We start from the raw sequence: 144,179 nt of genomic DNA on the forward strand, positions 1-144,179 counted from the left end.
AATCATATGCATCAATTCTTCTTCAGTCATCCTTATTCATTGTCCAGCTTTTGCACGTATATGAGACTGTTGAAAATACCATGGTATTTTCAACAGTCTCATATACACCTCAGTCCACAAAGTGACATCTTTGCTTCTTAACATTTAAGAGAGGTCTTTTGCAGCAGATTTGCTCAATGCAATACGTCATCTGATTTCTTGACTGCTGCTTCCATGTGTGTTGGTTTTGGTTCCAAGCAAAATGAAATTCTTGACAACTTCAATATTTTCTCCATTTATCATGATGCTGCTTATTGGTCCAGTTGTGAGGATTTTTGTTTTCTTTAAGTTGAGATGGAATCCATACTGAAGAGTGTAGTCTGACCTCATCAGCAAGTTGTTCAAGTCTTCTTCGGTTTCAGCAAGCAAGGTTGTGTCGTCTGCATATTGCAGGTTGTTAAGGAGTCTTCCTCCTGAGGCTGCCTTCTTCTTTATTTAGTTCAGCTTCTCAGATTATTTTCTCAGCATACAGATTGAATAAGTGTGGTGAAAGGACACAAACCTGACACACACTTTTCCTGATTTTAAACCACGCAATATGCCCTTGATCTGTTCCAACTTGCCTCTTTGTCTATGTACAGGTGCCTCATGAGCACAATTAAATGATATGGAATTCCCATTCTTTGCAATGTTATCCATAATTTGCCATGATCCACACAGTCAAATGACTTTGCACAGTCAATAAAACACAGGTAAACATCTTTCTGGTATTCTCTGCTTTCAGACAAGATCCATCTGACATCAGCAATGAAATCCTTGGTTTCACGTCTTCTTCTGAATCTGTCTTGAATTTCTGGCAGTTCCCTATAGGAGTGCTGCAACAATTTTTGAATTATCTTCAGCAAAATTTCACTTGCATGTGATACTAATGATGCTGTTCAATAATTTCTGCATTCTGTTGGATCACCTTTCTTAGGAATGGGCACAAATATGGATCTCTTCCATTTGCTTGGCCAGGTAGCTGTCTTCCAAATTTCTTGCTATAGATGAGTGAGCATTTCCAGTGTTCCATCTGTTTGTTGAAACACCTCAACTGGTATTCCATCAATTCCTGGAGCCTTGTTTTTCACCAATGTCTTCAGTGCAGCTTGGACTTCCTCCTTCAGTACCCTTGGTTCTTGATCATATGCTACTTCCTGAAATGGTTGAATGTCAACCAATTCTTTTTGGTGCAGTGACTCTGTGTATTCCTTCCATCTTCTTTTGATGTTTCCTGTGTTATTCAATACTTTGCCCATAAACCAAAAAAACCAAACCTATTGCTGTCGAGTTGATTCTGACTCATAGCGACCCTAAAGGTCAGAGTAGAACTGCCCGGTGGTGTTTCCTGTCTTCCTTTATATGTGCATTTGTGTGTGCATGTGCCCGACGTGTGTGTGGCTAAACTGTTTGAATGTAATTTGCAGCCATTATAACATTTCATTCCTAAAGAGTTCAGCATGCATCCTCTAAGAATAAGATCTCCCACATAAGCATAATTCCATTATCACACTAAAAATAATTCCATAGTATCACCTGACATCCTATTCATATTTTCCTAAGATGTCTTTGACTTTTTTCTACCCTTAGAAAAACTAGATTCTAATCACTTCTTTTGTTTATTATTGCTGGTTCTTTCTGTTTTCCACCCAGAACCATAATTCTGTATATATTTTTTTTTCATTATACTGACTTATTGAAGAGACCAGGGCAGTCGTCTTTGGAAAGTCCTACCTTTTGGATTTGTCCTGGTAGTGCTTAAATTTTTCTCTATCCCCTTTATTTCTTATAAATGGGAACTTAGATATAAAGTCTTTATTACTTTTTTTGGCAAGAAATCTTTATAAGTGATGTCGTGTTCTTCATATTACATCTCATCAGGATGTACACAGTGTTAGATTATTCCACTATTAGTGTGCGAAGTTCTATTACTTGGAGTTAAAAGCTGCCAGATCTTTATATCATAAGGTATCTTTCCCAGTTTTCAATTAGTGAATAATTTTTTAGGTGATTCAAAGTCAGTTTAGAAGGCAATGTGAGTTCCTAATGGATCAGTGAAAGGAGCCCTGGTGGCACAGTGGTTAAGCAGTTGGCTGCTACCCAAAATGGTGGCAGTTTGAACCCACCAGCTGCTCCACAGGAGAAGGATGTGGCAGTCTGCTTCCACAAAGATTTACAGCCTCGGAAACTCTATGGGGCATTTCTACTCTGTTCTATAGTGTAACTATGAATTGGAATCGACTCAGTGGAAGTTGGTTTGATTTTTGGTAATGGGTTAACCTGATAGGATGATGGTAGAAGGAAAATAGGGACATCACACTCCTTTCCTGGGTGGATCAGATCTTGTTGGGGAGTTGAGGGTTGAGCTTTTGAACATTATCCTACTTCAGGCCTCTCATGTTTTCTCCCTATGTCATAACCTAGAGAGATTTTTTCCCACGAGGAACAAGTGGGAGAGGGTGTCAACTATGATATACAGTGGTTAATTTGCCTCAGATGAATGGAATTAAGCAAAGTAAAATATCTAAAGCAATACCCACATGCACACCTAGCTCTCTGATGTTTGGAATGTTTCCTAACTTCTCGATCTCAGTGTTTCTACCTATAAACTGAAAAAGTAACAGTTCCTTCTTCAAAGATGGTTGCAGAGATAGATGATGTATGTGGAGTGCTGGGCATGTAATAGAACGCCAGAGATTCTTTATTCTTTTCCCTATTTCAATATAAGGATGGATTCTTTGCCATGCCAAAGAGCTGTTCTCCCACCTTTTGCTTGAACACCTCCAGCGGCAGGAACCCACTACCTACAATCGTAAATCAGAACATTGGGTAGGTCCTAGTTCTGGAAACCTCGTTGTGGTAAAATTCTGCTTCGTATGCCTTCACCTTGTGCAGTGTTTTGTATATTACTGTCACTCTCATGTTTTAATGAATGGATAAATGATGAGTGGAAAAGTTTATTAATCTTTCCTCTATCGTCTTTAAGAAAAAATAAGATTAATTCACTAGGCTATATGCTTTGTGAGGAGAACTTTTTGGCATGATGCCTTGCTCGGTAACTATTCGATAAATAAAGATGTAAGAAGTTAAATTTCCTCTTTTCTCCATAAGAACACTTCAAAAACACACACACAGTGAGGCTACACTGCCTGTGTAACTTTATTTTTGAGTACATATGACAGTGGTTACGAGCACAGCAACTAACCAAAAGGTTCTCAGTTTGAATCCACAGGCCACTCCTTGGAAACCCTATGGGGCAGTTCTACTCTGTCCTACAAGATCTCTATGAGTTGAAATCAACTCGATGGCAATGGGTTTTACTCCTAGGTTCCTTGGTGACCATGTGTTGTATATCTTCCCCTCTCTGCTTGCTTGCTTGCTTGCTTAATCTACTCTTTCATATCTCAAGAGATTGATTTAAAACACCATTACTGTCTCATTAACACAACAAATAAAACCCATTCCCAAATGGGATTATAACCACAGGTATACCAAAACTAAACCAAACACAATGCTATTGAGTCAACTTTTACCACTATTTTAAACTGAGCGAACTTGAACCCCTCTACTTAGGGAAACAATGAAGAGGAACCAGACGACTCAATGGAGGGGAGAATGCCAGTCAAAGGGAAGACTCATACTACCAACAGGGCCTACATCAGCCAGTCCTCTGATGCTAAGAATGTTCCCTTGTCCTAGTCCAGGAGACCATCAACATCCCTCAGAGCAAGTTCATGATTGTCCAAGAGAGAGCTTTCCAGTCTGCTAAGTTATACTCAAGATTTGATGGGTGGTTGGGTATTGAAGAGAGAGATGGATATGGCTCTGACACTCAGTGACATCAAGACTCCTTTTTTGTAGAACCAGGACTCCACCTGAAAGCCCAGTTATTGAACCTGAAATATCAACTGTGCTTCCAGCTGGGAGAAGCATAAGCCCTCCCCATGTTTCACCTGAAGCTGGTAGACTACAATTCTGTGTATGACTTCCCCAATGAGTCTTCAACTACCAAGTTCCTGGCCTACCTCTCCACCAACTAAAATGTGGCATTCCCCAGAGCAACAAAGCCCAGTGCCCCTGCCTGAACCAGGGTATCCAATAGGAGTGTTTAGAGTCCCTGCAGGAAAATACAGGGGACTGAGATTCAAGGACAACGTGGGATCAGGACAGAATCTCAACTGAGAAAAGATAAATGGCTTTTCCTGGTGGCCTGTCATGGCCACCTTCAGCACCAGCCCAGTGATTGGGTGATGGTGCATTCCCCAAGGTCTCTGTGGGCAAGTTGGTGGCTGTAGGTCTGTTCAGCCAGTACTTTAACCTGGTCACCTTCAATAAGCTGGTTTCTTACAGGAAGGCCATATAGCAGGTCTTGGAGAAAACCAGGATATGACTTGACAAGCCCTTCCCTAGCAGCCCTGGAGACTTGTTGGAGGATCAGCTGAAGTCCATGTTAGAGTGAGCCAAAGGGGGGCTTCAAACTAACGGGGCCTGAGGGCCTCAAATCCAACAACAATCAACCAGCCGTTAAATTGAAGGTATGTAATGCAGGCAGCGAAAACTTGGAATCAAAGAAATATGAAAACAATACCTGAAGATGCATAGTTGCCACTTATGCCCCTTAAAGGTCAAATCACTACAATAATGGCAAAGACCTTGGAGAAGAAGATCAGAGTCCAGAGCAAATGACTTTAGATGTAAAAAACAACAAAGAAGAAGGGTAGCCTAGAACAGGACCTGGCAAACTTTTTCTATAAAAGGCCAGAGGTAAATATTTCAGGCCTTGTGGGCCATATAGTCTTTGTTGGAACTACTCTGCTCCTGTGTGAAAGCAGCCATAGACAATGTCTAAATGAACGGGCATTGTTGTGTTGCAATAGAACTTTTAGGGTGGAAAGATCATGGGTGATTAGAATTTATCTATTGTATTTAATTAAGTATTTCTCTAAAAACATAAGTAAATAGGGAAGAGGTGGAGACCACTGAGAAGTTGTCTCAAGTATAAAGCAAGAGATGAGAGAAGCTGGGGGCCTGGGTTCAGGCAAGAGGGCACAAGTGGCCAGAGCTGAGGCTCAGAAGAGTTCTCAGTAATCATGGTAGGCCTGGGTTCTCAAGGCTGCTTTTCCTTTCCCCATCTCTGTTTTCTAAGGATTCTGCCTGGCCCTGAGAGGAGGAAGGGAAGCCCAGCTACCTGGTGAGTTGGAGCCACCTCCTTCTCTTCCAAAATGCTGGCCCATTTCCCAGAGAATCAGCACATCTCTTTTGGGAAGAGAGGAAGAGATCAACATTGAGATGTCATGCCTTTTGTTAGCCATTGTGCTAGGCACTTTATAATGGTATTTAATCTTGGTATTTAAACTTTTTTGAGTTTACAGTAAAACATAACCAGGCTTAATACTAAGAATTCAGGACATGCTATAAACTATAAGGGTGACTTTATAAAAACCTGGGGTTATTAAAGTCCTAAAACACATTATTAAAATTCCCTCTGTCAACATTCACACAAACATTGTAATTATATTACTTAATAGTATCTAAGGAAACGCTGGTGGTGTAGTGGTTAAGAGATATGTCTGCTAACCAAAAGGTCAGCAGTTTGAATCCACCAGGTGCTCCTTGGAAACTCCATGGAACAGTTCTACTCTGTCCTACAGGGTCGCTATGAGTTGGAATTGACGCGACGATAGCAACGGATTTTTAAATAGTATCTAATAGTCTGATCTTGCACATTGTACTTCACTTAAACTTATTGTTATGGAAATTGCCAACCACATATAAAAATAGAAAAAAGACTTAATGAATCCTCTTGTACCCATCATCCAGCTTCAACAATTACCAACTCATGGCCAATTTTGTTTCATTTTCACTCCCACCCTCATGGGATTATTTTGAAGCAAACCCAAGACATTATACTAATTAATCCAAAAATATCTATGTTTAAATATTTTTAAAGTTCTATGTTTAAATCTTTAAAACAGCTATATATGTTCATGAGGAACAACTCAGAAAAGGATGGTGAGAATGTTTGAACAATTTGAAGAGTATAAACATCACTAAATTGTACATGTAGAAACTGTTGAATTGGTGTATGTTTTGCTGTGTATGTTTTTAACAACAACAAAATTAATAAAATTAAAAACAACAACAACAACAACTATATGAGATGGGTGGTAGTATCCCCATTTGAGGGAGGAGATAATCTGGTTTACAAGGCTTACATGACTCACAGTCACACATGGCTGGCTAAATGGTAGAGCCAGAATTTGAACCCAAATTTCTTTGACTCTCAGATCATGAATTTTCTATTGTGCCTTCTTGACTGTTCTTCCAGAAAATTCTACCCAATGATAAGAGAACAAATTTTCCAACTCTAGGAAATGGGCTTATGTTTTTGGATGAAGAACCCCATACAATTTACTCCTTTGGTCTGATGCTGCATGCTCTCCTTCCCTCCCTCCCCAACCCCAATTTTCTCTTCTAAACCAGAAGTTTGAGTTCTTGATTCCTAGGTACAGGACTGTGTTATAGCCAAACAGAATTGTAAGTACACCGTCATTCTCGAAGAGCCAAGATTATTTAGGAAATAATGCCTAGAAACAGACAATAATGACACTGGTAGTAATTATAATGAACAGTTAAAACTATTAAATAGCATAGGAAAAGCTATGACTAAGTGCTAGCTTGTAGCAGTCACAAAGAGTAGTCTTAGGTTGGACTGACAATAAAGTTCTTGGTACAAAGTGCACTTTAATTCAGCATTAAATTTATTTAGCCTTATGAAAGGCCACAGAACAGGAAAAACAGCAGATCATCAGTATTCTTTTCAGAAGGTTACAACAGCCCAAGGGGCAGCTTCCAGTACCCAGGGCCACAAGGGTCAAACTTGGTTGTCGGATATGAGGGCGGTGTAGAAGCAATCCACTTCCCAACAGGAAAACCACTACCTTTATTTTCCCGTAACCCCCCCCCAATATATTATTATGAAAATTTTCAAACATACAGAAAAGTTCAAAGAATTGTAAGATGAACACCCATCTATCCCCTACCTGAAGTCTACAGCTTTTTACTGTATTTGCTTTACGTCATATCTATCCATTTATCCGTCCATCCATCCATCTTTTCCCCTCGTGCATAGGTTTGCCACGAGTTGGGAGGCTGACTCTGAAACAGCCAACGATAACAACATCCATTTTTAAATCCATCTTATGTTTCGATTCACTTCAGAGTAAGTTGCAGATCTCAGTAGTTTCACCCCTAAGTACTTCAACATGCATATCATTAAATGGAGTTCAATATTTATTTTTAGGTAAAATTTACATATGCCAACAAATTTCAAGTGTACCATTTGATGAGTTGCACAGTTTTACACGTACCTATTAGTTGTTCATATATCTTCCATTTTGAAGTGTCCGTTTGAATTTTTGGCCCATTTTTTATTGGGCATTTGTCATTATATTATCGAGTTGTAGAAGCTCTTTATATACTCAGGATACTAGTCCTTTGTCATATATTTGCTTTGTATATATTCTCTCCCGCTCTGGGACTTGCCTGTTCATTTTCTTTCCTCCCCCCTTTCCATACTCTACTCTCTGGAAGGAAGTCACTATGCACAGCACTTGGTTGAGGAGTGGGTTTTGTTCCACTCCATGTTGTTGTTAGTTACCGTCAAGTTGATTCTGACTTATGGAGACCCCATGTGTGCAGAGTAGAACTGCTCCACAGGGTTTTCAAGACTGTGACTTTTTGGAAGCAGACTGCCAGGCCTGTCTTCTGAGGCACCTCTGGGTAAGTTCGAACGACCAGGCTTTTGCCACCCAGGGATTCCTTTCCACTTCCTAGAGGGTGGAATATCTATGCAAATTATTTGGAATTCTGCATGGGAGATTCTTTTATTTCTTCCCACTTATTTATTTATTCAATCATTGTATTAGAAGGGACTCATGAATAGTGCTTTATACATTGGGTTATAATCCATTACTATTTTCTTAATTTTGTTGCTCAAATTGTTTCAGCTTTGGCTTTGGGAGCTCTTTCAATTGGCTTCTGTGTCCCTCCAACATACCCCTATCATTGTGGGTTTATTGGTTTGTTTACTTCCTTACTTTCTGGCTCTACTAGCTGCTCAGGGCTCATCTTGTATATTTCCTGCCCCAGTCCTAGAATCAGCCATTTCTCCAAGGTCCATTTATTGGAGAATGGTATTAGGAACCAAGATCTGGGCACTAGGTATGCTCATTATAATGAGGTGTTATTCCTTTTAGGTCCTTTCAGTTGACAAAGCAAGGAAATATATGAATGTATATTGTAAGAAAAAAATTAAATTTCTCACAGATTTCAGACTTGCTGGAAGCTCTGAGAACAAGAGTCCATGAATCATTATCCTGACTTGCCTTAACTTTAGGACTCAAAACTGCTAAAAATTTTTCCATGGCCAAATCACATAGAACCTTGTCTTGCATGGTTGATTATTAAAATATTTTAAATAGAAGAAACAGTTCTTTCTCACAAAGATAATCATTTAATGATGTGAAAAGGGGTCACCTTGATCAAACATGAATTGCTCTCAAGAGAGATATGTAACTTCTTGTTCTGTGCCTAGTTCACTTGATCAAACATGAATCGCTCTCCCAGGAGAGGTATGTAACTTCTTGTTCTGTACCTAGTTATTTAAAACTTACATCTGTACTGACTTTGATTATAAAAACCTATCCAAAACCCTCTTTTCGGGGACATTCTCAACTTTGAGTGGAGGGTGCTTCCCTGGTTTGCAAATCTGAGTTAAATTTTAAGAAAATGATTGAAGTTTATTCTTATGATTTTAAATATTAACACCTGCATAGACACACCACACCAGCTGCCATTGAGTCGATTCCAACTCATGATAACCCCGTGAGTGTCAGAGTACATTTGTGCTCTGTAGGGTTTTCAACAGCTGTGACCTTTATGAAGTAGATTGCCAGGACCTTCTTCTGAGGTGCCTCTGGATAGATTTGAACCGCCAACCTTTTGGTTAGGAGCTGAGTACTTAACTGTGCATGTGTATCTATGTTAAGCTAAACATGAACTCATACTGATACAGCTCCTACAACTAGAGTTATGTACAGTTATGACAGTTATGTACAGTTTCTTTTGTCTTTAGTTTAATAGACTGCACTCATTTCCAAAGTTAAATAGGTCAGCACATTTTTCTCCACTTCCTTCGGTAAGGTTGTTCATACAGTTGTAATAATTTTTATGTTTTTTCATATTTTGTATTCCATCCTGGGATCCCCTGATCTCAATGATTTTTTAAAAAAGGTTACATACATTAAGGTTCACTCTTTGTGCTGTATATCATACTGAACAGCTTCACTGTCCTAAGACACCCCCCATGTGTTTCATCTATTCAACAAACCCTAGCTGCTTAAACTCCTGGCAACTGTTAATCTGTTTACCGTCTCTATAGTTTTGTCTTTTTTTGGAGTGTCATATAAATAGCATCACAGTAAACGGCCTTTTCAAACTGGCTTCTTTCACTTAACAATATGTATTTAAGATTCTTCCTTGTTTTCGCATGGCTTCATACCTCATTCCTTTTTATTGCTGAACAGTATCCCATTGTACGGACTTCGCACAGTTTATTCATTTATCTATCGAAGAATGTCTTGATTGCTTCCAGTTTTTGGGGATTATGAATAAAATTGCTGTAAACATTCTTATGCAGGTTTTTCTGTGGATGTAAGTTTTCAGATTAGTTGGGGAATACCTAGGAGTTGAACTGCTAGAACATATGTTAAGACTATATTGAGCTTTGTTTAAGAAACTGCTAGATGTCTTTCAAAGTGGCTGTACCTATCAGCAATGAATGAGAATCCCTCTTGCTGTGTCATTGCTAGTAAATGGTATGTCGGTTTTTAAAATTTTACTCATTCTAATAGGTTTGTACTGGAATCTCGTTGTTTTAATTTGTATTTCCTTAATGACAAATGATGTTGAGGATCTTTTCATATGCTTATTGCCATCAGTATACCTTCTTTGGTGAGGTGTCTGTTCAAACTTTTTGCTCATTTTTAATTGGGTTTTTTGTATTTTTATTGTTGAGTTATGTTGTTCATTTTGGATACAATCCTTTATCAGGTATGTGTCTTACAACTGTTTTCTCTCAGTCTGTGGCTTGTCTTTTCATTCTCTTAGCAGTGTCTTTCGCAGCAATTTATCATTCCTTTTCTTTCATGGATCGTGTTTTTGGTGTTGTATCTAAACACTTACCACCAAACCCAAGGTCACATAGATTTTCCCTATTTTTCTTTTGAGAAGTTTTATGGTTTTGTATTTCACATTTAGGTCTGTGATCCATTTTTGTGAAAGGTGAGAGGCCTGTATTTAGGTTTTTTTTTTTTTTTTTTTTGCATACAGCTGTTGAGTTGTTACATCAACATTTGTTGAAAAGGCTATCTTTCTCCAGGGAAGTTCTGTTATGCTTTTGCCAAAAATCAGTTGACTATGCTTGTGTTGGTTGATTTCAGGGCTCTCTATTTGGTTGCATTGATCTACTATCTATTCATTTGCCAATACTACACCGTCTTGATTACTGTAGCTTTTGAGTAAGGCTTTAAATCGGATAGCCTTGAGTCCTCTAGTTTTGTTCTTCTTCAGTATTGTCGGCTATTTTAAGTCTTTTGCCATTCCTTATAAACTTTAGAGTCAGTTTATTGATATCTGTAAAACAGCTTGTTGGAATTTCACTTGAGATTGCATTGAATCTACAGATCAAGATAAGAAGAGTTGACATGTAAACAATATTGAGTCTTCCAATTCAAGAACTTGGAACATCTTGCCATTTACTTAGATCTTTGATTTCTTTCATCAGTGATTTGTAGTTTTCTACATAAAGATCCTGTACATGTTTTGTTAGATTTATACCTATTTAATTTTTTTTTTTTGGTGCTATTGTAAATGGTATTTTTAAAATATTTTAAAATTTTAATTGTTTTTTGCTGGTATATAGGGAAGCAATTGACATTCGTATTTGCACTTGCATCTCGTCACCTTGCTATACTTGCCTAGTTCCAGAAATTATTTTTAATAGATTCTTTGGGATTTCCTGCATAGACAGTCATGTCATCTGTGAATAAAGACAGTTTTATTTTTTCCTTTCCAATCTATATACAGTTTGTCTCTTTCTCTTGTTTTATTGCACTACCTAGGTCCTTCAGCACAATGTTGAATAGGCGTGGTAAGGGAGGACATCCTTCCCTTGTTCCTGGTCTTCGGGGGAAAGTGTCCAGTCTCTTACCACTAAGTATGATGTTAGATGTAGGTTTTTTGTAGATGTTCTTTATCAAGTTGAGGAAGTTCTACTCTATTTGTAGTTTGCTGACAGTTTTGTTTGTTTTAATCTTGAATGGGTGTCAGATTTTGTCAAACACTTTTTCTGTCAATTGATATGATCATACGATTTTGCACTTTTAGCCTGTTGGTATAATGGATTACATTGATTGATTTTCGAATATTGAACCAGCCTTGTATACCTGGAATAAATCCCACTTGGTTGTGGTGCATAATCCTTTTTATGCATTATTCAATTTGATTTGCTAATATTTTGTTGAGGATGTTTATGTTTATGAGAATATTGATCTCCTTTCTAATTACTCAATTTAATCTAATTATTGAATTTCTAAATACTGAATTTCCTTTCTAATGTCTTGATCTGGTTTTGGTGTTAGGGTAATGCAGCCTCACGGAATGAGTTAGGAACTGTTCCTTGTGCTTTTATTTTCCTGAGGAGATGTGGTCTTGTGCAATACAAAAAACTTAATTTTGATGAGGTTCAATTTATTATTATTATTATTTTAATGGACCATACTTTTGGTGTCATGTGTAAGGTCTTTGCCTCACTTTGGTCCTGAATATATTCTATTTTTTTCTAAAAGTTTTATAGCTTTACATTTTACATTTAAATCCATGACCCATTTTGAATGAATTTTTGTGTTAGGTTTTAGCTCAAAGTTCATTTTTCTGCCTATGGATATCCAGTTGTTCCAGCAACATTTGTTGACAAGACTATCTTTCCTTTGTTGAATTGCTTTTACATCTTTGTCAAAAACCAATTTGGAGTATTTGTGTGTGTTGGTCTCTGTGTTCTTGATTCTCTTCTATTGATCAGTGTGTATATCTCCCACCACTACTACCCTGTCTTGATTATTGTAGTAACCAGATAGTAACTAGTAAGTTTAATATGAGATGGAATGATCACTTCCACTTTATTCTTCTAGTTCCTTTGCCTTTCATATAAATTTTAGAATAAGTTTGTCTTATCTACAATAAGCTTATCTACAGAAAGTCTTTTTGAGATTTTGAGAGGAAATGAGTTAAACCTATAATTTTGAGAACTGACATTTTTACTGCCTTGAGTCTTCCAATCCATAAACATGGTATGCCTCTCCATTTAGTTAGCTTCTCTTTATTCCATCAGCATTTTGTAATTTTCAGTATACAGATCCTGTATACGTTTTGTTAAATTTCTCCCAGATATTTTATTTTTTTTGGAGTAATTATAAATGGTATTATATTTTTAACTCCAGTTTCTATGTGTTCATTGCTAGTATATAGAAACATGATTTTTGTATGTTCATCTTAAGTCTTATGACCCTCCTGGGCCTACTTATTAATATTGTGAATTTTTTTGCAGATTATTTTGTAAATTCTACATAGACAATCATGTAATCTGTAAATAGGGACAGTTTCATTTCTTCCTTTCCAACCTGTATGCCTTTTACTTTTTTTGCCTTATTGTACTGGCTAGGCTAGGATACTTGACTCATTGTTTTTTTCTTTAATTGAGATGAAATTCACATAACATCCAACTAACCATTTTAAAGTACACAGTTCTGTGGTATTTAGCACATTCAGAATTTTGTGCCTCTAGCTCCAAAACATTTCATCACCCTAGAAGAAAACTCATTAGGCAATCAGTCCCATTTCCTCCTTCACCCCAGCACCTGGCAACTACCAATCTGCTTTCTATCTTTACGAATTTACTTATTCTGAATAATATTTCATATAAATGGAATCATTGTATCTGGTTTCTTTTACTTAGCATAATGTTTTCAAGGTACATCCACCTTGTAGCAAGTATTAAGCATTTCATTCTTTTTTACGACTAATATTCCACTGTATGGATATACCATCTTTTGTCTATCCATTGGTTAATTTTTGAGGACAAAAAAGTACTTATCTTTAAAATCAGAATTCGAGTTCTCATTTAAATACAAAATATTATATCGTTTAACTATAACACATAGTAATAGCAAAAGTTACTGTATGCCAGGCATTGATTTAAATGCTATATTTATTAAGTCATTTACTGCAACAACCCTGAAGGCAGGTGCCATTATCACAGATGTAGAAACTGAGACACAGAGAGGTTATGTACATTGTCCAATGTCACATATCTTGTAAGTGGCAGAGCTGGGATTTGGACTGGTGCAGTCCGGCTCTACAGACTGGGTTCTTAAAACATCCACTGTGACAAAACCCTGAACTTCACTTCTAGCTTAGCCCGCCTTCTGCTTCAGCGGGAAGAGCAAAGGGAGGAGAGGATACAGAGAGAAATGGAGAGGATGCTGGAAGATGAGACATACATGAGCAAGAGAAAGTATGAGATTTTTAAAAAATGGGGAAAAGATTACTGAGAATATACGAAGACCAGCATGTGCCTGAAGCAGGAGGTTGGGGAAAGCTTGTGGAGAGAGTGCAGCCCACACCACTGCCTCTCACTCCTTGGCTACTTGATCCTGGATTCTTGATTGCTGTGGAGACATTTTGTCCTTCCTCTGACACCCACTCAGTCTGAATGCCTGGACTGCCAGGCTATAGATTTAACATCTCTCCTAAAACTTCCCACAAATCTAAGGATTTCAGTATCTATGCCTAGTTTCCCACTCTCAACTTAGCATCATTATTGTTCTTTACATCCTCTGCCACATTTATTTGTTTGGTCTTTTTTGTTGTTGTTATTTTTAATATTTTATTGTGTTTTGGGTGAAAGTTTACACAGGAATTAGGTTCTCACGTAACAATTTCTATACACATTGTTCAGTGACATTGGTTACATTTTTCACAATGTATCAGCATCCTTGTTATTTCTATTTTGGTTGTTTTTGCCATTAATCTAGCTTCCCTGCCCTCACCCCAACACCCTCTGCCCCCCCCCCACCGCCATTCTTCTCATCTTTGGCCTAGGGTAAATGTTAACCATTTGGTTTCATCTAGATGATTATTTTGAGAAGCATAGTACTTACAGAAAAAAAAATTTTTTTTTTTTGGTGGTATTATTTAATTTACGGGCCGATCTGTCATTTGGCTGAAAGGTGACCTCTGGGAGTGGTTTGAGCTCCAAGTTTAAAGAGTATCTCAGGATGACAGTCTCAGGGGTTCATTTAGTCTCTACCAGTCCTGTAATTAAAGTCTTTTTTTTAGGAATTTGAGTTTTGTTCTACATTTTTCTCCCATTCTATCCAGGACCATCTATTGAGTTCTTAGCTGGAACGATTGGTAGTGATAGCCGGGCACCATCTACTTCTGGTCTCAAGGTAGGTGATGTCATTGTTTATGTAGACTATTGGTTCTATAGACTAGTTTCTTGAGTCTTTGGTTTCCTTCTTTCTCTTTAGGTCTGGATGAGTAGAGACCAATAGTTGTATCTTAGATGGATAGGGCATCCATTTGAGGCTGATTTTGTATTGATGTAAAGTTGATTTATATGGCAACAATAAAGGATATTTTACCCAATTTTTAGACCGTGGTTGTATTCTTTGTGGTAAGGTAATGGACTATACCACAAACTCACTGCATGTGCAGTACCCACCTGCGTCTGTGTAGCCCCCATGGGACTTAAGGGGTAAATGGAACCAATGCAAACATGCTATCTGCTGTCATGAGTAATAATCTCTGACATAGGAATCTCGTGTCTTCTGCCAGCATCCATGAAACTCTCTAACCCAATGAGGATGTTGAAAACTCAGCTTCTTGCCTCTCAACTGCCTCTTCCAGAGTCAGCAGGCACCCTTAGGGGAAAAGTGGCCCCAAACTGTAGGCTAATTTTTCAGAGTTCCCTTCTTGTCCTGGATCTTGGTCCCAAAATTCGTCACTGACTTGTTAGCCACCTGATGCTTTCAAATAGATGTTATTTATATTTTCTCTGTTCTCTGTGTGATGGTTGGCCCAAATTTTCTAGTCTACCACTACTGAAAATTGAAGGGGTCCAAATAGAAGATGAAGGCAATTTTCGATTCCAAGGTTTCAGGGCCACCAAAAAGAGAAAACATCCATGTACTGAGATATAAAAGTCTGGATCTCCATTCTCTATCAGTCAGGAAGCATCACAGGCTTCCTGGCCTACAGACAGACCAAACTGACCCAAACGGAACTGAAAATAAAAAGGCTCTACAGCTTTCTATCAACACTCTATTTGACCTTGAGGCTTAGTGCCAGTGGTATGTCTTCTATAAAGCCTTCCCACCCCATCCATCACCTTCCCCCTCCTCATCCAGCCAGGGTAAAACATTTTACCTCTGTTCTTCCACAGAACTTTATACCTCTGTTATGGCACTTGTCTATCTTTGCCATGTATTAGAGTTGGTTGACTACTCGGCTTCATAATTAGTAACCTTAGGACCAAATCATGTCTTAATCATCTCTGTATTTTTCAGAATGCCTTGAATACATAGTTTACTAAAACAATTGTTTGGACAAGCCAACAAAGGACAGTAAGAGCCAGAGAAGCAAGAAGAAAACCAATGGTATGTAGGTCAGGAAAGTCCAGAAAAAAGAGTGCTTCTGGGGGACAAAGCAGTGTTGAATGCTACTGAGAAGGCTGGAATGATGTAGCCTGAAAAATACCCTCTAAATGTGGCAGCATGGAGGTCACTATAACCTTGGCAAGAGCAGTCCTTTAGAGTGGCAGATGAGCAAGCCAGACTGGATTTTGAAAGAAGGAAGACATCAAAACGTATTAGAATTTAAAGGGGAAGGACTCAGTGGAGAAAGGTAAAAGGTGCAAAAGAGACTAGAAAACTAAAACAGAACGGTCCCACAGAAAAGAGACGGGATCCAGAGCACAAGAGGAAGGACTGGCTTGGGCGGTGTCTTGGGCTGGGTTCTCTAGAGAAGCAAAACCAGTAAAGTGTATATTTATGTATATATATAGATTTATATCAAGGAAATGCGTCACTCGGATTTTAGAGGCTGTAATGTCCCAAGTCAGTGGGGCAGGAAAGAGAACTCTCCTGATTCACTTGGCTGCAGAGGCTGGTGAACCCAAGACCGGTAGGCTGGAGAGCAGGGCAGTTGCAAAATGTGAAGAACAAGTAATCTGAAGCTCAGCAGGCAAGACTGCAGGTAAGCTGTTAGCTCAAGTCCTGAGAACTGGAGGTCAGACGAACAGGAGCCAGCTGCAGGGTCCAGGACAAACAAAAGCCCCAGCAAGGTGAGCAGAAAGACCTAGGCGGCGGAGGGTATTGCGATGAGGGCTGAGGTGGGGGGGCAGTGAGCTGCCACAGGTCCGGTCCTCACTGGTACCATAGGAGATCCCAACATGGGCGTGATCACGTATCAAATCTCAACAGGGAAGTGATCACAACATTATACAACTGCCAAAAACACTGAGAATCATGGCCCAGCCAAGTTGACACACAATCTTAAGCATCACAGATAGGAAGCAGGACCCTTCCTATGTTGCAACAGGAAGGGAGGTGATGGGAACATATGCAGATGCATTTATAGATTTTGATGTAGGAAGATTCTCTAAGAATCTTAGAAATTTCACTCTAAACCAAGAGGTAGTAAAATAGTGTAAATATTTCAGCCCACTATCTTTAGCTGATGTAACCTCCAGCTTCCAGTGTGGTAGACTGTCACAGTAACAGTCCCCAATGATTCACATCTCCTGAGTCCGTGCCCTTGTGCATTCCCTTCTCACAAGGACTCTGGGTCTTGTCACATGACTTGCTTTGGCCAGTATCAGCAAATACGACACAAGCAGAGGCTTGACAAGCTTGCGAATTGTGGCCTGCTCTCATGAAACCCGAAAAAACCATGCTGTGAAGAAGCTCAGGATGAACCTCACGGACCCATCAGCTGAATGCAGCCACACAAGTGAGTCCAGGTAAGACAAATAGAACCACCCAACTAGCAGAAGCAACTAGCCAACCCACAGAAACATAAGAATGAATTGTTTTAAGCCATTAAGTTTTGAGGTGATTTGTTATGCAGCAACAGGTAACTGCTGAACTCAGCTATACGGGAGACATGGCTACCTTTAGTGCCTTTGTGCAAATAATAAGAACATACCCCATTGGGCAGATATACCTTTGTTCAAATAAAAGGTGCCCCTTCCTCTAAGATGCAGCCCTGTGCCAGGATGCACAGCCCACATTCAGTTCCTTTGCTGGGTACCTTTCTGCACAACGTAAGCTGTATGCTTGTTTGTCAGCCTACTGAGATAATCCTACGCAATTCTCTCTTTGCTTAGCATAGACCAGAAACCTGGTTTCAGGGCAGGTCTCATTATTCTAACTAAAGATAGAGAGAAAGCTGCTGACACTAGAGAAGTGCTCCCAGCCTGGAGGATTCAGTAGAACACTGACTTTTATTGCGGAAGATATGCTAAATGCTACTTATACAGAGTCACTGCATTTTTCAAGGGTCTTACAACCAGGCAAGTCAATTAGGCAACCTTCTCCTTGAGGAAAGAACAGACAGTTCTCAACGAAAAGAGGAACCAAAACAGGCGGCCAGCTTTAGTTGTCCACCATTCTTCTGACTTAACCATGAACATTCCAGAGAAGAGGTAGATAAAGAGCTAGATTCTGGAAGAGGTGGCAGGGATGAACTAGGCCCTTAGTGAGGTGATGGTGCCAGAAGAGATGGCACCAGGAGCCCAGGCTTCCTTAGTCGTAAAATAATGCTTTTGACCAGATATCTAAGAGCAAAGGCTGGGCAAAACCACCAGTCTTTATATATCAACAAGCCTGCATCAGGCTGGTCCTGGGCCTCCTGTTCGAGCTGCACAGTGGATGCCTCCCTCTGGATTGTAGCACACAGGGCCACAGCGCAACCGGGGCTCCTCTTCCTCATACCAGCGCTGTTCGCTGAAGTCAGGAAAGAAGGCTGCAATCTCTCTACTGGCTGAAATCACAGAGTCTGTAAGAAAAAGAAGGTGTCCTCACACCAGTACGGGATAGAGGTAAGAGGTATTCATAATTCTGTTTAGAAACCATTGCCATGATAAGCCTCTACTTCTCTTGCCCATCCTCTCAGTCTTGGGCATGTGAAGAAAGTCCATAGGCCACACCTGCCTCTGGCCACAAAGGCCAGTCACACAAACGGGAGCTTGGTTCCTTTGGGGAACTTGGCTCACAGCCCCACCACACAGTCTGCACACCAACCCCAAACCTCCCTTCCTCATTCATGGATGTGGACAAGGCTGACTCACCTGAGCCATGAGTAGTGTTGCGGGTGTCAGTGAGGCCGAAACTCCCACGAATTGAATCTGGAGCCACGTGGCGTGCTTGAAACACTCTGGTAGGTCCCATCAGTGTTCTCCAGAGCTGGATGGCATCCTTGTGGGCAAGGATGTAGGCTCGAATTGGCCCACTGTGAGTGAGAGGAGGAAATGTCAAGAATCTGGCCATCTGGTCTAGGAGGGCACATTGTAAGCAGAGCATGAATAAAGGCACTTTGTACATCCTGAGAGTTCCCTTGCCTTTCTAACTGCGTACCAATACTGCTTCAAATAGAAGGTAATGGAGGGCCATTGTTGATGCGCAAGAAAGGCCACAAAGATCAGCTAGGCAGCATCCAACAATACTCTTCTACAGCCACTGGACCAGTAACCACCATGGGACAGGTGGCCACTGGGTCAGTGTCAGCTCAGTCGGAGCCTCAGGCCCATGTTTCTTCAGACTTCAACTTTACACGGTAGCAAATGAAAGCAACTCATCTATTTGCAGGGGGCGGAGGAGGGGTGCAGGGTAAAAATTCTGGAATCAAAATTAGAAGTACCTGGCCATGAACTCCACCAGACGCTGATAGAAAAAACGCCCTGCAAAGCAACAGTACCTTCATCAAGACAGTGGTGCCCAGGAGGACTTTTTGTATTTCTACCTCCTTATCTGGAATAATAAAAACTTAATAGAGAAAAGAACAAAGATCTTGGAATGAGACATACCCAGGTCTGAATCCAGGCTCAGTCACTTACAACCTACGCAGTTTCGGGTAAGTTATTAACCTTCCGAACTCAGTTTTCTAATCTGTGTACTTGGGATATAACAATACCTACCTCATAGTTGGCGCCCTGGTGGTACAGTGGTTAAGAACTCACCTGGCAACCAAAAGGTCAGCAGTTCAAATCCACTAGACACTCCCTGAAAATCCTATGGGGCAGTGCTACTTTGTACTACAGGGTTGCTATAAGTCGGAATCGACTTGACGGCTACAGGTTTGATTTTACCTCATGGTACCTACTGCTGGAGAATTAAATGAAATGATGAGCATTAGGACAATGTGTGACAAAGAATGAACACTCGCTAAATGTTAACTACTGCTATCGTTGTCAGGACCTGAAATTAAGATTTTGGCTTGGATTATTAGATAGAGCTGTCCTAGAAAATATTAAAAAAGGACTGATGATCATGAAACGTTTGCATATAAACCAAGATTTTGGAAGACTGGCTGCAATCTTACATGGTTTGCCATTGTGTGTTCAGGTAAAATCTCTCTGGATTGCCTCTCATGATACAGAAGCCTCCCATTCAAAAGACTCCTGGTCTTACCTTCGTGCTCTTGGTAAAACCTCTGGCAATCTTCCTTTCTCCACAGTAGTTCTCTCATTCGCACTATAAGAAACTTGTTGCTCAGAATCTGCTGATGAACAGCCTGGATAAAAACCATCCCAAAGATAAAAATCAGGTAAAGGGGCCATTTGAGTGAACAGGAGACCTAGGCTGACCAAAAGAACCATGAGGACCCCTCAGAGCCCAGGCCTTGAGGCTCTGTCCCATCGGTGGGACAGAAGAAGGGTGGATGAGGTAAAGACCTCCACTCACACAGCCAGATCATGAGCAAGTGCCATCTCTGCCTTCCACCCCTGCAGCCCCGAGCTCAAGCCCACAGGAGCCACCACTCAGAACATCCTAAAAGTCTCTTGGTAGTAGTCCTCCCTCAAGTTTCTCCCACTCTCTCCAAACCATCAGATATGATAGGTTAAAAACACTATAACTGACACGCCACACTTAGAAGATTCTAGGTGATTTCTATAATTCATGGAATGAAGTACAATCTTTAGCCCAGTGCTTGAGGCTACACTTTTCTTGACCTTCACCTCTTCCAATTCTCTAGTGTGACCAACCCAGCCCACCTGTGGCCCTCAAGCCCACCACACACATTCTTTTTTTCACGCACATTCTTGCCTCAACATCTCCTTTGTGTGTAAATCCATCCTCCTCCTGTGCGCTAACTGAAGCTCACTCTTCCTTTGTGGCCCAGCTGAGTTCCATCACTTCCAGGCCACTATTCCTGGTTATTCTGGTCCTCCCCTGCCCCACAGTGGCCTTACGTATTGGTGCTACTTATTTAGGACTTGTCACACTGTGGTAAACAGAAGTCTAAAATCACACACCCCCTTCAAGATTTCCCACCTTTATTTCCAGGACTGTCTTCTTAGAGTCAGGGTCCATGGCTCCTAGCTTTGTCGCCACAGGATCTAGCATGGGACTTTGTAGTCAATCACCCCAAAAGGCACCTGAAATGCTAGCAGTGTCCAGGGCGTACAGTAGAGGCTGAGGATTCATTCTTACCTCCATAATCAGTGGGTGAGCAACTGCATCAGGCTTGATCAGGGCAAGAGTGAGCTGGAGAGCCTGAGGGCTTCGTAAGATGGAGGCCATCTCACTCCTGCCATCAGATAGCTGGATTAGGGACCTACTAGAGCTGTACTCCACCCCTCCCTACTCTGGAGCTGTGTTATCTTGCAAGCCAACCAGTCTCTTCACTTCTGACACTCATAAAACACTTGACAGTTACACAGCAAGGTTATATACATTATTTTATTTAATTGCTCAGTTGGGGTCATGGGATTTATGGGGAGGGGTATGGAGTGGGCATTCAAGTTGCCCTGTGGAGTACATAATCTGGTCTGTGTGAATGCTAGCCTATGATGGAGAAACTCAAGTTTAAACACTACCCGTTTCTACCAATGCACTTTTCCCTTCTTAACTTTCTTTTGTGTTTTATAGAGGATTTACAATTTACAGTCCCAAACAGGCTGGTCACAAGGGTATAATAACTGATTCCCCTCTTAAAGCCCTCTATCCCAGAGTGTTCTCCCCAACAATTCTAGAATTGGAAGACTGATGGACAAGAATTGCGATGTTGCCGGGATACCAAAAAGTCTAAGAGATACACAGCATCTTTTATCTTTGATTGGTCAGGATCACCTCTATGTCAGACCTTTTAATACACTCAGCTGTCCACAACAGCAAGATTCATAGACACGCAACTTCAAAGTGAGTTTGTAGCTGAAGTAGCTGGAACAGTGCCTGGCACAAAGGTGCTCAATCAATTTTGTTGACTAAGTTAACTTGTCTCTGCATCCCTAGTGTCTAAAAAAAAAAAAAAAAAATAGTATGGTATAAAAGCCTAATAAATAACTGTGGAAATGATATACTGAACATAAAAAGTATTTTAGAAACTGGGCTAGAAGACTCTGAGGTCTCTTCCAACTGCAAAGTTCAATTTATATTTGAGAAGTTGATCACCTTTGGTGGAGTAAAGGCTAAGTCTCAAAAGATTATCTGATAGAACCCCTAAATCTTCCAACAAATAGAGAAGGTTTCCATGAACACATGCAAGGACAGAGTCTGGACAACTCTCTCATTTTTCTTAGCCTGAAGGTAGCCTAGCAATCACATTAAAGGTGATGCTAGAGTCTGGTCCAAATGAGGAAGCTATGCCACGGTCTCTTGTACTCATGTCCTTCCTATAGCTTTTAGTTTGATGCTGTACTCCAAACGCAAAGCCAAGTTCAGTCTAAGCAGTACAAGATCAGCCAAGCCACTCTCCCTAATTTCCCAGATGGTGAGTAACCCAAGAGCAAATGTAATCTTTGCCAGATATCTAGGGGGCCATCCTTTCCTCACCCTCCATACCCATACTATTGCCAGTCCTGGCAATTTTCCCGCCCAATTATCTCTCAAACCCATACAGTTCTCTCCCTCTAAATTGCCACTGTCCAAGACACCATCATCACTCCTTGGACTCTGCAGCAGCCTCCTCACTGGTTTCCCAGTTTTTACTTTTGCGACCCTCTACGAGAGTCTCTACACAGCAGCCAGAGTGAATGAGAAATGCAAATTTAATCCTGTCTTTCCTTAACCCTTTAAAGTGTACTCTGCTCTCTGGATAAAAGCCCTGATCCTTATCATGGTCTACCAGGCTTTATGGGATCTGGGCCCTGCGTAGCTCTCCAGTCTCATCTGGAACCCCACACTCCATAGCTTTCTTTTGCTTCAGCCTCATGCACCTTTTGTTTCCAAAAGACTTTCTGGCCTGCCAGCCTTTCTGTGGGGTCTTTCCTAGTCCAGAATGTGCTTTCCCTGGATACCTTCATCTCACCCAGTAGATCTTAGCTCACTTCCCCTGTTATACCTTCTCACTGCTCCTTGCACACGTTCTTCAGTTTGGAATTTTATAGGTAGTTATTTCATTTCTATGTCTCCACCACTAGAATGTCAGCTCCATGAAAGAAGAGGTCTGTTTTGCTCACCACCATATCCTCAGTACCTGTGCAGAATGCCTCCCACGCAGCTGCCCCTCAATAGGTATTTGGTAAAATGAATCAGTGAACGATCCTGCTCCATCCATTCCAAATCAGGCTGCTAGGGGATTCCCAGGGCGGGCACGCTGCCTGTAGAGAGAGGACAAAGTTCCTTTCCTAATCCCAGCTAAATTATGGCTGTCGTGGCTCTTGGTTTACAACAAATTCTGAGAAGTCGAGAAACTTACTCAACTTAAAGCGTCACTCCATGAGAGTTACAAATTTTAGAAGTGGCCTGGGCATTTGTCCCCAACATCTGAGGCGTCCAGCCATCCGAGGCAGCGGCCCAGGTGGCTGTACTCCCACCCGCGGTCCGAACCTGTAGCCCCCTCAACGACGTCTCCGCCCCACACCCGCGGTCGGGCCTCTCCAGACCCTCGGGCGCACCACCTCAGCTCCTGACCGGCCCCCCAGAACCTTCCACGTCCCTAAACCTTCAGACGCGCCATCCTCGCCTCTCCTACCAGGGGTCCAAGCCCAACCCAGACCCCAGGCTATTCGAAGCCCCGCTCCAGCCTGAGTCGGGGTCGGGATTCACCTGGTCCTCCAGCGGGGACGCCCGGCCGCCAGGCTCCGCGCTAGTCAGCCTGCGAGGCCCAGGCGGGGTCCTTCAGGCGCTCCACCGGGCAGTCAGCCTTGGGGTCCTCGCACTACTATATGGCCGCAGCGAGGCCGCGCCCCGGGTTCTAAGGCGGGTTCGTCAGCTGGCTGGCTCACCGGCCGAGGCCCGAGGCGGGGCGATTAGAGGCAGGGCCGATCTACCGGTGGCGGTTGTCTTTTTACAGCACTTGCCGGGGTCTCTACGCGAGGAGGAAGCGGGGCTCAGCTAGTGGGGGTCGCCTGGCTTGGGAGCCCTGAGGCGGGAGGGAGGGCCAGGGCGGAGGTCCGGCGAGGCGCTGCGCTGCGCTGCGCCGGTGGCTGGACTGAGAGGACTGCATGTGCGATTCCGGAGCCTGGTGGGGCGCAGTTCCCGCCAGGTGGGCCAGCTAATGAACTTGGCCCGACTCGCTTTGTTACATTCTTTGCCTAGGCATTGCTTGGCACGTGATTGGTGCCCAGTAAGTATTTGGTGAGAAATGCGAGAGCAGAGAGCTTGTGCAAAGGCAGAGGCATTCGTTGACAGTCTTTGAGCTCGGAGCCATACAGAGACACGGAGGAGCATAGCTAATATGGGGGTTGGTGAGTGAGGATCATTGGCTGGCGCCCGGGTGTACATCGCGGAAGACACATCACATCAGCCGCTTTGTAAGGCTTGGGGGAAGCAAGTCGTGAGGACTTTTGAACATCTTGCTGAGAAATTTGAACAGCAAAGGCGGGGGCGGGGGGCGGGGTGCCGAGGGAGACTGCTGAAGCAGTCCAGGATGAGGAGATGAAAACTGGAGGTATTCCTGGTGTGTAGTCTGATGTAGGGAGAGGCTGGCAACCGTGAGTAGGGAGCAGGGACAGTTGTGACGGGGTAACCAGAAAACTGAAGGCCAGGTTGAGTAAGAGTGGTAAAAATGTTTTCTTGGAATTACTGAGATTGAAAAGAGTGAAAATAACTGACTCATCAATTTAAAGATTTATTTACCCTTTTAACTGATTATAGTGCTTGCATACACGGGTATTGAACCCCTACCTGGAATGTTGGAGGATCTGCAGTGCTGACAGCTTGTTTCCAGAAGGTGTTTGCCTCAGCAAAGTCCATTTCTCACCGGCCCTTCCGGTGAAGGCACATATCCATTTCTACCTTCACAGGATACAGGTAGATTTACCACATAACTTCTCCCACCCCTTGTTAGCAGCCCGTCTCAGTGGACACTGTGCTCTGCTGTGGAGTTGCTCAGGTCAGAACAACTGCCACCTGAGGGTAGGAGTGGGGTTCATCCCACATGTGTCTCAGTAAAGAATCACCCTTGGCAGTTTCCTGAGCTGATGGCTGCTGTTGTTGCTTCTGAAGTTTGTTCCTCCAGGGACCCAGTGAAAATCAAGACCTTTAATTATGTGTTCCTGAAGATACTGTCTACAGCTTCTGGATGTTTCAGGCAAGAAGTACCATTTATTGCAGACACATGTGGCATTTTTTTCTTTGCTGTTCTCTGCTCCTTTCCAGAAGGCTCTTGAGTTTCTAACACTATTACCTGCTGCTTATATTGGTCCCCCTTTCCTTATGTAGAAATTACTGTTCCTTTTGCTTTTTGGCCCAGACTCTTTTTTTTTTTTTTTTTAACACGTTCTTCTAGATTTTGTCCCGGACTTGGGGGTCTCCCATTATGGGAGAGATGAATTCAGAGTTCTGTGTTTACCAAAAGCATCAAATGTTCAGAGTAATCTTGTTCACCTTTACCTTCTTGAACTGGATGCTTTTATGAGGAGATATTCTCCCATAGCATTTTATCCAGCCAGCTTGTGATCTGTTATTGTCCTCCTTGGATTCCCTTTAGTGATACTCATTCAACAGATACTGAGTACCTGCTATGGGTCAGACAGTCTTCTAGGTAATAGATACATGCCTCCCTTGTAGAGTTAACACAGCACAGGCAAAACCTGTGTCCATTTATTACTGTGTCACCTTGAGACTGAACAAGTACTTCCAATATTTTCTCAAGGTTTTCCGTAACTACTTAGTATAGCTGGCCCCATTTTGAAGGGTAGTCCTTAACTGCTCTTATGGCTTCTTTCTTTGCGGCTCTAAGAAGCCATCTTCCAATAGTTTCCTGAGCCCTAGTCCCCTCTGGGAAAGTTATTCTAGTCTCTTGGGACTTTGCATGTCTTCCTCTTTTAGATTTCTTTGGACCCCCGGGACACCTCCTGCTTAATAATAAGATAATACCCTCTTTTCTGACTCTCTCCTTAAGAGTAGTTCCATCTGGATGCATTTCCTTTTTTTTTTTTTGATATCTAAGGTTTATTGGAGGAAACCTTGGTGGCGTAGTGGTTAAGCGCCACAGCTGCTAACCAAAAGGTCTGCAGTTCAAATCCGCCAGACGCTCCTTGGAAGCTCTGTGGGGCCGTTTTACCCTGTCCTGTAGGATCACTATGAGTCAGAATCGACTCAAAGGCAGCAGTGGGTTAGGGTTTATTGGGGGAAATCTTATAAGCAGAAAAGTGATAGGATGCACCTGATTCTCCAAGGTTTTGTTACCACTGAGGGAGGTGTGCTGGGCATAACTGGGCTGGAACTTCTTTAATACTCTAAATATTTTAGGGAAAGGAAGGTAGAGAACATCTGTGTGACTGTACCAGTGGAAGCTTCCTGGCCAGGGAAGTAGGAGTGTTAGAGAGAAGGAGCCTCTAGAGGATAAGCCTTTTAAACACAGACCTGCAGACCCACTGAGCTGGCTCTTTGCTAAGCTACAGAAAATGGGGAGGAAATGAACTGGTAGGGTCATCCATATTTGTCTCTCAGTTGTCTTCCGAGGTGTCAACTTTCTCTTAAAAGAAAAATCCCTCTCTTCCTTTGTTTTAATTCTTTCATTGCTCCTAATCTGAGAGAAAGAGCCCTAGTGGCCAATGTTTAAGTTTGGCTGCTAACAGAAAATTCAGCAGTTTGAACCCAGCAGCCACTTCATGGGAGAAAAGACCTGATAATCTGTTCTCGTAAAGATTACAGCCTAGTAGGAAGTAGGAAAATAAATAAATAAAAGATTACAGCCTAGGAAATCCTGTGGGGGAGTTCTGCTCTGTCCTGTGGGGTCTCTGTGAGTGAGAATCAACTCGACGGCAAACAACAACAACAACGATCTAACGGAGTAGGTTTCTAAACCTCTGCTGTTCCTCCTTGACTTCCTAATCATTTCTGATTCCTCAAGACTGTTCCAAGCTCAGGCCTTACTCATTACTTTGTTAACCTTTGTGGTAGTAATAATTTCACTGAATGTTTTCTCTATTCCAATGTAAGAATATGGCATTTTTTAATAAGGACACTGTTCCTTTTTTGTATAAGTAAAATCTGTCACCTTTAGTGAAAATTGCAGTGTAAATCTCAGAAGTATAAAACCATGGTCACGGTTTATTATATTGACAGACAAATTGAGATTTGCAAGTGGAGAGTGACCCTTAAACCATGTAGGAAAAAATGCCTGAATTCCTCATTTTGTCCTTTGTCCTCGAGTGTAGCTCAGAACTACGTAACGAGATGGAATTTGGGATGGCTTTCCATGTTGCCTTCTATACTGGGACTAACAGTGACAGCCTGGAGCTTACACACTGTGTCCTTAATGTATGTGGAACTTAATTGTGGTTTAAAGCCTGGCCTGTAGAACTAGTTAAAAAAAACATAGTAAAGGACCATGTAATTGTTTTATCTTTGGTATCTAAAAGGCCTATATAGGAAGGACTTCTCTATAGTCAAATCTGTGCCTCAGCAGGGCCTGCTTACTGAGATCGCCTCCTGCTCAGCATCTGCAGATGCCTTCTACAAAGGAAGGCAGTGGATCTGTGCTAAAAGCAAGACCTGTGCTGGCATAGTTAAGGGTCAGACCTTAGCTTTTCCATGCTAAAACCACACACGTTTGCTGAAGGATACTGCCTTTGCTGAACTGTGGAACTGGCATTTGGCTAAGGTACTCATTCATTTGTGCCTAAATGTAAAATCAGATTTGTAAAACACTTGCCTCTGAACAAAGTGGCCAGAAATCCATGTGGCCAACTTGAATACTGTTTGAAATAGTTCAAGTCCTAGCCATATTATAGCCTCAGTTTACATGTGGGATGGCTGTATTAATATCAGGCAAAATAGACTTTAAATAAAAAGTTGCTACAAGAGACAAAAGTACTTTGTATACTGATAAAAGGATCAAGTCATCAAAAAAGATAACAGTTATACGTACCTAACAACAGGCCCATATGAAGCAAATATTGACAGAATTGAAAGGAGAAATAGTTATACAATAATAGAGACTTTAATACACCACTTTCTAAAATGGATAGAGTGTTCAGACAAGATTAATAAGGAGACAGAGGACTTGGACACTACTGTAAACCAACTGGACTTAACATACATAGAACACTCCACCCAGCAACAGCAAAATACACATTCTTAAGTGCACATGGATCATTCTCCAAGATAGGCTACATGTTAGGCCAAAAATAAAATTGTAATAAATTTAAAATGATTGGAATCACGCAAAGTATATCTTATGATAATAATGGGATGAAGCTAAGAACCAATAGCAGAAAAACAGAAATTTCACAATATGTGAAAACACAATCTTAAATAATGAATGTGTCAAAGAACCGTAAGGAAAATTAGAAAATACTTCAAGATGAATGAAAATGAAAGTACAACACACCCAAACTTACAGGATGCAGCAAAGGATGTACAGGGAAATTTATAGCTGTAAATGCCTACATTAAAAAAGAAGATCTCAAATCAATAACTTTACAACTTGAGGAATTAGAAAAAGAGAAGCTAAGCCCCAAGCTAGCAGAAGGAAGGAAAAAAAATCAAGATTAGAGTGGAGATAAATGACATAGAGAATAGGAAAGCAATACAGAGAATGAAACCAAAAGTTGGTTCTTTGAAAAAAGAATCAATGACATTGACAAACCTTTAGCTAGACTAAAAAAAAAAAAAAGACAAACTAAAATCCGAAATGAAGACACTACTGTGAACAAATATATGGCAACAAATTAGATAACCAAGATGAAATTCCTAGAAACACAAAACTACCTAAATTGACTCAGGAAGAAATAGAAAATCTCAATATATCCATAACAAGTGAAGAAATTGAATCGGTAATCAAAACTTTGTAACAAAATCTAGGACCAGATGACTTCACTGGGAAATTTTACCAAACATTTAAAGAAGAATTAATACTAATCTTTCTTAAACTCTTGCAAAAAACAGGAGACCATTCTATGAGGTCATTCCTAGTTTATTCTATGAGTCCAAAACATCTTGACATCAAAGCCATTTAAAGACACCACATACACACACAAAAAAACAAACTACAGACCAATATCCCTTATGAATATAAACCACCCAGTGACCCAGTGCTGTCAAGTCGATTCCGACTCATAGCGACTCTACAGGACAGAGTGGCTTTTTTAGTTCTTATGAATATAGATGAGAAAATTCACAACAAGATGCAAACCAAGTCCAACAGCAAACAATTCAACAGCACATTAAAAGGATTATACGCCGTGACCAAGTGGGATTTATCCCAGGATTGCAAGGGTAGTTCACCACAAGAAAAACAATCAATGAAACACACCACATTAATAGAACAAAGGAAAAAAAAAAAAGCACATGATCATCTCAATTGATGTGAAAGAGGCATTTGATGAAATCCAATACCTTTTATGATAAAAAGCATTCAGCAAACTAAAAATAGATGTGAAATTCCCTAAGATGATAAAGGGCATTTAAGGAAAAACCCATCAACATTTACTCAATCCTCCAGCCACTCCTTGGAAACCCTAGGGGACAGTTCTACTTTGTCCTATAGGGTCACTATCAGTCGGAATCAACTTGATGGCAACGGGTTTGGTTTGGTTTTAACATTACTGTAAAAACAGCTTGAGGGCAGTGTCTGACCTCCAACCCCACAAGGGGAAAGGAGAATCAAGATCAACAGTGCAAAGCTGACTCCCATGAGGTGGAGGCCAGGCAAGCCTCCTCTCTCTGCCGTCTTTACTAATTCTGACACCAACTGTCCCTTCCACAGCACTCTTCACTGGGTTTGACAATTCATTGCAATGGCCACACAACTCACAGACCATAGTCACAGTTATGGGGTTTATCAGGGAAATAAGAGTTACAATACAGGCTCAAGAACACTCAGGATACAGTTATTCCATCAGGAAAGCCTCTTCCCAGCTGTATTCACAGGCACATCTTTCCCTGGCCCTCACTCTCTGCCCAAAGGCAATCAGCTTTCTCACTCCGTGGGCCAAGAAACCCACCACACCATCTCCTACTGCCAGGTCTCTGCTGCTGGGTCTTTCCTGCTGGTTTCTCCTTCCTTTGTGGTGGTGGGCTCCTCTTCCTACTCTAGAATTGGCTCTTTTTTAAGGCAAAACTGACCAATCCCCTTGGTAGGCCACAATTACCTTATCACATAACCACCTGGGTGGGAGTTAGAAGATCATGGCTAGAAAGGCCACACATAAAAGTAATTAATCCATTGCAGTTACTCAATGGTAAAAGAGCTTTCTAAGGTCAGGAACAAGACAAGAATGCCCACTTTCACTACTGATACTCAACATTGTGCTGGGTGTTCCAGCCACAGCAATTAGGCAAAAAAAAGAAATAAAAGGCATCCAAATTGGAATGGAAGAAGTAAAACTAGCCCTATTCACAGATGGCATGTTCCTATATATATAGAAAACCCCAAAGATTCCATAAGAAAGCTAGTGCTAAAAAATTCAGCGAAGTTGTAGGGTACAAGATCAACCCACAGAAATCAGTTGTGTTTCAATACACCACCAATGAACAATCTGAAAAGGAAATTACTCTATTTACAGTAACATCAAGAAGAATTAAATACCTAGGGATAAATTTAACTAACAGGATGAAAGACTTGTACCCTCAAAACTATAAAACATTTCTGAAAGTAAGGAGATTAAATAAATGGAAAGATATGCCATGTTCATGGGTTGGGAGACTTAATATTGTTAAGATGACAATACTGCCCAAAGTGATCTACAGATTCAATACAATGCTTACTAACATTCCAACAGGCTTCTTTGCAGACATGGTGAAGCCGATCCTCAAATCCACAAGGAATTGTCAAGGACCCTGAATAGCCAAAACAATCTTGGAAAAAAAGAACATAGTTGGAAGACTCAAATCTTGATTAAAAAAGTACTATAGTAGTCAAAACACTGGTAGCGATATAAGTACTAGCATGCCTAGTGTAAGGATAGACACATAAATCAATGAAATAGAATTGAGAGTCCATAAATAAGCCCATACCTCGATGGTCAATTGCTTTTTGACGGGTGTCAAGTACATTCTATAGGGAAATAATAGTTTCTTCAACAAGTGGTGCTGGGATATCTAGATTTCCACAGGCAGAAAAATGAAGTTGGACGCTTATTTCACCAGATCCATGAAAATTAACTAAAAATGGATCAATGACCTAAATAAATACAAGAACTAAAACCATGAAACTCTTAGAAGAACGCATAGGGGTAAATCTTCAAGACCTTGTATTTGGCAATGGATTCTTAGATACTAACCCAGAAGCATAGCAACAAAAGAAAGAAAAGATAAATTGTACTTCAATTATCCAATAGATAAATTGGACATAAAAACTTTTGTGCATCAAAGAATATTGTCAAGAATGTGAAAAGAAAACCTACAGAATGGGAGAAAATATTTGCAAGTCATGTATCTGCTAAGGGTTTAATATCTGGAATATATAAAGAATTCCTACACTCAAAAACAAAAAGACAAATGACACAATTGGCAAAGGGAGGCGGGACCAAGATGGTGGAGTAGTCTGATGCTTCCTGTGGTCCCTCTTAAAACAAAGACTTGGAAAAACAAGTGAGTCAATTATATATGACAAGCTAGGACCCCTGAACATCAAATGCAAGTTGAGGAAGCGGGCTGAGTGGGGGGGGGGGAGGGGAGAAATGGTTCGGAAGCAGCAAGTTGTTGCCAGACCTGACCTGGCAGGAACCAGCACCCCACAGGCCGATTCTACAGCTGCTGTGAGTGCGCTTAGGCAAGCGGAGGTGCTCAGGACACATTTTCCACATCAGGGGAAGCTGAATGGTGGAGAGTCTGCTCAACCCTCCAGAACAGAGACGTGGCCCACGATCAGCAGCAAATGATAAGTACCTGCGTTTAACCTACCACAATCCAAAAATACCCCTTTGGGAAAAACCTCTCGCCCACTTATCTGCTCCCTTCCCGCTCTGCACTGGGTCCCAGCTGGCTGCATCCCCTGGGCTGGAAGAAGGACCCTGCACTCACCCTGAACCATTCTCCCAGCCTTGAAGAGGGAACAAAATAGCAAATGGGAAAAAATAATCTACCGTATCACCTAAGCTGGGAAATCAGGGCAGAAACATCTCCTTTGCCTAGGCACAGGCATAAGGCATCCACAGACGTTGTCTTTCACCCCTGCATAGACCTGTGTGGGCCCATTTTAACAGCATAGGCCCTCATTAGCACAGTAGAACAGGGTAAAAAGCTGCAGTCTAACTTCAGCTATTACATCTACATGGTGGAGAAGCAAGTTCATGTCATTTGACACCACTCTGCATATTAAGCAGGGTCCTTACCTTCCCATATCAGGGGCCTGAGGACCGGTGGCTCCACCCACAACACCTAGCCACCTGCTACAGGGGTCCAAGAATAATTGGTGCCTCCCAGTCCTTACAGCCAACAGTACTGGGTGCCCATAGTCTCGATGCAAAACCCACCCACTTACACACTCTAGGGAACAGGGACATGCTTTCCTCACAGACACTCGGGGCAGTTGTCATTCCCCTGCCTTGCTCAGCACATGACCCCCTACTGCAGCCAGATACCTGTGCCTACACCAATCACCCCTGCTCATCTAGGACTGTAGGTGAGAGTGTGCACCAAACACTTGGTGACTATCTGGACACCTGAGCTGAATCCATATAAGAAAAGTGAATGGACTCCTGGGCTTGCATATCAGCTCTAACCACCTAGTGATAGGACGTTAGAACTTCAAAGGTGCCAGTAAACTAGCTCACTTGAGCAGCCAATTTGGGCATATCAAAACAAAAAGCAAGGAGCTAGGACACAGTAAGCAAACATAAATACAATAACTTATTGATGGCTCAGAGACAACAGTCAATATCAAATAACATAAAGAGGCAGACCATGATGGCTTCAGCAAGCTCCCAAAACAATCAAAAAATCTTCTGGATGAAAAGAACTTCCTGGAATTACTGGAGGTAGAATACAAAAGATTAATATACAGAACTCTTCAAGAGTTCAGGAAGGAGATCAGGCAAAACGCAGAACAAGCCAGGGAATGCATAGAGAAAGCATTAGAGGAACTTAAGCAGATTAGACAAGAGCATAATGACAAATTTAATAGGCTGCAAGAACCCATAGAGAGACAGCAAACAAATTCAGAAGATTAACAATAAAATTTCAGAATTTGACGATTCAATAGAAAGTCATAAGAGCAGAATTGAGGCATTGGAAATCAGAATTAGTGAGACTGAAGATAAAGCACTTGGTACCAACATATTTGAGGAAAAATCCGATAAAAGGGTTTAAAAGAATGAAGAAACCCTATGGGACCCTATCAAGAGGAATAACCTATGAGTGATTGGAGTACCAGAACAAGGGAGATAACAGAAAATACAGAGAGAATTGTTGAAGATTCGTTGACAGAAAACTTACCCGAAATCATGGAAGAAGATATCTATCCAAGATGTTCATTGAACCCCACACAAGGTAGATCCCCCCCCAAAAAGTCACTAAGACAATCAAACTTGCCAAAACCAAAGATAAAGAGAGGAATTTCAAGAGTGGCTAGGGATAAATGAAAAGTCACCTACAAAGGAGAGTCAGTAAGACTAAGCTCAGACTACTCAGCAGAAACCATGCAGGCAAGAAGGCAATGGGATGACATATACAAAGCCTTGAAGGAAAAAAATTGCCAGCCAAGAATTATATATCCAGCAAAACTGTCTCAAATATGATGACAAAATGAGGACATTTCCAGACAAACATAAGTTTAGGGAACTTGCAAAAACCGAAAATTACAGGAAATACTAAATACTAAAGGGAATCCTCTGGTTAGAAAGTCAGTAATGTCAGATAACAACCCAAAACTAGAAGAGAGGACAGAGCAACCAGATATCAATCTAGATAGGGAAATCACAAAAGTAAATCAAAGCTAAAATGCTCAAAACAGGGAAACAGAGATGTCATTATGTAAAAGACGACAATATCAAAACAAAAAAAAGGGACTAAAAAAAGTCAGATCTTTCATATGGAGAGGAAGTCAAGACAATATTAAAGAAATAAAAGATTGGTTTAAACTTAGAAAAATAGGGGTAATTATTAAGGTAAGTGCAAAAGAAACTAACAATCCTACACGACAAAAGAAAAATATAAAGACTCAGCAAATAAAAAAGCAACAACAATGAAAAAGAGGGAAAGAAAATGTATAAAGAAAAATGACTTAGCACAGAAAATTAAGTGGAACGAAACTGTCAACAATACGCAAAAGACATAAAAATGACAGCACTAAACTCATACCTGTCAATAATTATGCTGAATGTAAATTGAGTAAATGCACCAGTAAAGAGAGTGGCAGAATGGATTAAAAAACATGATCTGTCTATATGCTGCCTACAAGAGACACACCTTAGACTTAAAGAAACAAACAAACTAAAACTCAAAGGATGGAAAAAATATATCAAGCAAACAACAATCAAAAAGAACAGGAGTGGCAGTATTAATTTCTGATAAAATAGACTTTAAAGTAAAATCCACCACAAAGGATAAGGAAGGACACTATATAATGATTAAAGGGTCAGCATACCAGGAGGGCATGACCATAATAAATATTTATGCACCCAATGACAGGGCTCCAAAATACATAAAACTAACAGCTTTGAAAAGAGAGAGAGACAGTTCCACAATAATAGTAGGAGACTTCAACACACTACTTTTGGTGAAGGACAGAACATCCAGAAAGAAGCTCAATAAAGACATGGAAGATTTAAATGCCACAACCAACCAACCTGACCTCATAGACATGTACAGAACACTCCACCCAACATCAGCCAAGTATACTTTCTTTTTCAACGCACCTGGAACATTCTCCAGGATAGACCACATATTAAGCCATAAAGCAAGCATTAACAGAATCCAAAACATCGAAATATTACAAAGCTACTTTTCTGATCATAAAGAGAAATCAACAACAGAAAAAGCAAGGAAAAAAAAAATCAGACACATGGAAACAGAACAACACCTTGCTCAAAAACTATTGGGTTATAGAAGAAATTAAGGATGGAATAAAGAAATTCATAGAATCAAATGAGAATGAAAACACATCTGACCGGAACTTTTGGAACACAGCAAAAGCAGTGCTCACAGATCAATTTATAGCAATAAATGCACATATCCAAAAAGAAGAAAGGGCCAAAATCAAAGAATTAACACAAGAACTCGAACAAATAAAAAGAGAACAGCAAAAGAAACCCTTGGGCACCAGAAGAAAGCAGATAATAAAAATTACAGCAGAATTAAATGAAATAGAGAAAAACAATAGAGTTAAGACCAAAAGCTGATTCTTTGAAAAGATCAATAAACTCAATAAACCATTGGCCAAACTGACAAAAGAAAAACAGGAGAGGAAGCAAATAACCTGAATAAGAAATGAGATGGGTGATATCACAACAGAACCAACTGAAATTAAAAGAATCATAACAGAATACTATGAAAAATTGTACTCTAACAAATTTGAAAACCTAGAGGAAATGGACAAATTTCTAGAAACACACTACCCACCTAAGTAACACAAACAGAGGTAGAACTAAATAAACTAAAAAAGAGATTTGAAAAAGTAATTTAAAAACTTCCAAAAAAAAAGCCCTGGCCCTGACAGCTTCACTGGAGAATTCTCCCAAACTTGCAGAGAAGAGTTAACACCACTACTACTAAAGGTATTTCAGAACTAGCAAAGGATGGAATACTCCCAAACTTATTCTATGAAGCCAGCATAACCCTGATACTAAAACCAGGTAAAGACACCACAAAAAAGGAAAATTACAGACCAATATCCCTCATGAACTTAGATGTAAAAATCCTCAACAAAATTTTAGCCATTAGAATTCAGCAACATATCAAAAAAATAATTCACTGTGACCAGGTGGGATTCACACCAGGTATGCAGGGATGGTTCAATATTAGAAAAACAATCAATGTAATCCATCACATAAATAAAAGACAAGAACCACATGATCCCATCAATTGATGCAGAAAAGGCATTTGACAAAATCTGACACCCATTCTTGATAAAAACTCTCAGCAAAATAGGAATAGAAGGGAAATTCCTCAACATAATAAAGGGCATTTATACAAAGCCAACAGCTAACATCATCCTAAATGGAGAGGGTCTGGAAGCATTCCCCTTGAGAACAGGAACCAGACAAGGATACCCTTTATTATCACTCTTATTCAACATTGTGTTGGAGGTCCTAGCCAGAGCAGTTAGGCTAGAAAAAGAAATAAAGGGCATCCAAATTAGTAAGGAAGAAGTAAAAGTATATTTGCAGATGATATGATCTTATACACAGAAAACCCTAGAGAATTTACAAGAAAACTACTGGAACTAATAGGAGATTTCAGCAAAGTATCAGGATACAAGATAAACATACAGTTGCATTCATCTACCCCAACAAAGAGAAGATTGAAGAAGAAATCACCAAATTAATACTATTTACAATAGCCCACAAGAAGATAAAATACTTAGGAATAAATCTAACCAGAGACGTAAAAGACCTGTACAAAGAAAACTATAAGACAGAACTGCAAACCAAAAGAGACCTACATAGTGGAAAAACATACCTTTCTCATGGATTGGGAAGACTCAAAGTTGTGATAATGTCTATTCTGCCCAAAGCAATCTACAGATACAATGCAATCCCAATCCAAGTTCCAATGGCATTTTTTAATGAGATGGAGAAACAAATTCCCAACTTCATATGGAATGGGAAGAGGCCCCGGATAAGTAAAACATTACTGAAAAAAAAAGAACAAAGTGGGAGGCCTCACACTACCTGATATTAGAACCTATTATACCACCACAGTAGTCAAAACAGCCTGGTACTGGTATAACAATAGATACATAGACTAATGGAACAGAATTGAGAATCCAGACATAAATTCATCCACATATGATCAGCTGCTATGTGACAAAGGCCCAAAGTCCAGTAAATGGGGAAAAGACAGTCTTTTTAATAAATGGTGCTGGCATAACTGGATGTCCATCTGTGAAAAAATGAAACAAGACCCATACCTCATGCCATGCACAAAAACTAACTCAAAATGGATCAAAGACCTAAATATAAAATCTAAAACGATAAAGATCATGGAACAAAAAATAGGGACAACACTAAATACATGGCATAAACAGAATGCAAAACAGAAACTAGATAATAGGGAGCTCCTAAAAATCAAACACTTAGGCTCATCTAAAGACTTCACCAAAAGAGTAAAAAGAGTACTTACAGACTGGGAAAAAATGTTTGTCTACAACAAATCCGCTCAGCGTCTAATCTCTAAAATCTACAAGATACTGCAAAACCTCAAAACAACAAAAAGACAACCCAATTAAAAAATGGGCAAAGGATATGAACAGGCACTTCACCAAAGAAGACGTTCAGGCAGCTAAGAGATATATGAGGAAATGCTCACAATCATTAGCCATTAGAGAAATGCAAATCAAAACTACAATGAGTGCTTGCTTCAGCAGCACGTATACTAAAATTGGGGCGATACAGAGGAGATTAGCATGGCCCCTGCGCAAGGATGATGCTCGAATTCATGAAGCATTCAATATTTTTGGGCAGAGGGCGTCAGAAGCTGGCTGAATGGACACAAAAATAGAGAGTGGAGGGAAGGAGCGTGCTGTTTCATTAGAGGGACAGCAACTAGGAGTATATAGCAAGGTGTATGTATATAAATCTTTGTATGAGAGACTGACGATTTGTAAACTTTCACTTAAAACACAATAAAAATACAGAATAAAGGTAAAAATATCTAATCAGAGGAAAAAAAAAAACTACAATGAGGTACCATCGCACCCCAACAACCAAACCAAACCCAGTGCCGTCGAGTCGATTCCAACTCACAGCGACCCTATAGGACAGAGTAGAACTGCCCCATAGAGTTTCCAAGGAGTGCCTAGCAGATTTGAACTGCCGACCCTTTGGTTAGCAGCCGTAGCACTTAACCACTATGCCACCAGGGTTTCCCACCCCAACAAGTCTGGCATTAATCCAAAAAAACACATAATAATAAATATTGGAGAGGTTATGGAGAGACTGGAACACTTACACACTTCTCGTGGGAATGTAAAATGGTACAACCACTTTGGAAATGGACTTGGTGCTTCCTTAGAAAGCTAGAAATAGAGCTACCATAAGATTTAGCAATTCAAGTCCTTGGACTATATCCTAGAGAAATAGGAGCCTTCACATGAATAGATATATGCACACCCATGTTCACTGCAGCACTATTTACAATAGCAAAAAGATGGAAACAACCGAGGTGCCCATCAATGGATGAATGGGTAAACAAATTGTGGGATATCCATAGAATGGAATACTACACAATCATAAAGAACATCGATGAATCCGTGAAACATCTCATAACATGGAGGAATCTGGAAGGCATTATGCTGAGTGAACTTAGTCAGTCGCAAAAGGACAAATATTATATAAGACCACTATTAAAAGAACTCAAGAAAAGGTTTAAACACAGAAGAAAATATTTTTTGATGGTTACAAGGGTGGGGAGGGAGGGAGGAAGGGAGATGCATATTCACTAATTAGATAGTAGACAAGAGTTATTTTAGGTGAAGGGAAGGACAACACACAATGCAGGAGAAGTGAGCACAACTGGACTAATTGAAAAGAGGAAGTTTCCTGAATACAACCAAACACTTTGAGGAACAGAGTAGCAGAGGCAGGGGTCTGGGAATCATGGTTTCAGGGGACATCTAGGTCAGTTGGCATAACAAAGTATATTAAGAAAATGTTCTGCATCCAACTTTGGTGAGTGGTGTCTGGGGCCTTAAAAGCTAGCAAACAGCTGTGTAAGATGCATCAGTGGGTCTCAACCCACCAGAAGCAAAGGAGAATGAAGAACACCAAAGACACATGAGCCCAAGAGAAAGAAAAGGCCACATAAACCAGAGACTCCATCAGCCTGAGACCGGAAGAACTAGATGGTGCCCAGCTACCACCAATGACTGTCCTGACAGGAACATAACAGAGAATCCCAGATGGAGCAGGAGAGAAGTGGGATGCAGACCTCAAATTCTAGTATAAAGACCAGACTTAATGGTCTAGCTGAGACTGGAGGGAACCCAGAAGTCATGGACCCCTGGATTCTCTGTTAGCCCAAAACGAAACCATTTCCAAAGCCAACTCTTCAAACAAATATTGGAGTGGACTACAAGACATAAAATGATACTGGTGAGGAGTGGGCTTTTTAGCTCAAGTAGACACATGAGAGTATGTGGGCAGCTCCTGTCTGGAGGCAAGGTGAGAAGGCAGACGGGGCCAGGAGCTGGTTTAATGGACATGGAAAATACAGGGTAGAGAGGAGTGTGCTGTCACATTGTAGGGAGAGCAACTGGGGTCACATTGCAATGTGTGTGTAAGTTTTTGTATGAGAAATTAATTTGAATTTTAAACTTTCATTTAAAGCACAATAAAAAAATTAAAAAAAAAATTAGATCCTACTTGATCATCCAAATAACAAAGGCCAATGTGAAGGGGGGAGCCCTGGTGGTGCAGTTGTTAACAGCTTGGCTGCTAACCAAGAGACCAGCAGCTGGAATCCACTAGCTGCTCCTTGGAAACCTATGGGGCAGTTCTACTCTGTCCTGCATGGTCACTATGAGTCAAAATCAACTTGATGGCAAGGGGTTTCATTTTTTGGTTTGGTTCCAATATGACACTTTACTGTTTGGAGCTGATCATGCTGACATTACGTTATGGCTCTGAGAAGGTGACAGTGGTTCCTAAGAAAAGAGCTGTTGTGTGCACTCGACTGAAATCAGATCACACCTCAACTGGTGTAAATGCATACGTGTGGCCTTAAAATGGTAGGATTTCTCAACCTGTATCCATTTGTAAAACAAAATAAAAACGATTACAGAGAAACTTTACTAGATTATGTCCTCGAGGGCAGACTATTTTATTCACTTATGTCTTGCCAGTGCCTGCCATGGTGCCTGGCACATAGAAGGAGCTCAGATATTTGCTGGATAATTACAATGATAGCATGCTCGTGTTTAAAAACATAAAAAGCAAAAACTTCTCTTGAGTTGCTCAAGAGGAACATAAACGTTTGCTAAAGATTCACCTGTGCAGAGCATCTGCATTTTCTAAGAGGCATTGAAGTATAATAATTGAGAGCAGTGGCCTCAGTGTCCAGGTTTCTACTAAACATCTGCTCAAGGCAATTTAGGCTTTCTTTAACACTCTCCTCAAAATCCTTCAAGCCTCTGCCCCCTGCTTGGTTCCAAAGCTACTCCTCCATTTATTACAGTAGCAGCCCACTTCCAGGTACCAAAATCTGTATTAATTACCTGTTGCTGCATAACAGTATCACCGTAAAATTAGTGGCTTAAAATAACAAACATGTATTATTTCCCAGTTTCTGTGTGTCAGGAATCTGGAAGTGGCTAACTCAGGGCTTCTCATAAGACTGCAATCAAGATGTGGGCTAGGGCTGCAGTTACCTTGATGCTCCACTAGGTGGACACTCGCTTCCAAGCTCACTCCCATGGCTGTTGGCAGGCCAAACACAGTGCCTTGCCACACGGGCCTCTCCACAGCACAGCTCACAACTTGGCAGCTAACTCCTCCCAAAGGAAGAAAGCCAGAGAAGGGGAAAGGCACTCAAGACAGAAGGTGGAATCTTTTTGGAACCTAATCTCAGACGGGACAGATCATCACTTCTGCCATATCCTGTGGAGTTCCTGGGTGATGCGAAAGCCTCGGAAGAAAGGCCTGGGGATCTACTTCTGAAGGGTCACAGCCTTAAAAACCCTATGAAGGGCAGTTCTACTCTGCAACACATGGGGTTGCCATGAGTTGGGATCGACTAGAAGGCAACTAATTTATTCATTAGAAATGTGTCCCTAGGCCCAGCCCACACTCGTGGGGAAGACATTACACAAAGGTCGTGAATTTCAGAAGGCACGGCTCATTGAGGACCATCTTCGAGGCCGCCTTGTTGTTAAGTGCCCTCAAACCGATTGACCCCATGTGCCAGAATAGAACTGCCCTCTAAGGTTTTCTCGGCTAATCTTTATGGGAGCAGATTGCGAGGTCTTTCTTCTACAGAGCCACTGGATGGGTTCAAATCACCAAGCTTTTGTTTTTCAGCCCAGCGCTTAATCATTGTGCCCCCAGGGTTCCTTACAGGCTGTGTGCCACATGTAAATACTTTCATTTCTCTTTCCTTCCTTTCCCATTCTGTCCTTATTCCCTTTCTACTTCCTGCTAGCACTTACTTCCTTGTCTATGATGAGTTCTTCCTCTGTCTCTCCCGTCCAAACAAAGGTTATCTGAGTAGAAAACCACTAATTTAGAGTCACTCAAATATTAAGTCCTTTCTCCCGTCCATCACTGGAACTGTAGCTTCCAGGGTGGGGAAGGCTGTCCTGTTTCCCTCCTTAAGCCATTTATTCTGGGAGAGCAGATATCATGTTCTTTCTCATGCTCTGAGACTGGCACATCAAACATGCTTTGCAAATAAGGAAAAAAAAGAAATTGCTGCCATTCACAACATCTGCGTGTGCAAAGTTTCTTGTCAATGGTGAGGATCATGAAAGAGAGCATGTATATTAATATAAACACAGCAACATTTATCTATTAAGGCACAAAACTGTTCCCTGAGGACAGGAAATTTAATGCTATTCTGTTTTGTAAAGTCATAGCTTGAATGATCTTCAGATACTTCTCTGGTTATGATATTTACAACTTTCCTAAATTTACCAATAAGAACTTCTAATTCAAGAGCTACAATATCTAAACCCACTAGTTACTTAATTTAGGAGAAAGGAAATGGTTTCTTATATGTAGAAAGTAGGACTTTAAAACATCAGCACTATTCTCATATAAAACCCATAGTATTCCTTTTCTCAGTCTTATGTAGTTAATTTCTGTTCCATGTCATTCTGGATCAGCCACAGTCTGTGAACCCATCAGCTTCTACATAAGAGTTCTCGAAATCTTCATTCAGTCTAGTCACAGTCCTTCTCATAAGTCTAATATAGTCCATATTTTTGTTGAGATATTTTGGTCAAACATTGTCAGCAAATAAGCAAAATAAAAGCTTATCTGCAGACAGCAAATCTTAATATGGCCATGATTAATTTATAAACATAATACTCTTAATTACAAAAATTAAAGCCAAATAAAATCAGTTTAAAAAAATTTAAACAAAAATGTTTCTAAATATAATGATTAAGCTTATTTTCAAAGAGCTTCAGATATAAACACATAATCATCTTGAGACATAATACCCTATAGTCAGGGTTGCTATGAGTCGGAATCAACTCAATGACAATTGATTTGGTTTTTTTTGGTTTTACTCAGGATGTATCAAGAATATACCAAGATTATCAAGTCTCTAAATACCTGAACAGTAATAAAAAAAAAAAGAAACTTCATAGTTAAATGATTTGAATTCCTCAATCAAGCCTTCGATGATGTTAGATTCAAAAAATAAAGTTGTGACCAAGTTAGCAATAAAGAAATAATAATAAAATTATGACATAATATTATGTGTTCGCTAATACTAGGCAAAACATAAGAGGAAATACTAACATAAATTTTAACCCAAAGAGAATCATTCTCTTGATTTTGACAACACGTTCCATGTAATTTACAACATATTTAGTAAATCTTTTTAGCACTTCTCCTTTATGAAATTCTTTTTTGTGGCTTTCCATGAAGTTTCAAGGTTGTCAGAAGTTTATTATAGGTCACAGAGAAACAGTACTTAAATTATGTAACCAAAGATGTTAAATGTAAAAACTTTAGCTTTTTTTTTTCTTCTTAAAGCCATGTGGCTTGGTTTTCAACTTGGGAATCTTTTCTAATGAGAGACCAAACCTTTGTCTTCGAGGCAAATTTCACAAAGAATATATTAACCCTCCAACTCAGAAATCACAGGAAATTTTGTCATTTTAACAGCAAGCAGCCCAATTCTTTGTTATATATGCTATTTAACATTAAAGCTCTTAAACATTTTTCATAAATTAAACGATTAACCTTTAATCAGACAGGTAGAACTTTAGACCATTATCAAATAAATTTCTTTTTAATAAACCTCTTAAATATTATCTTTGTTGTATCTCTTATAGTGCGTCTCTTTAAAAAAAATGAACACACTCATTTGCAGACTCAGATATACATATGTATATCCTTTCTCTTGTGGCATAAAAAGCAAAAGTATTCAAACTTAAATTATGATGAATATCTATTAATTTAATATCAGTAAGTTACCTAAAAGGTCTTGGAAATTATGTTAAGTCTATATACCATAAAACATAACTGTAGTTGAAATAAAGTTTGTTTAAACATTCTAAGTTTTCATTTAACTTTTATTATGTTCCTTATTTTTCCCAATCTAATTTTAGCCTTTAAAGGTTTTATCAATCAGCTTTTGAAAATCACAAAGTCTCTGCTCAGTGGACTAATTCATTGATATGGATATAACCTTCAGCTTCTGGCTAGGGGTGGAAATATTTTTCCAGGCCATTTCAGGTGCGTCTCATTGTAATTTCTAATTTTTGGCTTCTTAAAGTTCCACTACAATAGAAAGTACATGTTTACAATTCTTCTATGATTGGGATCCACCCGATCTCTGATAATTATAGTAAGACAGTAATTTTTCTTCTTCTTTTTTTTTCAATCCAGAAAGGTCTTTGCCTAGTTGGAAGGGGTCTTTCAAAAGCTTCCCTGGACCTAATACGACCTAGGAGACTGGGAGCTGGGAAGGCCTGATCCTGCCCTGCCCTCCCTATTTTTTGACTCATGGTAGAAGACAAGATTAGGTCATTCTACTTCATTTACATATGTTTAAATTGACCTAGGCATTTTGAAGGGCAAAAGATAACTAATTTATTTTCCTTTTCTTACTCTCTTGGTAAGCAGTTTTGCTTTCTCCTTGTCACAACCTTTTACCTACACAGTAAATACCAAAGCTCTTTGGCACTTTTGTAAAGAATTCATCAATTCTTGGTTAGGCTTTTCTTTCCCCCTAGGCTTGTCCTGTGCCTCGTTTTTCATAATCTGGAACTGCTAGCTTTACTTTAAGATAAAATTATACTTTTTCCTTAAATAAAACACATTTTATAATATCTAGCTTAAGTTACTTTTTTTTTTTTTAGCTTAAGTTACTTAGCAAGATTTTCACATACAGAACATAAAGTTTTTCAAAGTAGCTACTAAAAGTCTAAATCCTAAAACAGACACAAGGCACAGTTTTTCTGGGACAAGGAAAGAACGGAGGTTCTAAAAAAACAGCAACTCTCAGCCATAGCCTCCAATGTGATACAAGACAGAAACTAAGACACTATGCTGTGGACCAGAAGCAAGCTCTCAAAACAAATTATGACAGAAAGACCACATAAGCTCACCAGACAATGCCATACAAAACAGGGATATGGAGATCCTAGTTTCTTAAAGTGTATATAGCAATTTTTGGTAAGATCAACTCAGTTCAAAAGAAAAAATATGTTCTAGATCAAACTTTTTAACTTGCCAGAGCCTCAGATGGAGGAATATTAGCCTTTTGACAAAACTTAAGCACCAAGCAATAGTTCCCCAAAAAGGAAAAGACAATACAAATGGAAGCTCATTTTCCCAAAGTGGTCACTGAAATTCCTAATTACTTCTAGTACATTCAGTTTGTAGTGTTTTTAAGTATGAACCCCGAACAAATGTCTCAGTAGTGGGGGTGGGGTTAGGGATAAATCCAGGCTCCTTTATCAAAGATGTTAAGCTCTTAAGATTCGAGCTTTTGGTTTTCTTCTTTTTGAACTTAATTCATCCTGCTGGCTAGACACCTAGTCTCTTATTTTAGACCTTAAATATAGTAGTTCCTTCAACTGGAAAGTATTTTAAAGTAGCTACTGATGATTTTAATTTTAACACTGATTCTTTATTGAGAAACCATATTATAAAACAGGTATGTAGCAGTGTCCAAATACCAAGGCATTCCTTGCTGGAGTTCTTTTTGGGACTCAGAGAAAACCTGGAAAATAATGCTCCGTTTTGCCAAATTTGCAGGGGCAATAATATCTCCTGACCTGTTTAAGGAAATTTGCAGAGAAAAGCAGTAGCTAAAACAACAACAACAAAAACCATACTAGAGTGACAACATATTGATGTGAACAGGAAAAATGTTACTCAGAGAAGCCTTGATGGGGAAACAATTAGCAAGAGTTGGTGATGGATAGAATGAGGGGGGCAAAATAGAGGGCTTGAAGTGAACCTTCCCATATCATGGATATGTGCTCATTTTTTGCTTCTGTCATGGGTAATGCAGTGACAATGATGGCATTTGCATTACTGTGTAGTAGTGAGAACTAAATATGCTAGGTCCTGGTTATTCAAAGGTGGATAGACACGGTACCTGATAAGGAAACTGAGGCACAGAAAGGTTAAGTAATCTCATAGTAATCTCATTACAGTCTGGTGTGGAGGAGACAGATGGGTCAATAGGCAATTTCAACACACTGTGATAAATGCCTTAGGGTGAGCATCAGGCCTGTAGGAGTGGTGCTGTCTTAGGCTGGGTTTCAGAGGAACAAAGTCTTTGATACGAGTCTTGAACAAGTGAATGACTGAGGAAATGCTCTTAGGCAAAAGCTGTAAAGGAGTATAAGGGCAGGAAAGAAGTTAGACAAGATATGTGTTTAGCTCAGGGGTCAGCAAATTGCAGCCTTTGGGCCAAACTTGGCCCACTGCCAATTTCTGTAAATAAAGTTTTACTGGAACACAGTTTTTATTTATTCACACTGTCTCTCTTCAACCTGCTACACTGGCCTTTCAGTTCAGCTGGGCTAGGCTCTCCTCCACCTCAGCCTTTTCAAGTGTTTTTCCCTCTGTCTAAGGCATTCTTACTCCCACCTCTCCCTCCCCTTTCTTTGCCAGTAAACTTAGGTCTCAACTTTAAAGTCGCCATTTCAGATAAGAATTCCCTGCCTGTATCCCGAGTCTCCACCAGACTTGGTCAGTCCCGGATGGGGACTCCCCTGGCAGGTGGCACTTCATAACCAAGCACTTATGAATATCGTAATAAATAGTGTAATGAGCTCATCAGTTTGCCTCACTATGTTGCCTGGAACTCCAGATTCTGCTTGGCGTAACTCTATCAGGGCCAAAATGACAGACACCGACGTGAGGAGGACGAAAGGCAACTGTATTGGCCGGCCAAGCGAGGAGACAGATGGGGCTGCATACCATCCACTACTGCCTCACTGGCAGCTGGTTTATATAGGTAGGATCTGTTCCAAAATAGAAAATGGTGCATACGCAGGCGTGCGGTGTTTTAGAATTAGTAAGCACTTTCTAAGACGCGGGTTGGATTCCCATCCCCTCAACCCCACAAGAGGAACTAGGGAGGGAGAATTTACCATGCATGAAGCAGTTAATGAGCTAAAGGTCATTGGAACGTCAGGATGGAGAGCAGGACCTGTTTCAGCTGATTCCGGCTAGCCCGTGGCTGTTTTTCTTTAAGAAGGTTCTGAGGAGGAAAAGAAAAAAGAACTCTAGGAAATGGGCTGCGTGAGGAGCTGTCCTGAGGCTAAGAAAAATGGCTCTATGGTTCTAGCCGTGTCTTAACTACATCTTTAGACCTCTGGGCACACGGTCTGTGTCGGTCTTGTTCACTGCTGTGTCCCTTGGTGCCCAGGACAGTGCGTGGCACATTGTGGGTGTTCAGTGAATGTTAGCTGGATGACCCGTACGTCTCTGGACCCTTTGTTCATCTAAAGCAGCCAGTGTCAGGGGAGATGTGGGTAAAAGGGACTCAGGAGGGAGTCAGCACGCAGCAGGCTTCCTTCTTGGACTTCCCGGGGTGACACTGCCGGCGACCCTTGGTCCACAGGCCCGGCGGGAGAGACCACCAACCCTGTACATCGTGCTCACAGGTCGGACGTTTAAGTGCACGATCAGACGGATCTGGCTGGCAGCCCGTGGGAAGCGGGTGGCAAGAACTCCAGCAGGCCGCTGGGGAAGGGGTTTGGAGCCAGGCGGCGGATTGGCTAGGTGTGAGTGCCGAAACGGCCGCCTCCGCTTCAACATATAAGTTTGGGCTACTAGCTGTGACAAAAGCGGCGAGGCAGAAATGCCACAGCCTGCTCACTCTGGACGGCCGTAAATCCTCACAGCTGGGACTACGGGCCTGGAGGAATCCCCTCGGCAGCCGGCTGGCGCCGGGTCAGAGAGCGGCGTTAGCTCCCGAACCCCCAGCTGCCCCCGCGCACTTCCGGCCCAGCGACTCCTGGTCCCGCCCCGAGGCGGCCCCACGCGCCCGTCCCGCCCCCTGCCCTCTGCGTGAGCACCGCCTAGAGCCCGCCTCCGTGAAAGACTGCCTGGCGCATGCGGCCGGGCCTGCTCACTGGCTGCGGGCCTCACCGCGTGCACTGCCCACTTACTTCTTTGGCTGATTTGAAGCCGGTGTCGGGTAGGCTGAATCCGGGGATCCCATGCGGGAATCAGCTGCGCGAGCAGAGCCCGGCGCGGGACAGACAGTGCTCTCCACCAATCAGGGGTGAGGTGCCCCGGCCTCCTGCCCAATGGGCTGCGCTCCTAACGGGACCCGCCGGGGACGCCTAGGTGCCGGCTACACCGCGGGCAGCTTGGCCGCGCGCTGCTGGTACCTAAGCCAAAGTGGACGTGGGCGGTCTTAGGGGCCGGGGGGCCGGGGCTTCAGGGCCCGCAGCGCTCATTTCTGACCGGCCTGGCTCGGCTGGGCCAGTGATGGCGCGTAGATGGAGAGGGCTGCAGAGGCGCGGGAACCCCCTCTTCTCGGCGCCCCCTCCTCCGAGAAACCCTGGGTGGCCACCTCTATTTGATAATTACTGGTGATTGGAATGCTAAAGTTGGAGACAAAGAAGGATCAGTAGTTGGAAAATAAGGCCTTGGTGATAGAAACAATGCCGGAGATGGAATGATAGAATTTTGCAAGACCAACGACTTCATTGCAAATACCTTCTTTCACCAACATAAATGGCGACTATACACATGGACCTCGCCAGATGGGACTCACAGAAATCAAACAGACTACATCTGTGGAAAGAGACCATGGAAAAGCTCAATATCATCAGTCAGAATAAGGCCAGGGGCTGACTGTGGAACAGACCATCAATTGCTCATATGCAAGTTCAAGCTGAAACTGAAGAAAATCAGAGCAAGTCCATGAGAGCCAAAATATGACCTTGAGTATATACCACCTGAATTTAGAGACCATCTCAAGAATAGATTTGACACATTGAACACTGGTGACCGAAGACCAGACGAGTTGTGGAATGACATCAAGGATATCATCCATGAGGAAAGCAAGAGGTCACTGAAAAGACAGAAAAGAAAGAAAAGACCAAGGTGGATGTCAGAGGAGACTCTGAAACTTGCTCTTGAGCTTTGAGCAGCTAAAGCAAAAGGAAGAATTGATGAAGTAAAAGAACTGAACAGACGATTTCAAAGGGTGGCTCGAGAAGACAAAGTAAAGTATTATAATGACGTGCAAAGAGCTGGAAATGGAAAACCAAAAGGGAAGAACACGCTCGGCATTTCTCAAGCTGAAAGAATGGAAGAAAAAATTCAAGCATCAAGATGCAATAGTGAAGGATTCCATGGGGAAAATATTCAGTGATGCAGGAAGCACAAAAAGAAGATGGAAGGAATACACAGAGTCATTATACCAAAAAGAATTAGTCAATATTCAACCATTTCAAGAGGTGGCATATGATCAGGAACCGATGGTACTGAAGGAAGAAGTCCAAGCTGCTCTGAAGGCACTGGCAAAAAACAAGGCTCCAGGAATTGATGGAATATCAATTGAGATGTTGCAACAGACAGATGCAGGGCTGGAGGTGCTCACTCATCTATGCCAAGAAATATGGAAGACTGCTTCCTGGCCAACTGACTGGAAGAGATCCATATTTATGCCTATTCCCAAGAAAGGTGATGCAAGCAAATGTGGAAATTATAGAACAATATCATTAATATCACACACAAGCAAAATTCAGAGATCATTCAAAAGTGGCTGCAGCAGTATATCGACAGGGAACTGCCAGAAATTCAGGCCGGTTTCAGAAAAGGACGTGGAACCGGGGATATCATTGCTGATGTCAGATGGATCCTGTCTGAAAGCAGAGAATGCCAGAAGGATATTTACCTGTGTTTTATTGACTATGCAAAGGCATTTGACTGTGTGGATCATAACAAACTATGGATAACACTGCGAAGAATGGGAATTCCAGAACACTTAATTGTGCTCAAGAGGAGCCTTTACATAGATCAAGTGGCAGTTGTTTGGACAGAACAAGGGGATACTGATTGGTTTAAAGTCAGGAAAGGTGTGCATCAGGGTTGTATTCTTTCACCATACCTATTTAATCTGTATGCTGAACAAATAATCTGAGAAGGTGGTCTATATGAAGAAGAACGGGGCATTAGGATTGGAGGAAGACTCATTAAGTACCTGCGTTATGCAGATGACACACCCTTGCTTGCTGAAAGTGAAGAGGACTTGAAGTACTTACTAATGAATATCAAAAACCACAGCCTTCAGTATGGATTACACCTCAACATAAAGGAAACAAAAATCCTCACAACTGGACCAATGAGCAACATCATGATAAACAGAGAAAAGATTGAAGTTGTCAAGGATTTCATTTTACTTGGATCCACAATCAACAGCCATGGAAGCAGCAGTCAAGAAATCAGAAGACGCATTGCATTGGGCAAATCTGCTGCAAAGGACCTCTTCAAAGTGTTGAAGAGCAAAGACGTCACCCTGAAGACTAAGGTGCACCTGACCCAAGCCATGGTATTTTCAATCACGTCATATGCATGTGAAAGCTGGACAGTGAATGAATAAGGAAGACTGAAGAAGAGTTGACACCTCTGAATTGTGGTGTTGGCGAAGAATATTGAATACACCGTGGACTGCCAAAAGAATGAACAAATCTGTATTGGAAGAAGTGCAGCCAGAATGCTCCTTAGAGGCAAGGATGGCGAGACTGTCTCTTACATACTTTGGACATGTCGTCAGGAGGGATCAGTCCCTGGAGAAGGACATCACGCTTGGCAGAGTACAGCATAACAATGATCCTAAGGATGGCTCAGGACCGACCAGGCAGTGTTTCATTCTGTTGTGCATAGGGTCGCTATGAGTCGGAACCGATTTGACAGCACCTAACAACAACAATGACACCCTCCGGGCTTAATGAGGCACGGGCCTAGCTTTCCTGGGGTGGGAGGCCAAGGTCCCAGACAGGTCCTCTGTGGTGGAAGATGGTTCGGCATCTAGCGGCGAGCCCCTTGGTCCTTCCATGCACATGGGGACATGGCATGCCTCCACTCCTGTTGGTGGAAGGTGTCTTTGAGCTTTCCTGGCAGCCACCGCCCTTCCATTCCGCCCTGCAGTTGTTCCCCTCCCTCAGGTTGCGGACAGTGACGGCACTGGCATTTTAAAGTAGCTGTCTAGGTTTTCGTGGCATGCTTATGTCCACACATAATTTTGAATCTTGAGCCGTCCTGTCACACACGCGATGTGGAGATTATCACCCCATTTTACAGATGTGAGAACTCAGGACTTGACTGAGGTCTGGTGCGTAAGCGGTGGAGCTGGAACTTGACCTCACAACATTAAAAAAAAAAAAAGCTCAGTTTCTAGATCGGTTTCTGCTCCCCCGCCCCATTGTTGTTGAAAATTCCTCTGCTGCAGCTTGATCTGTATTGTGTTCATGAAAATCTTGCAGTATCTCCCAATCACCTTCAGAATAAAGTTCAGAGTCTAGCATTCAAGTTTCCCCTTCATTTGGCCCCTTGCTTACCTTTCCAACTTATTTCCCACAATCCATTCCCGTCCTCTTCTCCAGCAAAATTGGCCCTACCCCTGACCTCAGTAGATGTCCCTTACTTTCCTACTTCCCTGCTCTCTCCCACACTTTTTAAGCTACTTAGTCCTTCAAGGGTGATTGCCAGTCTCAGGTCTGCAAAGCAGGAGCAGCCTCCAAGCTGGACTTACTTCCTTCACCCTGCGCCGATGGGCCATGGTATTTCCCTTGGTCTGGGCACTGAAAGCTGCTATCTCTTCTTCCCCCTTATATACCTCATTTTGTCCATCTGCTTTTCACTGCCACAGGGTTACTCATTTATTTGTGTATGTTTCATGCCTGTAACTGGAAGGCTGCAACTTGAGATAGGGGCCCAAATCTGGTTAATTTTTGTGGTTCTCACAGTGTCTAGCACAGTAGCTCAAACATGGTAGGTAGCCCATAAATGTGAGCAAATGAGTCCTCCCTGCCTCCCACCTGGTCCATGTGTATATGGGAATGTTTATTGCCAGGCATTGTGGGAGACTGCAAGAATCTTCCCGAAAGAGTAAAACTGGGGCACATCAAATGCAAATGGATGAGATTAGTCTTCTGTAGAAGTAACCCAGCCAATAAAAAAGGTGGCTGAAGAATTTCTAGGAACATCCAAAATTTAACCAGTGAATCCAGGGTACAGTCTCAGCAAGGGTTATGTCAGTTTAGCTCATATGTATGAGGCAGCCACGTTTGATAGTCATGTGTCAATAGGAACGTTTCAACTGTAAGGTGGTGGGCAGGGTGGTATTTCTTGCAAATAATAGGGACTTAGGGCCAAACAAGAAATGGCACACTCTATACCCTTTTTGGGAGATCACAGTGTATGTTTGAAAACAGTAAAGAAGCCAGTAGATTTTGTTTAACCAGCATTTCTCTGATTTCTTTATCCATAAAACCCCTTTTGGGGATCCCATATGCACTTTGTAGGAGCCACAGAACCTGCTTTTGGGAGTGCTGCAACAGGATAGAAAGAGCAGGATGTGGTTGGGGTGGCTTCCTTGCTGTATGAGAGGAAAGGCATTCTGAGCTTTAAACAAAAGCTGCATTGTTTGAGTAACCTTATTTTTTTTAAACTCATATTTGACTAAAGTTATTCAGTGTTCCAAGATCCAAATATTTGTAATGATCCCATTTAAACCTAACAACCTCCAGTAGTCAATTTGACAGGTAAGGAAACCAAGGCTCCAAAAAGGCTTATAGCTCGTTAGTGGCAGAGCTGGTATTGGAACTTGGATAAGTTGATTGGTTGAGATGTATTTTATCTATAATTTTTCTTTCTCCTGGGTTAAGTACTCAGCTGCTAACCAAAAGGTTGACAGTTCAAGTCCACCCAGAGGCATCTCAGAAGAAAGCCCTGGAAATCTACTTCCTAAAAACGAGCTATTGAAAACCCTGTGGAGCACAGTTCTACTCTGACACACATGGGGTCATCATGAGTTGGAACTGACAGCAACTGGTTCTGGTTTTTAAGTTGACTGGTTGAGATATATTTTACCTATAATTTTTCTTTCTCCCAGGTCAAAAATTAAAATGAAGTACATTCTAGTTACTGGCGATGTTATGTCAGGAATTGGAAAAGGAATCATTGCCAGCAGCGTGGGCACAATTCTGAAGTCATGTGGTTTACGTGTAACTTCAGTTAAAGTTGACCCGTACATTAACATTGATGCAGGCACCTTCTCTCCTTACGAGCATGGTAAGCCAAATGCATTTCTTTCTCATTTTGTTTTTTAATAATGATTGTGTAGTGTAAGAGCATGTATCTCATGGAAATTATATATGTATATATTGCATTATGTAACATCTATTTCCTGCCTTTTCAAAAGGTCTTTAGCATACAAAATTGTGTTTTTCTCAGTTCGACAGAGGAAGCAGGAGAAATGGTCTCTTGGTGGCTGACTGAAAGGTTGTCAGTTCTCTTGAGAAATGAAATCTGGGGACATGATAACCCTAAAATATTTGAGAAGAGGGATTATATTTATCCTTTGTGGCCCCAATCATTAGAAATAGGATTGGTGGATAGAAGTTGTAGGAAAATAGATTTTGGCCCAATAGAAGAAAGAGCTTTTTATTAGCAAATGCTCTTCAATAGTGGGGTGACCAACTCGAAGAAGTCATGAGTTCCTGTTGGTAGAGGTCTTCAGTCAGAGGTTAAATGGCCACTTTGTAGGGAGTTCGTGTTGTAAATACATGTTGTAACTCTAACCCCTATATTTGTGGATGTAATCGCATTTGGGAATAGGGTTTTCTTTGCTGTGTTGTTGAGGCCGTATCAGTGTAGCGTGTGTCTTAGGCCAGTCACCTCTGAGAAATAAAACGAGCAGAATAGGCAGAGAGAAGCAAGCAGAGATGGGGCAAGATAGATGCCACACCACATGGAGATCGTCAAGGATCTGAGGAACAGAAGCTGAAAAGAGACAAGGACCTTTCCCCAGAGCCAGCAGAGAGAAAAGGCCTTCCCCTAGAGCTGGCGCCCTGAATTTGGATTCTAGACTCCTAAACTGTGAGAAAATAAATTTCTGTTTGTTAAAGACACCCACTTGTGGTATTTCTCTTACAGCAGCACTAGAGAACTAAAACACTATTCAAAACATGGATTGCTTAAAATTGGGAGTAGATGTGCTGTGAAAACATACTTCTAAGCTTTAAAATTCTGTATTATTGTCTTAGTGTTTAATGAACAAAAACCAAATCCAGTGCCGTCGAGTCGATTCAGACTCATAGCGACCATATAGGACAGAGTAGGACTGCCCCATTGAGTTTCCAAGTAGCGCCTGGTGGATTCAAACTGCCTACCCTTTGGTTCGCAGCCGTGGTACTTAACCACTACGCCACCAGGGTTTCCTACTGTTTAATGTTGAGGTAAAAATCTAGAAGGATAAGTGTCAATAGAGCAAAAATCCTTACGTAACAAATAGCGTCAGGAAAAGATCAACAGACTGGAGTGATATTTAATACAGAATTCTTGAGCAAAAGATGAGCTATTTCTTTGAAAGGGAAAATGAGACATTTTTCTTTTCCCAGTTTTAAGCTTGTCACCCATTGTGATGGTAAGAATGAACCATTATGTGTAAAATTTCTAAAATGAAGCTTCAAGGAACAAATGCTCGACAAAGGAGTAAGGGAAAACTTCTTCAGTTTTACAGCTTTGTTTAGGGTTAAAGTGTAGCCCAGAGGTGATTTATAATCAACACAAATTTAATATATATATTTTATATAAATTTCGAATCAAATCATACTTTTATCACATTTTGAACTTTAGTTTTCTCAATTAGAATATTTTGAAAATTCCTTTTCGATAAGCAGCAGATACCATACTACAATAGCTTCCCACCATAGAATCTGATATAGCCACAGCCTTCTAGAGGGTGATGTCTTCCACTCCTTGCTATTTCCTAACTCCTGAGAGTGAGTTTGTTGACAGGCTGGGGGTGTGACGTTACCTTTTGAAGAATGATTGGTAATTTTTCCTTCTTTTGTACATATTTAGTTTTCTGAAAATGCATTTCTTTGCCTTATATCAAATTAAGGCAGACTTTGTTCTATTTGAGTGTTTACACTTTGAAACTCCAGTTGTGTTACGGTATGTGTACTTGTGACTTACCTAAATATTTTACTGTTCCTTATGGGGGAGGTTTTTGTGCTGGATGATGGTGGGGAAATAGACCTTGACCTGGGTAACTATGAGTGATTCCTTGACATCTGCCTCAGCAAAGGCAATAGTCTGACCACTGGAAAGATGTATGAGCACGTCGTTAACAAGGAGCGCAAAGGAGATTACTTGGGAAAAACCGTCCAAGGTAATGCTGGATTTACTTTTCAGATGTTAAGCTATTACCTCCACTTAGATGGGGAAACTGAGCTTAGAAATAGTTTCGTGATTTTCCTAAAGATCACAGCTAATGAGTAGCGGAACTGAGATTGGAATGCAGACATTCTGACGCCAGGCGCTGTGCCCGAACCACTGCTATCCCTGTACTGCCCTCCGCACTGGAGTGTCGACCTCTTAGTGACTGGAAACATGGTGCAACAGGGTCCCAGCAGCCCTTCATGCCTGAGAAAGCACGTAGGTGTGATGTTTCCACCTTCAGCCTTGACTGTAAGCAACACGGGTGGCTACGTGGCCTGTCATGCTGGCGTGCAGCCAGAAGGTGGACTCCACAAATGCAGAGGAATAGATGGCCTGATGTAGCTCGGGGTGCCGAGCTTGGCCTTGCTCCCTTGTGGTGCTTCCAAAAAACAACTTGAAAATCTGGAAAGGAAGCAGCCGGGGGAGCATGAGACCACAGATTCATTGGGGCCATTAAGAAATGTGACCCCACTGCTACTCTGTCAAGGCAAAGAGCGCAGCAGTTTAACCTGAGTTGTGTCTGCCTGGATCCTGATTGGACCCTCTGGTTAAAATTAATGGTGATGGGAAAGTGTAGGTGACACATTTCTCTTTCCCAGTTGTCCCTCACATCACAGATGCAATCCAGGAGTGGGTAATGAGACAGGCATTAAATCCTGTAGACGAAGATGGTCTGGAACCTCAAGTGTGTGTTATTGAGGTTGGTATGCATCTTTTCTAAATTCCATGGTTCCTGTCTATACGAACAAACGTACATACTCATTTCCTTAGTCAGTCATCAACAACCTGTAAGACAATTACTACTGAAGCTCTTGGGCTTTTCTGTGCTCCTGCAATGTTGATTTAGGCTGTTGTATTGCAGTTTTCCTTCAAAGGTAAACCAAAAAAACCGAATCTGTTGCCGTTGAGTAAATTCCAACTCATAGAGACCCTTTAGGACAGAGTAGAACTGCCCCACAAGGTTTCTAAAGAGTGCCTGGTAGATTTGAACTGCCAGCCCTTTGGTTAGGAGCAATAGCTCTTAACCACTACGCCATCAGGGTTTCCTCCTTCAAAGATAGGAGGTTCAAAAGTTCCAGCAGTTTGTTTATAATTGATACTTTTTAATACAAAAGTTGATCGTGGTTAACTAAGGAGATAAGATTTAGGCTTCTTTGCTTTGTGAGTCCCATGCAAGTAAAATTCCTAGTACCTCTCTCACCTGACCTTTTTCTTGACGTGATATAGAAGGGTCCATAATAACCTCGGGGAACAGTTAGCCTGTCTGAAAAAGCCATCTTTTAGCACAAGGAAATGTCTAACTACTGTTAACTAAAAAAAAAAAAAAAAGGCTAGAGAGTCTGTTACTGCCGTTACTGATATTGGATTGAGATGACAGGTAACAGTTGTTAGATAATGAAACCAGCAGAGGAGGAAGGTTTAGTGCTAACCTCTAAAATAACTTTGTTCTTCTAGCTTGGTGGAACAGTGGGAGATATAGAAAGCATGCCTTTCACTGAGGCTTCAGTCAATTCCAATTCAAAATCAAAAGAAAGAACTTTTGTAATATTCTCATCAGCCTAGTCCCTGAGGTAAGGTATTCAAAGTCATACTTTGGTAGAAATGGACAAGAGGGAGAAAAGGATAATTTTCACTCCTTTTCTGATTTTTTTTTTATTAACTTTTATTGAGCTTCAAGTGAACGTTTACAAATCAAGTCAGAGTGTCACATATAAATTTATATACACCTTACTCCATACTCCCACTTGCTCTCCCCCTAATGAGTCAGCCCTTCCAGTCTCTCCTTTCGTGACAATTTTGCCAGCTTCCAACTCTCTCTATCCTCCCATCCCCCCTCCAGACAGGAGATGCCAACACAGTCTCAAGTGTCCACCTGATATAAATAGGTCACTCTTCACCAGCATCTCTCTCCTACCCACTGTCCAGTCCCTTTAATGTCTGATGAGTTGTCTTCGGGAATGGTTCCTGTCCTGGGCCAACAGAAGGTTTGGGGACCATGACCACCGGGATTCCTCTGATCTCAGTCAGACCATTAAGTATGGCTTTTCTGATATTTTTAAGTGCTTGAGGTACAGGAAGCAGGGAAGAAAGAACTTTTTGTGTGAATTAAAAATTATATTTTTTGAAAGGATCAGATGGAAACATTTGGAAAGGAGAAGTTGCAGTTAAGAGAAAGTGGATTGAAGGTATGTGTTTGTTTTTACTACATGACGGAACCTCATTGTAACTAAAATGGAGGGATATTTTTTTTAAGATAAAAATTTGCAAAGATATATAGAACATGAGAGGAGTCAATAGTAATGAAATTAGGAAGCTGAAAAGCAGATGGGCAAGTAGAAACTGACCTAGCAGACCTGGGAGAGGTGAATCCTGGAAAGCAGAGAAGTAACCCTGTTTGCCCTCTAGAACCCCCGTAAGGCTTAGGAATTGGCAGCACCAAGCACTTCTGTAAGTGGGAGTGGAGTGGGTGGGGAGAAGTGGGGCTAGGACTCATAACTGCTGTTTCAGATGCAATTAACCCCCACATCTCTAATATGTGCAGCCTGGCATCAGGCCCTCTCCCACCTTGGCAGAGGACTGTGGGGTTTTTCTATAGAGAGGGTTTCTGGATGGGCTCACTCTAGGTACAGTTGAGGGGAGTAGTACTGAACTCAGATTATGAGGATTAAGTGCAATTTAGTGCTGTTGGCATCCAGTGGTCCCCAGGCATTTGGAGAAAGCATCTAACATGCAAGAGACCAAAACAACCAAATAAAGGGAACCTTAGAGGAAACTGAGGCTCTGCAGGGAGCAAGAAACTTAGAAAAAAAACACCTGTCAGTAATGTCCTCAGAGGATTCAGAGGAGAGAAACAGTGTCTATTAAACAAGACCTGGATGCTGTAGGGGAACTCAGAGAATAACAAATAACTCTTGGGTATTAAAAATTGGATACCAGAAATGAAAAACTTAAAGAAAGCTGAAGAAATACCCCAGAAAGTAGAGACAGAAGTAGAAGAGAAAAGGTAAGAAAATTAGATAACCAGTCCGGGATTCTAACATCCAGATAATAGGAGTTCAGAAAATAGGAACAGAGAAACAGAGAAGTGGTAATTTGAACTAGGAGTCAGGCTGCCACCTGTTTTTAAAATAACATTTCATCAAAATAGGGCCATACCTATTTCCATATTGTCTGTGGCTGCTTTTGCACTGCAACAGCTCAGTTGTGACAGAGACTCTGTGGGCCACAAAGCCTAAAATATTTGCCATCTGGCCCATTATAGCAAACGTTTTCAGACCTTTGATCAAAATAATTCAGAGATGAGCTTCTAGAGTAAAAGGGCCCACTGAATTCCCAGCTTATTTCATGAAAAGTGACACGTACACACGTGCACACCAAGGCACGTCATCATGAACTTTGAGAATGATGGGGCAGAAATTCTAAAAGCCTCTAAAGAGAAAAGTAAAGTTTTCTGAAAAGAGACAATCAGAATATCGTTAGACTTTTCAATACTGACAGCTAAAAGATGGTGAAGCTATTTCTTTAAAAATAGTAAGGGAAAAGAATTTCTAACCTAGAATTTTATACCCAGCAAATCTATCAATTAAAGTGTGAAAGGAGACTAAAGATAGTACATGGAAAACTGTTCCACCCAGACTGTGGCCCCTGGACACCCTGCTAACTCAGAACTGAAGCCACTCCCAAAGCCCTTTCTGCCAAAGATTAAACAGGCCTATAAAATACATAGTAACACGCATGAGGAACGTGCTCCTTGGTTCAGTCAAGTATTTGAGACCACATGGGCAATACCTGCCCAAAAGCAAAGCTGAGAAGGGAGGAAGGGACAGGAGAACTGTATGAATGGACACTGAGAACCCGGGGTGGAAAGGGAAAGGGGGAGGGTGCTGACATATTGTGGGGATTGCAATCATGTCACAGAACAATTTGGATATAAAATTTTTGAATGACAAATTTATGCTGTAAACTTTTGTTGAAAACACAATTAAAAAAAAAAACTCAGTGACAAAAACAAAAAGTTTATCGATGTCAAGGAAAACAAAAATTAGACCACGTAATTGGGAGTGTGTAGCAAGGTGTATATGGGTTTTTGTGTGAGAGACTGAGTTGATTTGTAAACTTTCACTTAAAGCACAAAAAAATTATTTAAAAAAAAATTAGACCAGAAAGGAAAAGTATGGGACAAGGTTTAACTGAATAGCAATTTAAATACTCAAAAATATGTGAACCCTGCAGAGGGATCTAACTAAAGTCCTGGGATGGGGCTGCAGGCAGGAAGGGTGTACGTGTAGTGGGGACAGGGGAAGGAGAGAGGGTGGGGTCGTCGTCAACCAGGGAAATCAGAAAATATCTGAGACTAAATGTCAAGACGTAGCAATAAAGCGTGCCAGAAGGATCAGTTAGAAGAGTTGCAGAGTGGTTGCCTGTGGGGCTTGGAGAATGGGAAGGGGTGGATGAGGACTAGGTACCACTGTTCTTTAAGAAAGACCTTGTAGAACTATTTGACTCTAAAATATGTGCCTGTGTCACTTTGACAAAAATTAAAATTCTACAAATTCTACTATTTCCCTAGTAAAAGGGTGTTCAGGGGAAAGTCATACTTGAAAACTCTTTGTTGTAGAGAAATTAACTTATTTTTTCTTTCGTAAAATAGCCAAGTTGAACAAGTGAACAAGTTCAAGAGAAGAGTAAACCCACTTGAGATAGTGTTCAGACGCTTAGAGGGCTTGGGCTTTCCCCAGATCTGGTAAGATTTCCTGACTACCTGGTTTCCGTGCGATCTTATATGTCTAATTCAGATCTCTTCTCCATGACAGATAGGACCTTTGTTTTCTTGGCCTGCTTTTGATTTTAATTGATGGCAGGGAAAATAGGCACAGTGCTCTGAACTGGGCTCTTACTTTACAGGATTTCCGTGTGAGGCCTTGGGCTCTCCATGCCTTCTCTCTGCTCTCATTCCTTCATTTCTCCTTTTCCTTCCTACGCAAGAACAGCAACGAAGGAGGAAAACCCCAGTTAGCTTGTGTGGTTCGTTAATTTGTCTGTTTAATGTCCTGCCATTTATGCTGTCATTCTCTTGGGATTTGGGGCTTAGGAATTTAAGTTTTGAAAATAGTTAATGTATTTTCATAGCTTCCTTGTATTGTGCTCATTGTTAACATTTTAATCCATCCTAGCAATGTGATGTCTGCTTTGATTTCATTCAGGAATAAAACTCAACTTTGACACCCCTTCTTTCTACTTAACCTGATTTGTTTTCTTTACTGCTAGGTTGTGTGCGGGTGCTCAGATCATGTTGAGACATCAGTGAAAGACAATATAGCAATGTTCTGCCGAGTTGCACCTGAAGAAGTAAGTACCAATTCAATCTCCATGTAAATCTTTTTTGGTTCTCATTGTCCTAGAGTCACCTAACCAGTTGTTTTGTAGTTTGAGTCAGTAGACAGTTCCTAGAAGAACTGATACCCCTGGGCTCTATGACTCATCGTTTTCTCATCTCTCCTGGTTCCCCAGTCCTACCTTTATCTGTCCTGCCTCCTTTCTCCCTGCTGCTTGTACTTTATGCTTCCGCCATGATGAATGTCTTTCGGGTCCCTTAACGCCCCACACTCTTTCTAGTGCTGGGCTTTTGCGCTTGCTAATTTCTGTGAGAAATCAGTGCTCTCTCTCCCTGTTGGTGTAACAATTTCTTCTTCATTGTCATCCTTCAGGGCCTAAATAGGACATGGTATTTTCAGCAAAGCTTTACTCGCCAAACCTCCTCAACCTCAAACATCACGCACAGTTAAGCACTTCCTTCTCGAGGCTACCTGTGTGTCTCATACCTGCTGGTAGTGAGCTTGTCGTACCAATACGAGTACCAGTCAAGTTGATTCCAACTCATGGCAACCCATGCGTGTCAGTGTAGAACTGTGCTCCACAGCGTTTTCACTGGCATATTTTTCAGGAGTAGATCACTGGGCCATTCTTCCAAGGCACCTCTCTGTGGACTCAAACTGTCACCTTTTTCATTAATAGCTGAACACTTAACCATTTGTTCCACCCAGAGATCAAGCTTATCATACAGCCCCCGGATGTCTGTGTGTGTCTGTGCGTGCCTCCCCTAGTAGACTGTGAGCTTCTTCAGGGCAAAGACCCGCTCGTCAACCTTGTGTACCCGGTGCCAGTTGTGGAGGGCGTTGTAGGCTGTCAGACGTGTGTTAGTCTTTCCATTAGCTGTGCTCATGGAGGGAACCTGTGGTTCAGGAAATCCAAAATGTTGGGACCTGTGATAGATCCAGGCAGGGTGGGTACTATGGAAATTCTAGGGGGTGATAAGTTGAGATGGTGGCGTTAGTCAGATTTAATAAGAGAGTGAAAGGAAAGTTACGGTCAAGGAATCTTGAGACGAAGTTTTTGGATACTTGAATTACACTGTTAAATGTCCTATGTGGTCGTTCGTTAGTTTGTTAGTGCTGCTACGACAGAAACGCATGGATGGGTGGCTTTAATGCATAGAAATTTATGCTCTCACAACTTAGGAGGCTAGAAGTCTGACTTCAGGGTGCTGGCTCTAGGTATAGGCTCTGTCTGCTCTGAGGGGAAATCCTCGTCTCCTTCAGCCTTTCTTCCTCGGTTCCTTGGTGGTCTCCACATGGCATCGGTCCTTCTGCATTAGCGCTTGTGTGCTTCTGGGCCTGATCTGCTCTTTTGTACCTCAGAAAGGGATGGGCTTGAGATACACCCTGCACTGATGCGGCCTGGTTACCGTAAAGAAATCCCTATTCCCAAATGGGATTACATGCATGGCATATGAGTATTTTCCACATGTAATTTTGGGGGACACGGTTCATTCTGTAACAGGTGGGTCTCAACTTCGGTGCACAGCGGAATCACTCGGGGAGCTTTAACACATGCTGGTGTTGCCTCCTCCCAGGATCCTGAGTGAAGCGGCCTGGGGTGCTGGGCTGCCTCCCCCCCAGGATTTTGAGTGAAGGACCTGGGGTGCAGGGCTGCCTCCTCCCAGGATCCTGAGTGAAGTGGCCTGGGGTGTGGCGCTGCCTCCCCGCCCAGGATTCTGAGTGAAGGACCTGGAGTGCAGGGCTGCCTCCCCGCCAGGATTCTGAGTGAAGTGGCCTGGGGTGCAGGGCTGTCTCCACCCAGGATTCTGAGTGAAGCGGCCTGGGGTGCAGGACTGCCTCCCCCCAGGATTCTGAGTGAAGTGGCCTGGGGTGTGGGGCTGCCTCCCCGCAGGATTCTGAGTGAAGCAGCCTGGCGGACAGGGTGGGCTTCTGGATTTTTAGAAGCTCCCCAAGGGATCTAATGAGCAGCTGGGTCTGAGAACCACTAGTCCTCTGTTAATGCATTCTTGGGACGGATCCTGTTTGGGTATGGTTTTTTTTTTTTTTTACTTTTGTGGTTTGGTTTGTGAGTTTTTAGAAAGGTTTTTTTTTTTTTTAATCCTTATTCATAATAGAGTAACCACTAATTTTCTACTCTATCCTTTTTTAATTGATTTCATTTACATTTTTCAAGAAATTGGTCTCTTTTTTCTTTTCAAATTGACAACAGATGTTTTGCAGAAGACATACAGCCAGTAGGAGGCTAACCTTTTTTTCTTTTTTTAAATAGGTCACCTGTGTCCAGGATGTCTCATCCACCTACCGAATCCCCTTGTTATTAGAAGAGCAAGGGGTTGTAGATTATTTTCTTAGACGACTCAATCTCCTTATTGAGAGGCAGCCAACAAAAATGCTGAGGAAGTGGAAGGTGATGGCTGACAGGTATGCCTCAGTGAGGAGCTGGGGGATGAGCCTCATTTCTCTTGTTTGTAAGGCCTCAGGGAATTCAGCTCTCGCTGCTGCACTTTAGCGTTTCTGCCGTCAACGAGTGTTGGAAAAGGTTTTAATGGGCAGAGATGTCACGGTTGTTAAGAAGGCCTCTTAGCTGTCAGGAACTTGCTTCCTGGATAAGGGAGTCCTGATAGTGCTGAGGCCGGGTCCCAGGTCTCAGACAGCAAGTCCAGATTACTTTCTGTGACACTTGTCTCTCATCAGCTAGAAAATCAATTCAAACAGGCATCCCAGTGCAGTGGGCTGGCGCACAGCCCTGAAGCCCCCAGACTAGGCTCTGTTTTCTGGGCTGACTGTGGCTGGAGCACTCTGTGTTTGGGAACATGCTGCTCACCCACACCAGAAGGGATCAGCAAGGGTGGAGTCATCTCTTACTAAAAAAAAAAAAATAGTTACCGTTGAGTCGTTTCCAACTCATGGTGGTTCCATGTGTGTCAGGGTAGAACTGTGTTCCATAGGATTTTCCATGGGTGATTTTTTATTTTGTTCAGAAATTGATTGCCAGGCCTTTCTTCTGGGTGGATTTGAACCACCTGCCTTTCAGTTAGCAGCGAGTGTGTTCAACATTTGCACCCCCAGTGACGCCCTTCTTTTATTATTGCTGCCAAAACTCATTACCTCAAGGACTGTCCCAATCCACTTTCCTCTTCTTAAAGCTCTGTGATGTCTCACATTGCCTAATCATCCACGCCCATCACAGGGTATTTCAGAGCAGTGGGTGTGCCTGGTTTTAGCATTTGGGGAAGAAGCACTCCTTCCATTGCTCTAACCGTTCCTGTTCAGTCTTTGTCCATTTACAGGTGTGTCTTTGTGTAGCTACAAAAATGGCACAGTTTTGTAATCTTCATAAAACATTTCAACCGTTTTCATCTGTTACTATTTATACTGTATGATTTTTTTAAATTGTACTTTAGATGAAGGCTTACAGAGCAGACTAGTCTCTCATTAAACAATACATAAGTTGTTTGGTGACATTGTTTGCCAACCCCATGACATGTCAACACTTTCCCCTTCTCGTCCTTGAGTTACCCATTACTGGCTTTGCTGTCTCTTCCTGCCTTCTTGTCCTTGCCCCTGGGCTGGTGTGCCCATTTAGACTCGTTTTGTTTTAAGGGCCTCTCTAATCTTTGGCTGAAGGGTGAACCTCAGGAGTGACTTCAGTACTAAGCTAGAAGGGTGTCCTGGGGCCATACTCTCAAGGTTTCCCCAGTCTCTGTCAGACTGGTAAGTCTGGTCTTTTTTTTGTGAGTGAGAGTTTTATTCTACATTTTTCTCCAGCTCTGTCTGGGACCCTCTATTGTGGCCCCGTCTGAGCAGTTGGTGGTGGTAGCCAGGCACCGTCTAGCTGTGCTGGACTTAGTCTGGTGGAGGCTTTGGTAGTTGTGGTCCATTAGGCCTTTGGACTAATCTTTCCCTTGTGTTTTTGCTTTTTTTATTTATCCCTTGCTCCCGACAGGGTGAGACCAGTGGAGTATCTTAGATAGTCGCTCACAAGCTTTTAAGACCCTAGCTGCTACTCACCAAAGTAGAGTATAGAACATTTTCCTTATACACTATGTTATGCCAGTTGAGCTAGATATTCACCGAGACCATGGTCCCCAGAGCCCTCAACCCAGTAATTTGGTCCCTCGGGGAGTTTGAATGTGTCTATGGAGCTTCCATGACCATGACCTTGCCTTGGGCAAGTAGTGCTGGCTTCCCCAGTATTGTATACTCTCTTACCCTTCCGCAAAGTTACCACTTATCTATTGTCTATTAAAGTGTTTTACCCCTCCACCCCTTCCCTCCCCTGCCTCGTAACCATCAAAGAGTCTTTCTTTTTGTGTGCGAACCTTTTTGTGAACATCTATAGTAGTGGTCTCATACAATATTCGTCCTTTTGTGATTGACTTATTTCACTCAGCATAATGCCATCCAGATTCACCCACACTGTGAGATGCTTTGCAGATTTGTCATTGTTGTATAGTATTCCAATGTATGTTTATCCATTCATCTATTGATGGGCACTTAGGTTGTTTCCATCTTTTCACTATTGTGAACAATGTTGCGATGAACATAGTTGTGCATATGTCTATTCCTGTGATGGCTGTTATTTCTCTAGGATATATTCCTGGGGTGGGATTGCTGGATCATATGGTATTTCTGTTTCTAGCTTTTTAAGGAAGTGCCATATCAGTTTCCCAAATGATTGTACCATTTTGCATTCCCACCAGCAGTGCGTAAGAGTTCCAGTCTTCTCGCAGCCTCTCCAACATTTGTTGTTTTTTTTTTTGTGTGTGTGCCAGTAATGTCGGGGTGAGATAGTATCTCATTGTGGCTGTAATTTGCATTTCTCTAATGGCTAGTGATCATGAGCATTTCCTCCTGTATCTGTTAGTCGTTTGAATGTCTTCTTTGGTGAAATATCTGTTTATATTGAAACAGGCTGCTCAGCCATATCTTGAACAGTACCTGAGCCAATTTTTTTTTCCTTCTTCTTTCTCTCCTTTCCCTCCCCTAGCCCATCCCTGCCTCCAAGTAAGATCCTGATGTTAGCTCCCCAAATGGTTAAGTGTTAACCAATGTTTCCTCTAAGACTGTGGAAAACAAGTGATATTGATCTAAGCCCGTCAAATAAGAGGAAGGGTGGTGCCAGCTACCCCCTGAGCTGATGGGATAATGGCAGGACAAGATCAACATGTTTGAGATACAACCACCAAAACTAAACAGAAGAAAGAGAGCACACATTCCACAAGTCCCTAAAACTTATGGCCCCTTTTCCCTTAAAAATCCGAACCCATCGGTAGTCTGGTGAGGTGGACGACTTTAGGAGATCATTCCCCTCTGTCTCCGCATACCGGTATATCTAATAAAGCTCTTGCTACCCACCTCACCCCGTCTCAAGAATTGGCTATTTGTGGCAGGCGACTCTAACTCGCAAAACTGCGGTAACAATATCCTTTACTCATTTTTTAATTGGAATTATTTGTCTTTTTGTTGTAGAGGTGTTGGATTTTCCTGTAGATTTTAGAGATTAGGCCTTTGTTGGATTTGACATAACCAAAATTTTTTTCCCAGTCTGTAGGCTCTCTTTTTACTTTTCTGGTGAAGTCTTTTGATGAGCGTAAGTTAATTTTTAGAAGTTACCTAGCTTGTCTCCTGCTGTTTGTGTACTGTTAGTTATGGTTTGTATCCTGCTAATGCTATGTGTTAGGGCCTCTAGCAGTGATCTATTCTTCTGTGACCTTTATAGTTTTGGGTTTATATTTAAGTCTTTGATCCACTTTGAACTAGTTTTTGTGTATCATGTGAGGTATGGGTCCCATTTCTTTTTTTTTGCAGATGGACATCCAATTTTGCCAGCACCGTTTGTTAAAAAGACTGTCTTTCCTCCATTTGATAGACTTTGGGCCTTCGTCGAAGATCAGGTGACCACAGGTGGATGGATTTACATCTGGGTTCTCAGTTTGTTCCCTTGGTCAATGTGTCATCATACTGGTACCAGGCTGTTTTGACTATCGTAGCTGTATAGTAGGTTCTGAGGTCAAGTAGTGCGAGTCTTCCTTCTTTATTCTTCTTCTTCAGAAGTGCTTTATTTTTCCAGTGCCTTTTTCTTCTCCATATAAAGTTAATGATTAGTTTTTCCATCTCTTTAAAGTATGCTGTTGGTATTTGGACCAGGATTGCATTCGGCTGAATTGACATTTTCACAATATTGAGCCTGCCTATCCCTGAGCATGATATGTTTTTCCATTCATGTAGGTCTCTTTTGGTTTCTTGCAGTAGTGTTTTGTAGTTTTCTTTGTATAGGTCTTTCACATCCCTGTTTAGATTTATTCCTAAATATTTTATTTTTTTAGGAGCTATCATAAATGGTATTGATTTCCTGATTTCCTTTTTGTAGTTCTCTTTATTGGTGTATAGGAATTCAACTGATTTCTGTATGTTTATCTTGTATCCTGCTCCTCTGCTGAATCTTTCTATTAGTGCCAGTAGTTTTCTCGTGGAGTCTTTTGGGTTTTCTGGGTATAGTATCATATCATCTGCAAATAGGGACCAGTTTGGATGCCCTTTATTTCTTTTTCTTGCCTTATTGCTCTAGCTAGGACTTCCAGCACAAGGTTAAATAGGAGTGGTGATAAACGGTATCCTTGTCTCAATTCCTGTTCTCAAAGAGAGTGATTTCAGCCTCTCTACATTAAGAATGATGTTGGCTGTTGGTTTTGTGTAGATGCCCTTTATTATATTGAAGGGTGTCCCTTCTATACCTATTTTATTGAGAATTTTTATCAGGAATGGGTGTTGGACTTTGTCGAATGCCTTTTTTGCATTGATTAAGATGATCATGTGATTCTTCCTTTTATATATGTGATAGATTATGTTGATTGATTTTCTAATGTTGAACCATCCTTGTGTACCTTGTATAAATCCCACTTGGTTGAGGTGTATTAATTTTTAAATATGATGCTGAATTCTATTGGCTAGAATTTTGTTGAGAATTTTTGCATCTATATTCATGAAAAATATTGGTCTGAAATTTTCTTTTCTTGTGGTGTCTTTGCCTGGTTTTGGTATCAGGGTTATGCCGGCTTCGTAGAATGCGTTCAGAAGTATAATTATAATTTTTAATGAGTATAGAACATTCTATTATGTGACTGCCACATAATTTATTTAACTATTCCCTTCTTTCATAGGCACTTAGGTTGTTGACAGTTTTTCAGATTTTATTTTCTGTTAATTTTTCTTCATATTGTACCTTTTTCTGTAAAGAATTTGAGATGACTTACTGTCAGATGTTTTGGTACTGTAAACATTTATTTATATAGTTGTTATTCTTTCCTTCCCGCCGGACTGTTTCATACCATTTGGATAAATTCATACATGTAGAATCCCTGAACTGAAAGACATACTGGTTCCTATGGCTCTTAATATATGGTACTCAATTTCTTTTTAAAAATAACTGGTCAGTGTAACGGAAACCCTGGTGGTGCAGTGATTAAGTACTATGACTGCTAACCAAAAAAAAGGCCGACAGTTTGAATCCACCAGGCGCTCCTTGCAAACTCTGTTTGCAGTTCTACTCTGTCCTGTAGGGTCGCTATAATTTGGAATCGACTTGACGGCAGTGGGTTTGGTTATTGGTTTTTTTGGTTAGGGTAACAGTTTCTGTCTACACATGTCAACATTTAGGTGTCATTATTTTTTGAGATTTTTGGTTGGTTTAAGGATTATAAGATATATTTTCTTTTAATGTGGATTTCTTTTGATTTACTAGCTGGATTAAATAATTTTCTTTATATTGGTTTACTAATCACATGACCTCTTGTGAATTGTCTATTATGTCTATTAATTTTTTTACCCTTTGAGATTTTAATTTTTTATAACCAATTTGTATGAGGTTTTGAAATAGCCTCTTGATAACAGCTTCTGAAATCTACTTTATTTAAAAAGCCTGCCACGTTGATTTGAAAATTGTCTTCTGTTTACTGGTCTGTGCATAGAACTCAGTTAATATCTGCTCCTATTCTTCCCAACATGTCTTTTTTCTCTTTAAAAAGCAAGTGTGATCTCACGAGGTTATGTACAGTCTAGGTAAATGAGTGTTTGTTGACCTCTGTTTGGTAGGATATGACTACTTACTGGAGACCTGCTCTATTGCCCTCGTGGGCAGATACACCAAGCTCTTCGACTCATACGCCTCTGTCACTAAAGCTCTGGAGCACTCTGCACTGGCCATCAACCACAAATTGGAACTCAAGGTAAGGAGGGATGGCGTGAGTATAGCCGATGGGTGAACAGGGAGGCAGATGCTGCGTGCATATCTGCTTCATACTTTTGGAGCTCAGAATTTTTCCTTTGGGATGAAAAGATTTGTGGTTTGCTCCTGGGTTTGAAAGAGCAGTGGGGAGTTTTCAGGAAAGAATGAAGGGGAGATGTGGTCAGAGTAGACACTGAGAGTGAATGCTTGGATCTGAATATCAGGGACCAAGTGACATTGCCCGTGGAAATGGGCCAGAGGCATGTTGTACAGTTGAAGGCACTGGCTAGAAACCACTTTAGATGCCTCATGACTCTGAGGCCATGCCTTTGAAGCACTGAGTCTTTTGACTTCCTTTCTTAACCTGTGCTGGTACCCTTTTCCTCATCTGTAAGGTGGGGGTAATAATACCCATCTCATAAACTGGTGCCTAGAACATGGGCAATAGTCGGTCAGTAGTAGTTAATAGTACTTATGTTCTGTCTATAAAGTGGTAGGCAGCAGCCGAGCTGTGGAATGTGAGGGCAGTGGCCCTGCCTGCCTCTACATGAGGCAGTAGAGGGTCGAGGTTCAGAGCGTGGGCCCTGGAGCCAGGTGGCCCAAATTCTGGCTCTACCACTTGAGATGTGTGACCCTGGCAGGTTACTTCAGCCTCTTTGTACCTCATCTTCCTCATCTTTAAAAAGAAATAGTGATAATACCTTCCATCTGTGGATGACTAGGGTGTGTGTATACAATTGACAAAAGTCATAGAAGTGTCCACTTAAAATTCTTACATTTTATTGTATGTAAAATTATACTTCAGTAAAGTTGGAAAAAATTAAAGTCTAGGTGGAAGATGAAGTGCAGAGAGTGCCCCTTGGATAGAGAACACTTGAGAGCCTATTCCAGTGACTTAGCAGAGACAGGATCCTAAGCAGACTCAAGTGTGCGCAGATGGAGAGCTGGGCTTGGGAGCTGGGTGATGTTGAAGGAAACTCTTGTATTTTAAAATATAAGAAAGATTTTCAGATTTATCTCAAAGTTATAATTAAATTAAAACTTTGAAATTATTTTTTTAAAACTAAGAAAGATGGAGTAGTGATAATATTGTGTTCAAATTATGAAAGAACGTGGCTCTGGAGTCATGAGCTGGCTTCTCCCTCCCCTGTCTGAACAACCCCCAGTACATAGATTCTACAGACCTGGAACCGAGCACCTTACAAGAACATCCCATCCGGTACCATGAAGCGTGGCAGAAGCTCTGCGGTGCTCAGTAAGTCGTGTTCTCTACCTCTGGCTTCCTGGGTTTTATTTTTTTAAAGTACAAAGTACTATGCTTTTGTGTCCTAGTAGTAAGTCATCTACTTGTTTAAATTTTTTTAACTACTGAAAGGACTATATATTATATGATTTAAGCCTTAGAAAAATACAATTTACCAATATAGTTGAGCCTGAAGAAAACTTGTCCTCATTGTATTGGTCTACTTTGCTACATGTGTTCATTGATGAGACTTATTTAAAGATTTTTATCTACAATATTCGATGAGTGCCCATCAGTAGACTCTAAAAAATATATTGCTTTTGGCAGCTATTACTTATAATAGTGAAAAGCTAGGAATAATTTCTATTTTCCTAAGCAGTTGAATGTTATGGAGGCACTGCAGCTATTTTTTTTTTTTTTAACTTTTGTTGAGCTTCAAGTGAACGTTTACAAATCAAGTCAGTCTGTCACGTATAAGTTTACATACATCTTACTCCGTACTCCCACTTGCTCTCCCCCTATTGAGTCAGCCCTTCCAGTCTCTCCTTTCGTGACAATTTTGCCAGCTTCCCACTCTCTCTATCCTCCCATCCCCACTCCAGACATGAGATGCCAACACAATCTCAAGTGTCCACCTGATATAATTAGCTCACTCTTCATCAGCATCTCTCTCCCACCCACCGTCCAGTTCCTTTCATGTCTGATGACTTGTCTTCGGGGATGGTTCCCGTCCTGTGCCAACAGAAGGTCTGGGGGCCCTGGCCGCCAGGATTTCTCTAGTCTCAGTCAGACCATTAAGTATGGTCTTTTTATGAGAATTTGGGGTCTGCATCCCACTGATCTCCTGCTCCCTCAGGGGTTCTCTGTTGTGCTCCCTGTCAGGGCAGTCATCGATTGTGGCCGGGCACCATCTAGTTCTTCTGGTCTCAGGATGATGTAGGTCTCTAGTTCATGTGGCCCTTTCTGTCTCTTGGGCTCTTAGTTGTCGTGTGACCTTGGTGTTCTTCATTCTCCTTTGCTCCAGGTGGGTTGAGACCAATTGATGCATCTTAGATGGCTGCTGGTTAGCATTTAAGACCCCAGACGCCACATTTCAAAGTGGGATGCAGAATGTTTTCATAATAGAATTATTTTGCTAATTGACTTAGAAGTCCCCTTAAACCATGGTCCTCAAACCCCTACCCTTGCTCTGCTGACCTTTGAAGCATTCATTTTATCCCGGAAACTTCTTTGCTTTTGGTCCAGTCCAATTGGGCTGACCTTCCATGTATTGAGTGTTGTCTTTCCCTTCACCTAAAGCAGTTCTTATCTACTAATTAATCAATAAAAAACCCTCTCCCTCCCTCCCTCCCTCCCCTCCTCGTAACCACAAAAGTGTGTGTTCTTCTCAGTTTTTACTATTTCTCAAGATCTTATAATAGTGGTCTTATACAATATTTGTCCTTTTGCCTCTGACTGATTTCGCTCAGCATAATGCCTTCCAGGTTCCTCCATGTTATGAAATGTTTCACAGGTTCGTCACTGTTCTTTATCGATGCGTAGTATTCCATTGTGTGAATATACCACAATTTATTTACCCATTCATCCGTTGATGGACACCTTGGTTCCTTCCAGCTTTTTGCTGTTGTAAACAGAGCTGCAATAATCCTGGGTGCGCATATATCTGTTTGTATGAAGGCTCTTGTTTCTCTAGGGTATATTCCGAGGAGTGGGATTTCTGGGTTGTATGGTAGTTCTATTTCTAACTGTTTAAGGTAACGCCAGATAGATTTCCAAAGTGGTTGTACCATTTTACATTCCCACCAGCAGTGTATAAGAGTTCCAATCTCTACGCAGCCTCTCCAACATTTATTATTTTGTGTTTTTTGGATTAATGCCAGCCTTGTTGGAGTGAGATGGAATCTCATTGTAGTTTTAATTTGCATTTCTCTAATGGCTAATGATCGAGAGCATTTTCTCATGTATCTGTTAGCTGCCTGAATATCTTCTTTAGTGAAGTGTGTGTTCATATCCTTTGCCCACTTCTTGATTGGGTTGTTTGTCTTTTTGTGGTTGAGTTTTGACAGAATCATGTAGATTTTAGAGATCAGGCGCTGGTCGGAGATGTCATAGCTGAAAATTCTTTCTCAGTCTGTAGGTGGTCTTTTTACTCTTTTGGTGAAGTCTTTAGATGAGCATAGGTGTTTGATTTTTAGAAGCTCCCAGTTATCTGGTTTCTCTTCGTCATTTTTGGTAATGTTTTGTATTCTGTTTATGCCTTGTATTAGGGCTCCTAACGTTGTCCGTATTTTTTCTTCCATGATCTTTATCATTTTAGTCTTTATGTTTAGGTCTTTGATCCACTTGGAGTTAGTTTTTGTGCATGGTGTGAGGTATGGGTCCTGTTTCATTTTTTTGCAAATGGATATCCAATTATGCCAGCACCATTTGTTAAAAAGACTATCTTTTCCCCAATTAACTGACACTGGTCCTTTGTCAAATATCAGCTGCTCATACGTGGATGGATTTATATCTGGGTTCTCAATTCTGCTCCATTGGTCTATGTGCCTGTTGTTGTACCAATACCAGGCTGTTTTGACTACTGTGGCTGTATAATAGCTTCAGAAATCAGGTGGAGTGAGGCCTCCCACTTTCTTCTTCTTTTTCAGTAATGCTTTGCTTATCCGAGGCTTCTTTCCCTTCCATATGAAATTGGTGATTTGTTTCTCTATCACCTTAAAAAATGACATTGGAATTTGGATCGGAAGTGCGTTATATGTATAGATGGCTTTTGGTAGAATAGACATTTTTACTATGTTAAGTCTTCCTATCCATGAGCAAGGTATGTTTTTCCACTTAAGTATGACCTTTTGAATTTCTTGTAGTAGAGCTTTGTAGTTTTCTTCATATAGGTCTTTTACATCCTTGGTAAGATTTATTCCTAAGTACTTTATCTTCTTGGGGGCTACTGTGAATGGTATTGATTTGGTTATTTCCTCTTCGATGTTCTTTTTGTTGATGTAGAGGAATCCAAGTGATTTTTGTATGTTTATTTTATAACCTGAGACTCTGCCAAACTCTTCTATTAGTTTCAGTAGTTTTCTGGAGGATTCCTTAGGGTTTTCTGTGTATCAGATCATGTCATCTGCAAATAGTGATAACTTTACTTCTTCCTTGCCAATCCGGATACGTTTTATTTCTTTGTCTAGCCTAATTGCCCTAGCTGGGACTTCTAGCACGATGTTGATTAAGAGCGGTGATAAAGGGCATCCTTGTCTGGTTCCCGTTCTCAAGGGAAATGCTTTCAGGTTCTCTCCATTTAGAATGATGTTGGTTGTTGGCTTTGCATAAATACCCTTTATTATGTTGAGGAATTTTCCTTCAATTCCTATTTTGGTGAGAGTTTTTATCATAAAAGGGTGTTGGACTTTGTCAAATGCCTTTTCTGCATCAATTGATAAGATCATGTGGTTTTTGTCTTTTGTTTTATTTATGTGATGGATTACATTAATGGTTTTTCTGATATTAAACCAGCCTTGCATACCTGGTATAAATCCCACTTGATCGTGGTGAATTATTTTTTTGATATGTTGTTGAATTCTATTGGCTAGAATTTTGTTGAGGATTTTTGCATCTATGTTCATGAGGGATATAGGTCTGTAATTTTCTTTTTTTGTAATGTCTTTACCTGGTTTTGGTATCAGGGAGATGGTGGCTTCATAGAATGAGCTGGGTAGTATTCCGTCATTTTCTTTGCTTTGAAATACCTTTAGTAGTAGTGGTGTTAACTCTTCTCTGAAAGTTTGGTAGAACTCTGCAGTGAAGCCGTCCGGGCCAGGGCTTTTTTTTGTTGGGAGTTTTTTGATTACTGTTTCAATCTCTTTTTTTGTTATGGGTCTATTTAGTTGTTCTCCTTCTGAATGTGTTAGTTTAGGTAGGTAGTGTTTTTCCAGGAATTCATCCATTTCTTCTAGGTTTGCAAATTTGTTAGAGTACAATTTTTCGTAATAATCTGATATGATTCTTTTAATTTCAGTTGGGTCTGTTGTGATGTGGCCCTTCTCGTTTCTTATTCGGGTTATTTGTTTCCTTTCGTGTATTTCTTTAGTCAGTCTAGCCAATGGTTTATCAATTTTGTTAATTTTTTCAAAGAACCAGCTCTTGGCTTTGTTAATTCTTTCAATTGTTTTTCTGTTCTCTAATTCATTTAGTTCAGCTCTAATTTTTATTATTTGTTTTCTTCTGGTGCCTGATGGATTCTTTTGTTGCTCAGTTTCTATTTGTTCAAGTTGTAGGGACAGTTCTCTGATTTTGGCTCTTCCTTCTTTTTGTATGTGTGCATTTATTGATATAAATTGGCCTCTGAGCACTGCTTTTGCTGTGTCCCAGAGGTTTTGATAGGAAGTATTTTCATTCTCGTTGCGTTCTATGAATTTCCTTATTCCCTCCTTGATGTCTTCTATAACCCAGTCTTTTTTCAGGAGGGTATTGTTCAGTTTCCAAGTATTTGATTTCTTTTCCCTAGTTTTTCTGTTATTGATTTCTAGTTTTATTGCCTTGTGTTCTGAGAAGATGCTTTGTAATATTTCGATGTTTTGGACTCCGCAAAGGTTTGTTTTATGACCTAATATGTGGTCTATTCTAGAGAATGTTCCATGTGTGCTACAAAAAAAAGTATACTTTGCAGCAGTTGGGTGGAGAGTTCTGTATAAGTCAATGAGGTCAAGTTGGTTGATTGTTGTCATTAGGTCTTCCGTGTCTCTATTGAGCTTCTTACTGGATGTCCTGTCCTTCTCCGAAAGTGGTGTATTGAAGTCTCCTACTATAATTGTGGAGGTGTCTATCTCACTTTTCAGTTCTGTTAAAATTTGATTTATGTATCTTGTAGCCCTGTCATTGGGTGCATAAATATTTAATATGGTTATGTCTTCCTGATCAATTGTCCCTTTTATCATTATGTAGTGTCCTTCTTTATCCTTTGTGGTGGATTTAAGTCTAAAGTCTATTTTGTCAGAAATTAATATTGCTACTCCTTTTTTGCTTATTGTTTGCTTGATATATCTTTTTCCATCCTTTGAGTTTTAGTTTGTTTGTGTCTCTAAGTCTAAGGTGTGTCTCTTGTAGGCAGCATATAGATGGATAGTGTTTCTTTATCCTATCCGTGACTCTCTGTCTCTTTATTGGTGCATTTAGTCCATTTACATTCAGTGTAATTATAGATAAATAAGTGTTTAGTGTTGTCATTTTGATGCCTTTTTATGTGTGTTGTTGACAATTTCATTTTTCCACTTACTTTTTTGTGCTGAGACGTTTTTCTTAGTAATTTGTGAGATCCTTATTTTCGTAGTGTTTGACTTTATGTTTGTTGAGTCATTACGTTTTTCTTGGCTTTTATCTTGAGTTATGGAGTTGTTATACCTCTTTGTGGTTACCTTAATATTTACCCCTATTTTTCTAAGTAAAAACCTAACTTGTATTTTTCTATATCGCCTTGTATCACTCTCCATATGGCAGTTCTATGCCACCTGTATTTAGTCCCTCTTTTTGATTATTGTGATCTTTTACATATTGACTTCCGTGATTCCCTATTATGAGTATTTTTTTTTAATTAATCTTAATTTGTTTTTGTGTTTTCCCTATTTGAGTTGATATCAGGATGTTCTGTTTTGTGACCTTGTGTTGTGCTGATATCTGATATTATTGGTTTTCTGACCAAACAATATCCTTTAGCATTTCTTGTAGCTTTGGTTTGGTTTTTGCAAATTCTCTAAACTTGTTTATCTGTAAATATCTTAATTTCGCCTTCATATTTCAGAGAGAGTTTTGCTGGATATATGATCCTTGGCTGGCAGTTCTTCTCCTTCAGTGTTCTGTATATGTCGTCCCATTCCCTTCTTGCCTGCATGGTTTCTACTGCGTAGTCTGAACTTATTCTTATTGATTCTCTCTTGAAGGAAACCTTTCTTTTCTCCCTGGCTGCTTTTAAAATTTTCTCTTTATCTTTGGTTTTGGCGTGTTTGATGATAATATGTCTTGGTGTTTTTCTTTTTGGATCAATCTTAAATGGGGTTCGATGAGCATCTTGGATAGCTATCCTTTCGTCTTTCATGATGTCAGGGAAGTTTTCTGTCAGGAGTTCTTCAACTATTTTCTCTGTGTTTTCTGTCCTCCCTCCCTGTTCTGGGACTCCAATCACACACAAGTTATCCTTCTTGATAGAGTCCCACATGATTCTTAGGGTTTCTTCCTTTTTTTTAATTCTTTTATCTGATTTTTTTTCAGCTATGTTGGTGTTGATTCCCTGGTCCTCCAGATGTCCCAGTCTGCATTCTAATTGCTCGAGTCTGCTCCTCTGACTTCCTATTGCGTTGTCTAATTCTGTAATTTTATTGTTGATCTTTTGGATTTCTACATGTTGTCTCTCTATGGATTCTTGCAACTTGTTAATTTTTCCAGTATGTTCTTGAATAATCTTTTTGAGTTCTTCAACAGTTTTATCAGTGTGTTCCTTGGTTTTTTCTGCAGTTTGCCTTATTTTGTTTCTGATGTCTTGAAGCATTCTGTAAATTAGTTTTTTATATTCTGTATCTGATAATTCCAGGATTGTATCTTCATTTGGGAAAGATTTTGATTCTTTTGTTTGGGGGATTGTAGAAGCTGTCATGGTCTGCTTCTTTATGTGGTTTGATATGGACTGGTGTCTCCGAGCCATCACTGGGAAACTAGTTTTTCCAGAAAATCCGCTGACTGGGACGCTGGCTCCAGGCTCTAAAAACAATCGCTGCTTCCCCGTATTTGTTCGTTTTCCGTCTCTAAATCTGTGTTTGTTGTTCAGGGTTCGTAGATTGTTATGTACGTGATCGATTCACTTGTTTTTCCGAGTCTTTGTTGCAAGAGGGATCCGAGGTAGTGTCTACCTAGTCTGCCATCTTGGCCCCGCCTCTTACTTTAGTTTTTAATTTAACTTGTGTCCTATGCAATGAAAATAAGGATTGCCTTTCAAAAAATGAACTCAGCTGCAGGAAATGATTTTTATTCCCTGAAGCTAGTTCCTGAGATTTGATATGTTTAACGCAGCTGGTTTTTGCTGGGTGACTCTCACCTCCACAGTAGCGTTTGTCTCCTGGGCAGGCAGGACAAGAACCTGGTCCCTGACTCAATGCAGGTAAAGCCCCCCCTGCAGCCCCTGCAGTGACAGAGCATCAGGTCCCAGCTCTCCAGTGGGGATTCGGTGCTAAAGGTTAGGGAGTTTCTGAGTAGTTTCCATTGGACCAGAGAGATTTCAGTTGAGAAAGATAAAACATATATTGAAAAATACAAAGGGAAGGGGAAGAGACTTGGGGCTGTCCTAGGTCCATGGAGTCTGAGGCTGGGAAAATATACTTTTGTGCCAAAGAAACTCAAGTCCCATTTTGTAAGACAAACCATTCCTCTCTCTTGAACTCGTGGCCTTGGGCACATCACCCAGCCCCCACCTCACCCAGATTTCTGAGGCCTCACGCACAGACACCTGGGTGTTTCACCTGGTCCTCCCTCAGAGCTCCAAGACTGAGCATCCTGGTCATCCTCACAGGTGACCCACACAGGACAAGAGGAGGGGGGCACCCAGCATGGCTTTGCACCAAAATGAGGCCTGTCTCTCCCTTCTGCTATCCACAGGACCAGGGGACATAGGGGATCTCAAGGCCCTTTCTGTGCATGCTGGTATGACCTTGTCCCTGCCTCAGGCCAAGCTGTCATCTCACGAGCCTGGGCAGGAGGCCTCCTGCTCCACTCATTTCTGACCCCACCTCCTCAAGCCCCTCCTCATTCCAGCCTTCTCAGCAGATGACCTTGCCGCCTTCTCAGAGAGAAAACGGAAGCCACCTCCAGTCCCCTGTCATGGAGCCATCCTTTAGAAAGGAACTGGGTGACCCCAGGCTGAGCCGACTGAGCAACCACCCGCGCTCATCTTCCCCAAAGAGCGCAGATTGCCCACCCTCTCACCAGGATCCACCACCCAGGTGTTCACAGGCCGTCCCCTTCTCATCTCTGCCCCTCTTGGAGGAAAAAGAAAAAAGAGAGGAAGATGCTAAAAAATAGAAAAAGTGGCAAAATGGCCATGCTTTTATTATTATCATTAGCAACTTTATTAAAATATAATTCACATATCAGAAAATTCATTGATATAAATGTGCAATTCAGTGGTTTTTAGTATATTCACAGGGTTGTGCAACCATCACTATCTAATTTAAGACACTTTTCTTCCTCCCAGAAAGAGAGCCGTACCCATTAGCAGTCACTCCCCATTCCCCCCCACCCTGCAACTCAAGACAACCAACTGCTGTGTGTCTTTGTAGATTTGCCTATGCTGGCTTCTTTAACGTGGCATAATATTTTCAAGTTTCGTCCACGTTGTAGCTGGTTATCAGAACTTCATTCCTTGTTGTAAGAGCCTGGCTGCTAACCAAAAAGTCAGCAGTTCAAATCCAGCACTCCTTGGAAACCCAATGAGACAGTTCTATTCTGTCCCATAGGGTAACAAGGATGGATGGCAATGGGTTTGACATGTTTGTTTGTTTGTTTTTGGTTTTAAAATTCCATTGTATGGATGTACCACATTGTGTTTGTCTACTCATCAGTGCTATTATGAACATTTGTGTAGAAGTTTTTGTGTGGACATAAGTTTTCAATTCTCTTGGGTGTGTACCTAGGAGTGGAATTGCTGGGTCAAATGTTAATTCTATGTTTAACTTTCTAAAGAACTCCCAGACTGTTTTCCAAAGTGACTGCACCAACAGCCTGTGAGAGTTCCAGTTTCTCTGCATCCTCCACAACACTTGTTATTGCTTTTTTTTTTTAAATCATAGCCATCCTAGTGGGTGTGAAGTGGTATCTCCTGGTGGTTTTAATCTCCATCCCCCACAAGCATCTTTTCCTGCACCTCCATGGTGTTTTGTTCATTCACACACTCAGCCAACCAGCCTCCATGTTGTCCTGGGCTGGGCTCTGGGGGATCCTGGAATGGCCTGGAGAGATTCACTGGAGTTTTCAGTCCCGAGGGGGCACAGCAGAGCACTGGAAGGTCACCCACCAGCGATCAGCCACAACCAGCAGGAATCTGAAGGGCCGTCCAGAAAGAGAGATGGTGGAGTGGGAAGCTCTGCAAGATCTCCAAGGAGATCAGAATCCAAGAAGTGCTGGAGGTGTGTTGGGAACTGGTTACAAAATATGACTATTAATTTTAAAGGAGACACCCATACCAATGGCAGAGATTCCAAAGAGGTCAGGCTCCAGGATTGCACCGTGCTTACAGTGTGCCGAGAAGAGAAGCGCGCCTGGGCATGTGTGCATTGCTGGGGCCAGCAGACAACAGCGATTGACGCTTCGATCTCTTCATTACATGAAGCCAATCCCAACTAACCGTTGTTGGTGTAGGACGCAGGCACCATCTCTGAAGTAACTGATGTAACGAAAAAGAAAGCAAACCAGCTGAAATTCCACAGGATAATTAAGGAACCCATAACCCTTGCAGTCAAGCCAATTCCGACTCATAGCGACCCTACAAAGCAAAGAGAACTGCCCCCATAGTGTTTCCAAGGAGCTGCTGGTGGATTCGAATTGCTGACCTTTTGGTTAGCAGCTGAGCGCTTAACCACTGCGCCACCCCGGGCTACAAGGAATCTTTGAAGAGCTGCAAACCAGAAGGGCTGTGGTTTTCCGAGGGCGGCCTCAGTCCACGCGCAGGAGCCCAGCGGGTCTCGAGGCCAAGTCCGCGGAGGCCGAGGAGGCCAATGCCAGGAGGCTGGTGTCATCACACGTGACCCTCCGCCCTACCGATCGCTGCAAGTACACATTCCCCCCGCCCTCCATGCCGCAGGCACGCCCGCCCGCCGTGCCATGCTTACGCTGTCCTCCCCGCCCCTGCAGATACACCTGTTCCCCGCACACACACCGTTTGCCACAGGTACACCTGCCCCCACCCCGTGCCTCAGGTACCCCCCCTCAGGTGCTCATCACTCTGTCACCCTCCTGGGTGATCCGGGACCTGGGCCAGGGGTCTCACAGTGCCTTGGGGAGTCTCGTGAGCTTGGATGGCTTTGGCCCTGCCCAGCAATTCATTTTTAAAATTTTAATTGCTGGGCACATTTCCTACGTTATTGCCGTGAGTGCATGGAGTCCTCATGAATATTCCATTCTGGAGACAACCGCCTCTACTAAGTCCCCCCTGCCTGCCTCACTGGGACCTGTGGTGATTCGGAGACGCGGTGGACAAGTGGGCGCAGGACCCTGCGGCGGGGTCGCTCCGGGACACCGTGAGTGGGGACACTTCACCCTATGCCAGTCCTCGCACCCTTCCCCCATGGTGCCTCAGCTTACCCGAACCGATCCTGGGGGCGAGGGGCTGGGGGCTCCTGCTGGCCTGAGGGTCACCTGGCGTGGGTGCACTCATGTCCCCTTCCTCAGTTTCTGGGACAGACTCAGACCCCACCGAGGCGTCCCTCAGCGGGTTGCGGGATGGACAGGGTCCCACCGTCGGAGGGGACAGAAGGGGGCTTCAGTCCTAAGAGGCAACAGATGTGGGGTCCCACCCCCCAAAGGGGACAGGGGTCCTACCCTCTCCTGAGCCCGCTCCCCCCCCACCAGCCTCACCCAGGGCTGACCCTGAGAACCGCGAGGGGGTCCCCGAGGCGTTCTGCCCTGGGGAGACCAGACCATGTTAGAATACAAAGGAAACAACACGAAGAGAACAGTCTGTGCATTTCGGGTCACTCAGCAAGCTCCTCGAGGCTGCATCCCACACTTGACCTATTCTCTGAAACCCTCTGTGAGTGGCCTGGTGTGAGCCTCCCTTCTGCACCCACACCTTCTAGTTTCTTGGCAGACAAAGCCAGCTTCTGCCCCACCCCCACCCCCACCTCCAGCCAAAGTAAGCTCCTGCCCAAGGCCGCAGCTAATTACTCAAATCTCAAATCAAAGCAAACCCATTGCCTTCCAGTCAATTTCGACTCATAGCCACTCTATTGGACAGAGTAGAACGGCCCCCATAGGGTTTCCAAGGGGGTAAATTTTTACAAAAACAGATTGCCACATCTTTGTCCCATGGAGCCGCTAGTGGGTTCCAACCACCCACCTTTCAGTTAGCAGCCTAGCACCTATGCCACCAGGGCTCCTCCCAGGAGTTCCCTTGAGCTTGAAAGGCTGATTAACCTGTAGGTTTAAAAGCATTTGTTAGATGTCTTATGCATTTTTGCTGACATCCCCCTGACAAAGGTAAGAACCCCACGAAAGAGAAGCGTCTAGAGAGCCAGTGCCACGCATCTTCATTTATAAAGACAAATTCTAGACATGCACAGGAGAACATGGCCCAGGAGACTCCTGTGACCTGAAACCACCCTGTTCCAGGCCCCAGGCTGGTACTTCTAAGCCACGTGTTCTCATCCCTAACATGGGAATGGTACAAGATTGTGAGGATTGAATGATATACATGGTATGGAATTTCAATAAGGAGCCTTGGAGGCACAGTGGTTAAAGTGACTGCTAACTGAAAGGCTGGCTGTTCCTCAGGAGAAAGACGTGGCAGTCTGCTTCCGCAAAGATTTACAGCCTTGAAAAACCCTATGGGTTTTTTTTTTAAGAGATTTCAATGTGTAAACAACAAAACAGTATGTAAATACGAAATGTCAGTAGCAATAGTGCGGAAACCTGTCCACCAAGGGTGACCCTGCTGGTATTTGAAATACCGGTGGCAAGCTTGCAGTATCACAGCAACACACAAGCCACCACAGTACCACAAACTGACACAGGTTTCAGCGGCACTTCTAGGCTAAGACAGACTAGAAAGAAGGATCTGGTGGTCTACTTTTGAAAAAAAACTGGCCAGTGAAACCCTTATGAATAGCAGCAGAACATTGTCTGATATAGTGCTGGAAGATGAGCCCTCCAGGTCCGAAGGCACTCAGAATATGCCTGGGGAAGAGCTGCCTCCTCAAAGTAGATGATGTTGATAGAATCAGGCTTTTGCGACCTTCATCTGCTGATGTAGCACAACTCAATATGAGAAGAAACAACTGCAAACATTCATTAATAATCAAAAAGTGGAATGTACGAAGTATGAACTAGGAAAATTGGACGTTCTCAAAAATGAAATGGTACTCATAAACATCGATATCCTAAGCATTAGTAAGCTGAAATGGACTGGTATGGGCCATTTTGAATCAGGCACTTCCTAGGATATGGCCGTGGGTGATTCTTTGTGTTCTAAGAATTCTTTGAGAAACCCAATGTTACTAAGACTTTTTCCTGTGTTACCTCCCAGATGTTTCATAGTTTTAGCTTTTACACTGAATGTATGATCATTTTTAGTTTGGTGTATGGTGTGAGGTAAGGGTCAGGCTTGCTTATTTGTTTATTCATACACAGCTATTTCATTGTCCCAGTACTGTGTGATTCTCCTTTGCCCTTTGAATCAAAAGGCCATGGCATCTTTGTCAAAATTCAATTGAACTTATATGTCCATTCCATAACTTTTAAATGTTTTACACTAACAGTAAATTTTATATTTGGTTGCCTTGTGGTTCATTTTTTCAGGCAAAAAATCTATTTCAAGAGCTTCAAGAACACTTTCAAGCTCTGACTGCAACATTAAGCTTCAGAAATATCCTTTTTTAATAACAAATACTACAATGCTTTTAGACTGTTAAATTATCATGGAATGTATTTTTGTTATCTGCTATTAGTGGGCAATTGTTTACTTAGGACTTCCCAGTATTCACCCCTGCATTTTTATGTGGCATCCTGACGTAGTATTACTTCCTTTTTGGCAGACAATGCAGGACATTTGTATGGCAAGGGTAAAGTGCAAGGAATACAACATGCAATACCACCAAATGGCACTTTCCCAAAAGCCCTAAATCTGGTCGATCTGCCCTGTAACATTCTGTTTGTTATTCTCTAACAACAACCAGAAATCTGCAAACATAATAGTGAAGGTCTCCACCACAGAATACTAGCTATGGTTCTCCCCCACCTTTGTTTTAACTTCAGTTGCTCACTGTTTTGTCTTAGAAACGTGAAATCAAACAGAATCAGGCTAGGATGTTTGTTTCCAGTTTGAGCAAATCCAGATATGAGCAACCTAAACATTCAATCTGAGTTCACTTTACACAACTAAATGCATTCCTTAAAAACTCCGTGTGACGCAACACTTAGGGGACACTGAACTTCTAAGGGTAATGGGAAAGATTTGGGAACAGCTCATTGTGGTGGTTGAACCTGAGGAACGTATTTAATGTCACTGACAGTACATGTAAAGATTGTTGAAATGACAAATGCTTTCTCACCTATATATTTGCCACAAAACAAAACAAGCAAATCCACGGCACTAAAAATGTACATCAATTGTGAGGTGCATCCTGTGTTCAAAACATGCAAATGCAGAGAAAAATGTGCATCTGAGAGGCAAGAAACAATGGTGTTATACAACAAAGAGGGCATTGATAAGAATGGGGGGGGGGAACTCTTCTAATTACTAAAAAAAAAAATCTGTGTTTAAAGTATTTGCATATGGACCATTTATTTGTAACTTTTGATGTTGCAGCTGGGTTCCCATAGGAGGAAAAGATTTTGAAATGTCAAAATTTAAACCATTGCAAAACTAGTGTAAAAAAGAATTAATTTTCACTATAGTTACAAGCTCATTAGAATTTGACTAAAATATACCAATGTCATGTCCCTGACATCATGTCCAGTGTTACAGCACCAAAGTGAGCCACCTTCTCACACTGACCTCTCAGGTTTAAAACTTAAATATGCACATTAAAAAAAAAAAGTAATAATAACTTCATTGGTGGTAACTAATTTGCATTGACATCATGATTTTTGGTTTTCTCATTTTAAAAACTGCCATCTGTTTACATCATCTCCTCTGCCCTGGAGATTTTTTTTTGTCAGACCAGTAGGAGCGGGGCCAAGCTGAAGCAGCGTCCCTGGAAGTACTGGAAGAAATGGGAAACCACACCGATGACTTATTATAGAAGATTGTAAATGACTTAATGGTGCAACCTAGAACTAAGAGTCGTATTGAAGAACAAATGGTAAGATCGTTATGAATCTGAATCTGTTTCTCTTTTGCATGTCTTTTGATCGCTTTCATCTTGAAAAATACAATCCCATATTTGTTATGGAAATTACTGCTTTGGAACTACATGCAAAATTTTCAGGAATAATAAAAGATATTTATAAATGCTAATTTTCTAAACAGACTAACTAAAACAGAATTTGTCATAATTCCTTAAAAATCACACATCTTAATGAAAAAACACTCTTACTTAGAAATCAGGTTTTATTAAAACACTTTTTACCCCCACCCCCAAGTTAGTCTTCAAACGAAATGCAGTCACAGTGAATTGGAGCTTATTTAAAAGCTTCGCTTGTGCTATAGTGGTTAAGAGCTCAGCCGCTGACCAAAAAAAGGTTCAAATCCACCAAGCTGCTCCTTGGAAACTGTTCAGGGCAGTTCTACTCTATCGGTTAGGGTCACTGTGAGTCAGAATCAACTAGATGGCAATGGGCTTGGTTTTTTGGTTTAATGCCTTTTAGAAACAAAGCCCTGGTGGTGCAGTGGTTAAGAGCTCAGCAGCCATGCAAGGGTGGCAGTTCGAATCCACTGGCTGCTTCTTAGAAACCCTACGGAGCAGGTCTACTCTGTCCGATGGAGTTGCTATGAATTGGAATCGACTGGACGGCAACAAGTTTGGTTTTGGTATCAATGCCTCTTTAATGAAAAGAAAGACCTAAGTCAGGTTAAATCTGCCTGAATGAGTTCATGCTTACTGTTGTGCTAGATCAGGGATTCTTAATAAAGGGCTTATGTCTTAGATTTTAAGAATTCTGTGAACTCCCAAACAGTTGTGTGCTGGTTGGGGTTGTGAATGGCAGGAGAGTTTGTGACTCCAAAATGTTAAAAACGACTGTTCTCTATCCGGACTGATTTGGCATTTTATCGGTCTCCTCAATAAATGGCAACACCTGTAATATGTTTTCTGCATTTAATTAAAATACAGAGAGACAGCATAATGTTGGAAAAGTATGCTTTCCTGGACATGGTTAATGGTTAATCACAGAAATGGATTATTCACACAGTAGTAATACCTGTTTGAAGAGAACATACTATTTATTCACTTTGAGCTTTGAATACGCATTGACTCCCATCTACTAAAATGAAAATCATTTAACTTAATATTTTTCTCTATATTAAATTTTTCCTAAGCAAAAATATTTCAATAACTACAGAAAATTAAGGTGCTTTTATTGGCAAATTTGGGCCTAAGTTTATTTACTGTCCATTAATTGGTATAGACCTCCACGCATCTGTCAGTTTGTCATACTGTGGGGGCTTGAGTGCTGCTGTGGAGCTGTAAGCTATGCCACCGGTATTCAGATACCAGCAGGGTCACCCATGGAGGACAGGTTTCAGCTCAGCTTCTAGACTAAGACAGACTAGGAAGAAGGACCTGGCAGTCTATTTCTGAAAAGAATTAGCCAGTGAAAACCTTATGAATAGCAGCAGAACATTGTCTGATATAGTGCTGGAAGATGAGCCCCCAGGTTGGAAGGCACTCAGAAGATGAGTGGGGAAGAGCTGCCTCCTCAAAGTAGAGTCGACCTTAATGATGTGGACGGAGTAAAGCTTTCGGGACCTTCATTGGCTGTTGTGGCACGACTCAAAATGAGAAGAAACAGTTGCAAACATCCATTAATAATCGGAACCTGGAATGTACGAAGTATGAATCTAGGAAAATTGGAAATCATAAAAAATGAAATGGAACGCATAAACATCGATATCCTAGGCATTAGTGAACTGAAATAGACTGGTATTGACCATTTTGAATTGGACAATCATATAGTCTACTATGCTGGGAATGACAACTTGAAGAGGAATGGTGTTGCATTGATTGTCCAAAAGAACATTTCAAGAACTATCCTGAACTACGACGCTGTCAGTGATAGGATAATATCCATTTTTTTACAAGGAGGACCAGATAATACAGCTATTACTTAAATATACATACTAACCACTAGGGCCAAAGATGAAGAAAGAGAAGAGTTTTATCAGCTGCTGCAGTCTGAAATTGATCAAACATGCAATCAAGATGCATTGATAATTACAAAAACAAAAACCAAACCCAGTGCCTTTGAGTCTATTCCAACTCATAGCGACCCTGTAGGACAGAGTAGAACTGCCCCATAGAGTTTCCAAAGAGCGCCTGGTGGATTTCAACTGCTGACCCTTTGGTTAGCAGCCGTAGCACTTAACCACTACGCCACCAGGGTGGTGTTTTAATGCAAAAGTTGGAAACAAAGAAGAAGGATCAGTAGTTGGAAACTATGGCCTTGGTGATAGAAACGATACTGGAGATCAAATGATAGAATTTTGCAAGACCAACGACTTCTTCATTGCAAATGCCATCTTTCACCAACATAAACGGCAACTAAAAAAAAAAAAAAAAAATTTTTTTTTTTTTTTAATATATATATGGACCTCGCCAGATGGAATGCGCAGAAATCAAATTGACTACGTCTGTGGAAAGAGATGATGGAAAAGCTCAATATCATCAGTCAGAGCAAGGCCAGGGGCCGACTGTGGAACAGGCCATCAATTGCTCATATGCAAGTTCAAGCTGAAACTGAAGAAAATCAGAGCAAGTCCATGAGAGCCAAAATATGACCATGAGTATATACCACCTGAATTTAGAGACCATCTCAAGAATAGATTTGACGTGTTGAACACTAGTGACCCAAGACCAGATGAGTTGTGGAATGACATCAAGAACATCATCCATGAAAAAAGCAAGAGGTCATTGAAAAGACAGGAAAGAAAGAAAAGACCAAGATGGATGTCAGAGGAGACTCTGAAACTTGCTCTTGAGTGTCGAGCAGCTAAAGCAAAAGGAAGAATAGATGAAGTAAAAGAACTGAACAGAAGATTTCAAAGGGCCTCTTGAGAAGACAAAGTAAAGTATTATAATGACATGTGCAAAGAGCTGGAAATGGAAAATCAAAAGGGAAGAACACGCTCGGTGTTTCTCAAGCTGAAAGAACGGAAGAAAAAATTCAAGCCTCGAGTTGCAATAGTGAAGGATTCTATGGGGAAAATATTCAATGATGCAGGAAGCATCAAAAGAAGATGGAAGGAATACACAGAGTCATTATACCAAAGGAATTAGTCCATGTTCAACCATTTCAAGAGGTATCATATGATCAGGAACCGATGGTACAGAAGGAAGAAGTCCAAGCTGCTCTGAAGGCATTGGTGAAAAACAAGGCTCCAGAAATTGATGAAGTATCAACTGAGATGTTTCAACAAACAGATGCAGCGCTGGAGGCGCTCACTAGTCTATGCCAAGAAATATAGAAGATAGCTTCCTGGCCAACTGACTGGAAGAGATCCATGTTTATGCCTATTCCCAAGAAAGGTGATGCAACCGAATGTGGAAATTATAGAACAGTATCATTAATATCACACGCAAGCAAAATTTTGCTGAAGATCATTCAAAAACGGCTGCAGCAGTATATCGACAGAAAACTGCCAGAAATTCAGGCTGGTTTCAGAAGAGGAAGTGGAACCAGGGATATTATTGCTGATGTCAGATGGATCCTGGCTGAAAGCAGAGAATACCAGAAGGACGTTTACCTGTGTTTTATTGACTATGCAAAGGCATTCGACCGTGTGGATCATAACAAATTATGGATAACATTGCGATGAATGGGAATTCCAGAACACTTAATTGTGCTCATGAGGAATCTTTACATAGATCAAGAGGCAGCTGTTTGGACAGAACAAGGGGATACTGATTGGTTTAAAGTCAGGAAAGGTGTGCCTCAGGGTTGTATTCTTTCACCATACTTATTCAATCTGTATGCTGAGCAAATAATCCAAGTGAGAAGCTGGACTACATGAAGAAGAACAGGGCATCAGGATTGGAGAAAGACTCATTAACAACCTGCGTTACGCAGATGACACAACCTTGCTTGCTGAAAGTGAAGAGGACTTGAAGCACTTACTAATGAAGATCAAAGACCACAGCCTTCAGTATGGATTGCACCTCAACATAAAGAAAACAAAAATCTTCACAACTGGACCAAGGAGCAACATCATGAGAAACAGAGAAGAGACTGAAGTTGTCAAGGATTTCATTTCACTTGGATCCACAATCAACAGCCATGGAACCAGCAGTCAAGAAATCAAAAGGCGCCTTGCATTGGGTAAATCTGCTGAAAAGGACCTCTTTAAAGTGTTGAAGAGCAAAGATGTCACCTTGAAGACTAAGGTGTGCCTGACCCAAGCCGTGGTATTTTCAATCACATCATGTGCATTTGAAAGCTGGACAATGAATAAGGAAGACCGAAGAAGAATTGATGCCTTTGAATTGTGGTGTTGGCAAAGAATATTGAATATACCATGGACTGCCAGAAGAACGAATAAATCTGTCTTAGAAGAAGTACAGCCAGAATGCTCCTTAGAAGCAAGGATGGTGAGACTTCTCTCATATACTTTGAACATGTTACCAGGAGGGACCAGTCCCTGGAGAAGGACATCATCCTTGGTAAAGCAGAGGATCAGTGAAAAAGAGGAAGACCCTCAATGAGATGGATTGAAACGGTGGCTGCAACAATGGGCTCAAGCATAACAATGATTATGAGGATGGCGCAGGACCAGGCAGTGTTTCGTTCTGTTGTACATAGGGTCGTTATGAGTTGGAACTGCCTTGACAGCACCTAACAACAACAATTAGTATAGAAATAAACCTTTACCTCTTTCAATATATTCAGACCAGCGACATGAAAATGTGATCAAATGAAAACTGTTCTTTTGAGTAATAATCTACGGAATATGACTTCTGATTTTCATAATTTAAAAATCTTATTAGTAAAATAAAAGATTAAAAGAACAAAGGCAATGCAATCAGACAGTAGAAAGTGAGTCATTCTTCTAACTACTTAACAAAGATGGCTGTGAACAAAGGCAGAATGTTTCCAGTGGTCACCCTCCCCCATTCCTTCCACCCCTGGTGACCACTAAAACCTTTGGTCTCTATTCATTAGCCTAGTCTAGATATTTCATGTAAGTGGGATCATACAATATTTGTCCTTTTGTGAAGACTTCTTTTACTCAGCATGTTTTCAAGGTTCATTCATGTTGTAGCAGGCATCAAGATTTCATCTCTCTTTATGGCTGAGTAATATTCTATTGCATGAATATACTGTATTTTCTGTCTTCATTATATGTTGATGGACGTTTAGGTTGTTTCCACCTTTTGACTACAGTGAATGCATTGAACACTGGTGTACAAATTTCTGTTTTCACTCTTGCTTTCAATTCTTCTGGGTGTATACCTAGGATTGGGGTTGCTGGGTCATATGGTAGTTTAATGTTTAATTTTTTGAGGAAATGCCAAACTTTTCCAGCAGCTCCACCATTTCATATTCTCCCCATAACCAGATGAGGGTTCCAGTTTCTCCACATCCTCATCAACATTTGTTATTTTCCATTTATTTGGTGACAGACAACCTAGTTGGTATGAGGTGGTATCTCATGATTTTGATAAATATCTCCCTAAAGACTAATGATGCTGAGCATCTTTTCATGTGCTTATTGGCCATATATCTTTGGAGAAATAGCAGGAGTGTACTCAGATACTTGAGTTCACATAGATTTTTTTCACTACCACCTCCTAACTTTGTGAAATGGTATTATACTCAAGATTATAAAGGGGGAAATTAAGGCTAGAGAGATGGAATTGTAGATTTGCATTTGAATTTAAAGCCAGATTTAAGCATGTTTAAAAGTTGACTTTTTGTTGTGTCAGTGTTCCCCATGCGTTAGCAATAACCAGACCTAGCAGACGCAGCAAACACTTCCCACCGTTTCCACACCTCCCAGGCCCTGTCCTAATGTATTACGTGAAGGAACACATCTGCTTATGGGCAGACACTGTTATGCCCCTTTCACAGCTGGGGTAGAGCACACAGAAGGGAAGGACCTTGTCCAAGGCCACTTAGCTGGGCAGCAGAGCCTGGATCAGAACGCAGAGGCTCTAGGCTGCGACCCCCCCTGCATTGGTGTTCAGGCAAAGTACAACCCTAACCATAAACCGAACCCAAAGTACAAGTGAGATGCTCCCTGGGGGATCCCAACCAATCATTCCCCATATGCCAGGATAAAGGGGGTTTAGCAAGAGGAACTTGACATTGTAATAAAGATACCCCATGGCTGTATGGACTGAACCATGGGTCATGGTTTCTACAGAAAATTCAGTGGTGTTTAAGTATATTAGATATAATCTCAGAGGGAGCAAGAGATAGCTCTTTCTCAAATGTGAAAGGAAGGCTCACAGAATCAATATCTTATTACACTGTTTTAATAATCAGGAAAAGATTAAAAGATACTTTATCCTAATTGTGTGTTCTTTCTGGACTCAAGGCTACACTGGACTCCCACTGACAGATCTATAAAGCCTATCAGCCTCATCGCTTCACCCCAATGGTAAAGGTAAGAATTAATTTTGGCTACCCATGAGGGATCCATTCATCAAGTTTTTTAAAAACAAGCAATTATAACTGTTCATAACCTTGTATTTTATTTACTTCAGTTAGGTATTTACAGATATTTGCCAATATAGAGAAAAAACAGACAGGCAGGCTGAAAATTGAAGGCTATGCAATCCTGACTTCAAAAAGTCACTCCTGCTCCTGGAGGTGCATGTACTTTTCCAGCAATTTCCCAAAGGCTTTAACTAGTTTAAGACGTTCCACTTGGAAGCGATTCCACAAGCCTCACATACACACAGAACAGTGGGAGCTGCAGACCCAGCGGCCAGAACTCAGTATCTGTACTTGGTGGAGTAGTCCTTTGGAGACACCACCAGCTCCCGGCCCTTGCGCACCCCTCAGTAGACGATCTCTATGATGTCGATCATTTCCTGTTTGTTCTCCAAGGCCCAGTTAATCTTGTTGTTGTTCCCAGTTCCCAGATCAATCATGATGTGCTTGTTCCTTCAGAGAGAAAAAAAAGAGGAATAAGTTCTCATAATAATCTTTTAAAAAGAGTGTCCGGTGAAGAAAATGCCTTCCATGTTGCACCAAGCTCTCTTCAGTCTCAGTGGCCCACAGGTAGAGCCCAGGAGCTGTACCCAGTGGCTTATCCTAAGGAACCTCGCTCATACCCAATTCAGTCAGTCTAGGTGATGAGATTTGGGACTTTTAATTGATGAGATTTAATTGACTTTCAGCTGATGCTATAATGAGGTTAGACCCTTGGGAACCTTGAAGGAGGGGATGGACTTTGCATATGGGAGCCAGAGGACCAACTCAAACCTTTGCATCTAATACATTGACTTATGGCAACCCCATGTGTTACAGAGTAGAACTGCTCCATAGGCTTTCCTTGGCTGTAATCTTTTTGGGAACAGATAACCAGGTCTTTGTTCAGCTTGAGTGGATGAGTGGGTTTGAACTGCCAACCTTTAGGTGTAACCCATCACAAACCACTTGTGCCACCCAGGCTCCAGACTATGGTAGGCAAAATCCTAAAATGCTCACCCCTGATCCTTCAAAGATTTCCTGCTCTAATCCCTGGGTCTCTGTAATTAAGTTACATAGTACTGCAAAAGGGGTTTTACAGAAGTAATTAAGATTACTAATAACTGACTACTAATAATTGACTTTAAAATAGGGAAAATACCCTGGATTATTTGCGTGAGCCCATCCTAATCCCGCAGACACTCTAAAAGCAGTTGTGTCAGGCTAGCGGCAGAAGAGGAGTCAGAGGACTGGACAGGCTGTTGCTGGACTGAAGAAGGAGGGGCCATGCGAGAAGGAGCAGGGAGGTCACTCAGAGCAGAGAGGCCCAGCTAACAGCAGCAAGGAGACCTCATGCCCAGCCACAGGGGCTGGTCCTGCAATAATCCGACGAGCCAACATGGACTCTTCCCAGAGCCTCCAGAAGACCCCCTGGCTTTGGCCGTGAAGGACCCAGAACAGAAAGCCTACTGAGCCCACAGGACTACTGACCCACACAGCTGGGAGCTAATATATAGGTGTTGATTTGAGTTGGTACATTTGTGCTAATCTGACAAGTAAAAACAAGGCCAATTGTGCTTTCTTTCCAAATTACAGCTCCACCACAGATTTTCTGACCTGATAAAGCAGTCTTGCATTTACAAGCACAGTAATTAAACACAGGTTTTTCTCTTGCGTTTCACAAAAAGAACACAAAATAAAGTCATTGACATCATATGATATAGTTATTTTAAAACAGATCTTTTCATCACGAGATTATATTTTAAGGCATCTTAAATGTCAGTAACAGTATCTTCCATTCATCTACACCTCACGTAGGTCTCTGGGCAAAGTTATTACAAAGGACAGTTTGTTACTGAGTAAATGCTAAAACTGAAATTGTTTCTTTGGTGAAATACTTTAAAATATAGTCCCATTGCATGTTGGTATTGTAATACGATTGCTTCTAAATAAAAAAAAGCTAAAGACATCTTGATTACATCCAATTCCAGACTATTTTCAAGGCAAGTAAGAACTTTAGGATAATATGACATACCTATAGAAAAACATGATGGTGCAAGGGTCATACAACATACATTTTGTTGCAGTCAGGTACTTCTGTGATATCTACAACATAAATAACTGCAAATCTTTTAACCTAAAAAAAAGGAGATTAAAAATCGATGTGGCTTTCATTCTGCAACAGCACACTTAAGAAAAAAACAACAGTTCGTGTCAAATAGGACAATTTTCAAACTAGTTCTCTAACCTTTTTTTTCCCAGTAGGGGTGACACGTGGGAAAATCACGCAGCAGCATAAGGACCTGCTGACCATTCGGCCTCCACACCTCACTTTTATTCCTCAGAACAGTTTAGGACCAGCTAAGCTTTACTCAAGCAGAAAGTTACAAATATAATATTCTGATCTAATAATAATCCAGAAACCCTGATGGCTTAGTGGTTAAGTGCTACGGCTGCTAACCAAAGGGTCAGCAGTTCGAATCTGCCAGGCGCTCCTTGGAAACTCTGTGGGGTGGTTCTACTCTGTCTTGTAGGGTCACTACGAGTTGGAATTGACTCGACGGCACTGGGTTTTTTGGTTTAATAATAATCCATACATAGGTTTACAAATTTGTAATTTCACAAATACTTAATAGTATGCATTAAGCAACGGCTCTAAAATCATGCCTCTAGAGCTCAGAAAAATCCCCTCAATTATTTGGGTTTGGACACTTGTAAATACTAATAGGTAGTACCCCAAAATAACATTGGATGCAATAATTTGTCTTTTTTTTCATTAACTGCAAGCTCTTCAGAGATTTGGAAAAACCAGAAATATATAAAGGGAATGATATCATCTCCAATCACAACACGCAGAGGTAACTGCTGTTAGTATTTTGAGGTCTTCCCGTTTTTTTCTGGGTCTGTCTAGAAAATCTGTTTATATGGTTTTAACAAAATGTTCAGTAGAATATAGTGATCATAGTACAATATTTTGAATCCTACTTTGAAGCATGAGCATTTTCTTATATAAATCATATTTTCCAAAAACACAATTTGATGGCTGCATAATATTTCAAATGGCTATGTAATTAATTTATTATTCTTCTGTTATTTTCTGGGTTTTCATGACTATAAGTAACCCAGATTTTTTCATGAATATCAATTATTCAGCTACAATGTAAGACTTACTCTTAAATCTGTGTACATACTTTGTTCTTTTTCCTAAGGATAACTTCCTAAAATAGAATCTCGGGAACAGAGGATAGGAGCATTTTAAAGGCATCTTATAAATACTGTCCCTGTGCTCTGTAGAATGTTTACACCAATTTAGATGCATAACATTTCCTCACACTCTGTCAATAGAAATTACTGGCTCATTTGGGGAGGAAGACATGAAGCACTGGAACTTTTGAGAAGACTATGGAAACTTCTTTCAGAAAAAGACCTGAACTAAAAGAAGAACCCATTGCTGTCGAGTTGGACTCATAGTGACCCCACAGGACGGGGTAGAAATGCCCCATAGGGTTTCCAAGAAGCACCTGGATTTGAACTGCCAACCTTCTGGTGAGCAGCCATAATTCTTAATCACTACATGACCAAGTTTCCATAGGGGATCACTAGAAATTACTCACTTATTTAGGGAGGAGGGTATGAGCCACTTTATCTTTGGAGAAGACTACAGACACTTCTCCCCAAAAAAGACCTGAACTGTCCTGTACAATTTCAGACCCACAAGGTAGGAATGGGTCTGGACGTGGATAGTGCTTCTTGTCTTTATTTGGTGAATGTGTTTATACAGAAGAGAGTATAGGATGCAGTTTTTACCTCACTTTTAATTTTACTGCCAACTGGCAAAGCAAAGGAAACCTGGTGGCACAGTGGTAAAGAGTTATGGTTGCTAACCAAGAGGTTGGCAGTTCGAATCCACCAGGTGCTCATTGGAAACTCCATGGGTCAGTTCTACTCTGTCCTGTAGGGTCACTATGAGTTGGAATTGACTCCACAGCAACGGGTTTGGCAAAGCAAAAGGAATCTAAGCACAATGAAATTACTAAAATGGTTATTGCACCCCACATGAAGAAAACGTACCTTTTCAGCTATGCTGTATAAAAGTTCATCCATTTTCATACAAGGAGGATCCCAGTCGTGGCCAAACCGCATGATGACAACATGGTCCTACTCAGAAAGGATGGCCTGGTCCACCTGCCAGCCGTTGTGTAGGTGTATAAGCATGTATGACATCTTGAAAATGAGACTGATATCTGAGAGAGACAGCCATATTCATCAGTCTTCTGATGACAGGACAAGGTCACTTTGATTCCATCAAGAAGCTGCAACCACCTTCTTTTTTTTTTTTAATAACTTTTATTAAGCTTCAAGTGAACGTTTACAAATCCAATCAGTCTGTCACATATAAGTTTACATACATCTCACTCCCTACTCCCACTTACTCTCCCCCTCTTGAGTCAGCCCTTTCAGTCTCTCCTTTCTTGACAATTTTGCCTGCTTCCCTCTCTCTCTATCCTCCCATCCCCCCTCCAGACAAGAGTTGCCAACACAATCTCAAGTGTCCACCTGATATAATTAGCTCACTCTTCATCAGCGTCTCTCTCCCACCCGCTGACCAGTCCCTTTCATTTCTGATGAGTTGTCTTCGGGGATGGTTCCTCTCCTGTGTCAACAGAAGGTCTGGGGAGCATGGCCGCCGGGATTCCTCCAGTCTCAGTGAGACCATTAAGTTTGGTCTTTTTATGAGAATTTGGGGTCTGCATCCCACTGATCTCCTGGTCCCTCAGGGGTTCTCTATTGTGCTCCCTGTCAGGGCAGTCATCGATTGTGGCCAGGCACCAACTAGTTCTTCTGGTCTCAGGATGATGTAGGTCTCTGGTTCATGTGGCCCTTTCTGTCTCTTGGGCTCTTAGTTGTCGTGTGGCCTTGGTGTTCTTCATTTTCCTTTGCTCCAGGTGGGTTGAGACCAATTGCTGCGTCGTAGATGGCCGCTTGTTAGCATTTAAGACCCCAGACACCACATTTCAAAATGGGATGCAGAATGATTTCATAATAGAATTATTTTGCCAATTGACTTAGAAGTCCCCGCAAACCATGTTCCCCAGACCCCCGCACTTGCTCCGCTGAGCTTTGAAGCATTCATTTTATCCCGGAAACTTCTTTGCTTTTGGTCCAGTCCAATTGAGCTGACCTTCCATGTATTGAGTGTTGTCTTTCCCTTCACCTAAAGCAGTTCTTATCTACTGATTAATCAATAAAAAACCCTCTCCCACCCTCCCTCCCTCCCCCCCTCGTAACCACAAAAGTATGTGTTCTTCTCAGGTTTACTATTTCTCAAGATCTTATAATAGTGGTCTTATACAATATTTGTCCTTTTGCCTCTGACTAATTTCGCTCAGCATAATGCCTTCCAGGTTCCTCCATGTTATGAAATGTTTCAGAGATTCGTCACTGTTCTTTATCGATGCGTAGTATTCCATTGTGTGAATATACCACAATTTATTTACCCATTCATCCGTTGATGGACACCTTGGTTGCTTCCAACTTTTTGCTATTGTAAACAGAGCTGCAATAAACATGGGTGTGCATATATCTGTTTGTATGAAGGCTCTTGTATCTCTAGGGTATATTCCCAGGAGTGGGATTTCTGGGTTGTATGGTAGTTCTATTTCTAACTGTTTAAGATAACGCCAGATAGATTTCCAAAGTGGTTGTACCATTTTACATTCCCACCAGCAGTGTATGAGAGTTCCAATCTCTCCGCAGCCTCTCCAACATTTATTATTTTGTGTTTTTTGGATTAATGCCAGCCTTGCTGGTGTGAGATGGAATCTCATCGTAGTTTTAATTTGCATTTCTCTAATGGCTGATGATCGAGAGCATTTTCTCATGTATCTGTTGGCTGCCTGAATATCTTCTTTAGTGAAATGTGTGTTCATATCCTTTGCCCACTTCTTGATTGGGTTGTTTGTCTTTTTGTGGTTGAGTTTTGACAGAATCATATAGATTTTAGAGATCAGGTGCTGGTCGGAGATGTCATAGCTGAAAATTCTTTCCCAATCTGTAGGTGGTCTTTTTACTCTTTTGGTGAAGTCTTTAGATGAGCATAGGTGTTTGATTTTTAGGAGCTCCCAGTTATCGGGTTTCTCTTCATCATTTTTGGTAATGTTTTGTATTCTGTTTATACCTTGTATTAGGGCTCCTAGGGTTGTCCCAATTTTTTCTTCCATGATCTTTATCGTTTTAGTCTTTATGTTTAGGTCCTTGATCCACTTGGAGTTAGTTTTTGTGCATGGTGTGAGGTATGGGTCCTGTTTCATTTTTTTGCAAATGGATATCCAGTTATGCCAGCACCATTTGTTAAAAAGGCTATCTTTTCCCCAGTTAATTGACACTGGTCCTTTGTCAAATATCAGCTGCTCATATGTGGATGGATCTATGTCTGGGTTCTCAATTCTGTTCCATTGGTCTATGTATCTGTTGTTGTACCAATACCAGGCTGTTTTGACTACTGTGGCTGTATAATAGGTTCTGAAGTCAGGTAAGGTGAGGCCTCCCACTTTCTTCTTCTTTTTCAGTAGTGCTTTGCTTATCCAGGGCTTCTTTCCCTTCCATGTGAAATTGGTGATTTGTTTCTCTATCCCCTTAAAATATGACATTGGAATTTGGATCGGAAGTGCGTTAAATGTATAGATGGCTTTTGGTAGAATAGACATTTTTACTATGTTAAGTCTTCCTATCCATGAGCAAGGTATGTTTTTCCACTTAAGTATGTCCTTTTTAATTTCTTGTAGTAGAGCTTTGTAGTTTTCTTCATATAGGTCTTTTACATCCTTGGTGAGATTTATTCCTAAGTATCTTCTCTTCTTGGGGGCTACTGTGAATGGTATTGATTTGGTTATTTCCTCTTCGATGTTCTTTTTGTTGATGTAGAGGAATCCAAGTGATTTTTGTATGTTTATTTTATAACCTGAGACTCTGCCAAACTCTTCTATTAGTTTCAGTAGTTTTCTGGAGGATTCCTTAGGGTTTTCTGTGTATATAATCATGTCATCTGCAAATAGTGATAACTTTACTTCTTCCTTGCCAATCCGGATACCTTTTATTTCTTTGTCTAGGCTAATTGCCCTGGCTAAGACTTCCAACACGATGTTGAATAAGAGCGGTGATAAAGGGCATCCTTGTCTGGTTCCCGTTCTCAAGGGAAATGCTTTCAGGTTCTCTCCATTTAGAGTGATATTGGCTGTTGGCTTTGCATAGATGCCCTTTATTATGTTGAGGAATTTTCCTTCAATTCCTATTTTGGTAAGAGTTTTTATCATAAATGGGTGTTGGACTTTGTCAAATGCCTTTTCTGCATCAATTGATAAGATCATGTGGTTTTTGTCTTTTGTTTTATTTATGTGATGGATTACATTAATGGTTTTTCTGATATTAAACCAGCCTTGCATACCTGGTATAAATCCCACTTGATCAGGGTGAATTATTTTTTTGATGTGTTGTTGGATTCTATTGGCTAGAATTTTGTTGAGGATTTTTGCATCAATGTTCATGAGGGATATAGGTCTATAATTTTCTTTTTTTGTAATGTCTTTACCTGGTTTTGGTATCAGGGAGATGGTGGCTTCATAGAATGAGTTGGGTAGTATTCCGTCATTTTCTATGCTTTGGAATACCTTTAGTAGTAGTGGTGTTAACTCTTCTCTGAAAGTTTGGTAGAACTCTGCAGTGAAGCCGTCCGGGCCAGGGCTTTTTTTTGTTGGGAGTTTTTTGATTACCGTTTCAATCTCTTTTTTTGTTATGGGTCTATTTAGTTGTTCTCCTTCTGAATGTGTTAGTTTAGGTAGGTAGTGTTTTTCCAGGAATTCATCCATTTCTTCTAGGTTATCAAATTTGTTAGAGTACAATTTTTCATAATAATCTGAAATGATTCTTTTAATTTCATTTGGTTCTGTTGTGATGTGGTCCTTCTCATTTCTTATTCGGGTTATTTGTTTCCTTTCGTGTATTTCTTTAGTCAGTCTAGCCAATGGTTTATCAATTTTGTTAATTTTTTCAAAGAACCAGCTTTTGGCTTTGTTAATTCTTTCAATTGTTTTTCTGTTCTCTAATTCATTTAGTTCAGCTCTAATTTTTATTATTTGTTTTCTTCTGGTGCCTGATGGATTCTTTTGTTGCTCAGTTTCTATTTGTTCAAGTTGTAGGGACAGTTCTCTGATTTTGGCTCTTCCTTCTTTTTGTATGTGTGCATTTATTGATATAAATTGGCCTCTGAGCACTGCTTTTGCTGTGTCCCAGAGGTTTTGATAGGAAGTATTTTCATTCTCGTTGTGTTCTATGAACTTCCTTATTCCCTCCTTGATGTCTTCTATAACCCAGTCTTTTTTCAGGAGGGTATTGTTCAGTTTCCAAGTATTTGATTTCTTTTCCCTAGTTTTTCTGTTATTGATCTCTAGTTTTATTGCCTTGTGGTCTGAGAAGATGCTTTGTAATATTTCGATGTTTTGGACTCTGCAAAGGTTTGTTTTATGACCTAATATGTGGTCTATTCTAGAGAATGTTCCATGTGCGCTAGAAAAAAAAGTATATTTTGCAGCAGTTGGGTGGAGAGTTCTGTATAAGTCAATGAGGTCAAGTTGGTTGATTGTTGTAATTAGATCTTCCGTGTCTCTGTTGAGCTTCTTACTGGATGTCCTGTCCTTCTCCGAAAGTGGTGTGTTGAAGTCTCCTACTATAATTGTGGAGGTATCTATCTCGCTTTTCAATTCTGTTAAAATTTGATTTATGTATCTTGCAGCCCTGTCATTGGGTGCGTAAATATTTAATATGGTTATGTCTTCCTGATCAATTGTCCCTTTTATCATTATATAGTGTCCTTCTTTATCCTTTGTGGTGGATTTAAGTCTAAAGTCTATTTTGTCAGAAATTAATATTGCTACTCCTCTTCTTTTTTGCTTATTGTTTGCTTGATATACTTTTTTCCATCCTTTGAGTTTTAGTTTGTTTGTGTCTCTAAGTCTAAGGTGTGTCTCTTGTAGGCAGCATATAGATGGATCGTGTTTCTTTATCCAGTCTGTGACTCTCTGTCTCTTTATTGGTGCATTTAGTCCATTTACATTCAGGGTAATTATAGATAAATAAGTTTTTAGTGCTGTCATTTTGATGCCTTTTTATGTGTGTTGTTGACAATTTCATTTTTCCACATACTTTTTTGTGCTGAGGCGTTTTTCTTAGTAAATTGTGAGATCCTCATTTTCATAGTGCTTGACTTTATGTTAGTTGAGTCGTTACGTTTTTCTTGGTTTTTATCTTGAGTTATAGAGTTGTTATACCTTTTTGTGGTTACCTTATTATTTACCCCTATTTTTCTAAGTAAAAACCTAGCTTGTATTGTTCTATATCGCCTTGTATCACTCTCCATATGGCAGTTCAATGCCTCCTGTATTTAGTCCCTCTTTTTGATTATTGTGATCTTTTACCTATTGACTTCCATGATTCCCTGTTATGTGTATTTTTTTTTTAATTAATCTTAATTTGTTTGTTTTTGTGATTTCCCTATTTGAGTTGATATCAGGACGTTCTGTTTTGTGACCTTGTGTTGTGCTGATATCTGATATTATTGGTTCTCTGACCAAACAATATCCTTTAGTATTTCTTGTAGCTTTGGTTTGGTTTTTGCAAATTCTCTAAACTTGTGTTTGTCTGTAAATATCTTAATTTCACCTTCATATTTCAGAGAGAGTTTTGCTGGATATATGATCCTTGGCTGGCAGTTTTTCTCCTTCAGTGTTCTGTATATGTCGTCCCATTCCCTTCTTGCCTGCATGGTTTCTGCTGAGTAGTCAGAACATATTCTTATTGATTCTCCCTTGAAGGAAACCTTTCTTTTCTCCCTGGCTGCTTTTAAAATTTTCTGTTTATCTTTGGTTTTGGTGAGTTTGATGATAATATGTCTTGGTGTTTTTCTTTTTGGATCAATCTTAAATGGGGTTCGATGAGCATCTTGGATAGCTATCCTTTCGTCTTTCATGATGTCAGGGAAGTTTTCTGTCAGGAGTTCTTCAACTATTTTCTCTGTGTTTTCTGTCCCCCCTCCCTGTTCTGGGACTCCAATCACCCGCAGGTTATCCTTCTTGATAGAGTCCCACATAATTCTTAGGGTTTCTTCATTTTTTTTAATTCTTTTATCTGATTTTTTTTCAGCTATGTTGGTGTTGATTCCCTGGTCCTCCAGATGTCGCAGTCTGCATTCTAATTGCTCGAGTCTGCTCCTGACTTCCTAGTGCATTGTCTAATTCTGTTATTTTATTGTTAATCTTTTGGATTTCTACATGTTGTCTCTCTATGGATTCTTGCAACTTATTAATTTTTCCAGTATGTTCTTGAATAATCTTTTTGAGTTCTTCAACAGTTTTATCAGTGTGTTCCTTGGTTTTTTCTGCAGTTTGCCTTATTTTGTTTCTGATGTCTTGAAGCATTCTGTAAATTAGTTTTTTATATTCTGTATCTGATAATTCCAAGATTGTATCTTCATTTGGGAAAGGTTTTGATTCTTTTGTTTGGGGGGTTGGAGAAGCTGTCACGGTCTGCTTCTTTAAGTGGTTTGATATGGATTGTTGTCTCCAAGCCATCACTGGGAAACTAGTTTTTCCAGAAAATCCGCTAAAAAAAAAAATGCAGTCAGATCCCTATCAGAGTTCTCCCTCTGGCTCAGGCTATTCAGATGTTAATGAAGCCGCCTGGGGAGGGTGGGGGAGGGAACAGAGAGATAGGAGAGTAGCACCTCAGAATATAGCCAGAGTTGCTTGTCTTGCTTGGAATGACTATTATATCTGAGATTCCCGCGGGCGCGTCACCTATGTGTGCTGGCTATGTGGAGATTGCCCTCGGGGGGTCTGGCCCGCTGGAGTCACGGTCAGATCCTCCGCTTCCAGCCCCACGCCCAGCGTCAAGGCTCCCCTACTGGGACGGTGCACTCTCGACTCCAAAATCAGTCGCTGCCTCCCGGGGACTTCTTGTCCCTCCAGCCGCGTGGCCGTGCCGCCTCCGAGAACCAGTTGGGCCTCCTCCCGGGGTTAGTTCAGATGGGTGGAGCAGCTCCCCGTGCTTGTGCCGTGACCGAGTGTCCCGGCTGGGACGCTGTTCTCCCCGCTCCAATACGAGTCGCTGCCTCCCGGGGACTTCTCCTACTGGCTGCGTCCCACGCCGCCCGCGCGACCCAGCTGGTCCCCTTCCCGGGGTTAGTTCAGGGGGGTGGAGCAACTCTCCGTGTTTATGGCGTACCTGCGTCCAGTCCAAATCCCTGCGGGACGGTTCCCCGGCTCGGATGCTGCTCTTTCTGCTCCAAGACCAGTCACTGCCTCCCAGGGACTTCTCCTACGGGCTGCGTCCCACGCCGCCTGTGGAACCGGCTGGTTCCCTTCCCGGGGTTAGTTCAGGGGGGTGGAGCAGGTCTCTGTGTTTGTGCCGTACCTGACTGGTGCGCTGGCTCCAGGCTCTGGAAACAATCGCTGCTTCCCCGTATTAGTTCGTTCTCCGTCTCTAAATCTGTGTTTGTTGTTCAGGGTTTGTAGATTGTTATGTATGTGATCGATTCACTTGTTTTTCCGTGTCTTTGTTGTAAGAGGGATCCAAGGTAGCGTCTGCCTAGTCCGCCATCTTGGCTCCGCCTCCCGCAACCACCTTCTTGATGGAATGGGTGACACCGAATCAGGCCCTCACCTATGGGGGCTCCACTGAGGGGGGGGCTCTGCCACTGCATTAGACCTTGCCCACCCCCATCGGGCTCCTGGAGCAAATGCACCCCTGCTGATTGGGCCCTCCAACCCCAATGCCCCGCCTCCAGCTTCCAGCCTGTCCACCCCCCTCCCCCCACTGCCCTCCATCCCATCCCTCAGGGCCTCCACCTAGAACTTGCCCCAACTGGTTTCCCAGCCTCCACCCTGAACCTACACCGCCCCTCCCTCCACTCGGTTCCCTCACCCTGTGAAGTACCCCCTGTCCAGCACCCCCTCTCCTTTTCACAGCACCTAGCCAAGAGCTTGGGATATGGCAGGGGTTAAGTAGCTGTAAAGTGAAATGGACTTGCCTAGGCTACATCTGAGGGACAACCCCAGCTCTACATCCAGTACTTTCAAGCACTCCTAGCCAATCCTTTCTCCTGCGAGGTACCATCCCTAGAAAACCTGGGGTTTAGTTAGTCCCATTCCTCCAACCCTCACCTCCCGCCCCACCCCCCATTTCTAATACAAGAGACCTACCACCCTGTAGTCTACAGCTCCTCCCCTATAAACATTCACCTCAAAATGAGAAGAAACAAAGCTGTCCTGTTGATTCTCCAGAGCCAAAACTGTGGTGACCTTACAGAGCCTCAGGTCTCCAACTTTTATGAGCCCAGCATCTCCCACATGCTGGCCCCTCCTTTTGTTGCCCACCAAATTAGAAATGAGAGCTTGATCCTATTAGAAAATGTCACTCCCTCCCCCAGGCCCAACTTCGGAAGAGTCTCGACAGACTGAATGATTAGATGAAGAGAGGGTGGGTGAGGCTCACTAATACTTATATCAGTAGAATTGCTGGTGAGTGGAATGGGGGAAGGGAGGGGCCTGGAAATATGAAATAAATGCAAATATAGAATAAATGCTGCAAAGTTCTTTACTTGGTGCAGGTGAGCCCTCAAGACTAAGGTGCAGAATGGCCGAGGCCATTCATTCATCATTATTTAGCAATGCATTTCCTGACAAAGTAGACATGGCTTCTCTTCCAAAAAGCTCCCAGGCTCCTGGGGAGACAGCAGTTGCTGCTGAGTCTTCTCTAATTCACCAGTCCAGGGCTGCCTAGAGAGAGAGCTCATTGGGCTGAGCTGGGACTGTCCATGGCTGTGTAAAGCCTACTTTGCGGCCAAGAATGTCTTCCTTCTTCTCTTGGGAAGTCCTTGCAGAATGCAGTCACATTATAAATGCTCCCTCCTTTCCCCTGCTCCTTTTCTCAGCCTGTGCTGGGGCCCAGGATGACGGGAGGTCAGTAGACGGGCTTGTGGGGTTCTTGGTCCTATGGAAACCCACATCCTTGAGCCTTCTCCACTCTTCATTCTTAAGTTGCTGTGTACTACCCCTTCCCCAAAAGAACCAAGAAACTCTAGAATGCCAGAGAAGTGCGGAAGCATCTCATTTACCCCCTCCCACATTTTACAGAATAATCTAACGCCTAGGGAAGTAATTGACTGACCAAGAGTTCTGCAGTTCCTTGTTCCCCACAATCAGTAATTTTTTCTCATCCAGTCACCTTCTAGAAAAAAGGAGGCGGAGCTACCCCTACAGCAATGTTCATTGTAGCACTTCACAATAGCCAAAATGTGGAAACAACCAAAATGTCCATCAACAGATGAATGGATAAGAAAAATGCAGTATATACATTCAATGGAATATTTCTCAACCATAAAGAGAAATGAAGTCCTCATACATGGTACAACATGGCTGAACCTTGAAAACATTATTCTGAGTGAAATAAATCAGTTGTAAAGGAACAAACACTGTATGATCTCATTTATATGAAATAAGCAAATGTGTAAAAACCAAAAATTATTAGTGGTTACCAGGGATGGGGGGGTGGAAGGGGGAGTTTTTGTTTCGGTGCATAGAATTTTTGTCAGTGGCTGTGCAGCAATTTGGAAAAGGGAATAATTTACAACTGGAAGAAGGTAATCAGTGTCACTGAATTATACATGTAGAAATTATGAATCGGCATATGTTTGGTTGTATATATTTCCATCACAATCATAATAATTTAAAACTACCCCAAAACTTACTGGCTTAAAACAACAACAAAACAAAACAAAAATGAGACAGAGCTGTTGAGTCCATTCATTCATTCCACTAACAGCTATGAGCTAACCCTGTATGTTTGGCTCTGCTCTGTGAGCTGTGGATGCAAATATGAGTGACACAGCCCCTCTCTTTGAGGGGTTCACACTCTATGTGATGATGACAAAGAAACAAATCCATCGTAATGAATAAGTTATGAGGGCTGTGAATGAGGCACATTAGGAGATTCCTAGGAAGGTAGGGAGGTAAGCACAGGTTTACTGAGAAGCTTATCTGGTCTTCAAGGTGACTGCACGGCTTGCCAGGGGCTGGAATTGGTGTGAGGACAACAGGACGGGGAATGGAGGGGAGCTAATTGTGGCTAAAGAGCTCTAGTGGTATTGTGGTTAAGTGTTTGGCTGCTAACCAAAAGGTCGGCAGTTCAAATCCACCAGCCCATCCTCAGAAACCCTACGGGCCAGTTTTACTCTGCCCTATAGGGTCGCAGTGAGTTGGAATTGACCTGGAAGGCAACAGGTTTTTTTTAGAGATGAGGAGGGAGGGGAAAGTCATTACGCATTAACTCCTCAGAGTTTAATTTTCCTAAACTGCAAATCTAATTATGCAATTCTTTAGCTTAAATCTCTTGATTACTCTTTATTGCCCTCAGAGGGGGTATTTACTTTGTTCATTATAAGGAAAAAAGCACGGAGGCAACTGAGACTGGAGGCAGGAAGATCCTCTGGAGGCCAACACAGGAGCCTGGCAAGGAGATGATGGGCCTGAACCAGACAATAGAGTTCAACATGTTTAGAAAGGAGATGATGGGAGACCACAGAGCCTACCAGGAGCACTTGGCATCAAGGTGGAGAACGTGCCTTTATCAAGATCGCCTCCCTCATCTCCAAGTTAGGCCCAAGCCCCTGATCCAAGCTTCCAGAGGGTGCTGCTGTGAACTCTAAAGGGGTCTTTCCCCCTCTCTGGCTCTGAAACTCCCCAATTTTAACATGAGGTGATATTACCATCTTGTTTCGGTCACTTGAACTAGCACAAAGGCAAAGTAAGTATATAAGACCATTTCACTTTGGAGTCAGATAATTTCTGTTGTTGCTAATTGCAATCGAGTCAGCTCCAACTCATAATGATATTACATATAAAAGAAAGAAATGTTCGATCCTGTGCCACCTTCGTGATTATGGTTGGTGTGTTTGAGTCCATTGTCACAGCTATTGAATCAAAAACATTTTCTTTGGTGGAGAACTTTTGGTTAGCAGCCAGGTGCTTCAACCACTGCCCAATCGGGGCTCCTAGTCCAACTGCAAACCCCCAAGAAGCAAACCCGTTGCCATCAAGTCAATTCCAACTCGTAGTGACCCTGTAGGACAGAGTAGAACTGCCCCATAGGATTTCAAGGAGTGGCTGGTGGATTCGAGCTGTGGACCTTTTGATTAACAGCCAAGCTCTTAACCACTGTGTCACCAGGGATCCAGTCCATCTCCACCTGGGTCAAAATCTTGCTTCCTTTATTAACGGCGTGGATGTGATATTTCTAAGTCTTAGTTTCCTTATCTACAAAATGGGATAATACTAACGTCCCAGGTTATCTTCAGGAGTAAATGAGAAGATGCACGCACAGTGCCTGGCAAAATTAAGTACTCAACAAGTGGTATCTACTATTGTTATAAGGAACCCGGTGACACAATGGTTAAGCTCTTGGCTGCTAACTGAAAGGTTGGCAGTTCGCACCCAACAGTGACTTCATGGGTGAAAAGACCTGGCAATATGCTCCCGTAAAGGTTACAGCCTTGGAAAACTTATGGATATTCTGCTCTATCCTACAGGGTTGCAATGAGTCTGAATTGACTCAACAGCACACAACAACAACATTATTGTTATGTCTTCCTCTCCCTGGCATGTTCCTGGACTCCCCTCACCAGGAGGTAAAGCACTCACACATAGACAAAACGGACAGATCAGAGATACGGAATGATTTAGCCAAGGTCACAAAATAAATTAATAAAGGATGGTACTGCTCAGTCTAGGAGTTTCCAAGCTGCTTCTGAGCCAGACTGCAGTCTCATTAAGAATTATTATTACTCTTCTTCCATTTGAGCCATTTACACAGCATCTTTATGGTCTTGGCCAATTCAGAACTGAAGGAATAATCAGAGTTAAGAAGTTTTCTGACATTGAAATAAGCTGAAGGATAAGTGTTCCTGATAGAATGACTGTCCCCACCTAGTGTAATTGCCTGTTGCTGGGAAAATACTCACATTATTTACAAAATTGAGGGGAACTGGCAATTCATTATCATTTTATTAGAAATAGTATTTACAATCCATAGATGTAAAGTCATCATATTTTCTGGAATGGGATGGTTAAGAATAAGAAACAGATCTATGGAGACTGTAATGCAGTCTTTAGGAAGTTAGAATGAAATAAAATCATTTAGAACACGAGACGCACAATGCTAAGAGAAGTCACTGAGATAAAGTTACATGGTCAAGATATTCTACCCATTCCTGCCTTGTTATCTTTTTTTGGGGGCAATTATTACCCTTTTGATGTCATATAATTGGTTGTTCTAAGGAGCACGTTCCTCTTGAGTGCTATGTTTTATTTTATGGGCTTGTCTATTATTTGGCTGGAAGGTGTTCTCTGAGAATGGCTTCAGATCCAGGTCAGAAGGGTGGCTTAGGGCCATAGTCTCAGGGGTTCCTCCAGTCTGTCAGTCCAGTAAGTCTAGTCTTTTTTGTGAATTTGATATTTTATTCTACATATTTTACCCACTCTGTCCAGGAGCCTCTGTTGTCATCCCAGTCAGAGTGGTTGTTGGTGGTAGCCATCTAATTCTTCTGGTTTTGTGGTGGTGTAGCCTGAGGTTCATGTGGTCTGTTAGCCCTTTGGACTAGCTGCCATCATAAGTCTTTGGTTTTCTTAACTCTCCTTTGCTTCAGGCAGAAAGAGACCAATAGTTATATCTTAAGATGGCTGCTCAGAAGCTCTTAAGACCCCAAACGCTGCTCACCAAAGTAGGTTGCAGAACATTGTCTTTATGAACTATGTTGTGCCAATTGACATAGATATCCCCCGAGCCTACGACCCTTTGCTTTGGAGCCTAGAAACTTCATTCTGTGAGGTGTTTGGTTATATCTAAGAGGTTTCTCAGACTGTGCCCTTTGTGTGCTCTATATTAATACATTAGTATATAAGGAGCACCTACAGTCACCTATATAGAAATATCCATCATTAAACCTCTAACCGCAGGTAAATATGATCCCTTATACCCTCCCCACACCTCTTGACATATCTACCTATGTATTCATTTATGAATTATCATCTGTTAGTACTTTTTTTGCAGGATTGTCTATGCTATAGTAGTTACCACAGTTGCCCTTGCATTCCTCTCGGTGTCATCTCTTGCCTTGGTCATGTTGTGCTGACTTCTCCCATGTTGTGTGTTGCCTTTCCCTTCACCAGTATTAACACGTGTCTTCTATTTGGTAATTTTCTCTCCCTTCCCCTCCCATCCCTAGTAACCACCAAAGGATTTATTTTTATTTTTCTGTGCGTAAACCTTTTGTTGTTTCTTTGCAATTAGTGATCTCATACAATATTTTTCCTTTTGTGATTGATATATTTCATTCAGCATAATGTCCTCCAAATCCATCCATGTTGTGAGATGTTTCCTGGATTCATCATTATGCTTTATCGTTGCCTAGTATTCCATCATGTGTATATAACACAGTTTGTTAATCTATTCATTGGTCGATGGGCACTTAGGTTGTTTCCATTTTTTTGCTATTGTGAATAAGGCTGCAATGAACATGTGTGTACACACGTTATTCATGTCACGGCTCTTATTTCTTTAAGATATATGCCTAGGAGTGGGATTGCTGCATCATATGGTATTTCTATTTCTAGCTTTTTGAGGAAGCCCCATACCATCATTTTCCATAGTGGTTGTACCATTTTACATCTCCACCAGCAGTGTATAAGAGTTTCAATCTCCCCACAAACTTGCCAACAGTTGTTATTTTCTGAGTTTTTTTTTTTTTTTTTTTTGATCAGTGCCAGTAATGTCGGGGTGAGATGGTATCTCACTATGGTTTTGATTTACATCTCTCTAAATGCTTTCATCATACATGAAAAGAGCAAAAGTTTACTAAAAAGATACGAAAGAAAAGACCAAAATGGATGTCAGAAGAGACTCTAAAACTTGCTCTTAAATGTAGGGTACAAAAACAAAAACCAAACCCAGTACCTTCGAGTTGATTCCGACTCATAGCGACACTATAGGACAGAGTAGAGCTGCCCTGTGGAGTTTCTGAGGAGCACCTGGCAGATCTGAGCTGCCAGCCCTTTGGTTAGCAGCCGTAGCACTTAACCACTACGCCACCAAGGTTTCCAAATGTAGGGTAGCTAAAGCCTATGGGAGAAATGATGAAGTAAAAGAGCTGAACAGAAAATTTCAAAGGGCAACTTGAGAAGACAAAGTATTACAATGAAATGTTCAAGGACCTTGAGTTAGAAAACCAAAAGGGAAGAACACAGTTGGCATTTTGCAAGCCAAAATAAATGAAGAAAAATTAAAGACTTGAGTTGCAATTCTGAAGGATTCTATACGCAAAATATTGAACAACCCGGAAAGTATCAAAAGAAGATGGAAGGAACACAGAGACTCACTGTACCAGAAAGAATTGATCAACGTTCAACCATTTCAGGAGGTAGCACATAATCAAGAAACAATGGTATGGAAGGAAAAAGTCCAAGCTGCACTGAAGCCACTGGCAAAAAACAAGGCTCCAGAAATTGATGAAATACCAGTTGAGATGTTTCAACAAACAAATGCAGCCCTGGAAGTGCTCTCTTGTGTATGCCAAGAAATTTGGAAGACAGCTACCTGACCAAGCAACAGAAAAAGATCTACATTTGTGCCCCTTCCAAAGAAAGGTGCTCCAACAGAATGAGGAAATTATTGAACAATATCATTAATATTGGAAACCCTGGTGGCATAGAGGTTAAGTGCTGCTACCAAAAGGCCAGCAGTTTGAATCCACCAGGCACTCCTTGGAGACTCTATGGGACAGTTCTACTCTGTCCTATAGGGTCACTATGAGTTGGAATTGACTCAACAGCAACAGATTTGGTTGTTGTTGTTGTTTTTTTAATCATTAATATCACACACAAGCAAAATTTTAGAAACCGTGGTAGCATAGTGGTTAAGAACTATGGCTGCTAACCAAAAGGTCAGCAGTTTGAATCCACCAGGTGCTCCTTGGAAACCGTATAGGGCAGCTCTACTCTGTCCTGTAGGGTCGCTATGAGTCAGAATCTACTTGACGGCAAAATTTTGTTGAAGATCATTCAAAAACTGTTTCAGCAGTACATCAACAGGGAACTGCCAGAAATTCAAGCCAGATTCAGAAGTGTAACAAGGGGCATCATTGCTGATGTCAGATGGATCTTAGCTGAAAGTAGAAAATACCAAAAGATGTTTACCTGTGTTTTATTGACTATGCAAAGACATTCAACTGTGTGGATCATAAAAAATTATGGATAACATTGCAAAGAATGGGAATTCCAGGACACTGAATTGTGCTCATGAGGAACCTATGCTTTAGACCAAGAGGCAGTCATTTGAACTGAATTAAGGGATACCGCATGTCTTAACATTAGGAAAGATGTGCATCAGAGTTGTATCCTTTCACCATACTTATACAATCTGTATGCTGAGCAAGTAATCCAAGCAGCTGGACTATGTGAAGAATTAAGTTTTGCTTGTTTGCTTTGTATTTTTGTTGTTGAGTTGTAGGGAAAGTTCTTTGTATATTCTGAGTATTAGTCCCTTATTAGATATATAATTTACAAATATTTTATACCATTCTGTGATAGTCTTTTCACTCTCGTGACAGTGTCCTCTGATGCATAAGTTTTTAATTTCGATGAAGTCCAATTTTTCTACTTTTTCTTCTGTTGCTCATGTTTTTGGTGGCCTAAGTTTCATTGCCAAGTCCATAGTCATGAAGATTTTTTCCCTAGGTTTTCTCCTAAGAGTTTTATAGTTTTAGTTCTTACATTTAGGTTTTGGATCTATTCTGAGTTAATTTTTGTATATGGTGTAAGGTAAGGGTTCAACTTCTTTCTTTTGCATGTGGATATAGAGTTTTCCCAGCACCATTTGTTTCACATCTTTGTATAAAACATTTGGTTATAGTCCTAGAGAAACACATACATAGACATGCACACATTAAATTAGGGAAATAATGAGGAAATACATTCTTGTATTAATATGTGCTCTAATTCTTTTTTCACTTTCCAAAATTTACAAACTGTGCACTAATGATATCAACTAGGACTAAGAACATTTACTTAACACAAACTACTGTAGAAACTATAGTCATTTGCTCCAATTTCTTCTCAATTCTTAGGAAGCAGTGTAAACAGAATAAGAAGAAAAAATGATATTCTTTTTAGAAGGTCTGAAATGAACCTCAGGTAACAGGCATCAGTAATAATAACAAAGGCTCTCAAGTGCGAGCACTCTGATACAAAGCTAGAATTAGGAATAGCTTGACTTGGTCATCTTCCTGAGTTCTCATGAAACACAGAGAACCTACAATTCTAAAAAGTTTAGATTTAATGGCACTGTGCTTTTAGTGTGAATGTCTTCCCCTAAGATATGAGAGACCTGAGAATGTATGCAGAAATGAATGAGTCAGTGCAGAGATTGAATATGATATTAAAATAGTTTCAGGAAGAAAGTGGAGATAAGACTAATGGTTAGAGTAGAGACTGCCACTGAACTCAAGTTGACGGATTTGAATCTTTTCCACATGATCTGAAGATTCAGAAGCATCTTGCTTATCAAATGCTTTTGATTAAAGTTCTCCAACTAAAGAAAAATATTCAAACACCAACACAAAGTTTAGGCACAGTGTCATGGAAGGCCTTTTAATGGAGGTTATTCTTTATTCCTCACAACTAGACCAATAAGCAACATCAGGATAAATGGAAAAAATACTGAAGTTGTTGAGGATTTAATTTTACTTGGATCCACAATCAATGCCCATGGAAGCAGCAGTCAAGAAATCAAAAGACTTATTGCACTGGGCAAATCTGCTGGAAAAGACCTCTTTAAAGGGTTAAAAAGCAAAGATGTCACTTTGAGGACTAAAGTACACCTGACCCAAGCCATGGTATTTTCAACTGCCTCATATGCATTCGAAAGCTGGACAATGAATAAAGAAGACTGAAGAACTGATGTCTTTGAATTATGGTATTGGCAAGGAATATACCATGGACTTCCAGAAGAATGAACAAATCTATCTTGGAAGAAGAACAGCCAGAAAGCTGCTTGGAAGGATGGGTGGCAAGACTTTGTCTCACATACTTTGGATATGTTATCAGGAGGGGCCAACCCCTGGAGAAGGACATCATGCCTAGTAGAGTAGAGGGTCAATGGAAGAGAGGAAGATCCTCAATGGGATGGACTGACAAAGTGGCTGCAACGATATGAGCATGGCACAGGACTGGGCTGTGTTTTGTTCTGTTGTACATAGGGTTTCTATGAGTTGGAACCAACTCGATGGCACCTAACAACAACAATTCGTGATTTAGTTATCCATTTTCCCCTCTTCAAACAGGCCTTCTAAGACCACTGCCTTTAAAGTGGCCCCATGTCTAAGTATTCTAAAGCATATTTCTTCAAATCATTCACAAAATTGTAAATTCATGTTTACCAACTATTCATTATATAACTTCATTTCACCATTACAATGTACACTCAATGTGGACAGGAGCTCAACATACAGTAGGCTCTCACTTGATTCTTAAATAATTTTGCTGCATTGGAAACTTTCTCTCAATCTACAATTCCTAGGAAAAGATGGAATGTGCTTTAAAACACAACCAAAAGGACATCATCAGGAATGGCATAGTAAGAACCTCCAAAAATCAACTCTCCATAAAAGCAATGAGAAAACTGGGGTAAAATAGTAAAAAATCAACTTTTTCAAAATACTGAAAATTATCCACAGGCTTCCAACAATAGCAGGATTGTTTATTCAGGATAGATGGCTGAATCTCAGTTAAAAAAAAAAAAAACAAAAAACAAGTTTTGTGGCATTTAAAATTGCCCTATTTTCATCCTCTACCCCCGGCTCTGCAGTAGCCCTGAAATCATGGTGAAAACCAGAAGCCTCGTAGCCGCTGCCCAGGGTAGAACAGATTTAGAGCTCCCAAAGGGCACTGTCCCCAGAGAATTATCATTATTAAACCTGTCTGGCAGTGTTCCCTGGAAACTCTCACTTGAGGGCTTGTATCCATTTGACCTGACTGAAAGCTCCCACACTGAGAACATTTTCTTCCCTAGGTCATTTGTCAAAAACAATCAGTGGCAGTTGTTTTAATTTGCAAACGCCTGACATAATGATACAGTTGGGGCAAACAAGAGTCTAACCAAAAACCCTAAAAGTAAAAGCTAGCAATAGGGTATCCATCAGGGATTTGAAAAGCTCTGATGTTCCTGGGAAGGCACAGGGCTGTGTACATGCCCAGGAGAGACTTTAGAAGGTTCTAGATTCACCTTGAGTGATATTGAAGCTATCTACAGTAAAACATGAAGGCTAAGGGAGAATTGTAAACTGCCTGCCTGACCATGGAAGTCATGGCCCAACACACACACACACACAGCCACGGAAGGAGCCAGCATAGGCTGGGAGACTTATTGGTTCTGGGCATTTAAGGAAGCCTCTGTCCAAACCACTAAGTTAATGGAGCCAAGAGTTAAGTGACTACACATGAGAAAGAATACAGACTTTACAGAATTAGTTCAGAAAGGCCACTAAACAAACAAACAGCAATAACAACAACCAGCCACAACAGTCACATCAAAAAAACCCTGGTGGGAGAATAGTCTGATTTCCAGAGTTACCATATTATATTATTCAAAATATCTTGTTTAAACAAAAACAACAACAAAAATATGACAAATACAAAGGCCAAGAAATTATGACTTACACACAGGAAATAAAGCAATCAACAGTAACTGTTGCTGAGTAAGCCCAGGTGTTGGAATTACTAGACAAAGACTTTGTATCATCTATTTTAAATATGTTCAAAGAGATAAAGAAAACCATGTTTAAGAACTAAAGGGAAGTATAGAATGTCTCAACAAATAGAGAATATCAACAAAGACATAGGAATTATTATTTTTTTTATAGAAATTCTAGAGTTTGAAAGTCCAATAGTCAAAATGAAAAATTTTACAATAGCAGCTCAACACCAGATTTGAGCAGAGAGACAAAAGAATTAGCAAACTCAAAGATAGGTAAATGGAGATTATTCAGTCTAGGGACTAGAAAGAAAAAAAATAATGAAGTAAAATGAACAGAGCCTCAGCTACCTGTGGGACATGACCAAGCACATCAACATACACATAATGAGAATCTCGGAAAGTGAGAAGGAGCAGGAAGAATACTTGAAGAAAAAAATAGTCAAAAATTCCTAAATTTGATGAAAAGCATTAATCTACACATACAAAAAGTTTGATAAACTCTAAGTCAGATAAACTCAAAGAGATCTACGCCTAAACATATTTTCATTGTTGAAAGACAAATGCAAAGAGGGAATCTTGCAAGCAGCAAGAGAGAAGTGACTCATCATGTACAATTGATCCTGAATAATATTAAAATCTGATTTCTCATCAGAAACTATGGATGCCAGAAGGCAGTGGGACAATACATTCATCTCACTAAGAAAAAATGACTGTCAACCAAGAATTCTATATCCAGAAAAACTATTCTTTAAAAATGAAGAAGCATATATAGGAGCCAAAGTTTATTAGTGGTTACCAGGGGTAAGCGGGAGAGAGGGGGAAAGGGAGACCAAATTGCTTAGGGAACACTGAGTTTCTGTTAAGGGTGATGGAAAATTTTGGAAATGTATAGTGTTGATGTTTGAACAACATGGTGGACATAATTATTGTCATTGAACTGTACATGTAAACAATATTGAAATGTAAAATTTTTTGTTATATATTTACCAGATTTTTAAAATTTAAAAGGTAAACTAACCAGATATGTGTGATTCCATTTCTGAACTCTCTGTTCTGCTTTACTGACTTATGTTTCTGTTGCTTTGTAATACCATGCTGCCTTGATTATGGTAGCTTTATAGTGAGTCTTAATATTGGGTAGTGTAATTCCTTCAAATTTGTCATTTTTTTTTCAAAATTGTTTTGCTTATTTTAATTCCTTGGTCTTCCCACATAAATTTTAGAATCATCTATGTCTACAAAAGATTCTCCTGAGACTTCTACTGAGATTGCATTGAATCTAGAAATCAATTCGAGGGAAGATTGATATCTTAGCAATATTGGGTTTTGATGAATAAATACGGTATGTCTCATGATTTATTTAGATCTTCTTTCAACGGTGTTTTCTAGATTTTAGCATAGACAGCCTGCACATATTTTAACAGAATTATGCCTGAGTATTTCATATTTGGTAAGATATAGGAGGTGATACTGCTTTAAAATTTTTTATTTCCAATTGTCCATAATTAGTACATATAAACAGGATTTTGAAAATGTTAACCTTATATTCTGAGACCTTTATAAACTCACTTATTAGTTATTTAGGCTATTTCAAAGGTTGCTTGGGGTTTTCTACATAAACATTTATGATATCTGCAAATAGAGCAAGTTGTATTTTTTCCTCTCCAGTTTGGTTTCTATTTCATTTTCTTACCTTACTGCAATGGCAAGGACTAGAAGTGGTGAATAGATGTAGTGATAGTGGACATACTAGCCTTGTTCATGATGTTTGAGGGAAAGCATTCAGTCTTTCTCCACTAAGTATGTTGGCTGTTGAATTTTTGTAAAAAAAAAAAAAAATAACCATTATTAAATTAAAGAAGTCCCCTTCTATTCCTTGTTTCCTGAGGTTTTTTTTTTTTTTTTACCACAAATGTATGCTGAATTACATCAAATCCTTTTTTTTTTATTAACTTTTATTGAGCTTCAAGTGAACGTTTACAAATCAAGTCAGACTGTCACATATAAGTTTATATACATCTTACTCCTTACTCCCACTTGCTCTCCCCCTAATGAGTCAGCCCTTCCAGCCTCTCCTTTCGTGACAATTTTGCCAGCTTCCAACTCTCTCTATCCTCCCATCCCCCCTCCAGACAGGAGATGCCAACACAGTCTCAAGTGTCCACCTGATATAATTAGCTCACTCTTCTTCATCTCTCACCTACCCACTGTCCAGTCCCTTTCATGTCTGATAAGTTGTCTTCGGGAATGGTTCCTGTCCTGTGCCAACAGAAGGTTTGGGGACCATGCCCGTCGGGATTCCTCTAATCACAGTCAGACCACTGAGTATGTTATTTTTATGAGAATTTGGGATCTGCATCCCACTGATCTCCTGCTCCCTCAGGGGTTCTCTGTTGTGCTCCCTGTCAGGGCAGTCATCGATTGTGGCCGGGCACCAACTAGTTCTTCTGGTCTCAGGATAATGTAGGTCTCCGGTTCATGTGGCCCTTTCTGTCTCTTGGGCTCTTAGTTGTCGTGTGACCTTGGTGTTCTTCATTCTCCTTTGCTCCAGGTGGGTTGAGACCAATTGATGCATCTTAGGTGGCCACTTGTTAGCATTTAAGACCCCAGACGCCACATTTCAAAGTGGGGTGCAGAATGTTTTCATAACAGAATTATTTTGCCAATTGACTTAGAAGTCCCCTTAGAGCATGGTTCCCAAACCCCCGCCCTTGCTCCGCTGACCTTTGAAGCATTCATTTTATCCCGGAAACTTCTTTGCTTTTGGTCCAGTCCAATTGGGCTGACCTTCCATGTATTGAGTGTTGTCCTTCCCTTCACCTAAAGCAGTTCTTATCTACTAATTAATCAATAAAAAACCCTCTCCCTCCCTCCGTCCCTCCCCCCCTCGTAACCACAAAAGTATGTGTTCTTCTCAGTTTATACTATTTCTCAAGATCTTATAATAGTGGTCTTATACAATATTTGTCCTTTTGCCTCTGACTGATTTCGCTCAGCATGATGCCTTCCAGGTTCCTCCATGTTATGAAATGTTTCACAGATTCGTCACTGTTCTTTATCGATGCATAGTATTCCATTGTGTGAATATACCACAATTTATTTACCCATTCATCCGTTGATGGACACCTTGGTTCCTTCCAGCTTTTTGCTATTGTAAACAGAGCTGCAATAAACATGGGTGTGCATATATCTGTTTGTGTGAAGGCTCTTGTTTCTCTAGGGTATATTCAGAGGAGTGGGATTTCTGGGTAGTATGGTAGTTCTATTTCTAACTGTTTAAGGTAACGCCAGATAGATTTCCAAAGTGGTTGTACCATTTTACATTCCCACCAGCAGTGTATAAGAGTTCCAATCTCTCTGCAGCCTCTCCAACATTTATTATTTTGTGTTTTTTGGATTAATGCCAGCCTTGTTGGAGTGAGATGGAATCTCATCGTAGTTTTAATTTGCATTTCTCTAATGGCTAATGATCGAGAACATTTTCTCATGTGTCTGTTAGCTGCCTGAATATCTTCTTTACTGAAGTGTGTGTTCATTTCCTTTGCCCACTTCTTGATTGGGTTGTTTGTCTTTTTGTGGTTGAGTTTTGAGAGAATCATGTAGATTTTAGAGATCAGGCGCTGGTCGGAGATGTCATAGCTGAAAATTCTTTCCCAGTCTGTAGGTGGTCTTTTTACTCTTTTGGTGAAGTCTTTAGATGAGCATAGGTGTTTGATTTTTAGGAGCTCCCAGTTATCTGGTTTCTCTTCGTCATTTTTGGTAATGTTTTGTATTCTGTTTATGCCTTGTATTAGGGCTCCTAGGGTTGTCCCTATTTTCTCTTCCATGATCTTTATCGTTTTAGTCTTTATGTTTAGGTCTTTGATCCACTTGGAGTTAGTTTTTGTGCTTGGTGTGAGGTATGGGTCCTGTTTCATTTTTTTGCAAATGGATATCCAATTATGCCAGCACCATTTGTTAAAAAGACTATCTTTTCCCCAATTAACTGACACTGGGCCTTTGTTAAATATCAGGTGATCATATGTGGTTGGATTTATATCTGAGTTCTCAATTCTGTTCCACTGGTCTATGTGCCTGTTGTTGTACCAATACCAGGCTGTTTTGACTACTGTGGCTGTATAATAGCTTCTGAAATCAGGTAGCGTGAGGCCTCCCACTTTCTTCTTCTTTTTCAGTAATGCTTTGCTTATCTGAGGCTTCTTTCCCTTCCATATGAAGTTGGTGATTTGTTTCTCTATCACCTTAAAAAATGACATTGGAATTTGGATCGGAAGTGCATTGTATGTATAGATGGCTTTTGGTAGAATAGACATTTTTACTATGTTAAGTCTTCCTATCCATGAGCAAGGTATGTTTTTCCACTTAAGTATGACCTTTTTAATTTCTTGTAGTAGAGCTTTGTAGTTTTCTTTGTATAGGTCTTTTACATCCTTGGTAAGATTTATTCCTAAGTACTTTATCTTCTTGGGGGCTACTGTGAATGGTATTGATTTGGTTATTTCCTCTTCGATGTTTTTTTTGTTGATGTAGAGGAATCCAAGTGATTTTTGTATGTTTATCCTATATCCTGAGACTCTGCCAAACTCTTCTATTAGTTTCAGTAGTTTTCTGGAGGATTCCTTAGGGTTTTCTGTGTATAAGATCATGTCATCTGCAAACAGAGATAATTTTACTTCCTCCTTGCCAATCTGGATGCCCTTTATTTCTTTGTCTAGCCTAATTGCCCTGGCTAGGACTTCTAGCACGATGTTGATTAAGAGCGGTGATAAAGGGCATCCTTGTCTGGTTCCCGTTCTCAAGGGAAATGCTTTCAGGTTCTCTCCATTTAGAATGATGTTGGCTGTTGGCTTTGCATAAATACCCTTTATTATGTTGAGGAATTTTCCTTCAATTCCTATTTTGGTGAGAGTTTTTATCATAAATGGGTGTTGGACTTTGTCAAATGCCTTTTCTGCATCAATTGATAAGATCATGTGGTTTTTGTCTTTTGTTTTATTTATGTGATGGATTACATTAATGGTTTCTCTGATATTAAACCAGCCTTGCATACCTGGTATAAATCCCACTTGATCGTGGTGAATTATTTTTTTGATATGTTGTTGAATTCTATTGGCTAGAATTTTGTTGAGGATTTTTGCATCTATGTTCATGAGGGATATAGGTCTGTAATTTTCTTTTTTTGTAATGTCTTTACCTGGTCTTGGTATCAGGGAGATGGTGGCTTCATAGAATGAGCTGGGTAGTATTCCGTCATTTTCTATGCTTTGAAATACCTTTAGTAGTAGTGGTGTTAACTCTTCTCTGAAAGTTTGGTAGAACTCTGCAGTGAAGCCGTCCGGGCCAGGGCTTTTCTTTGTTGGGAGTTTTTTGATTACCGTTTCAATCTCCTTTTTTGTTATGGGTCTATTTAGTTGTTCTCCTTCTGAATGTGCTAGTTTAGGTAGGTAGTGTTTTTCCAGAAATTCATCCATTTCTTCTCGGTTTGCAAATTTGTTAGAGTACAATTTTTCGTAATAATCTGATATGATTCTTTTAATTTCAGTTGGGTCTGTTGTGATGTGGCCCTTCTCGTTTCTTATTCGGGTTATTTGTTTCCTTTCGTGTATTTCTTTAGTCAGTCTAGCCAATGGTTTATCAATTTTGTTAATTTTTTCAAAGAACCAGCTCTTGGCTTTGTTAATTCTTTCAATTGTTTTTCTGTTCTCTAATTCATTTAGTTCAGCTCTAATTTTTATTATTTGTTTTCTTCTGGTGCCTGATGGATTCTTTTGTTGCTCAGTTTCTATTTGTTCAAGTTGTAGGGACAGTTCTCTGATTTTGGCTCTTTCTTCTTTTTGTATGTGTGCATTTATCGATATAAATTGGCCTCTGAGCACTGCTTTTGCTGTGTCCCAGAGGTTTTGATAGGAAGTATTTTCATTCTCGTTGCGTTCTATGAATTTCCTTATTCCCTCCTTGATGTCTTCTATAACCCAGTCTTTTTTCAGGAGGGTATTGTTCATTTTCCAAGTATTTGATTTCTTTTCCCTAGTTTTTCTGTTATTGATTTCTAGTTTTATTGCCTTGTGGTCTGAGAAGATGCTTTGTAATATTTCGATGTTTTGGACTCTGCAAAGGTTTGTTTTATGACCTAATATGTGGTCTATTCTAGAGAATGTTCCATGTGCGCTAGAAAAAAAAGTATACTTTGCAGCAGTTGGGTGGAGAGTTCTGTATAAGTCAATGAGGTCAAGTTGGTTGATTGTTGTCATTAGGTCTTCCGTGTCTCTATTGAGCTTCTTACTGGATGTCCTGTCCTTCTCCGAAAGTGGTGTATTGAAGTCTCCTACTATAGTTGTGGAGGTGTCTATCTCACTTTTCAGTTCTGTTAAAATTTGATTTATGTATCTTGTAGCCCTGTCATTGGGTGCATAATATTTAATATGGTTATGTCTTCCTGATCAAGTGTCCCTTTTATCATTATGTAGTGTCCTTCTTTATCCTTTGTGGTGGATTTAAGTCTAAAGTCTATTTTGTCAGAAATTAATATTGCTACTCCTCTTCTTTTTTGCTTATTGTTTGCTTGATATATTTTTTTCCATCCTTTGAGTTTTAGTTTGTTTGTGTCTCTAAGTCTAAGGTGTGTCTCTTGTAGGCAGCATATAGACGGATTGTGTTTCTTTATCCAGTCCGAGACTCTCCGTCTTTTTTTTGGTGCGTTTAGTCCATTTACATTCAGCGTAATTATAGATAAATAAGTGTTTAGTGTTGTCATTTTGATGCCTTTTTATGTGTGTTGTTGACAATTTCATTTTTCCACATACTTTTTTGTGCTGAGACGTTTTTCTTAGTAAATTGTGAGATCCTCATTTTCGTAGTGTTTGACTTTATGTTTGTTGAGTTGTTACGTTTTTCTTGGCTTTTATCTTGAGTTATGGAGTTGTTATACCTCTTTGTGGTTACCTTAATATTTACCCCTATTTTTCTAAGTAAAAACCTAGCTTGTATTGTTCTATATCGCCTTGTATCACTCTCCATATGGAAGTTCTATGCCACCTGTATTTAGTCCCTCTTTTTGATTATTGTGATCTTTTACATTTTGACTTCAGTGATTCCCTGTTATGAGCATTTTTTTTAATTAATCTTAATTGGTTTTTGTGATTTCCCTATCTGAGTTGATATCAGGATGTTCTGTTTTGTGACCTCGTGTTGTGCTGGTATCTGATATTATTGGTTTTCTGACCAAACAATATCCTTTAGCATTTCTTGTAGCTTTGGTTTGGTTTTTGCAAATTCTCTAAACTTGTGTTTATCTGTAAATATCTTAATTTCACCTTCATATTTCAGAGAGAGTTTTGCTGGATATATGATCCTTGGCTGGCAGTTTTTCTCCTTCAGTGCTCTGTATATGTCGTCCCATTCCCTTCTTGCCTGCATGGTTTCTGCTGAGTAGTCTGAACTTATTCTTATTGATTCTCCCTTGAAGGTGACCTTTCTTTTCTCCCTGGCTGCTTTTAAAACTTTCTCTTTATCTTTGGTTTTGGCAAGTTTGATGATAATATGTCTTGGTGTTTTTCTTTTTGGATCAATCTTAAATGGGGTTCGATAGATACCCTTTCATCTTTCATGATGTCAGGGAAGTTTTCTGTCAGGAGATCTTCAACTATTTTCTCTGTGTTTTCTGTCCTCCCTCCCTGTTCTGGGACTCCAATCACACGCAAGTTATCCTTCTTGATAGAGTCCCACATGATTCTTAGGGTTTCTTCATTTTTTTAAATTCTTTTATCTGTTTTTTTTTCAGCTATGTTGGTGTTAATTCCCTGGTCCTCCAGATGTCCCAGTCTGCATTCTAATTGCTCGAGTCTGCTCCTCTGACTTCCTATTGCATTATCTAATTCTGTAATTTTATTGTTCATCTTTTGGATTTCTACATGCTGTCTCTCTATGGATTCTTGCAACTTATTAATTTTTCCACTACGTTCTTGAATAATCTTTTTGAGTTCTTCAACAGTTTTATCGGTGTGTTCCTTGGCTTTTTCTGCAGTTTGCCTTATTTCGTTTCTGATGTCTTGAAGCATTCTGTAAATTAGTTTTTTATATTCTGTATCTGATAATTCCAGGATTGTATCTTCATTTGGGAAAGATTTTGATTCTTTTGTTTGGGGGGTTGTAGAAGCTGTCATGGTCTGCTTCTTTATGTGGTTTGATATGGACTGCTGTCTCCGAGCCATCACTGGGAAACTTGTTTTTCCAGAAATTTCGCTGACTGGGACGCTGGCTCCAGGCTCCGAAAACAGTTGCTGCCTCCCTGTATTTGTTCATTTTCCATCTCTAAATCTGTGTTTGTTGTTCAGGGTTCGTAGATTGTTATGTATGTGATCGATTCACTTGTTTTTCCGAGTCTTTGTTGCAAGAGGGATCTGGGGTAGAGTCTACCTAGTCCGCCATCTTGGCCCTGCCAGCCCAAATCCTTTTTTAAAAAAATTGATATGATCATGTGGGTTTTCTTCTTCTCTCTGAGATTGCCCTCTCCTTATTTGAAGACCCTATAATAAGTTCACCTAAAATTAGATATTTTGCATGGGAACTTGGTTCTCCTACCACCCATCTACCCCTTATTGTTAACTTTTATGAGATCCAAGTAGACTTCAAGGGGTCTGAGAAAAGAAAGCACATATTAAATATACATTGCAAGATTGTCAATTTATATCAACAAAACTGGGAGAATGAGTTGAAATGGATTCTTAAGATGTTTGACCAGAAATAAAGGAACACAATGATGGATCATGACAATGCATTAGATATTAGAGCAAATTACCAGACTCTGAATCCAGTCCATCTGAGCAGTAGAAAGTGGCTTTAAGAGTTTGCTCATTTGTTGATTGGAGTCTGAACACAGTGGTCACCTACATTAAATGAAGTGAGATGCCAGAATTCCTTGTTATAAGTAGTGGAAAGAATCCAGTGCTTTGGAAGATAAACATTTTAGAACGTATATTTCATGCACAGTAATCTCACTCACCTCTCTAACTATGCCACTAGCCTTGCACTGTCTAATTCAGGTGCCAGTAGCCACATGTGGCTATCTAACATTAAATGTAAATTCATTAAAAGAAAGGCAAAAATGTAGTCCCTTAGTCACAGTAGCCATATTTCAAGGACTAAATGTCACATATGGTTAAAGGCTACAAAATTGGACAGTGTAAGGCTGGTAGAATATTCAAGAGTGGTGGTAAGTGGTAGGCTTGCACATGAAATATACATTTTAAAATGTTTATTTTCCTGACTTTTGAATAAAGATGGACTTGACCAGATACCAAAGGCCCAAATTAATTCTGCAAGCAGGTGGCTCTGACCTCCAGGGACTCTGTTGTGCTGTAATTGCACTTCTCCTTCACCCCACACCTATGTCCTCAGGAGGAGTTCCCTACAACCATGTGACCAGGAAGAAACAAAATCAGGCCTGAATTAGTAGTACTAGTCAGAAGCAGAGTGTCATAACCTGCAGGAATACAGGGGTAGCCACAAAAAGGAGGTGCTAAAATAATACCAGGTTTATTATTTCTGTAGATTTCCAATTCTTTTCACTCCAAACCCATCTACTTGTTTTTCTAAATCCTGACCCAAATTATAATAGTTTCTTTATTAAACTTTCTGTATATTACTTTGAATGTGACATCTGTATCACCTTTGGGCCTAGACTGATGTAAATCCAACTCTAAGCAAGAATATTTTTACTATTAAGAACTCTCTGGAGAGAACTGTTTTCTGCCCACACCCAAGAGGCAGCTATCCCTGTCATCTTTCTCCAGTGGGTATATTTTCCCACACTTTACCTACCCATTGCTGTCCAGTTGATTCCGGCTCATGGCAACACTATAGGACAGTGTGGAACTGCCCCATAAGGTTTCCAAGGCTGCAAATCTTGACAAAAGCAGACTGCCTCATCTTTCTCCTGCAGAGCAGCTGGTGGGTTCAAACTGCCGACCTTTCAGTTCATAGGCGAGCACTTTAACCACTGCACCACCAGGACTCCTATTCAGAGAAAATTACTCGGAGGCTATTACTTATTACCTGTCTGAGAGGCTTGGATCTTGCAGACTCTGATCTGACATATGGTTTGGAAAAAGGCCCGGTATTCCATAATGTAATCCTTTTAAATTCTATGAAGCAAATCATTAACACAGCCATTTTTTGATTTTTCTGAATTTTTGGCTTAAGGGGTTTCTCTTCTATTCCAGCCACCTTAAACAAAGATTTTAAGAAAGTTGATATTGTGTTTGCAATCTTGAACATTTACGTGCTGTGTGTAGAAGGAATTCTCTGCATATCTGGGCCTCTGTATTTCTGGAAAGAGAAATCCCAGCAACAATTCCATTTTTCTCCTTTAATGTAAGTTATTTAGAACGCTCAGACCCATGTGGGATCCTATGTATGCCTGTTTTCCTTTGATGAATGACATTCTTTGTGCATGATTCTACATATCCCTTCCTCTATCCACCTTCTCCACTGCCACAGAATCAAGAAAATGACTTAGCTGGCTATCCTCAATCACTGTGACTACCTTTAAATCAATTTTCCAAATGGCAATGAAAAGGATCTTTAAAAACATAGGTCTGGTTTTGTTTGTTTGTTGCACGATTTGATACTTCCTGACTTTTCATCTTTGTCTCAGTATATGCTCCTCATCACCGATTTCAGCCACACGGACTTTCTTCCCAGAAATAAAACAACATGAGGCTGTCTCAGATCCTTCCCAGATGCTGTTCCTAATGGCCTAAATGATTTCTTTGCCACCCACCCTTGTCCTTCTCCACAGACCTTTTATGGTGATTCCTTTCCTTCATCCTCCCAGTCAAAACTTCAAGTGTATTTCTACAGAGAGGTGATGGGCACTTTATAGCCAAGAAACCCACATTGCCCTTTGGAGCAACTCATATTGAGATTACATTCCCATGAGAGTACAAACTCCCCGCTTAGATCACCTTTTTTCCAAACCTCCAAAGCCAGGTGGTTAGACCCATGTCTTGTGCTTGATTGATTGTTACTCTCTCCCAGAACTTTGGATCCTTAGCTAGTGATACACTAGAGGGCCAGTTCTTTATCATATCTATTACAGTTACCACTCACGTGGTTTAGCCTTTGATATATTTTGTTTCCTACTCCTCTTGAGGATTTTTTATTTTAATCTATTTTCTGAGTCTCTTCTTCTAGCTAACTTTAAATATTAAGCTTTTTTTGTCTTGCCAATAAATTGCACTTTTTGCTTAAAATTTTATACACTTTATTTCTGGTTGCTTACAGGCAAGAACACTGACTGATACAGGTGCTTTCACTTTCAAACTAGCTTCAATCTAAATTCCTGCTTCCACCATAATTTGCTGTCCTTGCATTGTTTGGAATTGTATATTTGTGTGACCACTCATATTTTACTATCTTAGTATTGTATGTTCTCCTTGATGGCAGGGACAAAGGATATGTTGCTTCCTACTCTATCTGCACAGAGCCTGATCCATAGTAACTGCCACAGGGTCTGATTTACTGTAGATAATTAAATCACTAATCTTTCCTTAAGACAGCAAAACTAATCATTCTGAGCTTGCCAATAGAATTCTTTTTATTACATTGAGGAAGATGATATAAAGTTAATTCTACTAGTTGCCATATTACACATTCAAAGAGTATATCACCAGATGGTAGAATTGATCAATTCTTGCCCCAGCATATGCTTCACTTTTTACCACCATACAGGCTATACTCATGTTATCACATATTGCTCTGTAGATGTAGCTGCCAATAGAAAAAAAAAAAAAAGATCATGAGTGGACAGAAAGGAAAGTAGGAATATCTACTGCTGATACTAAATGAGAATTTGGCAAATATAAGAACATTCTTCCCAAATCAACTGGCCCTTTGATTGTAAAGTTTACCGTTATATTTGCTTTTGAATAATTGCACAAATTTGGCAAAATGACGCTGATTATTATTCTTAAGAATGGCAATCGCAATCTGCTCTGAGGTATCACTACCTGTGATGGTTAAGGTGATGTGTCAACTTGACTACGCCATGTTTCTCAGTGGTTTGGCAGGTATATGTAATCATCCTCCATTTTGTGATCTGATGTGAGCAGCCAATTAGTTGAAAGGGGAGTTTCCTTGGTGGTGTGGCCTGCATCCAATATATATGGATGTTATAGCAAATCTCACTTTCTCGACCCTGCATTCACCTTATCATCCTCTGACCTCCAGTTCTTGGGATGTGGGCCAGCAGCCTGCTTCCTGACCTGCAGATTTGTATTTGCCAGCTCCCACAACCCTGTGAGCTAGCAGTCTGCCACCTGACCTGCAGATTTTGAGTTCATCAGACCCTTCTACCACATGAGTCAGGAGAAGCCTCCAACTGACACCTGACCCATGGATTTGGGACTTGCTGGCCTCCACAGCTGCATGAGCCATTTCCTTGAAATAAATCTCACTGTACATATTTATATATATGCTTCACTAGTTTTGCTCCTCTAGGGAATCCAGACTAAGACATTTGGTACCAGGAGTGGGGTGCTGCTCTAACAGATACCTAAAAAGTGGAAGTGGTTTTGAAATTGGATAATGGGTAGAGGCTCACAGAATTTTAAGGTGCCTAATAGTAAAGGCCTAGGTTGCCTTGAATAGGCTGTTGGTAGAATTATGGACATCAGAAACAATTCTGGTGAGGGCTCAGAAGGACATGAGGAGAGCCATAGAGAAAGTCTCTATAGTCTTAGAGAACATATACGGTGCCAGCAACAAAACATTGCTAGAAATGTGGGCATTAAATGTGCTTCTAGTGAGGCTTTAAAAGGAAATGATGAGTATGTGATTGGACAATGAAGTAAGGGTGATACTTTCCATGCAGTGGCAAAGAACTTGTTTGAATTATGTTCAAATGTTTGGTGGAAGGTAGAACTTTTAAGTGATGAACCTGGGTATTTGACCAAGGAGATTTTCAAGCAAGATCTTAAAAGGAGCTGCATGGGTTCTCCTTGCTGCTTATATTAAAATGTGAGAAGAAAGAGAAGGACTTAAAAATGAACTAAAATAAAAAAAACAATAGAGATCATGGAAGAAAAAATAGGGACAATGCTAGGGGCCCTAATACATGCTATTAATAGTATATAAACCAAAACTAACCGTACAAAAACACCAGAAGAGAAACTAGATAACGGGGAGCTCCTAAAAATTAAAGACTTACGCTCATCAAAAGACTTCACCAAGAACACCAGAGACACAAGGTAATTATGAGCCCAAGAGACAGAAAGGGCCACATAAATCAGAGACTACATCAGCCTGAGACCAGAAGAACTAGATGGTGCCTGGCTACAACAGATGACTGCCCTGGCAGGGAACACAACAGAGAACCCCTGAGGGGGCAGGAAAGCACTGGGATGCAGACCCCAAATTCTCATAAAAAGACCAGACTTAATGGTCTGACTGAGACTAGAAGGACTCCGGAGGTCATGGTCCACAGACCTTCTGTTAGCCCAAGACAGGAACCATTCCCAAAGCCAACTCTTCAGACAGGGATTGGACTGGACTATGTGATAGAAAATGATACTAGTGAAGAGTGAGCTTCTTGAATCAAGTAGACACATGAGACTAGGTGGGCATCTCCTGTCTGGAGTGGAGATGAGAGGGCAGAGGAGGTCAGAAGCTGGCCAAACATACATGAAAATAGAGAGTGGAGGGAAGAAGTGTGCTGTCTTATTAGGGGGAGAGCAACTAGGAGTATATAGCAATGTGTATATAAATTTTTGTATGAGACTGACTTGATTTGTAAACACAATAAAAATTAAAAAAACAAAAAAACTTCACCAAAAGAGTAAAAAGAGAACCTACAGTCTGGGAAAAAAATTTTCGCTATGGCATATCTGACAAAGCTCTAATCTCTAAAATCTATAGGAAAAATCCAACACTTCTACAACAAAAAGACAAATAATCCAATTAAAAAACAGGCAATGGATATGAACAGACCCTTCACCAAAGGATTCATTCAGGTGGTTAACAGACATATGTGAAAATGCTCGTGATCACTAGCCATTACAGAAATTGCAATTCAAAACTACAATGAGATACCATCTTACTCTGACATTGCTGGCACTAATTAAAAAAACAGAAAATAACGAATGCTGGAGAAGCTGTGGGGAGATTGGAACTCTTATGCACTGCTGGTGAGAATGCAAAATGTTGCAACTATTTTAGAAAATGATATGGCACTTCCTTAAAAAGCTAGAAATAGGAGGCAGAGCCAAGATGGCGGGCTAGGCAGACGCTACCTCGGATCCCTCTTACAACAAAGACACGGAAAAACAAGTGAATCGATCACATACATAACAATCTACGAACCCTGAACAACAAACACAGATTTAGAGACGGAGAACGAACTAATACGGGGAAGCAGCGATTGTTTCCAGAGCCTGGAGCCAGCATACCAGTCAGGTACGGCACAAGCACAGAGACCTGCTCCACCCCCCTGAACTAACCCCGGGAGGGGGACTAGCCGGTTCCACGGGCGGCGTGGGACGCAGCCGTTAGGAGAAGTCCCCGGGAGGCAGTGACTGATCTTGGAGCAGAAAGAGTAGCATCCGAGCCGGGGAACCGTCCCACAGGGATTTGGACTGCACGCAGGTACGCCATAAACACGGAGAGTTGCTCCACCCCCTGAACTAACCCCGGGAAGGTGACCATCCGGGTCGCGCGGGCGGCGTGGGACGCAGCCAGTAGGAGAAGTCCCCGGGAGGCAGCGACTGGTATTGGAGCGGGGAGAACAGCGTTCCAGCCGGGACACTCGGTCGCGGCACAAGCACGGGGAGCTACTCCACCCATCTGAACTAACCCCGGGAGGGGGCCCACCTGGTTCACGGGGGCGGCACGGCCACGCGGCTGGAGGGACGAGAAGTCCCCGGGAGGCAGCGACTGATTTTGGAGTCGAGAGTGCACCGTCCCAGTAGGGGAGCCTTGACGCTGGGCGTGGGGCTGGAAGCGGAGGATCTGACCGTGACTCCAGCGGGCCAGACCCCCCGGGGGCAATCTCCACACAGACAGCACACATAGGCGACGCGCCCGCGGGAATCTCAGATATAAGAGTCATTCCAAGCAAGACAAGCAACTCTGGCTATATTCTGAGGTGCTACTCTCCTATCTCTCTGTTCCCTCCCCCACCCTCCCCAGGCGGCTTCATTAACATCTGAATAGCCTGAGCCAGAGGGAGAACTCTGATAGGGATCTGACTGCAGTTTTTTTTTAGCGGATTTTCTGGAAAAACTAGTTTCCCAGTGATGGCTCGGAGACGACAATCCATATCAAACCACTTAAAGAAGCAGACCGTGACAGCTTCTCCAACTCCCCAAACAAAAGAATCAAAATCTTTCCCAAATGAAGATACAATTTTGGAATTATCAGATACAGAATATAAAAAACTAATTTACAGAATGCTTAATGATATCACAAATGAAATTAGGATATCTGCAGAAAAAGCCAAGGAACACACTGATAAAACTGTTGAAGAACTCAAAAAGATTATTCAAGAACATACTGGAAAAATTAATAAGTTGCAAGAATCCATAGAGAGACAACATGTAGAAATCCAAAAGATTAACAATAAAATAACAGAATTAGACAACACACTAGGAAGTCAGAGGAGCAGACTCGAGCAATTAGAATGCAGACTGGGCCATCTGGAGGACCAGGGAATCAACACCAACATAGCTGAAAAAAAATCAGATAAAAGAATTAAAAAAAATGAAGAAACCCTAAGAATTATGTGGGACTCTATCAAGAAGGATAACCTGCGGGTGATTGGAGTCCCAGAACAGGGAGGGGGGACAGAAAACACAGAGAAAATAGTTGAAGAACTTCTGACAGAAAACTTCCCTGACATCATGAAAGACGAAAGGATATCTATCCAAGATGCTCATCGAACCCCATTTAAGATTGATCCAAAAAGAAAAACACCAAGACATATTATCATCAAACTCACCAAAACCAAAGATAAACAGAAAATTTTAAAAGCAGCCAGGGAGAAAAGAAAGGTTTCCTTCAAGGGAGAATCAATAAGAATATGTTCTGACTACTCAGCAGAAACCATGCAGGCAAGAAGGGAATGGGACGACATATACAGAACACTGAAGGAGAAGAACTGCCAACCAAGGATCATATATCCAGCAAAACTCTCTCTGAAATATGAAGGCGAAATTAAGATATTTACAGACAAACACAAGTTTAGAGAATTTGCAAAAACCAAACCAAAGCTACAAGAAATACTAAAGGATATTGTTTGGTCAGAGAACCAATAATATCAGATATCAGCACAACACAAGGTCACAAAACAGAACGTCCTGATATCAACTCAAATAGGGAAATCACAAAAACAAACAAATTAAGATTAATTAAAAAAAAAATACACATAACAGGGAATCATGGAAGTCAATAGGTAAAAGATCACAATAATCAAAAAGAGGGACTAAATACAGGAGGCATTGAACTGCCATATGGAGAGTGATACAAGGCGATATAGAACAACACAAGTTAGGTTTTTACTTAGAAAAATAGGGGTATATAATGAGGTAACCACAAAAAGGTATAACAACTCTATAACTCAAGACAAAAACCAAGAAAAACGTAACGACTCAACTAACATAAAGTCAAACACTATGAAAGTGAGGATCTCACAATTTACTAAGAAAAACGCCTCAGCACAAAAAAGTATGTGGAAAAATGAAATTGTCAACAACACACATAAAAAGGCATCAAAATGACAGCACTAAAAACTTATTTATCTATAATTACCCTGAATGTAAATGGACTAAATGCACCAATAAAGAGACAGAGAGTCACAGACTGGATAAAGAAACACGATCCATCTATATGCTGCCTACAAGAGACACACCTTAGACTTAGAGACACAAACAAACTAAAACTCAAAGGATGGAAAAAAGTATATCAAGCAAACAATAAGCAAAAAAGAAGAGGAGTAGCAATATTAATTTCTGACAAAATAGACTTTAGACTTAAATCCACCACAAAGGATAAAGAAGGACACTATATAATGATAAAAGGGACAATTGATCAGGAAGACATAACCATATTAAATATTTACGCACCCAATGACAGGGCTGCAAGATATATAAATCAAATTTTAACAGAACTGAAAAGCGAGATAGATACCTCCACAATTATAGTAGGAGACTTCAACACACCCCTTTCGGAGAAGGACAGGACATCCAGTAAGAAGCTCAACAGAGACACGGAAGATCTAATTAAAACAATCAACCAACTTGACCTCATTGACTTATACAGAACTCTCCACCCAACTGCTGCAAAATATACTTTTTTTTCTAGCGCACATGGAACATTCTCTAGAATAGACCACATATTAGGTCATAAAACAAACCTTTGCAGAGTCCAAAACATCGAAATATTACAAAGCATCTTCTCAGACCACAAGGCAATAAAACTAGAGATCAATAACAGAAGAACGAGGGAAAAGAAATCAAATACTTGGAAAATGAACAATACCCTCCTGAAAAAAGACTGGGTTATAGAAGACATCAAGGAGGGAATAAGGAAATTCATAGAAAGCAACGAGAATGAAAATACTTCCTATCAAAACCTCTGGGACACAGCAAAAGCAGTGCTCAGAGGCCAATTTATATCAATAAATGCACACATACAAAAAGAAGAAAGAGCCAAAATCAGAGAACTGTCCCTACAACTTGAACAAATAGAAAGTGAGCAACAAAAGAATCCATCAGGCACCAGAAGAAAACAAATAATAAAAATTAGAGCTGAACTAAATGAATTAGAGAACAGAAAAACAATTGAAAGAATTAACAAAGCCAAAAGCTGGTTCTTTGAAAAAATTAACAAAATTGATAAACCATTGGCTAGACTGACTAAAGAAATACACGAAAGGAAACAAATAACCCGAATAAGAAATGAGAAGGACCACATCACAACAGAACCAAATGAAATTAAAAGAATCATTTCAGATTATTATGAAAAATTGTACTCTAACAAATTTGAAAACCTAGAAGAAATGGATGAATTCCTTGAAAAACACTACCTACCTAAACTAACACATTCAGAAGCAGAACAACTAAATAGACCCATAACAAAAAAAGAGATTGAAACGGTAATCAAAAAACTCCCAACAAAAAAAAGTCCTGGCCCGGACGGCTTCACTGCAGAGTTCTACCAAATTTTCAGAGAAGAGTTAACACCACTACTACTAAAGGTATTCCAAAGCATAGAAAATGACGGAATACTACCCAACTCATTCTATGAAGCCACCATCTCCCTGATACCAAAACCAGGTAAAGACATTACAAAAAAAGAAAATTATAGACCTATATCCCTCATGAACATTGATGCAAAAATCCTCAACAAAATTCTAGCCAATAGAATCCAACAACACATCAAAAAAATAATTCACCCTGATCAAGTGGGATTTATACCAGGTATGCAAGGCTGGTTTAATATCAGAAAAACCATTAATGTAATCCATCACATAAATAAAACAAAAGACAAAAACCACATGATCTTATCAATTGATGCAGAAAAGGCATTTGACAAAGTCCAACACCCATTTATGATAAAAACTCTTACCAAAATAGGAATTGAAGGAAAATTCCTCAACATAATAAAGGGCATCTATGCAAAGCCAACAGCCAATATCACTCTAAATGGAGAGAACCTGAAAGCATTTCCCTTGAGAACGGGAACCAGACAAGGATGCCCTTTATCACCGCTCTTATTCAACATCGTGTTGGAAGTCTTAGCCAGGGCAATCAGGCTAGACAAAGAAATAAAAGGTATCCGGATTGGCAAGGAAGAAGTAAAGTTATCACTATTTGCAGATGACATGATTATATACACAGAAAACCCTAAGGAATCCTCCAGAAAACTACTGAAACTAATAGAAGAGTTTGGCAGAGTCTCAGGTTATAAAATAAACATACAAAAATCACTTGGATTCCTCTACATCAACAAAAAGAACACCGAAGAGGAAATAACCAAATCAATACCATTCACGGTAGCCCCCAAGAAGATAAGATACTTAGGAATAAATCTTACCAAGGATGTAAAAGACCTATACAAAGAAAACTATAAAGCTCTACTACAAGAAATTCAAAAGGACATACTTAAGTGGAAAAACATACCTTGCTCATGGATAGGAAGACTTAACATAGTAAAAATGTCTATTCTACCAAAAGCCATCTATACATTTAACGCACTTCCGATCCAAATTCCAATGTCATATTTTAAGGGGATAGAGAAACAAATCACCAATTTCATATGGAAGGGAAAGAAGCCCCGGATAAGCAAAGCACTACTGAAAAAGAAGAAGAAAGTGGGAGGCCTCACCTTACCTGACTTCAGAACCTATTATACAGCCACAGTAGTCAAAACAGCCTGGTATTGGTACAACAACAGACACATAGACCAATGGAACAGAATTGAGAACCCAGACATAGATCCATCCACGTATGAGCAGCTGATATTTGACAAAGGACCAGTGTCAATTAACTGGGGAAAAGACAGCCTTTTTAACAAATGGTGCTGGCATAACTGGATATCCATTTGCAAAAAAATGAAACAGGACCCATACCTCACACCATGCACAAAAACTAACTCCAAGTGGATCAAAGACCTAAACATAAAGACTAAAACGATAAAGATCATGGAAGAAAAAATTGGGACAACCCTAGGAGCCCTAATACAAGGTATAAACAGAATACAAAACATTACCAAAAATGATGAAGAGAAACCCGATAACTGGGAGCTCCTAAAAATCAAACACCTATGCTCATCTAAAGACTTCACCAAAAGAGTAAAAAGACCACCTACAGATTGGGAAAGAATTTTCAGCTATGACATCTCCGACCAGCGCCTGATCTCTAAAATCTACATGATTCTGTCAAAACTCAACCACAAAAAGACAAACAACCCAATCAAGAAGTGGGCAAAGGATATGAACACACATTTCTCTAAAGAAGATATTCAGGCAGCCAACAGATACATGAGAAAATGCTCTCGATCATTAGCCATTAGAGAAATGCAAATTAAAACTACGATGAGATTCCATCTCACACCAGCAAGGCTGGCATTAATCCAAAAAACACAAAATAATAAATGTTGGAGAGGCTGCGGAGAGATTGGAACTCTCATACACTGCTGGTGGGAATGTAAAATGGTACAACCACTTTGGAAATCTATCTGGCGTTATCTTAAACAGTTAGAAATAGAACTACCATACAACCCAGAAATCCCACTCCTCGGAATATACCCTAGAGATACAAGAGCCTTCATACAAACAGATATATGCACACCCATGTTTATTGCAGCTCTGTTTACAATAGCAAAAAGTTGGAAGCAACCAAGGTGTCCATCAACGGATGAATGGGTAAATAAATTGTGGTATATTCACACAATGGAATACTACGCATCGATAAAGAACAGTGACGAATCTCTGAAACATTTCATAACATGGAGGAACCTGGAAGGCATTATGCTGAGCAAAATGAGTCAGAGGCAAAAGGACAAATACTGTATAAGACCACTATTATAAGATCTTGAGAAATAGTAAACCTGAGAAGAACACATACTTTTGTGGTTACGAGGGGGGGAGGGAGGGAGGGTGGGAGAGGGTTTTTTTATTGATTAATCAGTAGATAAGAACTGCTTTAGGTGAAGGGAAAGACAACACTCAATACATGGAAGGTCAGCTCAATTGGACTGGACCAAAAGCAAAGAAGTTTCCGGGATAAAATGAATGCTTCAAAGCTCAGCGGAGCAAGCGCGGGGGTCTGGGGAACATGGTTTGCGGGGACTTCTAAGTCAATTGGCAAAATAATTCTATTATGAAATCATTCTGCATCCCACTTTGAAATGTGGCGTCTGGGGTCTTAAATGCTAACAAGCAGCCATCTAAGATGCAGCAATTGGTCTCAACCCACCTGGAGCAAAGGAAAATGAAGAACACCAAGCCCACATGACAACTAAGAGCCCAAGAGACAGAAAGGGCCACATGAACAAGAGACCTACATCATCCTGAGACCAGAAGAACTAGTTGGTGCCCGGCCACAATCGATGACTGCCCTGACAGGGAGCTCAGCAGAGGACCCCTGAGGGAGCAGGAGAGCAGTGGGATGCAGACCCCAAATTCTCATAAGAAGACCAAACTTAATGGTCTGACTGAGACTGGAGGAATCCCGGCGGCCATGCTCTCCAGACCTTCTGTTGACACAGGACAGGAACCATCCCTGAAGACAACTCATCAGACATGAAAGGGACTGGTCAGCGGGTGGGAGAGAGACGCTGATGAAGAGTGAGCTAATTATATCAGGTGTACACTTGAGATTGTGTTGGCAACTCTTGTCTGGAGGGGGGATGGGAGGATAGAGAGAGAGGGAAGCCGGCAAAATTGTCAAGAAAGGAGAGACTGAAAGGGCTGACTCAAGACGGGGAGAGTAAGTGGGAGTAGGGAGTGAGATGTATGTAAACTTATATGTGACAGACTGATTGGATTTGTAAACGTTCACTTGAAGCTTAATAAAAGTTATTATAAAAAAAAATAAATAAATAAAAAAAAAATAAATGGACAAAACAAAAACAAAACAAAAAAAAAAAAGCTAGAAATAGAAATACCATATGATCCAGCAATCCCACCTCTAGGAATATATCCTAGAGAAGAGCCATCACATGAATAGACATATGCACACTCATGTTCATTGCAGCACTATTCACAATAACAAAAAGATGGGAACAACCTAAATGCCCATCAACAGATGAATAGATAAATTATGGCACATATACACAATGGGGAAAGCCTGGTAACGTAGTGGTTAAGTGTTACGGCTTCTAACCAAAAGGTCACCAGTTCAAATCTACCAGGTAGGTGCTCCTTGGAAACTCTATGGGGCAGTTCTACTCTGTCCTATAGGGTTGCTATGAGTTGGAATTGACTCGATGGCAATGGGTTTTTTTTTTTTTTTTTGTGCACAATAGAATACTACACAACAATAAAGAACAATGATGAATTTGCAAAACATCTCACAACATGGATGAATCTGGAGGGCATTATGCTGAGTGAAATAAATCAATCACAAAATGACAAATACTGTATGAGACCACTATTATAAAAATTCTTGAAGAGATTTACAGCAGAAAGAAAACAATCTTTGATGGTTACGATGGAGGGGTGAGGCGGGGAGGGAAAAAAACTAAACAGACAATAGAGAAGTGGTAACCTTTGGTGAAGGTAAGACAGTACACAATACTGGGGGAAGTCAGTAGAACTTGACCAAGGCAAAGTCACAGAAGCTCCGCAGACACATTCAAATTTCCTGAGGGACTGAGTTACTGGGCTGAGGGCTGGGGATCATGGTCTTGGGGGACATTTAGCTCAACTGGCATAACAGTTTATAAAGAAAATGTTCTACGTCCTTCTTTGGTGGGTAGCATCTGGGGTCTTAAAAGCTTGTGAGCAGCCACCTAAGATAAATCTACTGGTCCCACTTCATCTGGAGCAAGGGAGAATGAAGAAAACCAAAGACACAAGGGAAAGATTAGTCCAAAGGACTAATGGACCACAACTACCACAGCCTCCACCGGAGTCCACCACAACTAGATGGCACCCAGCTACTACCACTGACTTCTCTGACAGGGATCACAATAGAGGGTCCCAGACAGAGCTGGAGAAAAATATAGAATAAAATTCTAACTCACAAAAAAAGACCAGACTTACTGGTCTCACAGACACTGGAGAAACCCCAAGAGTATAGCTCCCAGACAAACTTTTAACTCAGCACTGAAATCACAACCGAGGTTCACCTGTCAGCCAAAGATTAAACAGGCCTATAAAGCAACCAATAATACACACAGTTCAACCATGTATATAAGAGACTAATGGGCACATCAGTCCACGGGCAAGGATGAGAAGGTAGGAGGGGACAGGAAAGCTGGGCAAATATAAAAGGGGAATCCAAGGCTGAGAAGGGGAGAGTGCTGACATGGCAAGAGGTTGGCAACCAATGTCACAAAACAATTTGTATATTGTTTAATGAGAAACTAACTTGTTCTGTAAACCTTTACTTAAAGCACTTTTTTTTTTTTTTCTAGTGCCATCGAGCACTATTAAAAGCAAAAAAAGAAAGGGGCTATAGTGCTGTATCTGAACACTTTCGAGTGATGCCTGCATGTCATCTGTAAACCAGGCACAAGTTTTCTCTTCCTCAGTCAATTGATCATAAGGAACTCCCAGGAGGTCATAGGTGCAGAAGGGGAGAGGGCAGGTATTGTGAGACAATGGGCATTTGAGCCACTTCCTCATTTAACTTACTTGTGCCTTCAGGTCCTGCTCGGCCACTTCCATTTAATGATGGATGGCTGCTGTGCACACCCGACGTTATGGCTCTGTGGGTGAGATGACACCCAGTTTATGACGGGCAGCTCAGGCCACGTGGTGACTTGGTGGCCCGTGATTAAGCATTCAATCTCTACTAAGGCCCAGTAGCAAGAAAAAGCTGTTTCTCAAAGAGAGAGTAGCAACTCGCAGCAACCCTTCGTAAAACAGAAGGAAACACTGCCTGGTTTTGTGCCATCGTCACAAACATTGCTATGCTTGAGCCCATCATTGTAGCTTTTGTGTCAGTCCATCTTGTTGAGGGTTTTCCTCTTTTTCACTGACCCTCTACTTTACAAGTATGATGTCCTTCTCCAGGGATTGGTCCCTCCTGATAACATGTCCAAATTATGTGAGATGAAGTCTCACCATCCTTGCTTCAAAGGATGTACTTCTAAGTACAGCATTCTGGCTGTACTTCTTCTAAGACAGATTGTTCGTTCTTCTGGCAGTCCATGGTATATTCAATATTCTTCACCAACACCATAATTCAAAGCCATCAATTCTTCTTCAGTCTTCCTTATTCATTGTCCAACTTTCTCATGCATGTGAGGCAACTGAAAATAATCATGGCTTGGTTTAGGTGTATCTTAGTCCTCAAAGTGACATCTTTGCTTTTCAACACTTTAAGAGAGATCTTTCGCAGCAGATTTGCCCAATGCAATGTGTTGTTTGATTTCTTGACTGCTGCTTCCATGGATGTTGATTGTGGATTCAAGTAAAATGAAATCCTTGACGACTTCAATATTTTCTCCATTTATCATAATGTTGCTTATTGGTTCAGTTGTGAGGATTTTTGTTTTCTTTATGTTGAGGTGGAAGCCATACTGAAGGCTGTAGTCTTTGATCTTCATCAGTAAATTCTTCCAGTCCTCTTCACTTTCTGCAAGCAAGGTTGTGTCTACCACATATATCAGGTTGTTAATGATTCTTCCTCCAATCATGATGCTGAGTTCTTCAGAGAGTCTAGCTTCTCAGGTTATTTGCTCAGCATACAGATTGAATGTTGGTACTCCATCAATTCCTGGAGACTTGCTTTTCACCGATGCCTTCAGTGCAGCTTGGACTTCTTCCTTCAGTACCACTGATTCTTGATCACATGCTACCTCCTGAAACAGTTGGATGTCGACTAATATTTTGGCACAGTGACTCTGTATTCCTTCCACCTTCTTTTGATACCTTCTGCGCTGTTCAATATTTTGTCCATAGAATCCTTCAGTATTGCAACTGGAGGCTTTAATTTTTTCTTCAGTTTTTTTCAGCCTGAGAAATGCTGAGCTGTTCTTCCCTTTTGGTTTTCTAACTCCAGGTCTTTGCACATTTCGTTATAATACTTTACTTTGTCTTCTTGAATCGCCCTTTGAAATCTTCTGTGCAGCTCAATTACTTCATCAGTTCTTCCTTTTGCTTTAGCTACTCTGTGTTCAATAACAAGATTCAGAGTCTCTTCAGACATCCATTTGTTTATCTGTTACTAGAATAAGCAGGTTTAGCAAGGTTGTAAATACAAGATCAATATAGAAGTCAATTATATCTCTACATACTATCAATGAAAAATTAGAAATTGAAATAAATAAGACAGTACTGTATTTAATAGCACCAAAAAAATGAAATACTTAGGCATAAATCTTACAAAATATGTGCAAGCTCTGTATCCTAAAACTACAAAACACGGATGAAAGAAATAGAAAAAGACTTAACTACAGGTTCCTAAATTGGAGGGTGCAAAACATTAACAAAAAAATTCCCCAAATTGATCTATTAGAACTCCAACAGGATTCCAATGTAAATCCCAGCAAAATTTTTATAAAACCTTATAAGCCAATTCTAAAAATTTATGTGGACAACAAGGGAACTAAAGTAGCCAAAATAATTTTGGAAAAAAAAAAATTGAAGCGCTCGTACCACCTGTTTTAAAGTTTCTGTACAGTTACATTTTTATGGTAGTGTGTTATTAGATAAAGGTCAGACATAGAGATCAGTGGTGCAAAAGATAATCTTGAAATAGATCCATACTTATAGGGTCAAATAATTTGACAAAGGTACAAAGGCAATTTTATGAAGAAAGAATAGTTTTCTCAACAAATGATGCTGAAATAATTGAATATCGATATGCAAAAAATTAATAAATCTTGATCTATACATGGCCTCTATATAAAATTTAGCTCAAAATGGACCACAGACCTAATTAATGTTTAACCCACTAGCCCACTGCATTCTTTCTCACAGCAACCCTATAGGACAGGGTACTTCTGCCCCACAGAGTTTCCAAGGCTGTAAATCTTTATGGAAGCAGACTGCCACATCTTTCTTCTGCTAAGTAGCTGGTAGGTTCAAACCACTGACCTTTTGGTTAGCAGCTGACTACAATAACAACAGTGCCACCAGGGCTTCTTAAATGTGTAATCCAAAACTATGAAACTTTTAGAATTTTAGAAACTTTTAGAAAACATAGAAGAAAATCTTTGGGACCTTGAGTTAGACAAAGATTTCTTAGATAAAACACCCAAAGGCCAATGCTTTTAGAAAAAAATTAGACTTTATCAAAACTAAGAGTGGAAAGTCAAGTCACAGAGTAGGAGAAACTATTTGCAAATGCTTATGTAATAAAATAGTATAGTTCAGATATATAAAGAAGTATAAAAACTCAATGATAAGAAAATAAACAACTGAATTTAATAATGGGCAAACAATTTGAACACGTACTCCACCAAAGAAGATAACTGGATGACACATAAGCAAACGAAAAGTAGCTCAGCATCATTAGGGAAATGCACATTAAAACCACAACATGATATCCCTACACACCTATTAGAATGTAAAACACACACACACAAACGAAAAACAGTAATACCAAGTGAAGTAAACGGAATTCTCACACATTGTTGGTGGGAATGAAAACTGGTACGACCCCCAAGGAAAGAAGTTTGCAGTTTCTTATATACAGTTAACATACAAGCCAATAGTTCACTCTTAGGCAAATACACACAAAAATCTAACTGCAAGCGTTTACAGCAGTTTGATCCATAATTGTCCCAAACTAAAGACAATAAAAATGTCCCTTAACAGTCAAAATGATAAATAAAACAACATACATCTGGGCAGTGGAATACTACTACTCAGCAATATAAGGACTGACCTACAGATACATGCCATGGGTGAATCACCGAAATATTATGCTCATTGAAAGAAGCCACACACAAAGGAATATATAGTGTATAATAATATTTACATATAATTATATTACATATGATACTGTGTAACATTTATATAAAATGTATTGCATAAAATTGTAAATATGTACTGTACTTACATAAAATATAAACTAATTTACAGAGACAAGCAGATCAGTGGTTGCCTGGTCCGGGGAGTGGAAGGAGGGACACAGTGTAATGGAGCATGAGGCAATTTTATTTTTTGATTGTGCTTCTGGTTATAGGACTTTATATTTTTGTCAAAACTCAAACAGTGTCAGGGAACTAGATTGTATTTGGGAAATACCTGAATTTTTTTACTCAAAAAAAAAAAAAAATCAGATGGATAGACGACACAAAGCTGTGAAGAAACAGGAGCTCTCTTACATTGCTGGTTGGAGCGTGATATGGGATACCTGATATGCAGGGGTGTGTTTTTTTTTTTCTTTTTTACATATTGATTTGTAAGTTTTTTTTTTTTTATTGTACTTTAGATGAAAGGGCAAATTAGTCTCTTTTTAAACAATTAATACACATATTGGTTGCCAACCCTACAACATGTCAACACTTTCCCCTTCTTGAACCTGGGTTCCCTATTACCAGCTTTCCTGTCCCCTCCTGCCTTCTTATTCTTGCCGCTGGTCTGGTGTGCCCATTTAGTCTCATTTTGTTTTATGGGCCTGTTCAATCTTTGGCTGATAAGTGAACCTCAGGAGTGACTTCAGTACTGAGTTAAAAGGCTGTGCAGCTGCCATACTCTCCGGGTTGGAGGGGTGTATTTAAAATTATTGAAAGAAAACAAGTACTTATGATTGGGAGTAGGCTGAGATTTATTAGATTGGATACAGAAAGCAAAAAATATTGAAGAAAAGTCTGTTAAATATAATTATACATCTTCAAAATATTTTTGCCTCAAAAACCACTGGAAATAAAACTTCTTATCTGAACATAGGAATCTCTTTCTTTTTTTATAACAGCTATACAATACCCCATTGTGTAGATATGCCATAATAATGCGAACAGTGTCTTCTGATGGGCACAGTGAGGTAGTTTCCACCATTTGACAATCACAAGTAAAGCTGCAATGAACAACCTACGTATTTTTAGCCATCAGAAGTGCACCTTCAGGATAAATTCCACTTGGTGTCACTGGCAGTTCAAAGGATAGATGTATATGTAGTTTTCTTACATATTTCCAAAAAGCACTACAAACATTGTAAGGACAGCAATCAGGAAGAAATTTCCAAAGTATATGAAAGACAAGATTCCTCTTTACAGTATGTAAAGCCTTAAGAAAAACAATTTAGATGAAGGCAAGCAATCCAAAAGAAAAATTAGCAAAATGGAGGTAAAGGCAGCTCACTAAAGAAGCAACCCGCATAACTAATGCACTCAAAGGTTCAAGCCTAGCAAGTAAAAAGGATAATGAGGACGTAAATCTTCCATATATTGCTTGTGGCAGTATAAACGAGAGCCATTTTGGAACGTCTTGACATCTATTGAAACAGCTGTAGACAGCCTCCATGAACTAGCAATTCTCTTTTTAGGCATAAGCTTACTCATATAAACCATCAAAGAATCTTAAAAAAAAACTCTACCCTTAATTCATTTTTACATAAAAATCTAAAGTTTTCAAGGCAAGTTTAAGTTACAAAACAGGGCTTACCACTGTGGTGCCTGGTCACCTGTCACTTTTTCCAGATGACAGCAGCTCCTGAGGTATGGATGGCGTTCTTCCTCCTCCCACATGTACACATGCAGAGAATTGTCAATGGCTTTTTTTTTTTGTGGTGAGGATATGGATAGGGTCCTTCAAAGGACTCCCAGGAGTGAGCGGCCAAGAAGTAAAACTCAGAGCAATAAACAGAGAGGGGAGAAGGATCATACATACCACCCATACATGGTAGATTCATGTCTGGTGGTCTTGAAATTGTTGTAGCAGGAGGCCATTGATGGTAAAGAGGGACAAATATGGCCCATTCTCAAGGACAATCACATTCCCATCACTGCTTCCTGTGTAACTAGGAAACTCCGTATCAACTGGTAACGAGAAACTTGCGACCTGATGTGCTTTTTTCACACAAAACACGTACATTACATATATATATATGACAGGACAATATCCTTACACTAACTGTAAAAACATACTCCGTATTTCTATGGAACTTAAGTCCAGTGATGAAAATGAAGGGTGGGCCACTGGCCTGACAAATACATGTCATTGGCCATGGTTTTGGTACTATGACACAGGAAGAGAAGGCCATGAGAGGTGTGGACATGGACAATAAATAATAGCTCAGACACTGAGGGGGGACCTGTAGTGCAAAGGGGCATTGGAATCCAGGCCCTAAAGCATCATGGGAGTCTAAACATGTCTGCCGAAAAGGGCAGGACAGAGTAGAGAAGTCAGAAGCATGGGTACTATAGAGTCAAACAGGCATGACTTAGCCCACTGCTAAAGAAATCCACTACCCCTATTTACATAAATTTACAGCTTATAATGAATGCACGTGTCATGAGAAGAAATGTTTCTGAAGTGGCATGGCTTACCTTGGATGGCTATTTTACCACCAATCATCTCAGTTGTAAAGTCAAAGGTGGTAATTCTTATCATTTCGTTAAAGTCTCTTCGGAACATCACTATTACCCTGTTTGTCTTCCTTGAAGCCCAGCAGGAATCCCAGCACCACGCAAAGGGAATAGGGAGGGACAGGGGGGTGTTATCTTCTGACGGTTTCAGTAAGTACGCTGTGAAAAATACCTAAGGAGAGATTATTGCACTTGTAGTCAAGTGAAGGCAGAAGTTATAGTATCTCAGAACAGGAGTGACTCTAAAAATCTTTATCTGTAGCCAAAGCTATATTCCACATGTCAGGGAGGGTTGAATAGTCCCTGCTTGTCCCACCAAAACACAAAAAATTCAGAGTCTTCCTATACTGTCTCTTGTTCACAGATAGCACAGGAGTCCCTGAAACTTTTCTTCTGACATGCTAAGGAGTTACAATATCTTCTTGCCACATTGGCCTTCTGATCAAGTTGAGGTTGGCTAAGTAGATTTTCCCTTCTTGGAGAACTATTCAAGGGATGTTTTGCTTTTGCTACCTGTCCTCTTAACTCTTTGTGCTCTGGTGCCCAGTTCATGTGTGCCATGTTAAGAACGGTCTGCTCAAAGGCCAAAGACTTTCTCAAAGTGACATTAAGAGGCTGATGCATATTTATTTACCTCTGGACCTCTCTGTGCTTTCCAGTCAAGGTAAATAAAAGTAAAGGAAAGCAAAAGCAAAGAAGGTTGCCAAAGATCAATAACTCTTACATCCTCCTCCACCTCTTTGGTTGACTCAGACTTTGTGAACAAATTTCATCAGTAAACCTTTGCCTTTGGAACTGGATATCATCACTTCAAAGAACATTTTCCTGGCTATTAGAAGAGATTCCACTTGCAATATGTCTAGAGAGAGGAAGGAACAGTATTCTAGTCCTCACTGAGCTTTACAGCGTCTGCAGTACTTCCTAACTTGACCATCCTAATACTTGACACACACACACCCCACCCCACCCCTGCCAAGTTAAAGCCCACAGCAGCGTACCTACCTTTGAAGAAAAATATTCTTTTATCCCAAATACAGAGATCGATTTTTTGTCAGGAGAGCAGAGCAGATGTCCACCACAATATCTCAATGCATTAATGTTAGAAATATACCTTAATTTAGGCACTGTAAATGTGTAGATGTCACCTTCATAATTACTCATCTGAAACCAAAACATCACAACAGTGTCAATGGGAAGAGATATGAAATCCTGAAGTACACAGGAAGCAAACTGTCGGCTGCAAGGTATGCCACTGTTTCTTCAATCACGTGATGGAGATCTAACTCTCTGACCAGACTGACTCACAAAGTTGTTGGGATAATCCCATGGGATAAGTCTTTCTAAGCCCTACAGCACTCTTCTCAAAGATAGTTGTTCATTAGAATATTGACACTATTCTGCTTTTTCAATATTTACCCAAATTCAAATCTTTCCCTCCATTGTCACTATCCAAGTTCATGTCTTATACAAAATACACATTTGAAAGAAGAGACTGATATAAAGTAATTCAGGGAATTTTTATTTTTTTAAAGAATTTCTGGAAAGTGTAATTGAAGTAGGTCCAAGGTCAAGATGGTATGGAGGTTTGTATGCCAACATTCACTAGCGTATTGTTAATGACTCTCAAGGTATGTGGAAGGTCTGAACCCAAGAAAACAGATTGTGATTCCATAGCAATGGACCCTTGCAAAAGTGGTGCAATGGTGTCAGACCTCCTCTAACTTCACAAGGGGAGGAGATAGAATCAAGATCATCGACCCAAGGCTGATTCCTATGAGACAGAGGTCAGACATACCTCCACTCTTCAATCTTTTTACCAATTCTGACACCAGCCATCCCTCCCATGGCACTCTCTACTTCTTTGCCGGGTTTGATAATTTATTGCAATGGCCACACAGAACTCACAGGCCATACTCGCAGTTATGGGGTTTATTAGGCAAGCAACAGGTTACAATTCAGGATCAGGAACTACTCAGGATATAGTTCTTTGATTAGGACAGCTTCTTCTCGGTATGCCTACAGGCAAGCCTCTCTCTCAGCCCTTGGCCTGGCCTCTGTCCTGCTCAGGCAGGTGTTATAGCTTTTTAGCTCCACCAACAAGTGCCCAGAGGCACCCCACTCTGCCACAACTGCCTGCCCAAAGGCACTTAGCTCTGTCACTCTATTGGTCAGCACGCCCACTGTAGCTGCCTCACTCCATGGGCCGGGAAACCCACTGCACCATCTTGCTTTGGTCTACTGGTTCTGCTGCTGCCGTTTTTCTGCCAC

General features: G+C 40.8%; 2 protein-coding genes, 1 non-coding gene and 2 pseudogenes across 7 annotated transcripts in view; 2 read left to right on the plus strand and 3 right to left on the minus strand.

Moving 5' to 3' along the window:
* Positions 1–13,347: 13,347 nt before the first annotated feature.
* On the minus strand, positions 13,348–23,508 carry NME6 (NME/NM23 nucleoside diphosphate kinase 6). 5 transcript variants are annotated; one of them, XM_049862885.1, is made up of 7 exons: positions 23,409–23,508; positions 22,837–22,960; positions 20,853–20,949; positions 19,830–19,932; positions 19,060–19,099; positions 18,491–18,651; positions 13,348–18,198 (listed from the first exon to the last, which is right to left on the minus strand). In XM_049862885.1, the coding sequence occupies exons 2-7, from the start codon at positions 22,911–22,913 to the stop codon at positions 18,032–18,034; spliced, it is 645 nt and encodes a 214-aa protein (XP_049718842.1). In that variant the 5' UTR covers positions 22,914–22,960; positions 23,409–23,508; the 3' UTR covers positions 13,348–18,031. The 5 variants fall into 5 exon arrangements, with proteins under 5 accessions (XP_049718842.1, XP_049718845.1, XP_049718846.1 ...); XM_049862888.1 differs by lacking the exon at positions 23,409–23,508 and adding an exon at positions 21,505–21,656 and having other exon boundaries at positions 22,820–22,930; XM_049862889.1 differs by lacking the exon at positions 20,853–20,949.
* A 13,757-nt stretch (positions 23,509–37,265) lies between these two features.
* Positions 37,266–37,372, plus strand: LOC126064445 (U6 spliceosomal RNA). Its single transcript, XR_007514521.1, has one exon. It is a non-coding gene; the product is annotated as a U6 spliceosomal RNA (small nuclear RNA).
* Positions 37,373–54,226: 16,854 nt separating this feature from the next.
* Positions 54,227–93,405, plus strand: LOC126063826 (CTP synthase 1-like; annotated as a pseudogene).
* On the minus strand, positions 90,164–94,085 carry LOC126063827 (thioredoxin-like protein 4A; annotated as a pseudogene).
* Positions 94,086–140,984: 46,899 nt separating this feature from the next.
* FBXW12 (F-box and WD repeat domain containing 12) overlaps positions 140,985–144,179 on the minus strand; it is a 10,897-nt gene continuing 7,702 nt past the window's right edge. The window contains 5 exon segments of the mRNA XM_049862068.1: positions 140,985–141,092; positions 141,094–141,132; positions 141,214–141,392; positions 141,873–142,083; positions 142,914–143,072. Coding sequence (XP_049718025.1) covers positions 140,985–141,092; positions 141,094–141,132; positions 141,214–141,392; positions 141,873–142,083; positions 142,914–143,072 — 696 coding nt within the window.

The sequence above is a fragment of the Elephas maximus genome, chromosome 20, assembly GCF_024166365.1.
Source record: "Elephas maximus indicus isolate mEleMax1 chromosome 20, mEleMax1 primary haplotype, whole genome shotgun sequence".
Classification (NCBI taxonomy): Eukaryota; Metazoa; Chordata; class Mammalia; order Proboscidea; family Elephantidae; genus Elephas; species Elephas maximus.

What these genes read in the sequence shown, in the direction of transcription:
- NME6 (XM_049862885.1), bottom strand. Translation starts at nt 22,913, where the DNA reads ATGGAGCAGGATCGTTCACTGATTCATTTTACCAAATACCTATTGAGG. An exon ending in GTTTTACCAAGAGCACGAAG is followed by an intron (nt 19,100 to 19,829) that starts GTAAGACCAGGA and finishes GTTGCTTTGCAG; the next exon opens with GGCGTTTTTTCTATCAGCGT. An exon ending in CTGGTGGAGTTCATGGCCAG is followed by an intron (nt 18,652 to 19,059) that starts GTACTTCTAATT and finishes TCTCACTCACAG; the next exon opens with TGGGCCAATTCGAGCCTACA.